Here is a 144,179-nt window from a genome sequence, read left to right as displayed (position 1 = left end):
TATTTATCCTAGTGTCCAATGCTAATGTGATATGGCAATTCAAGGAGATCTTAAAGAATAAACTAGACTTTGACAGTTAATTATTATTGCATAGACAAAATATTCGCTTCTCAAGTTTTCCTCACCCATGAAAATGTGATTTTGTTGGTTATTATTTAATTTCTTTTGTGTCCTAAATGTTAGTGTCAGCTCAGAATACATAAAAGAGAACCCACAGAGAATAAATCCATCTATTGTTATGATTGAAAAAGAACTGCAGCTGTTTTGCATCTGTTGCTAAAATCTTTTTAGACATTCTCAGTTGAGAACCTAATAGTTCCGCAGATATGCAATTCTGGACCCCTGCGCGAACACAGCTACATAACTATTATACACAGTTGTAAAGAAACAGCTTTATGAGTTTTTAAAATACGTGTTTACATTGAAGTTCCTATATTAAAATCAAACATTTTACTAGTCTTCAATGCTTTATTTGGCCAATAACAGAAACATTTGGTATTGAGAGTTAGAAAATTAGCTGTTTATGCCTCCTTCCATGATGGATGAGAAAATGTTACCCATGATTTGCATAATAATCACTAGCACTTATTGAATAATTGGGCATGTAGTTATCAGGAGTCTCATTTCACAAATACATAAACTATGGTTTTAGAAAAGTCAAGTCACTTGATCAAGGTCGTGGAGCTAGAAAGTGGAGGACCCTGTATCTCATGTTTTAGGTCATTATGCAACTTTCCTCCACTCTGACAATAAAGGCTGATTACCACACTATTTTATACAACAGGCACATGTATGGATGTTCCTCTAAGATGCAAAGCATAAACTTATGTAAACCTACTACATTTTCAGAAGCAAAAGTCCCTAATTCAGAAGCAACAGTTCCTAATTCAGAACAATCCATTTAAAAATCACAATAGATGTTGTTCTATTTTTAGGACAATAAAGAACAATATAGGCTTTAGAATTAAATCTATGTAATGTCCAGCATTATTCAATAAAGTAATTTCTTGATTAAAAATATTCAAAAGAGATTTTTAAATGCATACAACAAAAATGCTTAATGGAATTCTATCTGGGACGAAATACAGAGACACACAACTTCAGGAAGTTATGTTTTCTAGTCTATTTCAAGTCCTGACAAATGTCAATTTGTTCATCTTAGAAAAAAAGTTGCTTACAGGAAATATTTAAAAGTGTCCTTAGAACATCATTCTAGAAATGATCTATCATAGACATAAACCTATTAGCTCATCACTTACATCTCCTGAGAAGTCTAAAATTGGGTATAGAAACACCCTCTAAGGCATGGCATCCAATTTTAGAAATAATTCAGGGAAAATCTCCTATTTATTTATTTTAGCTCACAGAATGGCAAACACACTAATATTAATAAACTGTTCCTTAGAAACCAATATTTCATGTAGATTGGCCTTTTTCCTCTTCATCAGGTATTGTTAGACACTTCCAGCAGTCCTAAATGATCTAATGTGTTCAATTATAGAAATTTGGATTTAAAATACAGATAGCTAGTAAACACTGACTCAGAAGCCTTATAAACTCAGCAAGATTTTTAATGAATAGAAAACACTGTCAGTTGTTATTTATACAGCTCATTTCTTATTTTTGTAGAATGATATTTGAGTCATTTAACCTGAATTCAACCTCTAAAGTTCTTGACATTTTGGTCTTGCCATACTAAGTCATTTTTAATTATAGCAGGTATCACTGGCCTAAATTCACTCTCTATGAGCATAATGAGGTTGTTTTTTAAAGCATGTGTTTCAGAGCAGAGAAACCTGGATTCAAATCCCAGTACTGTCACATATTAGTTAACCTAGCCTTGCTCCATGCTCCAATTTCCTCTATTATAATAAAAGGACAATGTCACAGCCTCACAAGCTTATTGGGAGGATTTAAATTATATACATACAGAAAGTCTTTACTTAACATTGTCAAAAGATTCTGCAGCTTTAAGTGAAACGACGTATAAGGAAACCAATTTTACTATAGGCTAATTGATATGAGTTAAGTTCCTACTGCATCTCATTAACATTTATAGCAAAACAACATTGAATGAAATGACATTATTCAAGGATCTGCTGATATCATATATATTTTAATATATGCATTTAGCTACATGTATGTATTATTGTATATGCTCTATAAAATGAATGAATAAATAAAAATAAATTAATATATTGAATATATAAAGTTCTTGATAGAAGATGCTTTCTTTCCCTTTGTACTCCCAGTTATGAATTGATATTTTATAAATAATAAAGAAAACTTTACTGATTTAGAGTAATTTGGGGTAAAAAAAAATTATCCAAATTAATGAAAGAACTCACACTTTAATTTTTCATAGAATTTTATCAAAATTTCTATTTCTCACAATGTTTCCAAGTAGAGGGCATTACTTAAAAAAATAAATTTACCTCAAACAAATGCTACCTACTTACATATAAACTATAAAAACTGCAAATACTATAGAGTGCTCACTATATGCCCAGTGCTAATCTAAGTGCTTTCATTTATTGACTTTTTTAATTGATTTTTTTTTATTAAAAGAGAGAAGAAGGAGGAGAAAGAGAGAAACAATGATTTTTTTGGTTCCCCTTATTTATGCATTCATTGGTTGCTTCCTGATTGTGTTCTGACCAGGGATCAAACCTGCCGCCTTGGCGTATCGGGATGATGCTCTAACCAACTGAGCTACCTGGCCAGGGAATCTAAGTGCTTTGAAGTATAATAAAATAATTGCAACCCTTTCAGATAATTATTTGTTATTGTTGAAGAAACTAAGACTTTCCCAAATGACCTGCCGGAGCCCACAACACATACCAAAGCAGCCTAAGTGCAGGGTTCAAGCTACCACCAATACCCTATAATAAACCTGGAAAGCAACTTTTCTATTCAACAGGAAGAAGAGTCACTTTACAGTGTTGATTACATGATCATGTTGTTTAGTCAAAATTAATTCTTTATGAAGTTTACCCTGTGCCACTTGAATTACCCACTGGAAAATTACTGTAATCCAAATAGATTTGTCTCTGTTGATCATTTTTAAAAAGATAATATTTTTCTCTTTTATATTAAATTTATTGGGGTGACATTGGTTAATAAAATTATATCAAATTTATATGTACAGTTACATAATACATAAACCGTATATTGTATTGTGTGTTCACCACCCCAAGCCAAGTCTCCTTCCATCATCATTTATCCCCCCTATACCCTCTTCATGTTCCCCCATCCCCCCAAAATTTTACAATCTGAATTTGAATTTTGCAAGGCATATTTTCATGTAAGAGTAATCATTTTCTATATTTTGAACTAAACATTAGTTTAAAAACTTGTTTAATAAGGTATCATTGTGATAAGCAAATTTTGTCTAATTTTTTATTCACACTTGAAAATTGGAGTCTAAATAAATAGAAATACAGTATTCTTCTAAGGTGCCTATGTACAAAAATGTATTTTAATTCAACAAAATTTAGAATAAATCTTTGATTACATCCTTGATATTTAATTTTTTTAGTAATACCAGTAGAGTTTATACCTAATTAGCTCACCTTTACTATTCTTTTGATTACCTGAAAAGTAAATTATAGCAGAAATACATTACATTCCTGAATGTAAGACTTATAAAAATAAAAAAAGTTATTTTAAAAGCCTGTATAATTTAATCTAATTTTAAGATCTTTGTCAAAACATGCCTACAATATATCTGTACTGATTTGTTTTGCTTAGAAGCAGGGGATAGAACTAAGTGAGCACAAGATTCCTTTCTAAAGTATAAATAAGTCTATGAATCTCCAACTCAATGCATGTTAAAGTACTCGTGATGAAAGTTACACAATTCTGCCTTTGCGATTCACTTTATATTCTCAGTTTCTTAGTCAATATCCTATTTAAGAATATCTTTAATGTGAATAGTGAAATTTTAAAAATTTTCTTATATTGTAGCAAGAGTAGACAAAGTTTGGAGAAAGGATATACTTGATGGTAATGAGTGAAAATAAATCTCAAGTTTCTAGCAACGGATGATGTCCTTGGAAGTGTTTATTCTCTAGAGATAGTTAAAATTGTTTTAATTTTCATCAAACCAATTAAAGTGTTTATAAATGATTGTTTGTTGAGCTCAGGAAATAGAAAATTAATTCATGACCCATTGACATCTTTTTTAAAATAAAGAAAATTAACTCTCTAAAACTTTAGCACATCAGTAGAGTTTTTAAAATTTCCAAGAAAGCAAAAATTCAGTGTCACATCACAAAATTAATTTGAATTTTTGGCAAAACATTAAGATTAGTAGTATTAATTGCTCAGAATATAATATGATCTAAAACTTTTCGTGTTTGTAAAAATAAAATCATTGTATTGTTTCTTTTTGATTCCGAGAGTCCTGTCATATAAAAACTCAACCCTTTACCTTAATTCAGAAATATGCTGTGTTGCATAGGGTTAATCCATTCTCCACAGTGAAGTGTACAAATTTCAGCAATAACATATTCTGTTCCACTGTCATCCGTATAAAATATTGTTTACACTCCAGGACTATTGCTTCAGGAAATTATTGATGAGAGCAGCTGCTCCTTCAGAAGAAAAGTAGAAAAGTCCTTTCTGTCCAACCAGGGGCACTTTCAGTCCCTTGCTTTATCTCTATGGCACAGAAGCATGCAAGATTGGATTTCAGACTTTGAAATAAAAAATAATAAAATGAAATAATAATCTTTAGAAAGAAACTCTTAAAACTTCACTTGGTAACTTTTGTTAAGCTCTGAGCCATCTCCCTTTACTCAGAATCCTTTGTGAAAAGTGAGATGAAAAGCAGAGTCTAAGCTATACAGTGTAATCAGCATCCAACTTCAAATATAACTCATTGCTACTGAACTGCACATTGTAATTGCAATTAAAACTCTACATTGGTTCATGCATAAATTATTCAAATTTGGGCAATAGATTATTCAAACATTATCTGCAAGAAACACTTCTGAAAGCTCACTAGCAATTATGCTACAACCCTTCGCTAACAAATGCCATGCAATTAAAAGCTTAATGTATTTTTAGACCCTTAAATGGTCACTAAAACTGGTTTAACACAAGTCTACTTTTAGATAACTCACTATCAAAAATTTCTCTCTTGTCAAATCTTAAAAAAAATTCAACATTCTTTCTCTGAAAAGACAAGGTCTAAAGTTCATTTATATTGTTCAATTGGAATATCTATACTTAAAAGAACTAATACTTTTCATAAAAATATGGAAATCTGAATATTACTGAAAAATTGAGACTCTCAATTACTGTTAAAATGTCAGTGCAATACTATTTTCCTATGACTTAACTGACTTTCCCCTCCACGCTGCAAAAAATTGTATTTTCACATAAAAAGTTGAATAAAGTATTAGAATCATTTTTACCTGACTCCTAAAGTTAATTATTTGGAATTGGCCTTTGTACAGGTCATAAAATTTACAAATCCTGGGGCGCGTTCTTGTTTATGTTGTAGGCTGTGTAAAGTGCCTCATTAAAGATTATGTAATCCGTGATTTACATGGACATACCTGACCTCCCTGTTTGCCTTCTTGGAGACTTGCATCAAGTCAGTACCATAGAATGTTTTACTCAATTATTGTTGACTAAGCCACAGTGAGGGTCACTCACAGTGAGTGACCTTAATTTGCTGCATTTTTTTAAATTAAAGAACCTCAGTAAATGTTTACTACTTAACCTCTGGACAAGGAATTTATCACTCATTTTACTGAAATGTCCAGAGGTGGGCCTTCCTTCTGCCATGACTGGGTCTCTTACACTGATTGCTTCTCATTGGTCATATGTCTATTCCTGAGCCAAGCACTAGGGCAGCTGAAATGTAATTCTCAGATTGGCTAGGCCCAGCTCTCATGACCGGGAATAATTTATGTAAATTTACAGTCCCATGATCATCTCTTCCTATTATTTGCATGTTTTAAATATAAATACATCCTTGCCTTGGCTATACACAGGTGGCAAAATATCAGGAAATTGTCCTGTTACTCATTACCTGTGTTGTTGGATGAATTTTTTTCTCCCACACCTGAATAATGCATGTCGCCTGTGTGTGAAAAGTGGACTATTGTTCTTTGTTTTACCCTCAGCTCACAATTTTCTCCCATTAAAGGGAAGAATGTATAGGCTGGTCCTAATCACTGTCACTCTGCCAGCAGAGCAGAGGTGCACAGTGTGTATTACACGTGACTTTCTGTCTAGGTATGTGTCTGTCTATGTTTTCCACATTATTCCGTAAATGGTTTCAGCGTGGCTTACAGGAAAATATGCTCTATGACAAGATGAAACTAAATGGATTTTGGCATCATGGCTAAAGAAAAACAAAAGCAGTAAGACAGCAGCAATAAGACTTATAAAAAAAAATGAAACAACTGCCATTAATTTGTATACAATTAGTAGAGAAACACTGTAAATTTGCTTTTAAGCTTCAGACCAGGAAGACCCAGGTGACCATAATCAGCTTCCTAAACAGAATGTCTATAAGGCTTTACACACACACACACACACACTGTTCTACATAGTTAAACTATCATCATTATCTGATTTTTCTTCCTTAGTGAAGGGAGCCAGAAACACTAAAAGGTAGCACTGGCCAGAAGGTAACCTTGAAGAAAGTGCCCTGAAATGGTAGTCATGGTTCCACAGGAATAAGTAGGGACCTGCAGCCTTATTTTTATTCTGTTTATGAAGCCCCGGGGCAGAGAAGGAGAGAAGATGCAGGTTTAGGACATACCATAAACTACTCAAAGGACGAGTGTGGAATGGATATGAAACTATTAGGAGAATTTTTGCTGCCAGCAAAGAGAAATTCATGTATACAGGAGATGCGGTTTGTCAGCCAGAATTATCCAAGAAGTAAACGAAACCAGAAAAATCCTGTCCTCATCTTTCTTTTGTTGTTCCAAAATATAAATTACTGGAGAAACCTTGCATATCAAAATTATATTTATAATTATTCAAACACATAAGACCAAAAGAACTAGAGAATGTATTAAAAAAATAAATAGCATTAATTTTCTTCTTTCAACTTTGCTGGAGAATAAAGTGATTAGATTTTTGGATTTCCATTAATGAACAATTTAGGAGCTATGAAGAAGACACTAATTGTTGATGGAGCAACCAATGCTAAAGAACTCTATTAAAATAAGCAAAGAGCCTTCGGGGATTTTTGTCAGTCAAAGAAAAGCCACTTTATTTCACTCTAGGAACTCCTATAGTTCAATGTTGCATTAACTGAAAGTAATAGTTTTAAGCAACACACACCAATAGACAAACCTCAGTAGAGACATTATTTCTGATTTTGGGATGAAAAGTAAAAGAGTAACAGACCACGTGGGACAAAGTTATAAACAAAAATAGGGGAAACCATAAAGAACTCCACAAAAGAGCCATTGCAGCAACAGTATTACTCAGCAGATCTCTAGTACAGTCTGTAGTTAAATCAACTGGTAATGAACTCATGGCCTGTAAAAGACACCAACAATCACATAACCCAACAAGGAGATGCAGTCAATAAATATTTGCTGAGTGCCTACAGTATCTGAGGTGCTTTTCTAGCCGTAGAAGTCATAGAAACCTCTAGGTATTTATGAATTATAAAAGCTCACCAATATTGAATGTACTACAAGAAACATCAAACCAGAGAGAGAAACATGCAGCATTATATTCTATTCATAGTATTCTTTCTATTTCTATGATTTGGGTTTTATAATGCTACATACATTTTTTTTAATTTTTCATTTTCTTAATTTATTGGGGTGACATTGGTTAATATAATTATATAGGCTTTATTTATAATTGAAAAATAGTGTGATTTTAGAGCAAAACAGAGTAAGTATAATAATTTCTGAGGCAGATTTATTTGGATGAAGGGTGTGAACCTGGAATGAGGAATGAGGGAAAAATTTGGATCATGAGACTATGGTTATCTTCATCTTATACAAGCCTTCACTTTCCAGTTTTTCTGCAATAAATACCAATTGCTTCTAATACCAGAAAAGCATCAATAAATTATATTTTTAAAGTAAGTACAATATAATGTTAAAACTAATAAAAGTAAATATGCACTTGCTTTCATATGTTCCCAAGGACATTAAAATGACATTTCATATTTATGTAAATATGTACATACTTGAATGCACACTTACATACATATATTGCCCATATATTATACCCGCAGCACAAAGTTACTGGTTTCCACTTCTCTGTGCAAATCAAGGTTCCTTTAGTGTGGGATCATGCTATGAAAACTACCAACTGTTAAGAATGATGAAGACATCCATTTTTGCATCACTGGTCAATGTTGTAGAATGCTTAAAATAATCACATATTTCCAAATGTAATACTGAACTACACATTCAGCATTTTTATTAACTCTGAAGGTTTGTGTATTTTGAATATATAGCTATGGAGACAGGGTAATGTGCTTTCTGTGGCCATTAAATGTTAAGTAAAAATCTCTGTTAATTTGGTATATTGAAGAAACATCTATTTATTTTTATAGATTGAAAAAACTCCAAGTAACTGTAGGTTCTTAACTCAGCAGGATTTTCAAGAAGAAATATGCTAACAAATATTGGACTGGAGTGAAAGTGTATGTCTAGGAAAGAAGTAAAACATTTTCCTCCATATAGAGCAAGGTGGATCAACGCACAAAATTAAGTATAGGAATTCTATAACTTTCTCCTGTTTTTAGGAACTATAGTAGCCTAACGTGGATGTCAGAAAATGTAAGGCCTCATTCAACTCAATCAATAATTCTACTTAATTAACAAACATTTATTGATAATTTATTAGCAGTCACCAAAAGGGTGCCAGAACTCATAATAAAATGAGCTACATATATGGGGGGGAAAGACTAGTTAATCTTTGTTATTTTATTATAATCGTATCTATGTTTTGAACAGATTCTCATTCTACAGTGACAGGTATATAATTTGGCTTCACATCTCTCCACCTCTTGCATCACATGCATACACATACACACACAGTTTGTTGTATTTGTAGGCAAGTTTAAAAAATTATAAGTATAGCAAAGATGTCAGAGAAAAGGAACTTATACCTGGTCCTCAATCATCACCTACCACTTCAGACCTCAAACCTCATCTCATGTGGTACTTGTTCATTAGCACATTCCTGTTGCTACTACCTCATTTCTTTCTGCAATTCAGAATTCTCATCCAAGCCGGACATCCTCGTGGTGAATTCCTTGTCACTCTGAGATACACAGTAATTTATTCTCTTACTTCAAACTAAGCTGAGCTGTGGGTAACTGGATGAAACTAAGGCCTTATCTGCCTAGGCACACCACATAGTTTTTGCTTCTATGGAGTCCTCCCTGTTGGAATATCTCTTCCAAGGAAGTAAGCCACAGGTACCTCTGACTCTCACGCTTCAGAAACATACTTAGGGTATGTTGCCTGTAAAAACAACTATGGATCAAGAATATGGGCACGGCCCCTTCTGTTGGAAATTTGATGACATTTTTCACTTCGCCATAAAATGTTTCCTTCTCCACAGCCCAAGCAACCTTTTCATGTCTTGAGAAAACTTGCTCTTTCACAGTGGAACACTTTTCTTATATTTTGTACAGGTGTTTGTGTGTGGTGTGTGACTCCATCTTAAATATTTTATGCTTCCAATAGCTCCTGCAATATTCTGCCAGAATTTTTTTTGACCTAATAATACTCAGGGATATTCAATATCTTCTTGTCGCCTCTTAAAAGAAAATCACCTTCCCCTGTTATGCAAGTCTCCTGAAAAATCTGAAATTATCATAACTTTGCTCCCACAGTGGTGGGAACATTTACTTCCCTTCTAACTTCTCGTAGTAAAATAGCGTTAAAACCTTAATCCCACGAAAGGTCTGTCACTCTGGTGAGGCTGGTCTCATCACTGTTCCCAGTCTACCTTGCCCCAGCTTTAATCTTGATAATGCTGCTCACGGCGCTTTAAGTGTGCTTTATTTCCATCCAAATCTAAAAACGTTCCAGATTCAAATCTAGACATCTCTCCTTCATAAATTTTCTCCAGTGCTTTGCCCATCTTGATCGCTCTTTGGTCAACTGTTAACAGTGTATATATCACCTTCTGTTATTTGCAGTACTTTCTATTCTTATTATATTCTATTTACTTTACATGCTGTGTATTGCTGGGTTGGAAGGTTCTCACAGATAGAGTTCATGGCAGGCAGTATACACATGGATAAAATGCAATAAGTGCTTAGGAAAATTAATTAAATATGTGTATGGAGACCTAAAGAGGAAAAAAAAGGCAGTGTCAGCCTTTTTATCATGATCCAAGTAAATACAAAATACAGGGTGGGACAAAAGTAGGCTTACAGTTCTTTGTATGAAAAATAATACAATAATTATTAAACAATAATAAACTGTGTTTTACCTACTTACAACTGTAAACCTATTTTTGCCCAACCCTGTACACCAGTAAATAAATACTGAATTTCTTTCTGCCATGTAGACATTCTAGAGTATTTTAATATTATAAAAACTTAGCATGTTAATACAGAACTAATGCTCTGCCAACATTACTTGATTTTTAATATCTTGATAATTCTTGACCCAACTGCCTTTGCTGGTGCGATGCTTTAACCCAATATCTTGAGAAGGTTTGTTCAGTCCTCAGTCTTTTAGAAATAAAATTCTCAGTTTGCTCTGGCTGTTTCTGTATAAGTGCTTTCTACTCTAATGCATTATTTAAAGTAAAAACATATGTAGAAGCCAATTTCTATTGGATATTTCATGTTTACTTGTTTGCAGGGATAGAAAGACAAGAACACAATCATCATCTTCATATATTTAAATAATTCACATTGCCAGAGGTCTTTTATGCTTACTATAACAGTAGCATCTTCCAATAATCTGTGAGATTGTATTAAACAACGGATCTCTAGATGCAATTTTCTTCCTCAATGCTATTACGCTTTTCTTTCTGATATTAGATATTTACAACATTGGTGAAAATGATACTTAAGTGTTGCATTACTTAACTGGGAAGCTTTTATTTCCCATGGGGTAATACCCTTTCTGGAAGCATGTTCAAGATCATGTCTAAGGGTCGTCTTTATTGTTTACCTGAGGAGATGTCAACTAGGAAATAAGCTCCTGGGACAGTTTTCTCTTTGACTGTGGCTGAATGTACAGCACTTGGAAGACTCCCTGGAATTCAATAAATATTTGCTAAAGAAATAAATGATTAAATTAGAAAAAAATATTATTTTTCTCTGTATACTTCCTCTTTTTTTATATCTTTCTTCAAAGTACCTAATCCTGCCACACTTTTCCTCTAGGATGCAAATCCCACTGATATACTTAGGAACTAATTGAGAAAAATGTTTTAGCTGTAGTTAGTGGTAGTAAAATACTAGTTGATATCCATTGGGCAAATATTTATGAATATCAGGTAAATATTTATAGGTATTATGAAAAGTTATCTATCCTCCCTCCCAAAGTGTTGCTTGATTTTCTCAAACTTTAGCAAGTTTGCATAAGCATAACAGAAAATATAGCTATTTTCCACCAGGAACCTAGGACGGAAGTACCTCTCCTCAGTCTATGTCACCTAGCATTTAATGAGAGGGGAAAAAAGAAGAGAGCCTGGCCAGCATGGCTCAGTGGTTGAGCATTGACCCATCCATGATCCAGGAAATCACCGTTCAATTCCTGGTCAGGGTACATGCCCGGGTTTGGGGCTCGATCCCCAGCAAGGGGGGAGCATGCAGGAGGTAGCCAATCAATGACTGTCTCCCTTCTTTTCTCTGAAATCATTAAAAAAATATTTTTAAAAAAAAAAAGAAGAGAAGGAGAGAGAGAAACATTCACTGCATCAAAATATGGAATTTATTTAAATAATCAGTTAGCTATTTTAGATCACATAGATTTAAACAACTAATTAGCTTACAGATATAAATACTTCACTTTAAACAGAATTTCACTGTCAGTGTAAACACTTGTTCAGAAGGACTGTCATTTCATAAAGATGATAGCATCTGAGTAAATCTTCAAAAACATCTTGAGTTCTTAGAAGCTCTGATTTCTTGAATTATACTACACATTACTAAATTCCTTTACATGTGATTGAATTATTAATATTTAAGAAGCAAAGCCAATTCATATTTAACTTCTGTTGCAGGAGCTCACCATGTGGCAGTAATTCCTTTATAAGAACAAGGAATCCATGTACCTCCAGCTGTGATAGAAATAGGATTGAAGAAAGGTTCCTCCGTCAGCTCTCACCTTTTCATTGTTAGCATGTCATTTACTATAATAAATCATCTTAAGACGCATGTTCTGCAGTATCACTTCTGCTTACTTTACTTAATCTTCAGTTTTAGATGCATGTTGATATGTTGAGATATACTTTGCATTTTTATAGAAAGCTTTAGTCAAAGTTAAACTTGTTTTTAATGTTGAATATAAATTCTCTTAAAGTAATAAAATTGTTCATATTTTGAATCTTGGGAAATGGAGGTATCAAATAGTAATATAAGTAGTTCTATAATTTTACTATCTAATTATTATCCTAAAGACCAGGGCCCTTTAGGTTTTGTTTTTGTTTTCTTTGTTTTTACTTTTTAAGATCATTTCTCTATAGTATACAGACATATTAAAAGCCACTGTATTTTCAAAAAATCTGAATTTTGTATCTACATGGAAAGAAAGTATAATATTTGGATTCATAAGAAACATAACAATACTTATAGGAAAAATATTTCAAGCTATTTTTCATAGAATATTAAGAAGGTATATAAAATATAGGACACAATATATACATATAACCATACACAAATTTTGCTATTCCTTTTATAATAATTGAGAGTATACTTATCACTTTTCTACACCTTGTTTTTTCATTCCAAAATGAATCATGCAGATCTCTTCAGGTTAACTAGTAGAGAACTAATTTATTATTTTTAATGGCTGCATAATATTCCACGGTGTGGATACCCCATAGTTTATAAAGCCATTCAACTGTTAAAAGGCATTTGCTTTGTTTCCACTATTTTCTACACTTTTCTTTTACTCAATATATTTTTATATATTCTATTAAATAATGATTCCCTTGTTTACCTATTTGATAGATTCCTGAAACTGAATTTGTTAAACAAAGATAAGTATGTGTGTGTGTGTGTGTGTGTGTGTGTATCATTAGTTTAATGGATATTGCCAGATTACTTTCTCAAACAGCAATTTAACAGTTACTTTTTCTAGTATGTGAAAGAGTTAACTCTTCTCCATATCACTACCAGTGATAGAAAGTGCAGTTTCTTCTAATTTTTGACAGGTCTATTAATATAATGCAATATGTTGTTTTCTAGTGTGTGCATACATTCATCTTATTATCAAATTTGAACTTTTTTTTCTTATATTTGTTGACCACTTAGGACAAGATCTTTTCTATTTTTCTAGAGATTTGTTAATATCTTTCCTGTCAGTCTAAAGCTCTTTGGTAAGATATATTATATGCTACACAAGGTATTAGCAAGTACAACTCAGAAACAAATCAAAATGAAAATATATGACTAATGGTTTATTCCAAGAATGCAAGAGGATGCATTATCAAGAAGTCTATCAGAAAGTCCATTACTTCTACATATTAATGAAATAAAAATTAATGATCATATCAAGAGATGATTAAAAGATCTTTGACAAAATTCAGTAGGCATTTCCAATAAAAGAACTAAATAAAAGATTAACAGAAGCAAAATATGTAGATACTATCTTATCACAACCCAATAGTACATATTATAATAAATAGAGAAACACTAAAATCTTTCCAGTTAAAGACGGAAATGAATGCTATCACTGTTAATTTTAAATACTACCCTGAAAGTTTCAACAAAAGTAAATATTCAAAAAAATTAAATAACCAGCTTACGTACTGGAAAATTATCTTACTTGGATGATTAAAAAATCTAAGATATGAAATATTCAAAAACAAAATTAATAGAAGATATTGCTAAAGTAGAAAGACACAACATAAACATGCAAGACCCATTAGCTTTCTCTATTCTAGCAATAAGTACCAATAAATGCAAAGAGGGGGAAATATTTTTTTTTATAGTAAGAAAACAAAAAAGATACTTAATAATAAATATATCAAGAAAGAACAATATAAAGAAAACTATAAAATATTATTAAAAGAAATAAAAAAGATCTGAATAAACAGAAAGTCTTACCATGGTCCTAGTGAGAAAGACAAAAGCAACCGTGGATACCTGGGAGCTGGCCTGGCAATCACATGTTCTCCTGTTGAAGACATGAAGTTTCATAGAATAACATCACACAAGGCTACTCTATCACCATGATGAATAAATTCAAACATAAGACCCCTGCCTAATCATGCCTGAACACAGACAAAACCTGAGTATTGTACAAATAATAAAACAGATCCAACATTGTCTATCCTGGCTATTACGAGTGCTTGTTTCTTCTCGACCAGTTACAGCGCTAGCCTCACTTCACTCCTTTTGCCTTATAAATGAGATCTATTTTTACCCTCAGTAGCAGAAGTGCCCAGGCTTCCTTACAGCATCCAAACCAGGGCACTTCCAGACTTCCTTGAATCCTCTCCAAAATCACTTAACATGGGGTAAATCCTGTAATAGATCCTTCCTAACATTCTGAGACACCCCCTATGATGTGTGTTCTCCTTTGTTGCAAAGAACAACAAACTCAACTTTCTCAACTACAGGTTGTTCCTGGTGGTTTAGTGCTGGTGTCATTGACATTAGATGGAAAGATTAAGAGCACAAGCCTATCAATTCTCCTAAAATTAATATTTATTTTAAATAAATTACAACCAGAGTCCCCACCTTGTGTGTGTTGTGGGTTGGGATTTTCCCAAAATGATCTTCAACTTCACATAGAAATATAAATGCCTAAGAATAGTTTAAATCAATGTAAGTGAAACTAGGGAAAATGAAGTAAGATGGGTGGATTGTGTCAATGACAATATCCTGGGATGATATACTATAGTTTTGGAAAATTTTACCATTGGGAAAAAGTGGGCAAAATGTGCAAGGAATTTCCCTATATTATGTCTTAAAACTGTGTGTGAATCTATAATTATCTCAAAATTTTCAATCAATAAAGACAATAGCAAGGTTTATGGGAAAAGGAAGCTTGAATTATCAGGATTCATATTTTACTCTAAAATCAAGGAATACAAACAATAGATTTGGTATGAAAATAGATTAGTTAATGGACTAAGGTATAAAATCTAGAAATATATTTGTATATTCATTATTCATTCATACATATTGATTCTCAATTCGGATATTATTGTTTAGATCAGATAAAAGTGTTTCAAACTTCTGGGAAGCAATACACAGCACTGTGTAAGTTATTATCCTATATATTTTAATCAAGTGGTTTGACATATTGAATGTAACCAATTATTCAATGACTAGTAAGCAACACTTACTCTTGCTCTACCAGAATAATGTAAATTCTATTTCTTAAAGTTGCATATTATATTTAAATTATGCTTTTGCATGAAAAGTTACAATCCAGGAGTACTTAGAAGTGATATTAATGTCTTTAGTTTAGCATGAAAATTTATATTTACTGTTATTATGCTAAACAAAGGAGGACCTCTCTATCCAAGAAACACATAAGCCTCCCAAGAAAGATTTCATCTATGAAAGTTTCTCTATCAGGCCAAAGACTTATTCTTCTAGTCTCCATTACAGGTTTTTAAATAAATTTAATACCTAATGACTCTTTCCTAAAATTGCCTTATCTCTGAGAAAGTAAGTTTCTTGTTCTTGCTCTGTTGTAATTTATCTTGATTTTTTAAATTCTTTTTCAGCTGGCCCCCTTAATCCTCTTAATTACAGCTTCTTTAAAACTCACCCTTATGTACTCTGCTTGCACTCTTATCAGATCATTTCATTATCAATTATCTGTAAAATTAGTTCTTAAATTATTCTTGATTTTTAATAACTTACTGTTCTCACCCATCAACCTTTCCAATTCTAAGGTAGTATTTTTAGATATGTTTCTTATTATTCTCGTAGGTCCATTAATCAAAGACTACACTGATTTTCTTTTCTCACAAACCCCATGAAGTTCCCTACTTCCCCTCAGGGTCCAGGGCTGAAAACAGTGTTTTTCAAAGTCAGTGGCCTAAAAATCACTTGAGGTGCCTGTCAGAGATGCAGATTTCTACCTCCATTGCCAGAAGTTCTGACTAGAAGATCTGGGTGGGACAAAAAAATTCATTTTTTTCCTGAAACTTATTTTTTTTTCCTTTATTTTCCCCACTTTCATTGAGTTATAATTGACATATAATAAAGAATCTGTATTTTAAACGGTCACCCTATTTGATTTTGATACAGAACATGTAAAACCAATTCTTAAGAAACCCAGAAGGAAGTGTAGATGGTGCCCATATAGGAGTCCTTCTTAAGTGCACCTTCTGACAGATTCTAGAGCATCACCATTGGAAACGTGCGCTACTTCTGTTAAGTGTCATAGGTAGGATTTCAGCCTACAAGCTGAAACCCAAGCAAGTCATTGAGACGGTGCACTTAGTGATGGGGGTACAGACCAAATACACTCAAACAATCGTTTTCATATCTCTGAGCCTCAGTTTCTTTCTCTGTAATATGAGGATTACCTCCACCCCACAGGGTCACTATGAGGATTAAATGAGACCACATGTAAAGTGACTATCTCAGAGTCAAACACAGTATAAGTGCTAAGTAAATATTAGCTCCTATTTTTCTTCTGATAACTTCTCACATTTTTTTTAGATGTTTTATTCTTAATAACTGTTTACATTTCTAAAAGAACATAGCCTGAGTGAAACACTTTGCACTCTGCTGGGATCCTGCAGGCACTTAAATTAGATCAGAAACTCAACCACAAAAAAATACCTTATTTTCCTCATGTGTTTAATTTTCCTTTGTTTGAGGTGATGGGAATTCTCAGAAAGCTGAGAGAAAAATTATAAGCATAGTGTCTTTTGAGGAAGACGACACCTCCCTCATGTCCCCATCTTATATTGACCCTTCCCCATGTCCTTATATAGTGCCTCAAAATCACAGAGAAAAACATTTTCCTCTGTTAGAAACATAATAGCATCACAAATTATAGCCATGGATCTGTTTGTTCTGTGAGCAATAGAAATATCCCACATCTTCCATCAAGTTTGAAAAGGGAAACAAAGAAGGCCTATGAATGTTTTCTCATGCAGAGTCTTCTCAGAGAAGAATGCTCCCAGAATCCCAACGAGGTTCTGCAGAAAATTACTAGTTGTGCTCTGGCTAGGTGGCCAGTTGGTTGGAGCGCCGTCCCATACATCAGAAGGTTGTGGGTTTGATTCCTCATCAAGACACATACCCAGGTTGCAGTTCCATCCCCAGTCAGGGCAAATGTGGGGACAACCAATCGATGTTTCTCTTTCTCTCTCTCTTCCCCACGCCCCCTTCTCTCTCTCCCTAAAAAAAAAAATCAATAAAGACATCCTCAGGTGAGAATTTTAAAAACAGAAAATTACTGGTCATTTGTGGCCCTAACAAAGAAAAGGCAATTAGTGTCATGATCAAAGGATTTTATAATTCACTTTCTAACCAGGAAGCTGTGAGTGTGTAGCGAACACAGATCTGCAAAATCCTAAAATGTTTTCTCTCCAGCTCCATGAAACAATGTGCTAGTCGTGTCTTCAAAACATGGTGCCAGACACCATGCCTGCTCCCTTCAGTGGGATGAGTCCCTGATAGCAGGCATGTTTCACCAACACCTCCTCCCCCTCCAGGGTTGGACATTTCCCATCAGGCACCTGTACCTTCATGCCAAGGTGGTTCTCCTAGAACCATGCTGCTTTGTCCTTATAGTTTCTTTTCCTCCCCTTTTATTTAGTCTATTAAAATGGCCCTGTTAGCTCGGGTGCCTAAAAATATATTATGATTAACTTCTTCTGGCACTTTTTTATATTCTCAGCACTTAAAGTTAATTTTAGCTAATATAATTGAGTGTTTATGCCATACTGAAACAATTTTATGTTTCATGTTAAGTTAGTCTATTTTACATAGACTAACTTACAATAATTCTATGAGTAAAGATATTATCTCCATTTTATATGTAAGCTATGACTGAAACCCAGGCAGCTTGGCTCCAGAGCTTGTGTGACTAAGTATTATAACGTTTACCACTTTGAGAAATTTTTCATGAGACTGAAAGCTCACAGTCTTATAAGACAACAGATGTGGAAAGAAATAACAATACTAAAACATATGATCTATATAATGGATGCTGTACCCTGAAGGATGTACGCTTCCAGCAGCTGAGATTCCTCTGCTGTCAATCCCCTTCATAATAGCTCTAGAATGAAAAGAATGACCTTGCCCAAGGTCAGTCTTCTTTCCAGGGCAACTCACTTTCCATGGTTGACTGATGGAGGACTATTCTGAGGGCCATTCAAGTTTCATATCATTTCACAGGGCTCATGGGAGTCATCTTTGAAAGTGCACCACAACCTAGTATCTCCCTCTGTTCAATCCTGCTTTCTTCCCTTCCCTTCCCTTCCCTTCCCTTCCCTTCCCTTCCCTTCCCTTCCCTTCCCTTCCCTTCCCTTCCCTTCCCTTCCCTTCCCTTCCCTTCCCTTCCCTTCCCTTCCCTTCCCTTCCCTTCCGTTACTAATCCTCAAAGTACCCCTAATAAACATCCTGCATCCTAATCTCCATCTCAGAGTATTATTCCTGAGGATTCGTACTTAAAACATGCTATAATATAAGCAAGATTTGAGTGAGGAGAGGTAAGAAAGAGATTCATTAACTTCCAGAGGAAGTTCTGTTGGCAGTGGGCAGGCTTGAGGGCAGAGTGTGTATTCGAGTCCTTAGCTGTAAACAAGAACTCCAATACGGCTAGTTTCCATTAAAAAAAACAAACTATGCAATAAGGGACACTGGGTAGTTCATAGAATCTCTGAGAGAGTTGGTGAACACAGCTCTGGAATTACTCCTACCCACATGCATGCACACATGTGTGCAACATCTCTGCCCAAAACATTCCTGCCTTGGTCAGCAATCCAGAATCTGGGCTCAGACTCCAACCCTCTGCCACTGCCCCCAGAGCACTGTGTACCTTCATCATCATGCTTGTCAGAGCACCGCCTCACCTGCCAGGCCGCCTCTTAACGTTGCTAATCTCTGAGTCCACATCTGATTTGTAAAACACTGGCCGGCTGACTACATCCCAGCAGCAAGGGCATCTGAGGATGTACATTTTCAGAAGATGGAACTCACATGAGAAAGTAACAAGTTATAAGAACAACATTCAAAGATGGTGGCTGGCTGCAAACAATCACCCACCATAAGAGGATTACTTGGATTTTCTTCCTTACACAACAGGGATCCTTGTCTGTATAGGCTTTCTAAGCTAAGTACAGTCCATAGCAAGTGGAATAAGAAATTAATAGCCAATCTCCCCTTCTTAATCAAATGCTATTGCTTTTTCTCCTCTATATGCCAACAGAAAGTAGTATCAGATCAATTTTGTGTGTTTATGATGTTTTAAAAGCATTTTGCCATTTCTCTTAACTTGTTCTTTGTCCATTTTTAATGATTTCAATTAACCTTTATATTTAAATTCAGTGTAGATATTGTATTTTACAACAACCTAGACAAAAGCAATTATCAAATAAAATATGGTATTCCTAGAAGTAACCATCCAAATGGTTTATGTTCACTGACAAGAACTGTGCAATTGTGGAACACACTTCCATTATTTTACTCATAATCACACTATAGTTCTATCCCTCATTCATAAGATTGGGTCCATTCTGTTTTATTTATGATTTAAATCAAGCTACCTTAGTTGAAAGGAACATTTATCATAATTATTACTAAAGTAAGTTTATAATAAACCAATCTCTGCTGCCATTTTATAATACAAATAATTTAGTCTTATAGACTCAAATTACTATTCTGAACTCACTAGTTAAAATGTTCAAATTCTAAAAGTCTTTTAATTACTGGCTTAGACAAATGTAGAGTGATTTGTAAAGCTATGATCTCAGGTACATGATTAGTAATAGGGTTACTATCTCATCTTATTAAGTCAGCTAGCTATTCACCTTTTGCCTGTGAACTGTTGACAGGGAAACAAGAGGCTCAAAGAAAGCAGGAAAATCTGGGTTAATCACTCTATATTTTGGCAGAAAATTTTTTCCACCAAACAAAACACACACACACACACAGATTAATTTAAAAGGTCTCTTGATAGAATATTTATTGAATTATTATTGTTAAAAGCTATCATACATGAGGTTTGCACCAATGTTTAGCACCTCTTTGCTACTTGATCTTTTCTAGTACTCACTCAAAAGCAAAATTACATATGCTATAGCAATAACGTTAACAACATTTATCCTAATTATAATTAAAAGAAAGACAAAACAATCCCATGACTTTTCAAAATTCTACTTATAAAATAATTTTAATGTCTAGGGCTTTGGCCTAATGCATGAAACGCAATTTTTGTAGCTGTCTTCTGAGTCTGAACTTTTCTTTAGATGTAAAATACTGATGTGCTTCTTAGGGCTGAAATGGATTAAATGTAATTTTGTTTTTTATGGTAACTACATATCTACAAAAAATGAAAGAATAAAGTTTCTGATGAACTGGGTGTTGACTTCAAAAAAGAATCATTTTTTAATAAGTAAGTGATATGAAAAGGAAAATAATATTTGACTATTGAACAGCTTATACAAAAAAAAAATGCCCCTAAAATCAAATAGATTAATTGAAAATTTATTCTAACCCATTTTGGAGACCTAGTTTGGGGGAGGGGAAAGAAAGGTATGATTGACGTTTTAGCTTTTAGGTAATTGCTTTAGCACTGTATTCACACAAATATGGCTTCATAGTTTTTCTGGCACTCTTAAGAAATTCTTCAGTGCCATGTTACCCAGGTGGGAAGCACTGTAAAATAAACTAAGAAATAATGAAAAACCTCTTCAGATCATTATAATAAATGTATAAGTATGCTCGATGTCAGGATTGTTTATATGCTGATTTCCTATAACCTTGCTGAGGAATTAAAAATTGCAACCAAACAGATAGAATGAAAACTCAAAGCTTAGTGGAAATCGGGCTAGACAGAAGCAAAATAAGGTGACAACAAAGATTAGGTACAAAGCAAAGATCTTCTGTGTTGACTGTGTTAGAGAAAAAAAAAAAGCCAATGCTTTATTTAGAGTGATGCGAGAATACTTAAGCCAAAAACCCAAATCCTAAATTGCTAGTAGAGGACATAGTGCAGAGGTAGTCAGACCAAGCTTAAAGCCTATGTCCACCACTTTTTGCCTAAGGACTTTAAAGAAGTTGTACTCATTTCAGTCTCATTTCTTTGCCAATAAAATGAGGCAAATACTAAACATCTACCTCATAGCTAGGTACTAGGATTAAATTTCCTTCAATAAAAAATAGCCAACATTTTTTTCCAAGAAGAGCAAATAATTCACCCTAATGCTGAAAGCATGGCAGCAACAATAAAAATGAAGATATAGAGTAAAAATGGTAGACCAGTTAATAGGACTTGAATGTGTACATAACAAGGTGGGGCGCACCCTGACAGAAGTAGCGTATGTGGGAGATTGCTAAGGGCCCACCAGCTCTGCTGATCTTATCTCCTTTGGGCATGCCTGTCAGTATAGTTGCCAAACTACACCCACAAATCCACGTACCCCCTTGCTGTAAGACCTAGAGTGGGCATCAACTCTGTTGTTTGAGAGGACAAAGGTTTCTGTTTTTACTTTTTAAATAATAAAATAATAATAATATAATAAATATATTATTTAATTGTATTTTGTTGGTAGAATGTCTTTTAAGTTATTAGAGATACAGAAATCTATAACAGGGCAGTGTGGCTCAGTGGTTGAGCGTTGACCCAGGAACAAGAAGGTCACAGTTTAAATTCCTGGTCAGGGCACACACCCAGGTTGGGGGCTTGATCCCCAGTAGGGGGCATGCAGAAGGCAGCCGATCAATGACTCTCACTTGTCATTGCTATTTCTATCTCTCCCTCTTCCTTCCTCTCTCTGAAATCAATAAAAACATATTTAAAATTAAAAAAGAGAAGTTCTAATAGCAACCTCTCTTAGCTTCCAACTTGAATGCTGTCCAATAACCTTAAATTCAGGCATGGTTTAATATAAGTCATGAATCCCTGGAATGAAATAATGCCCAACAGTCCTATTTGCCAGTCATTCCACACACAGCCAGCCATCTTCCTTGTCATGATTTGAAAACAGCCTAGCACTTACTCCTGTCATTTTGTTTTTGCTGAAGGACTCAGATTTTAAGGTGTTCAGCAACCAGCTGAAGCCTGGCCGGGTTTAATAAAACAATAGAGTTGTGTGTGTTATATGTATAAAATACACATGCCTACTGGCTTATCTTTATCTCTGTGCCTTCTTCATCTCTAGTTTCTCCCAGCAACTTTGCTCCCCGGTCCCATGTCCTGTGGTAAGATCATTTCAGTGCCCATGTTGCAATTTATAGAAAACTACTAGTCTGGAGTGAACTTGCATCTTGAACAAGCTGAGGGCTCTGAAATCTGACCATGAATAGGTATCTAGTGGCCCCAGGTGGATGGGCATCTGGCAAACGGTAGCACAGTAACATGGAGACAAAAAGGCAGATGAGAAGAGAGTCAGTCTGAAGGAAGTCTCCAAGCAAATTTCCATCTCATGAAGTAAAAACTATGTTCCAGACAAAGGCTCTGAGGCCAGGAACGGCAAAATGGAAGATAGGTGATTACCTGAGACATCATCTCACATAAGGAAAGATCTTAAAGAGTTCTGCGCGAGCTCTGCTTTTAGTGAGCACTAAGATAATTTGATTCAGTAAATCTTGGCATTTGCAGCTACATAAACTCTTTCTCTTCCAAATACTCTTGAAAATGGTTGCTGTTATTTTTACTTGTAACCTTCAGCTGTTAGTATCCTGATGAGTTCTGGTTAATGTAATAATTATTTGCATGCTTTCTGACACAATGGGATGATTGGAATGGCAATATTCTACTCCCTTTATTTGCAAGAATCCCTATCAGTTTGGAACATGAGCAAAGAAAAAATAGATTCACAATTAGACAGAAATGTTTTTATCATAATGTTTCTTGGAAACACCATTAAATATCAGCTCCTGTGCCAGCAATCACAGATATTCCTGTTTCAATATTTCAAACCCAATGGAGAGAAGACTTTACAAACACTGGAGAGGGGTGGTCAGAGTTTTCATAGGAAAATACCAATATTCTGCACTTCTAAGCAATTCATATTGTTCTTTTTCAATAAAACAATGCATGTTTCTATTTTAAATAGTACTATTCTTTGCTATGTGGTTATTCATAATAAATAACTACAATATTTAGACACTTGTAGGGAAAATATATATTTTCTAGATACCAAATTCAGGTTCTAATTTTTAGACTTGATAGTCCTAAAAATTTCCAGAGAATTTAGCATAATATCTAAAGGTCAATAGGATGACTTCTACCACCACTAGATGGTTCACTACATGAACAGCTTTATTTTCTTGAGCTTCAGTCTGCATCCCTAACTTATTAGCTGAATATCTCCACCTTGGTGTCATCAACCAACATCTCAAAGTTATGTCCCAAACTGCTATTACTTCCCCCACAATCTATTCCTTCTCTGTTTCCTATTTCTGCTCATTTGAATGATTAGCTTATTCTCCTTGTTCAAAACTGTAATTCATCATTTTACAAATACTACTATTTGAAAGGATAATAAAGTTCTGTAGATTTTTCACTTAACAATAGCTTTTATATTTTTTCCCCTTTAAAAGTAACATACTCTTTTAGCTCACACATAGACTATAGCAAAGTCCTTAAAAAGGCCCTTGCTTTCCGCTTCCTCCTCTTTCTAGTCTACCTTGAACACAATTGCCCCATATATCTTCCTGCTGCTGATGTCATGCCATTCACTCTACTCAAAAACTTCTCATAGCTTCCTACTGCAAGTTAGATGAAGTCCAAACACCTTGCTTAACCTGTTAACCACACCCTCCATGTTCAAAGAGTAACGTATCCTCCTAATCTTTTCAAGTTATACACACTTAACGTCAACATATCGGAATTATTTATTGGGTTGGTTTTCACTGCTTTAGCTGCTTTAACATTGTTGAGGACATTATTTAGATCTCTTATACAAAGATGCATGTAAAAAAATAGACTTCGTGTTCAAGTATTGCTTCTTCAGGTAAGTTTCTTTTGTTTTTAATAGAAAAATTATACAAATGACTATATTTGAATTTTTATCATGACTGTTACATTTTTTAGACATACTTGTGGCTAAATTATATCAATAACAGTTTTTCCCAAGGTCTAATAATACCTTTTTTCCTGGTGATTTTTTAATTTCTATTTCAAAATTTCTATAGTATTTTTTATCTCTAATTAATTACTTGTTTATTCTTTGTAAGCCCTTTATATGTATTTGGAATCTCCTCTCATAAGCCCTAAATAATATTCCTTTCAAACTAAATTTATTTCCTTGGTCCAACAGAATGCACACTATGCTTTTGGTTTTATAATTTATGCCTGTCCTGTCTCAGCATCTTTAAACAAACCTGACCTCTTGATGTTAACATGTCTCTGAACACCTCCAGGTTCATATTTCTTGGTTAGACTTCCCTACCTACTGTTCCCAGTTACTATCTTTCCCCTGGCTTCCTGCTCAACATGACCCCTGATGCTTTCCTCAGAGGATTTGCTCTGAGGCTTCCCTAGCTCAGCCTCACAACACTTCCACTTATAAACTTCCACTTAGGCTTGGAGCTGATGCTGCTCTTCCTCCACCCAGGTGGCCCTGCCATAGCTGAGGACACCAGGAACCCAAGGAACCAAGTGGAGACACACCAGTGTTGCCCAGCAGAAAAGAAAACCAGCTACACTCATCGTCCCCAAAAGGCATTGGCTCTAATTTACATGTTTCCAAATTCTAGCCAGCACCTTCAGTCCCTGGCATTCGCCTCCTCCATGGAGTCTTTCTTAAACCTATTCCTCCTGTAAGCAAACAGCCTTCTCCTAGACTATGTAGCACTTAACTGCTTTTCAAATAAAGTCATATTTCTTTTTACTGTAAGGACAAAAATACACTTTATTAAATAAAAAATAGAAGGTTTAATTCTCCCTGTTGAAAATAAGGGACTTTTCCTCCCTTGCTTTTTCTTGGAGTTTACTTTAGAAAACTTCTAATCTTAAGTACTTTCTCCTCTCTCCTTGTATAAATCCTTCTGAAGACTAAGTAGGCCTTTTGTCAGCTGTAAGACCCAGAAACATCTTTCTCAAGGACTGGGGAGCAAGCTCTCTGTAAATGTCAAAGGGGATAGCACCCGTATGTCCCTGTTTCTGTGGATGGGTAGAAACAAAACCTCTGTGAGTACCTTGCTCCAAGTAGCAAAATTCTCTCCTGTTATAAGAAATGTTTGTTTTTCCTCTCAATAAAGCCAATTAGCTAAGACAGATGATCACCCCATTTACCAGGAAACATTAGGATGAATTATGTGTGACAAGTGGTGTCATGAAGTCCTCTTACTTAAAGATTAATTATTGTTGTTTATCTTAAGAAGATGTATATAATGGGTCATATATAATTGGCTATAGGAAAGGGTGAGATACTTTTCTGTCTTAGCCGATTGCCTTAAGTAGACATCACAATCTGGTTTAATGCTTATTCAATAAAAAAGTGTTTTTATTTTGCAAACTCTATACACCATAGATATTCTGGACATTTCATTCCCCTTATAAATTACTACAATAGGTTTGAATCACTCTATCACACTAGATATTCAAGTAATGTCATACTGCCAACTAACCTACAACAATTCCATACAATTATTGTCCTTACACACACCTCTTGCTACCAGGTTGTATATTATGAAAACCTATCTTCTAAAGCCAATATCTTACTACACTCTGCACCTAAACAAATATTTCTTACCAAGCAAAACAAAATGTTATGCAATGTGTTCAATAATTGAATGAAGTCTGAATTCTCTGTTCTTTTAAGTACTCTAAAAAGTACCTACATGAAATTCAGTCAAGGCAGTTGCAAAAACAATTCTAACAGCAAGATTCAGATAAACTACTAACCAAGTGTCAGATGTCAGAATCCTCCACAAGTCTTTGAACACAGATTAGATGGAAGTCTTAAGCCTAGGATACATTTCTGAAGGGTGCAGGCTATTGGACTCATTGCATTATTTTTTCCAATTCAAAAAGAGTAGAATTTTATTTTGCATATTTCTAGTGAACCCATGTACTTTGAACGGTACTCATTTCACTAACTAAACTTCAGTACACAAAAACTTCAGTTCTACATTAGCTACATGGCACATCTTGTGAAGTCGATGGAAAATTCAGACAGCTGAACCTCTTCTATAGTGCAAGCTTTTCATGAGACTTTCAAACGCTGATTTCCACTAAAGTGCATGTCCCAGATCACTGTATTCAAAAGTAATTATTTTACCATATTTCAACTAACATTTTAAAGTAAACTATAAACAACATAACACTTATACCTTAGTTTTAATTAGATCTGATCTGTGTAGAGCCCTCACATGGACATTGGCAAGAAGGCTCCTCCCTTGGACCATGAAAAAATTTTATATCCTAACACTGCAGCACTCCAGAGCTCAGGCCAAGATTTTTTTTTTTTTTTTCCTGTAGTCTAGACTCTCTCCCTTGGTGAGCTCATCAGGTCTCCAGGCTTTAAATGTCATGTGTAAGCCAACATGTCCAAATTTATGTCTCCAGCGTGGAACTCTCACATAACCTCTGGGCTTGCTCATCTAACCCCCTGCTTGACATCTTCCATCTTCACTTGGATGTTTAATGGACGTCTTAAAACTTATCATGCCAATAACTGAGCCCATGTGTTGTCCTTTTTATTCTGCAGTGTTTAGCTTAGTGTCTAACATATAGTAATGGCTATTTAACATTTTTTACTGATGGAACTTGCAAACTTCTAACTTTATGTATAAACAAATCATTCTAGAAAAGTAAAGTAATTTGATCCCAATTGCATTTAGGGTCAAATTTTATTGTGTACATATTCTGGGGTATAAATATTGTGGTTAATAATTCCACTGAAGTTTTTGGCTTAAACTCATTTTATCTCTGACAAAATAAAAGTGAAGCCAGTACACAAAGGTACTGGCATTAATTTCACTAACAGTACATTAACACAGATCATGGGAATCTATATGTCAGCAACATCAAAATTGTCATTATATGAACACAAACCACTTAATTACCTCTAGTCAAAGGAAAATAGTGTGGAATTTATTAGATCTGTTTCTAAGGTGGATTTAGCAAAGTTTAAAAACGCAGCTTGATTCAACGAACATATGTTGAGTACCTACAGTGTACCAGGTGTTGCTGCTGGCACTCCAGCAAGCATGGTGGCACTGTTTTCTTTTGTGTGTATGTGTCTCTTAGGAAGAGAAGAGAAGAAAGATGATATACCCACCAGCTGCAGAGACAGACAGCAGGTCCCTGTAATGAATCTGGGTGTTTTCTTACAGGCCCCCTATGGTTGTGCTGTTTGCGAAGTTGAGTCACAAGGAAACAAACAAGCAACACATCCCAATGATAACGAATCTAGTATGGGAGAAAATGGCATATTTAGTGGAATGTTATCATAACTAGAAGTTCTGAGGATCTGAACAAATAAGCATCATTTACAGACAAGACCTCCTAAGTAGTTTGGGGAAAGAACACAGAGTCTAGGGCTATGAGTGAGGCAACAAGGAACTGGATAAGAATAATTGCTACTATTATTTTTGCAAGCCTTGTGCGTGATAGACACTGTTCAAAATTCTTCAAATATAATAACTCAATTAATTATTATAAGAGCTCTAAATATAGTTAATATATTGGGTACTAAGTAGATATTGTAATGAATTCAAGATCAATACTAGAGACAAACTAAGTTACATGGAGGTTAAACAGCTGGCCCAAGGTAAGAATTCTTTGTATTTATATGCAATACATGCATATAATATATGCATAACCCCTATTTTCAGAAAAATCAATGGAAGGTTTATATTTACAAAAAAAAACAAAACAGATACCAACAAAGTTTACTTATCTAAAGGATACAGAAATATATTATTGTAGCAGGGATGTAAAAAAGGCAAATCAGCAACATTTTTCAGAAAAGGCAGAGATGCAAGCATTTGGACTCAAAGTGTCACTAAGGAACACACAGCTGGGAGTGAAGCATGTGAGTCAGTGAGTGAAGGTTGTATCAGAGTCTAGAATAACTAGATATTGCAATTCACACAGGACGGCCCTGGTTTATACATGAATTGTTACTAGGATCCCCCTAGCTCCTCAAAAGTGTCCTGCTTGAACAATGTGTTACATAATCACTCTAAAAAACAGCCTTCTGAAAACTTAACTGTTCCCCTGAGTCATATGTACATAGAGAGAGCAAACGCCTGTGTGCTACCTGGACATGTGTGCATGTGGAGGGGGGTCACCTCATCTGGGCTGACTGAGCCTCTCATATCTTGAGGTTGTATATACACGCATGACACCCCAAGAACAGAGAAGGCACAACACTCAGAAATGAGCACGTTTCTCCATTAGAGTTTTTGCTAACAAAGCGTGGTGCGAGGATCTCTGTGCATTCAATGATGAGACTGGAAAACCAAAGGTCAGTTACTTAGACGTCTCTGAGAGTCAGACTGAAAGCCCTTGGTCAGTTATAAGTAATACCCTGAAATATCACTTGTATGTTTTGTTGATTACCTTCTTAATATAGCTTTCTGCCGAGAACTGTGGCCCAGTGGTTGAGCATCGACCCGGGAACCCAGAGGACATAGTTCAGTTCCCAGTCAGGGCACGTGCCTGGATTGGAGGCTTGATCCCCAGTAGGGGGCGTGCAGGAGGCAGCCGATAAATGACGTTTCTCTCTCATCGATGTTTCTATTTCTCTATCCCTCTCCCTTCCTCTCTCTCTAAAAACTCAATAAAAACATATTTTAAAATGGTGCTTGGAGGATAAGTGGAAGTTAAAAGCAAAATATACATGCATACACACACACATGATCACATAAATATTGCAGAGAGGAACATGTACCAATCAAAGAAATAATCCTTAAAATTCATAATCAAACCAATATGGAGCAATGACAAGTAACAAAGAAGCTGTATGTCAGCTCTGTCTGGTATTGCCTGCTAGAAGCTCAAAAACTAAGATGAGTAACGTTGTTTCATAAAGTTCTTATTTAAGTGAAGTTGTATAGAAATAAGTGTTAAAATATGCAAATAAAATATTATATTTAAATAAAGAGATGCATGCTTCAGGAAGTGAGTAATGGAAGCATGGTAGCAGTTACATGTTTTGATAAAACAGCTCAACCACCTCTCCCTCTTAAATTTACAGGTTTCAGGGCAAATTCATTTCACCGAGTCAATAAGTGAATTGTGGATAATACTCAGACACCAAAAGAAATAGCCGATTTAAAATGTTTTCCCGAAGCCTATGTATGCAATGTATTATTTTGATGAAGTCAGATTCCATTGTAAACATCTTAATTGGAATCTTTTCATATTTCAGCTTTCTTTTGTAAAATGCCATATGGTTTAGTGCTATAAGTACATGCATCGCTCTGAGAGAGGCAAAAACAAAGGGGCTTCAGAAAGGGGACAAGGTAAAGATTGCACGAATCCATGCTTTTCACTTTCAAATCACTCACCACGTTTACAAGATTCAACATTCCAGCTCCGCTGCTCTTTCTGCCCGGCACTGCCTTCTAGCCACCCTCACCATCCTGGGGAGTTATTTGAAGGTGTCCCTGCCCTTTGAACCTGCTCCCCAAAGTACCTTGCAAAAACTCTGAGCAGTTATACAAAATACAATTTGTCAGCGCTTTGAAGATGGAGAGTTTGCTTTCTCGTCGTTTCCTCAGCACAGAGCATATTTACCAGGCGCACAGCAGTTGCTTAATGAATATTTGTAGCATGAATAAGTGAAAAGTTACGCTCAATGTTTTCATTTAAAATGCAGTATTTAGTCACCTTAATAGAGTCAGGGAAGTCTGAGGAATGTTTTTAAACCTCCGGTCTGAATTTCTAACAGCACCGTGTTTCACACATAACAACTGCAGTTTGATGATTTAGAAACAAAACAGGGTTTTTACAAAAACTATTAAATAATTCAAAATGACAGAAAAGGTTCAGACACAGATAATCTCATAATCTCTTACTAACAGAGCCCATTCGTTATTTTCCAAAACTATCCTTTGCATATTTAACCAAGATGGCTAGCAACTCACAACCATGCCCACTCACACACACACACACACACACACACACACACACACACATGCAAAGGCACACTTACATTTTCCCTTTTTTCCCTGTTATGCCCCCTATAGAGTAAGATGTGGCTATCAGTCAGTCCATCAGTCAACATGTAAAATGCAAATAGCAGCTCACTGTGATTTTTTCCAGGCTTCTTAGTCCAGGCCACAAAAATAAAATACATTTCTCAGGGAAAATCAAATGAACCTCATGTGAATGAATTGTTCTCTTTACCATTTCCATTTTTTAGAAAAAGCAGAAATGCTTTTACCTGGAAAGTACTTTCTTTGACTAAGTTAGTATCGTGCCGACTGACCTTTACTTTATTGTTCCACCAGCTCCCTGGCATTTTAGCGTTTGGTCTGTGTAATAATAGTCTTGAAGAATGGAATGGGCTTTTGGAAGCAATTTTCTCCCTAAGGGTTTAAAAATCAGTCTTTATTTTTCACATACTCAAAACAAAGCACTTAAAAAATAAAATGGAAATGCAGTTAGTGCAAAGAAGTAGGCTCCCTTATGCTTTAATATCCTTAAATGCTGGATGAAAAAGAATACTGCATATAGGATTTCTGAAATGTCTTTTAAAGCTTGAGTGGTTTCTAGGTTCAGGATCAAATACAATATATTATAAGACTATGATGTTTCCTTTGCAGAGACTTTTGGGATGACGAATCCTAGGACAGCCCACCGAGGGGTCAGAATTTTCCAGGTGTACAGTTTGCTCTGCTGGAAATGTCCTTGCGCCTGGCTCCAGCCTGCTTGTGTTTCTAGTCTATCTATAAAAACTTGACTTTCTCCGGTTCCACAATTTCCGCTACTATAGCCTTTCAGCTGTTTTCCAAATAAAAAATGAATAAAAAAGAAAATCAAAGGCTTTTACAAGTTGCAAAACAACCTTCCCCTGCTGAGCTAACAGATTTCTCTCCCTTTTGTCTCAGAGAGGAAACAGAATGTACACTTAAACTCTCCCTCCATCCCCTAACATTTGCAGCTGTTTTCTTCTCAAAGATTCATGCCTATTGTAGCGAAAAAAAATTCTTATCAAAAAATTTTTGAAGGAATTAAAATAAAACTTATAAATGTGAAAGTTAAACTGTTTTTGTCAATTATTTTAATTCACCATATGTATAATTAATATAAAACCTGAGAAAGTTTTTAATTAGCATCACTGATAAAAATAATTTAAATTTGTTAAGTAAAGGAAGTGTCAGTGTTTCTAAGTAAATATGTCACAAATATATTTTCTGAATAATCAAGAAAGCACTACTCTAAGACCATTTTAGGCTTTTGTAATAGATTATGTATTCAAAAAATATGGTCATTAATAAATTGGTGAATATTTGTCCTTAGAAGTTGCCATCCAAGATTATCTCTGAAAAGCCTGATTTGTCTCTCTTTAGTAGTAAAATAGGAAAACATTAGTAAAATTAAGAAAATTTGGAAAGGACCCTGATTTTAGAAAGAAAATTAGTTGGGTTTTGGGTTTCAGCTGATTACTTTCCAACTGTGCCTCCATACCTATCTCTAGCCTAGTCTGTGTTCCAAGAGGACACTGGTCCACATCACTTATGTCCCCTTGTCCTCTGGATCCCTGATAGGTTTGGCCAATGAAAGGCCCAGAAAATGGGAGGGTGGGAGGAAACAGGAAAAGTAGGTAGCCTCCGTCCCGTTCCCTCCAAGTGGAGCTGCAGTTTTAGCAGGGGCTGCATTCTTCTACCGTGGCCACACCATTTCCCAGGAAGTTCTCTCATAGCTTCGGTCCTCTCCAGGTTCTAGTAACCACACTCTTCCCTAGACACTCAGGCCAAAGGGTGGCAAGGTTTCTTGATATTGCTAGTCCCTAGATGTATTCTCATGCTTTGCTGATTCCCTCAATTCTGCCCACAACACTGTAAATAGTTTATTCATTAAATATTTTCCATTAGCCCTTTGAGTATGCACCTGTTTCTTGCCTAGGCCCTGACTGATAATACATCAGTGTTTTGTTTGAAATGACGGCAGAACACCCAAACAGTGAGATGTCAGCCTTTAACCGGAGACACTGCACAGAAACAAAGCAGTGAATTCAGAAGTAAAAATGTGTATTTTTAATACTACCTACACAAATTCGATAATGGGATCCACAGCAGAGGATGAACTCTGAAGAATGGCATAAACAGTAAGTACAAAGTAAAGAACCAAATACAAATCATGGGATGTACCCATATTTAGAACAAGTAGAAAAAAATAAATGAAAGGAAGAGAAAAATAGAAAAATATTAAAGAATCAAAAAGGTTATAAGGTTTGCTGGGCCTCAGGTGCAGTTCACATTTTTGTTGTACAATAACATAATAAATTTAAGGAAACGTAGGGACTTTGCCATCCTAAAACTAAGAAATTTTGTTCTTCCATCATCTAAGTATAGAGTGTTCATATTTGAGTATATATGGGTGTGTGTGTGTAATTATAAAAATGTTTCAACAAATTATTTGCTTCTGTTCTTATAGATTTAACTATCTGTATATGTGTATTAATACACATTTACATTATATAGCATGTTCTTAAATATAAAAATAAAATCGTCTCATATAGTGCAAAATAACTTACCTATGCATGAAAATTTATAAAATTACCCATAATCAACTCTGGATTTTTTTGTTTGTGTGTGTTTTTTTTACAATTTTCTTTTTGTTTTGAACAGAAACAGCCCTTGATATTGCAAATAACCTTTATAGGTTAAAGAAACTGTTGTGGTGTGGGAGGTGGTTGAAGCATTGTTTCATCTAGTTCTGTTTTGTTTTAAGCTAGGGACTGGACTTAAAGATGGGGAAGATGTCTGAAGGAAGAAATAGAGATCAAATCCACAAGCCAACACTTTACAACAGTTATTATCTATTTTCAAAATTTGCCTTTCCAATGAATTGGAAATTGGCCAGGGCATTAAATGATGCCATTCAAATACAGAATAAAGCCAATCTTAACATGTGATAAAATCTATACCCCAAATTTCCTAAAGTTTATTATGTTATTGTACAACAAACATGCTAAGTGCATCAGGGGGTCCAGCAAACCTTATGATCTTTTTGGTACTTTAATATTTTTTATTTTTATCTTCCTTTCATTCACTATTTTTCTATTTATTTTCATCTCAAGTGTCCCTGTGTTGAAACTTCAGCAGCACTCAGTATCAGTCCTGGGCTCTTGCCTTCAGACCCATCTCTTGCCCTTCTCTTGCTTTCTCAGTGTCTTAATGAGGATTGATCCTTTCATTTTGCATTTACAAGGCTCCCTTTCAGAAGACCCTCAGCTGGGGTTGGCCAGTTGAAAGCAGTGGTGAAAGAGTGGAGCTCAGGAAGGAAAGAGAAGGCAGATGTTTCCCTCTCCCTCTACAGGTATCTCTGACAGCTGCTGTGTCCTTTCGGTGGTGTTAGCACCTGCCATACAGGCTACCAGTGATTCCATCTTCCACTCAGTGACTCAGGCACCTGAGTCTCTGAGCCCCAGGAACACTGCCTCTTACTTCTGTTCTTTCACCCCACGGCTGGTGGCACCTTTGGTTCTTGCTGACCCCTGGGTTGCTTCACTGTCCCTTGGTTGGCTTCTTACTCTCTTCGATCAGCTGAATAAACAATTCCCTGCATTCAAACCCCTTTGTCTTAAACACATTGAGTACTTTGTATTTTCCTCATCGGTCTTTGAATAATTAATACTCTATATTTTGCTCTGTCTCATTCTGATTTTCATATTTGCTTCATTCCCTCCATTATTCTTTGAGTTTATTGCCCGTAATGCCTGGCACAGGGCCTAGCACAAAGTAAATGTTTCACAAACATGTGGCATTGTATTTCTAAAGTGAGTTTCGTGAGGTTTAATATTTAATGGAAAATTAGAACAGATTCAAGAACCTTAATTAACGATAGAGTCATTCACAGTAAACTTAAAAAGCAGCTATTAATACTAGCCAATAATAACTTATCTCATCGTGACACTGATTGAGGGGAAGACCACAGCATTCCTGACCTCCTCCCACACCAAACGACCACAAATCCTCTTAGAATTAATAGCAGTCATAACCCTTTTCATAGGTGAAAATGCAGCACTCTTACCAGAAAAGTAACATAGCAATTGTAATGGCCTGTAATTTATACCACGACTTGTAAAACACAGGAATTCTGTGATGGTTTCCATGGCTACATGCATAGAGAGAGGCGTGAGATTACAGATGAAAATAAGCTATAACTGAACTGTAAAAGCTATAAAAAGAGTAACTTTGAGAATGAGAGGAAAATGTTTTTAAAAGATGAAGTGTTACGATTAAAACCACATAATTAAATATTTGGTTGTTATTATAACCTGACAGTGATGTGATTAACTGAGTAATACTATCTAAGTAAAAGAAATGAGTTACTGTAATGCAAGTGAAAGATAACTGTATTACACAGAAAGCTACCAGAGCCAGAATCTCAGCAGCACTCCCAGGAAGAAAGGGCGAGCTTCTCTGCTCTCAAGACCCCACCAAAGCACTCAGATACTGATAATACTGCTCCTTGAACCTATTCTGGAGAACTGACTCAGCAAGTAACAACCCCAGTACATTCTGTGGCAATTTTTGGAAACCTTGGAGAATTAAAGGTTAATTTCACTGAGTCAGTTTTCCAGGGTTTATTTCCAGTACATACCACCTTTCTCCTAACAAGACTAGACTTCAGGGCTGCCTGAAGTATACCTATATGGACGGCGAAGGGTAAGAGCCAGTTTCTCACTACTAGAGTAGGAATTTACAGATAAAAAAGTGAGGGAGGCTAGAATGACCCACATGACAATGCATTAGAGTTGAAAATGTCAGTATGAACTCATGTATAATTCAATATAGATACAGATGTAATCATCTGTATCTATATTGAGTTAAATAATATTTATATAAATATTATTATATATTTACATATATAATATACATTATATATGTACATGAGATAGTATACCCTCAATTATTTTCTTGCTCTGTCAACTTGAGGGTCAACTTGAAGATCGAAAAGAAGTAACACCTCAGTAGAAGCAAGCACACTTAGTGTCCAGATCTTGGTTTCTATTACCTTTCTCAAACAAAAGGAACCAGGGCTTCCTGGAGAAATAACTGATTCTAGGACTGGGATAGGAAATATACAAGATGAGTGTGAAGTAGGAGAATGTGGCCTTTATACCCACCCATCCTCCCTGTCCCACCTTATAGATTAATCAGTGAACATGTAATCTTAGGGGAGGTATCTCCCTTAACTGAAGCAATTCCTGGAAGAGGCTGGTGATGGAGGGCTGCCTGCCAGTGGCATGTCCCCCATCTGAGTAATAAGTCCTGTACCTAGAAAGGCAGCTCTGCACAGCATAGCACAGCACCCACCACAGCAGTATAAGTGTATCATTTAGACATATTAAGGTAAGTATCTTAAGATGCAGTTAAAAGAACTGAAAGAAGTTGCCTCTGAGAGGATAGTCTTATAATATCGAGAATAGTTAAAGAGGGCCGCTGTGTCTCATTGTAAGCCTACTGGCACTATTTGATTGCTTTTACTCTGTCTGTGTTTATTAGCTGATGAAGATAAAAATGATATGTTTTAACAGCAGGACACAGAAAAACCATTTAAATGTAAATGTATACATATAAGGACAAATAACAGGAAATATACTTCAAATTTCAATGTTATGTTAAGGCGATGGAAATATATTTAGATAAATAACATAAGAATACAGATAGATACCCAGTGTTCAAACTTTCTATTAAATTATTTATTTTAATTTAAAAAGATAATGGACAAAATTCTATGAATAATCAATGTATTTGTGAAATTTGATTCTGAAAATAATTATTTAGTTATTAAAGTAGATTCATTTACATTTGTTATTTCATGTTGGATTTTCATACATGGCTTTGAAAAGATACACCTATATCTATCTATATACACACTGTAATGTATAAGAGATTATATTGGATGTATAAGTGTGTATATATGTATGTATATGTCAGTCTATCTATCTGTCTACCTAACTATTTATCCATGTCACATCATGGTAAGTTAGAGGTCAGTTAACCCAGGAAGACAGGGAATCTGTTTTACCTTTACCAACACCAAGCCCTAAAATACCTCTCTGAATAAAGTCCTTTCACCTCATAGCAAATTCCTATTCAACTATTAAAGTCAAATATAAAACCATTTTCTTTCCAAAACATTTGTGTGCATTCCTCCCTCCCCCACCCAAATGTGATCTCTTTGTTTTTAATAGAAAGCATAGAACGTAGCAGGCTGGCCATCAGAGCTTCTAAAACTTGCTTGATTTAAAAACAGAAATCTTGAAAGGTGTTTGTTAAAACCAGATTCTCCAGCCCTACCCTGGAGTGTCCAATTCAGTACCTCTGGTGTTGGGGCTGTGATTTGTACTTTAAGAACTCCCCCAGATGATTTGTTATGTCCAGACAATTTGTGTAAACAGTGCTATCGTATAAAAGGCAAATGCTTTGGAAGAAGAGAGATTTTAATTCTTATCACAGCTAAAATCACTAGCTGTGTCCCACTGAACTAACTTCCTCAACTTCTCAGCTTCCTCCTCTGTACAATGGAGGTAAGCCCAATTTCATGAATTAACATATATTAGGACCCGACACAATGACCAGCACTAAATAGCACATGGTAAATATTCTTATCCTTCTTTTTAAACCCCTCCCCCCATTAAAGCTCTAACCATTTTTTACTCAGTTATTTATAACTGTTCATTGCTGGATTCTGAAATCCACAAAGACAAGCACCATATTTTTATTCTTGGGTCCCTAGTACTTACCTGTACCAATGAACATGGGATATTGTTGGTGCCCCAAAACTATTCATAGAATGGACTCAGGGCAACTCCTAATCACACTCATAGTTTTTTGCCCAGGTTTACTATCTTGCCCTAACTTCCTCCCACTCCGTACAGATTACATACAACATGTATTCCTTATAATGAAATGAAAGATATTAGATGAAACAATACTCTTGATACATGATAAAAACTAAGTTGAGGTTAAAATTAGAGAAAAATGTGTGTATTACATTGTTTTAATCTGCCATGCTTCTGAGTAACAAAAATACTGAGGTAAGCATTTAGATTTTTCCTAGAATAGAAATGATCATTAGCGTGAGTCTAATTTAGTTCCCTGCTGAAGGTGATAAAGGCAGCTCATTAATTTGTTCCTAGTATAAAAGTCCCTTTCACTGTTTCAAAGTCTTCTCATGATCTGGAAGGTGCAGCCAAATGACAGAATTCAAATGATAACATCGAGATGGGTAAAATTTAATAAAAACTATTTTTCAAGTAAGTAACAAGCAATCCATTCTTTCGGGAAAAAATATTTTTTCAGTAAAGTAAAAATGAACTTGTTCATTACTTATTACCAGCCAACAGATGTAGGAGGATTACTTGACAGCTTGATTTTTCATATCTGAAGATGAAAATTAAGTGTTTTGCTAATAATGATGTGCTCACAAGTGTATTTTCATAACCCTCTCCCTTTGGGAGTATTATTATCTCTGGAAGCAAGAGATTCAAGAGGCCAAGACTGCAGCCTCACACTCAGAGAAACAGCAAGTAAATGTTCTGTAACTTGCTAACTCATTTTACCCCATCCCCTTTCTGCAGAACCTCACTAATATCTCATTTTCACTGGTACTTTTTCTTAGATTTGGAAGTTGAACAACAAAATACTTAATTTCTAGACGTCTAGGAGTGCATGCATTTGAGCCCAACTTATCATTTAACTTAGTGAGTTTGGGCAAGTATTTAGTGTCTCTCCAATTTTCAGTTATTTATTTGTGAAATAAGGATACAATATCACTGTCATAAAATTGATTTGAGAATTAAATTAGATAATGAATTTAGAGCATTCCCACTGCTTGGTTATTTTCATTAATTATGTTAAGGTAAAATTTTCAGGAACTTAAATTAATGCATAGTTTTTTGATGTGCCATTCTGGTTGTCTAAATTTCCACATGCAAGCTCTTTCATACTACTTACTATTTTCCAAATACTGTGCTAAATCTTTATATTTACTTTTCACAACAAAGCCATGAAGTAGATCATTTTTATCACATAAGTGAGGAAACTGAAGCACAGAGAGGTTACATATTTTGTCCAGAGGCAGCAGCTAGTAGGGGGCAAGTTGTGATTTGAACCTAGAGATCTGTTCTGGAGGGTTTTCCCTAAACCATAACTTCACTCTGCTTAGTACAACTGGACTGAGAGCAGTAGAACACCAACATCAACTAAATTTAAGCCAATTTAAAATTAGAGAAAAAAATTATACTGAGATGAAATAACTTCCAGAAAGCTTCAAAGAAATGCTGCATCAAAGACCTGGTTAAACTCTGATGTATCAGCTACTGGAGTTTTCTGCACTTCCTTGGGAAGCTTGCCCTTGATATGTAACTAAGAAATATGAACTGACTAATCTAAAAACCCGTATCACAAGCAGCTGGCTGAATTTCGGGAGACTTTTCCTTCATTTGTTTTTGCTTTTCCTGAAGAATCAAATGCCAATAGCTATATTTTGCTAAATATTTTTTAAACATAGGCTTTCATTTTCACAGCAGAATGCTGCTGTGACTGAAGATTTTGCTTCAAAAATTGTGTCTGATTATAATTATAATGAATGCTATCTCGTGACTCAAAAATTCCTTGTTTCGTTGCTTTGACTTTATGAGTTACAAGCACAGATAACGAAAGCAGTCCAGCAAGGTTAAGTGTCGTAATGTAACAGTTAGTATTACCAGCCCTGACATTTCTGTACCTGAAAAAGGGATGACAAACATTTGCCCCTATGCCTCGGTTTTAGACTCTCTGGTGATCCTAAGAGACATTTGGGAATACTGATTAATCTGCCTTCATTCTGACATTAAAATTTGTCCCCTGGAATTAATAATTAGCAAAAATGTTATATATAGTTTGAGTCCAAATAAATCCTCTAGAGCAAATGCCTTTTTAAAATTAGATTAAATAAAAGATATTAGTGTTCTCAGTCATAACTTCTGCAAGTTATGTATATTGAAAAATGCTTTTTAAAAATTAAAAAGCATGTCATAAAATGTTAACTTAAGACAAAGTCTACTCCATAATCATACAAAATGAATCAATCAGCCTTGAGTATTAATAATATCTCAATGTGACTTCAACAAAAATACTACTATATGCATTTACAATTGGTATGCAAAGCACTATCTTTGCTTACGATATTTTAGCCAACAATTAAATGTATATTTTTGTTAATCAAAGAAGTTTAACCAAACAAACAAGAAAAATCATTTATATAACACTAGCACATTTAAAGCCATACTTAAATCCTGGGACAATAAATATTTCAGTATCCATGGAAGCAATGGAAAACTGAGAATGGGCTATTTCCCAGTAAGAACTCCTGAGCTAACCTAAGATGCCTGCTGGTAGACGTGGCAAAAATAAGCTTCAAAAATAACAGGTTTAGCCCTGGCTCAGTTGGTTGAGTGTCATCCCTTGCACCAAAATGTCGTCAGTTCAATTTCTGGTCAGGGCACATGCCTGGGTTGTGGGCTCGATCCCCATCTGGGGGCATGTAGGAGGCAGCCGATTGATGTTTCTCTCTCTCCCTACCTCTCTCTCTAAATCAATTTTAAAAACCATGTGTGTTTTTTAAAAAATTACAGGGTTAAAAAGTACTTTAGAAGCCCATAAACCACTCACTCAATATTCAAATTTACATGCTATTCTCTAAAATAGGCTACAGGTTTCATTTCTCCTTTTCTTTCAACTTGACAGCCAATCTATCCTATAGATTCCCTCATAAAAGTAGATATTTCTTTTATTTTCCCCTTTTAGGTGTTAACCCTCTAAGATCTTTCACCTGATTCCAGAATATTGTAATACTCTCCAAGTTGGTTCCTGGTTTCCATTTCCTCCCTGGATTTCATTAGCTTTGAAGTTTTGTTAGCAATAATTTTCAAAATTTAATTTTGTAATTTATAAGAATAATAAGCATAAAATTGATATTAATTTTACTTCTATATATTTTGGGTTAACATTATAATAAAATAAAAAATTGTCAGTTTAAATGAGGCTGTCTCTGAAAATGTTTTTCTATGCCATCCAATTCAATGAGAAGAAAAGTTTAAGTAAAATTTTTGATTAGGGAAGGATTTTCATTTTATGGGTTATATTAGAATAATAAGTGACTAGGTAGGCACACAATATTTACCAATGTATGTCACAGAAAAAGAGCTGCAGGGTCCTCTTAAGGAATTCTGGGTAGCTATTTTAAGATGTTGAAAACCATCTTATTATCTGAATATTTCTATAACCAGGATAAGGGTTCAGGGAGTAAATTTTTTGAAAGGCAAAGAATTTGTGAATGACAGAGTTTGGAATAACCAACAGAGATTTCACATTTGGCACTTGAAGTGATTCTGTGAAATGCATTTACATGTGCAGTGTAAGTTTTAATAAGAAAATAGTTTAGTTTCCAACTATCCTAAATGAATTTTAATTATCTCATTCTTTTACCTACTATTTGTAAAACGTATTAAAAAAAAAAAAAAAAAAAACATAATGGGAAAGCAGGTGGCAAAGGCATTACCTTTTTAAAGCCACAAATGATGAACAGGATGCTTCCATTCGGCATACCCTGTGAAAAAACACAGATAAAAATATTATCATGACAGCTTATTTTCTTGCAAAACATTTGTTGACACGACTCTTCATGTTTCTATAATAACCTGCTCTGCCATTATATTTTATATACATAGCATTATACTTTCTCTTTCATTTTGTATAATATGTAGCTAATGACTACGGCTGGGATGTTTCTAATTTTTTTAAATTTTATTATTAAGATTATTTTTACAATATCATGGCATATAATGGCTTTTCGCATGAGCTATACCTCACATCATATTTGTAAGATGAGATAATAGTATTATTCAGGTGGATCGTACACATGCCACTCAGACATACACTAAGTGAAGCAGTGTCTTCTTGCAAATGTAATGCCGTTAACCCATGTTGATGTGTTTTAATCTATTTTTCCAGAAATGGGGGCAATAACAGTTTCCTGCATTTTAACTATTTTATTAGCTTCTAATTGTGATTAAGGGGTATATCTGCAGCTCACCTTATGGGTATAGTTTAAATATGTGAAGTAGCCCACAGGGGACCTCATTAGCATGGTGATTACAAGTTAATCAGTAATACCGAGAACAGAGAAATAATGAAACAGAAAAACACATTTTCGATGCATTCGTTATTAGATTTTCTTGGCTTCTCAAGGCTTAAAAACTATCAGGCTAATGTTTGGTGCTTTCACTCTTCTAAATTATGCTATCCTGAGGGGACAGTTCTGTGCTTTCAGGTGAAACCACCGAGGGACAGGCGTCACTGGGTCATTGATTTTGTTATAATTTTTTCAACTTAATAAACAGTTAGAAAATGAGCAGTGGGAGCAAGGCACACTACTAGACACCGTGATGGGTACAAATGCAAGCAAGAACGAAGCTAACATATAAGAAAACACAAGCAACAAAGCAGAGTGGAAGTTCCATGTGGAGAGGGAGAGAACACTTGGGTGAGCATAGTGGAGGATATGGCATGATTAGGATTCGACCTGAGTCTTAAAGAGCACGGTGTCAGAAGGCAGAAATGGTAAAACGGCTTTCCAGGAAAACAGTGAAAGCAAAAACGAAGAGGGGAAAAGTATTTTGCTCTGTTTGAAAAACTTAGAGTAGCCTGGCCGGGCGTGGCTCAGCGGCTGAGCGTCGACCTGGGATCCAGGCGATCGGGGTTCGATTCCCAGTCAGGGCACATGCCCGGTTGCGGGCTCGATCAATGACTCTCTCATCACTGATGTTTCTATCTCTCTCTCTCCTTCTCCTTTCCTCTCTCTGAAATCAATAAAGATATATAAAAAGGGAAGAAAAAAAAAAGAAAAACAGAGTAGAACAAAAATTTTCAGAGAGCAACGTACATGTAAGAATAAAAGAACAGAGCTGAAAAGGAAAATTGGGTCCAGATGGTGGAAGTACGGAATAAATACAATGTTGAAGAGTTCCAGCTTTTCTCTCTGGGCAGCAGGGGTCCGTCAGAGGGTGTTGTTTTTAAATTAAAAAGTTTTTTAATACTTTCATTTTTAAAAGAGAGGTATATGCCCATTTTTGAAAACTTGGGAAACAGAAGGAAATAAAGTATCACTCATTTTTGCACCACCTGGAGTCATTTGAGTGTTTTGGTTTATGGAAACAATGGATGAGCAGAGATACAGATGAACCACAGTAGAGTTGTGAAAATAAGGAATGAGCAAGCCAACGTGAAGAATCTAAGTAGTCTGAAGCTTGCTTTCTTATTTCTTTGAACATGAAAAGCAGGCCTATGAATTCTCTAGCATTTGCATTTTACATATTTTCCAAGATACTTTTACATCCACTATTTTTTCTCATTCTGGGGGGAGGGGGGGGCTGTAGCAGAGTTAATAGCATCATCTCTTAGTAAAAACATTAAGTGACTCTGCTAAAGTCAACCAACCAGCTGAGACAGAGTCAAATTAGCCCTGGCTGGTTTGACTCAGTGGTTGGGTCATCAGCCCATGGACTGGAGGGTCTCAGGTCTGATTCCAGCCAAGGGCACGTACCTTGGTTGCAGGTTCAGTCCCCGGCTCTGGTCGGGAGTCATGGGGGAGGCAACCAATCCATGTGTCTCTCTCACATCGATGTTTCTCTCTCTCTCCCTTCTACTCTCTCTGGAAAGCAATGGAAAAAATATCCTCCAGTGGGGATTAAAAAAAAACACATTCAAATTAGAATTCAGGTTTCCCTGCACATGTTTCAGTGTTCCTACCACTGTTTGCTCAGACCACCAGAAAAGGCACAGAAGAGCAGTGTTCTGCATAGTATTCCTTCATATATTCACCAACCACTCTAGAACATCGATTAGCGCCAGGTGCCAAGGCACCATGAGGATAAAAGGTGAATTAGACATGTTCTATATCTTAAAGTATTTAGCCTTTCATGGAATATTCATAGTGAAAATCACAGTGAACATTCATTGAACACCTCCTCTGTTATGCATGGTACTGGGCCCTGTTTCATGAACAACTTCTTTCTTCTTAAGGGACTTTAATCAGAGTAGAGCATCACTTATTCCTCTTTGCGTCACTCACCCATGTAAAAAAAAAAGAAATGACTTGTCCAATTGGTGAGTTTTGAAAAAACAAGGCTAATCTCCACCTTGTCTTGTCTTGGAGCCAGTGTGGCAAGCAGATGGGTGCAGTCTGTTCTGCTCTATACTATGGAGTGCCCCCTGCAGGGCAAGCCTATGCTTATTCAGTTGTGCCAGTCCCCAAGGTAGCATGTCTGACTCAGGGAAGGAGTACTGGCAAACACACCTGGCTTTGGATCTGAAGACATGTCCTCTGATTAACTTTCTTAGTAACACAGCTGACATCTTTATTTCTTTATGTCTCATTATGTCTATCAGTTGCTCTCAGATGGGAACAGAATGATTATTTAATGGCTCTCTAAACATTGTGTCTACCATCTCATTCTCAGAAGCCATAAAAAATAGACAATAATAGTATTGTCATTTTTCCCAAGGAAGAAATTGAGGTTTAAAAGATTAAGTAATGTACTCAACCTCACAAAGCTAGTTGGTGGCAGAGCAGAGCCATGAGCTAAATTTCTGTGCTCGACCACATTCCAGGCCATAATAAAGGCAAACAAATGCCTTAAGAAAGACGCACACTGTTATGTGTTCAGTTCCATAGACAAAGAGAATAGCTTATTTTCAAGTAGTGGGAACTCTTAAAATAAGAGCAAAACACCTTTTGAGAACTGTGGCACTCATTACAACCATGCTAGCCAACTTTTAAAAACATGGAGAACATTTCTCTGATCTTATTTATGAAGGAGATGCCATAATTTATCCAATTTTGTTCTACATAATATGGCCTTTTGCTCCTATTCCATTTCCTGCCATATAGAACTAAATATAAATTTTAGAGAAATGAAAGAACATAGTTTCCCATGGGTGTCAACAATACATATGAACTCCAACAAGAAGTACCTGGTATAACTCAATTTTATTTTACTTAAATTTAAATTTAATTAGCAGCATGGGCCTAGTAACTACCATATTGAATAGTGCAGTTCTAAAGAGTCATGGATTGGGTATTATATATTATATGGTCATCCTAATGATCGGTGTATTTGGTGGACTGAGTCCATAAGGTCATCAGAGGGGAAATAATCCAGGTGGAAGGATTAGATTAGAAAAGCAAAGTGCCCTTCCCTCTCCACCAGCAGGAGGAACTGAGTGACCGCACATGGGAATTTTTCAGGTGATGAATGGATAGTTTAGAATGCTCATGTCAAATGATCTTAGATAAAAGCAATAAAATAAGATATATCTTCTGACAGTGAAGGAGAGGTGATTTGGAACCACTAATGCCACACATCCTAGGAGAGAATCAAGGCTTCAGGAGGGAGCTAAACCTTCCCAGCTGTGATAATGGGACCTCATGTTCTTCCCATGTTTCCTTATTACACTTAGGATTTTTATCATTTCTTATCTACCATAGTTCAAATATTCTATCACCTCACAAGCTGCTCTTGGTGTTTCTAATTAGCATACAACTGGTGAGGATAGAGAGTGACCTTTTCTTGACTAATTTTCCTTCTTCAGTTCAACAAGAGCCTGTGAAGTACTGTGCAATTAATAAGAATGTAGAAAGAAGTAAAGGTCTTATTTTATGGTTTAAAAAAGGATTAATTTTACAAAGAGCAAGCTAGTTATAATTCAAATAGTGGTTCGTATGCATCCTTTAGCACAGAGCCATTTTCTGTGTTTTATAAGAATAAAAGAACAGCCCAGCTGGGCATGGCTCAGCGGTTGAGCATCGACCTGGGATCCAAGCGATCGGGGTTCGATTCCCGGTCAGGGTACATGCCCGGGTTGTGGCCTCAGTCAATGATTCTCTCATCATTCATGTTTCTCTCTCTCTCCCTCTCCTTTCCTCTCTCTGAAATCAATAAAGATATATTTAAAAAAAAAAAAAAGAATAAAGAACAAGCAATTGTGTGTGTTTTTTCTTATTTGCATTAAGTTTGAAAGTAGTTATTCATCAAATCATAAATAGGAGTGACATACAGACCTAATTAATTACCATAGTACTTACTGGACCAAAAGTTTGACTTGCTTTTATTTATTCTAATTTAAGAGCAAATGGAATTATTCCATTTCAAATATGAAAAGTTATTTTTATTTATTTTTTATTGAACTTATTGGGGTGACATTGGTTAATAAAATTATAGAGGTTTCAGGTGTACAATCTATAACACATCATCTATCCCATCAAGTCTCCCTCCATCACCATTTAGGTTCCCTTTAGCCTCTTCACCTGCCCCATACCCCTTTCCCTGTGGTAATCACCTCACTGATGGCTATGAGTTGGGGATTTTTGCTTAATCCCTTCACATTCTTCACTCTGTCCCCCAATTCCTTTCTTCTGACAGCTGTAAGTCTGTTCTCTGTACCTATGAGTCTGTTTCTATTTTATTTGTTTATTTTGTTCATTGAATTACATATATAAGTGGAACCATATGACATTTGTCTTTCTCTGACTTGCTTATTCCACTTATCATAATGCTCTCCAGGCCTACCCATGCTGTCCCAAAAGGTAAGATGCCCTTTTTCACAGCCAACTAATATTCCAGTGTGTAAATGTATCACAGCTTTTTTATCCACTCATTTAATGATGAGCACTTGGGCTAGGGCTGCTTCCAAATCTTGGCTATTGTAAATAATGCTGCAATGAATTTAAGGGTTCATATATTCTTTCCAATCAGTGTTTTGGGTTTCTTTGGATATATTCCCAGAAGTAGAAATTGCTGGACTGTAAGGCAGTTCGATTTTTAATATTTTGAAGATCTTCCATACTGCTGTCCACAGTGGCTGCACCAATCTGCATTCCCACCATCAGTGCATAAGCATTCCCTTTTCTCCACATCCTCACAAACGCTTGTTGTTTGTTGATTTATTTATGATAGCTGTTCTGACAGCCACGAGGTGATATCTCATTGTGGTTTTAATATGCATCTCTCTGATGATTATGGACATTGAGAAGCTTTTCATATGTCTATTGGCCATCTGTATGTCCTCTTTGGAGAAGTGTCTATTCAGATCCTTTGCCCATTTTTTAATTGAATTTTTGGGGTTTTTTGGTGATGATCTTTATAAATTTTGGATAGTCTTATCAGATGTATCCTTGGTGAATATAGTTTCCCATTTACTGGGGTGTTTTTTCAAATTTCTTGATGGTTTCCTTTGCTGTGCAAAAACTTTTAGTTTGATGTAGTCTCATTTGTTCACTTTTTTGTTGTTGTTTCACTTTCCTGAGATGATATAGCTATATCTAGATATCTAGATATCTAGATTAATATATTGCTATAAGAAATGTCAGAGATTTTACTGCCTACGTTTTCTTCTAGGATTTTTTAAGGTTTCAAGTCTAACATACAAATCTTTAATCAATTTTGAGTTTATTCTTGGGTATGGTGTAAGAAGGTGGCCTAGTTTCATTTTTCTGCACATATCCATCCAATTTTCCCAACACCATTTATTTAATAGACTATCTTTACCCCATTGTATGTTCTTGCCTCCTTTGTCAAATATTAATTGACTATAGAAGGTTGGGTTTATTTCTGGGCTCTCCATTCTGTTCCATTGATATATATGTCTGTTTTTATGTCAGAACCATGCTGTTTTGATTTCTATGGCCTTGTAGTATAGTTTGATATCACGTAGCATGATTCCTCCAACTTTATTCTTTCTCAAGATTGCTCTGGCTATTCAGGGTCTTTTGTGGTTTCATATAAAATTTTGGAATATTTATTCTAGTTCTGTGAAATAGGCCATTGGTAGTTTGATAAGAATTGCATTAAATCTATAGATTGCTTTGGGTAGTATAGACATTTTAATGTTAATTCTTCTTATCCATGAATACAGTATATCCTTCCACCTATTTGTATCTTCTTCAACTACTATCTTTAGTGTTCTATAATTTTCCAAGTACAGGTCTTTTGCATCCTTGGTTAAATTCATTCCTAGGTATTTTTTTTTTCATTCCTAGGTATTTTTTATGCAATTATAAATGGAAGTGATTTCTTAGTTTCTCTGAAAAGTTATTTTTAAATGCTTCAGTAAACTGAGTTTGCTCTATCTTGACTTAAATTCATTTTCCTTCAGCTAAATATTCATAGAACTTTAATTTCATATTACTAACAGGTTATAATATTGTTGGTTTTGTTTTCTGATTATCTGGAGTCCCCATGAGAATTAGTGGCTTTTTTTTTTATCTCTACAAAATATTATTTTGCAGCAGAGTAGAAGAAGACCTTCTTTTTTGTTTGTTTTTTCACCTTTCTGAATTTCCAGACAGGCTAGCAAAATTGACATTGCTTTGTCTCTTACAAAAAATATATACTGTACCTAAAAACCATGCAGCTGGTCTTTTCAATTTTCTTCACTACTGAATTGGATTAACTGCATGATCCGAGTCAATTGATTGTGCAGAAATTAATGGTTGAGAAAGCCAGATCTTCTCTCCTGGCTGGCTTCTTTCCTAAGCTTCTGAGCATGTGACATTCACTCAGCACACCATTAACTTTTAAAATAAATTACTTCTTAAATGCTCATTATAAACTTCAATGAGTGATGTTTGTTTCAAAAATATTCAGTAAATAAACAGCAACATTTAATTTAGAGGCTCGCATTAAAAAAAAATACTCTTTATTAGACTTGTTTCCAATTGAATTTATTAAAGAAAATCTAGATAATAGAAATATAAAGACATAATTCAGCTACCTACTATTAATGTTATAGCATGTATCTTTAAAATATTTCTCTTTGCATATAGTACGTATATATATTTATGTGTATATGTGTACATGTTTATGTGTGTGTATATGTATGTGTATCTTTGTGGTAGGCAGAACCACCCCCCCAATTTCTACATCTTAATCCCTGGAGCCTATGAAAGTGATAGGTTGCAAGGCAAGGGGAAATTAGATCACAGATAGAATTAAGGTTGTTAATCAACTGACCTAAAACTAGGGAGATTTTTCCAGATTATCCATGTGGGCCCAGTGTAATGGAAAGAGTTCTTGAAAGTGGACAATGAGGGCAGAAATAGAGGGAAGAATGACCTAATATAACACATCACTGTTAGCTGAGGGAAGGGAGCCAACCAGTGCAGGCGGCCCCTCAGGGTTAGGAAATACAAGAAAAGAGTCTTCCCTAAGGTTTCCAGAAAGAAACACAAGCCAACTGACACTCTGATTTTAGTCCAGTGAGAAGGTGCTGGGCTGCTAATCTACAGAGCTATGAGATAATAAATTTGTGTTATTTCAAGCCACTAAGATTGTGGTAATTTGTTATAACAGAAGTAGAAAACTAATATACTGTGTATATGTGTGTATGTAAACGTATATGTACATGTGTGCATGTATATCTATATTGATCTAGATATATGTGTGTGTGCTAACTATATTCATCTACCTACATAGATGTGTGTGTGCTGAAGTACAAGCATCATCTATATGCTATTTAACTTGCTTTTTCTTTTGAAAATATCATGAACATTTTTCATGTCATGAAATGCTCTAAAGCATAGCTATAAATGGTAGCACTGTATTGATGTGACTTATGTTTCACTGTTTTCTAATGTTGGAGACTAAGTTCTTTTCCTCTTATTATAATTATCAATGACATTGCACTAAATACTTTGAATCAATATCTCATCACTTTCTTGGGATAAATGTGAGAAATTTAAAAATAACTTTTCTACTATTCCATCTTTACATTTAACAATACTACCATTTCAGTTTTATTATACAAAAATGGGGGGAAAAGTCATCTAATTAAAATTTTCATTTTGAACTGTGAGTTTTGAGTGTGACAATAAGATCCAGTTTTATGAGTTGTCATTTAGCCTAGTCATTTTGGGTTGGGAACCAATGCAGGTAATGAAATAAGGGTTCTTTATTCCCTTATCCTGAGACATCTGTGAATGACTTTTATGTGAAATGGCAGGAGAGAACAGTATTCAAGTTAACATACCTGTGCCTCTCTACACTCCATCTATTTCCTTTACCCCTTGGGAGAAATAGTGACTGAGCTGATTAGAAATAAACATCATCCAATATACCACATTAACTAAAGGCAGAACTTCTATAGAAAAATTTTGTCAGATCATCTGGTCTCTCTGGCTCTTCTGAGGTTCCTTCTGCCATGTGGTAAGCACACTGGGTCAGGTACTTCCTTATACATATAGTTGGAAAACATGACATTCCAGGACCCTTGTGCTTGACTACAATCTGTCTAGATTAGCTGCCAGAGGAAAGAAGGTTCTGGTCAGCAGGGTCAGTGCATTCAATAAATAGCCATCCTTTAATTTTTAAGAGTATACCTTGGAGTACTAGAATTTGTTGCTTCCCCAGGGGCATGGGGGAGGTTTAGGATGAGATTATTCCTCCCTCTTCTTATTCCTATAGTTCAATGTTCTTAAACTTAGCTGCAAAACAGAATCATTTGTGGAGATTTTAAAAACAAAAAGTGGCCTGGCCTGCCATGGTTCAGCAGTTGAGCATCAGCCTATGATCCAGGCGATCGTGGTTCGGTTCCCCATCAGGGCACATGCCTGGGTTGGAGGCTCGATCTTCAGTGGGGGGCATGCAGGAGGGAGCCGATCAACGACTCATCATTGATGTCTCTATGTTTCTCTCCCTCTCCTTTCCCTTCTCTGAAATCAATAAAGATATATATATTTTTTTAAAAAGTGATGTCACCTGTAGATTCTGATATCATTTGTCTGAGGTGGGCCCTAATTGTTTATTTTAAGCACCCCAAAGAGATTCTAAGACAGGCTCAGTATAACACCATATCAATTGGCTAGCTGGTGTATCTTAATGTCAAAAGCATTAGCGAAGAAAATCATGCAATTTGCCTTGAATAATAGGCTTTGGTAATATTTGAAAATCTTCACAAAACAGTATTAGTCTTTTACTGTGGTAAAACTTAGCAGCATTGTGCAACATATGTAGTTTTCCTAGCATAGCATTATTTCTTTTAAGATTTTTTAATTGCTTTTTTCTTTTCCTTTTTTAGAGAGAGAGGAAAGGAGAGGAAGAGAGAAAGAAGCATGGATGTGAGAGTCACGTATCGATTGGCTGCCTCCTGCACCCCTCCCCCTACTGAGCATCAAGCCCACAACCCAGGCATATGCCCTGATTAGGAATCGAACAGGCAACCTTTCAGTACATGGGATAACGGCCTAACAACTGAGCCACACCGGCCAGGACTAGCACAGCATTACTGCTGTACAATCCTGAAGGTTCAAGTCTTTATGTTAGAGCTCACTGAATTAGAAAGAGCATTAGCTTTCTCTTCTGTACCATTTCTTCCATAACCAGCATAGCAGTCAATGGTTATCTCTGCTTCTGTTATGAAATTGACTTTCTATTTCCTTGCCTCTGAGTCTTTCTTTTCACCTTGCCCCAAATTTTCAATGAAGGGAAATTAAATGAGGAAAAGCAAAGTGCTGGAAGAAAAAATATAATTGAACAAAGGCTAATAAGTGGAAGAGAGAAAAGACATAGGTGAGAATGGAGAGAAAATGGAGGTGCTATGCTATAATCTAGATTTACCCTGGGCTTCAAATTTGTCAAAATGTCAAAAGTAATATACTTTCCCTATGTGTGTTCCTCTAATAGGAATAAGATGTGATAGGATAGGTTAAACAAGACAGAATTGCTTGGAACCAAAAACTAATTTATCATTTCTCATCTGCTCCCCTAAATCGCACCCAGTAGTCAGAATGAGCAATGTTAAAAATCCAACTTTCCTTTAAAAAGTGTTGCCTTTATTCATTTCTAACTCCCATTTCCTATAAAAATACATATGCAGAGGGAAGTGAGAATTACATATGGATGGAGGTAACATGAGAGAGAGAGAGAGAGAGAGGGAGAGAGGTGTCCACATTTCCACATTACTGGTCTCTGTTCCATAGACTTCCTATGAGATTTTAAATGTGTTATTCTCTACTGGAAACCCTCATATAGTCAAAGAATCATGACACTATGCAAGCTCTACTGATGGCTAGTCTGATCTTATTTTACAAATAATGAAAATAAGGAACACAAATTTACCAAGGTCAAATCACTATTTTGTGACGACCTTGTGACTAAGATTTTTATGTGTAACAAATCTCTTTATAATATGCTATGATGAAGAATGAAATGATGTAAAAAAGTGATGTAAGAAAATTGCTTTGAAACATTTATATGAGGGAATCCTAATTTTAGCAGTCCTTAGGCATGACAAACAGTTGAGGAACATAATAACATAATTCTTTTACCTCATATGTAGATAGAGCAAGTGTCTGGTTTCCTAGGTGCTGGGATCTAAAATGTCTAAGACCCATCTCCCCACCCCTGACCCCAACCCCAATCAGTCCCTGCAACCACACAAGGTTTGAAACTCTGCCAGAAATCCATATCCTGCAGAAGCAGTTATTCCATTATTGTCAGTTATTTGTGTCTTTATATTTCTATAACTAAATCTATTTGTTTATAACAAATATTCTGTCTTCATTTGACCATTAGTAGGTAGAGATGTGTTTGTAAACTTTAGATGTTCTTAAAAATTCATGAAAATTAAATTTCACAGTCTAAGCAAGACTCAGCATATTCTTGTTAACACATAGAGATCAAGCATTTAAAACTTAGGAGTAGAAAAACAAATAGCATCATTGGTAATTGTAAAAATTGAGTAATTATTGCTACACTACACTATGTTTCTGCATGTGTTTAAACACAAATTGTTTAAAAAATTTCAGAAGATTTTTTTTAATACTGGAAAGCTAGTTAGACAAACTGTTAATATCATCTTAATATATAGAGAAAGAGCTGTAGGAATAGCATATTTTTTCATGCACCCATGTAGGTATATTTATATAGAATATATATTACATAAGCCCTTCAGTATATAAGTATATATAAAGATATGTATGTGTTTCATGTCAAACAAAACAATGGCTGTATTAAAAATAGCTACATGAAAATTTGATGATTAAAATTATAATATATAAACCATTTAATAAAACTCAAATGAGATTTATTCTACTGCAGCTAATATGCCATTCCTGCCAACTGCTTGAGACTCTTATATCTCAAAAGCTTAATGGCTAAACTTTTAGAGATTTAATATGCCACCAGGTCTTGAGAAATGAGCAAATCATGCTTGATTAGTTTCACAGTGAAGTGTGCATTTCTGTGAGACTATTTAGCAGGCTATGGCTTATGTGTGTAAAATGTCAGGATTCTTAAGTTAGATCTGAAGTCAGTATCTTGAGATCAATTAATTTAAAAATTATTAAGAAAAGAAGAAATCTATCATTAGGCATATTTTGAAACATACCAAAAAGTACTCAACAGTGATGACAACATGCTCAGTTCAATATGCACTTTCATAGAGAATGTCGAATGGCTCTAAAATGTGTGATGCTTCATTGTTCCTAGAGGTGTGTTCACCAGCTTTGGATATCACTTCTTTTACCACATTGTGACAATCCAGTACTTATGTTCTGATTGCCCTGAAGTTTAATGAACTTCTATTTTCAGGCATTTACTGAATCATATTAAGAACTATGGTGCTTGCATTATAGAAGCGGTATCATTTTTCTTTATTCCATTAAAGAGGTCTCTCATCTTCTTCCTATATGTTTTCCCTAGCTAGAAAAGAAAATATTGCTGTCACTTTCAGTGGGGTTTGCCTTTCATCTCACAGTGGCATTTCAGGCCTCTAAGTGGTATCCAATTTATTTGTATTCCAATGCCACTTCAGTGAAGCGTGCGGCTCTGTCAGCTGAATGCAAGCTTCAGGTGCTCTGTACTTGGAATCCATGCCATGAACAAATTGACAATATCAACTGCAGCCAGTCTTCTTGCAGGTAATTTCCACCTACCTGCTGGAGCAGAGTTCTCAAAATTATTCAGCAGCACTATCTATAATATTTTTTAGAGTAATCTGAAATTTCTTTCCTTGACTTTCTCAAACTATGACATTTTATTGTCAATTCCTTTTTATCATATTGAAGATTCATGCTAGCATAATTTTAATTTTGTTTCTGAGAAAATAGTTTTTATTTAATGTTAGATGTTTAATTGTTTCAAATTCTTTCAACTTATTACTAAAATAAAACTTTAATCCCTACAATTTATAATTTTATAATTTACAGTTTTATAAAGGCTGAGAACTGAGGGATATCCCAAAATTACAACATACATAGCATAACATAGTATAATATAACATATTTTTCTTATCCTATTTTTATGTTTTTTATTTTTACTCATTCAGTTCTAAAAGTTTCAATAATTATAGAATATTATATGATTGGTATATTATATTTTAATATGCCCCTTCCAGTTTATGGTAGATTAACTATAAAAACAAACCCCATTTTCCATTCTTTCTCTACAATGTGGATTTGCAGCTCCTCCCATCATGACCCAGGATCTGCTTCAGTACCCCCTTGAATCTGGGCTGGCTCTGTCCAATAGAATGCAATGAAAATGACAGAGTACCAGTTCCAAGTCTAGGCTATAAGAGTATTTGTGCACCTCCATCCTTCCTTGGGTCCCCTGCTTCCATGATGAGATCAATCTCAGGCCAGCCCTCTGGAGAATGAGACATAACTTGAAGTAGAACCAATCTATCCAGTAGAATCAACTGCATCAACATGTTCACAACCAACCCCAGGTAACAATAGAAGGTAAGTAAACTCTGCCAAAATCACCTGAGCCCAGTCTCAGCAGCCCATAAACTCTGGATAAATAATAAATTATTGAAATTTGTGTCTAAATAGAATGCAAAATGAAATACCTTCTTATATTTGGCTAAGACACATCAAAGAGGCAGGCCAAAGAGAAAGCATGACTTTTAAAAATCCTTTTGAGCCCTAGCCAGGTAGCTCAGTTGGTTAGTGTTGTCCCAATACACCAAGATTGCAAGTTCAATTCCTGGTCAGAGCAAGAAACAACCAATGAATGCATAACTAAGTGGAACAATAAATCTATGTTTTTCTCTCTATACATCTAAAATCAATAAAAAAATTTTTAAAAACTTTTGAAAATGAAGTTATGTCAAAAAAACATTTAATTTTCTAAGTCAACATCTTATGTTCAGGCACCACTGAGAAGTTACAAAATGTTACATGGAGAAAACAATATTTGAGTTGGGCTTTAAAGAGGAAAGAAGAATTTGTAAGACAGAGAAGAAACAAACTTTCACTGGCAGAGTGAATTATATGAACGAAGATGAATTAGTGAGTTTAGCTAATCCAGCTCTACATGCAACTTTATTTAGCTGAAATAAAGTTGCACGTAGAGGCTAATGGAAAATGAAACTGAAAACTGTGTTGGGACTAAATCGTAAAAAGTTTTCTCAGTCAAATTAAGGAACTTTAATCTAATCTCATGGGCATTAAGGGAGACCAAAGAGAATTTTTTGATAGAGAAATGACAATAACTCAGGAGAGAGAATAGATGTAAATAAGTGTGCATGTGCAGTTAGATGCAAGGAAACAGATAAAGTGGCTTATCCAAAAAAAAAAAAACAATGAAAGCCTCAAAAGCAGCATCAGAAAGTATTAAAAAAAGACCTAAACTCAATAATTTTTCAAAGTTAGAAATTAATAAGTTTTCAAAGTTAGAACGGATTAAAGTCAGTTAAGAAAGAGGGCAAGAGAAGGGAAAGCACAAAAACCTAGCATTCCCCCCAGATTTCCAGATTAAGAGATAGCGTGTATTGTAATACTTTCATTCAAATGGAAAATATTAGAATAGAAGACTTGCTGCAAGAGGATAAATAATACATTGTATTTTAACATATTAATTTTGATGTCACTTCAGGACATACAGGTTAATATGGCTGTTAAAAATACGAAAGAAAACTAAAGATAAGAAAATTGCAGTTGCCTTTCTTAGCATTTAATGGCAATTCGAGGCATGGAAGGCTGAGGATACCCCGGGATAGTGTTAGAGTAAGAACGGGAAAGACTCAGAGAATTGAACTTTAAGAAATACAAAAATCTAAAGGGCAAGCAAAGGAGGAGAAGCTACTTAAGGATTCTTGAAAGTATCTTTTAGATGTGAATAAAACTTGAGTTAGAAAAAAAATCCTGGAAAATACTGGTGCAAAGTCCTCAAGAGGAGTAGTCACCTTAAGAGGTGACTACACAAAAAACAGCTTCATTGGGCACTGAGCATTCTCTCCTTGTTAAGAGCAATTGATAGATAGATGAAAATGAAAGAATTTGAAATAGCAAGCCTCGACTATATTACCATAAATTTTGCTGAAGAGTTGGAGGAGGAAAGTAGGACTTGAAGGAAAGTTAAGTAAAGGGTGAGGGTATTTGTAGGCTGAAAAGCGACCCCTGAAGAAAAAGGCTGGCAGGGTTTCAGAGAGCTAGCAGGAAACCGCTGCCTTTGAAGACAAGAGAGGGCACCTCTGCCTCTGGGTCATAAGGAGAATGGACATCACAACAGGAGTGTTTAGAAGAGAGAATGCAAAGTCTTGGGATATCCTAGCTGATAATCTTGCCGTTCCCTGTGAAGAAAGAACTCTATTGAGTGTGATGGCATTAAAAGTACAATAGGATTCAGAGGAAAGGTTTGGGTATAGATATTATGAAAATTCAAAAGGAAGTTGAAAAGGGAAAAGAAAAATGATTCCAAACAGTTCTGAAAGCTCAAAAGAGGTTGAAAAACCCTAAGTTTGTGGTCATAAAGGTGTGCATTAATCTGTGTAAAGTCCAGGCGTAGCAGTGGAGGAAGTAGATGGTTGAATGCATTTGAGTGAGAACAACAAAAATAGCCTGGGTAAAAGCATAGAAAGTCATAATGACATTGTTTTGTAGACAGATTGTAGTCAAGATAGGAGCCTGGAGCGAAGCAAGAGTACAGCTTATATTTATAGGGAGGACTGAAAACTGCAAGGTAAATTCTCTCCAATTCAGTTCTACTATGATGCCAAATAGCCTTGACTGTGGCTTTTTCATATAAGAAAAGTTAGGTTTAACCAATTTATGTCTGTTCTACTTAAACAGTAAGTCCAGTTTTTCTTGTTTGAATATTTTATTACTATAACTCTTGTAGTGAGCTCTCACTGTTATAGCTAACATAAAACATGATTTCCTCTATTAATAAGGTGCTATTTTATTTACCTTCCTCAAGTTAAGCTAAATGTAAAGCATAGTGCAGCAAAATAAATATGGATAGACACAAATGCTTATTTTATTAATGCCAACCTAACTCCAAATTAAAATCATATGAGATTGACATTGTGTACATATTTCAGATAAACTAATTTTGTTTTTTCGTATCAAATGCATAAGGAGAGTAATTAAAATATTTGTTACCCTTCTTTGCTGGATCCATATGCATGGGCTTAGAAGATAATAATTAAAATGAATTTGCTCAACTCAGAGACAACATGAAAATATGATGGTAGATAGACAGATGGGAAATGGATGGATAAACAGATGGCCATACTACTTTAGAAAAAGAAAGTAAAAACTTGCTTGTTAATCTAATTAGCAGTAAACAACATGCTTTAAACTTGCACCTTGGATCAAAGATAACAGTATAAATGCTAAACAATAGTATTATAACATATAGTCCCTAAACAAAAAACAAATACAGAGCCTATTTCAAGATTTTTACTTAAGATCTTGTACATTTTGAAAGACAGTTGATATAAGAAACTTCTATGTTTATAGCAGGAAACTGATATAATTTTCATTAATATATTTATAAACCAAAGAAATCTAGCAATTATTTTACCTCTATCATTCAAGATTGTGGTTCAGGAAGAACACTGTTTTTAAAGAGACTGAATTAATCAGGGGGAACTGAAGAGTGGGGTACGACTGTAAATTCAATCCTAGGAACAAGCCAATATGTCCAAGCAGAGGGAGAGATGTTGAAGCTAACTCCAACGAAAATTTAGGTTATTCTCAGATTTGATTAGCCTAAGAGAAGAGTCAAGGAAATACCACTGGAGTGCAACAGTTAAGGCCATCGGGCACATATATGATGGATTATTTCAAGCTGGGAAGGAGAGGCCATTGACTGAAGTACTTCTTTCTGAAATCCACCAAGACTGGTTCAGAAACTAGAAAGAACTAAGACACAGACAAAGAGAAGGCACTATAACAACCAGAGAAAAGCCTGAGGCAAAAGAAATGAATCTGGTTTATATTTTTAAAAAATAATAAAATAAAGACATTAATGCTTACTTAACTTTACATTGAATCTATACATTGGTTTCAAAACATAGTTCAACAGAGTGTAAGAGGCCAATACAGATAACACTACCATTTATATAGAAGTGTCCTTGCTTCTATGGTCTATTATTGGGCAATAGGGCTACCTAATGAAGACCTGGCAATGACTAGAAATGAAGTCATAATTTGGTCACCTATAGCTATTCCAAACTGATACTTCATAGCATATACTCAGGACCAGAGAAGGAGAAACCATACTGATCTTTTCAAGAAGACTGTATCTTATAATATGTGTGGTCTTGTCAGCATCACATAATGTCTGGAACATAGTAAATAATCAAATGAATGAAATGAGCAATATAGCTTGCTTGCACTTTTATTTTCATTTAAATATGATTTTTATCTTACATTAATAATAAAAAATAAAGTTTAGCTATGGGTATGAGGTATGACATAACATACCTGAGAAACCCACTGATACCCATGATACTATAATAACCAAAAAAAACCCCACAAAACAAAACACTTAAGATCAAAGAAATTAAATATAAGCATTGAAAATATAAGTAAATGAATAGTGATTAAGAAGTAGATTCTGGAATCAGAAAGATCTGGATTTGAATCCCTCATACACATATAACTGACTTGGATTGTCAGGTCAGTGATTTCATTTTACTTTCTTTACTTATAAGATAAATTAGCCTGAAATGGTTTCATGGATAGCAACAGGAGACATGAGATTCCTGGGTCAGAGACAAGGATCTTTATTATACACAGCACAAAATGGAGCATAAGTGTCAGCATATTTATACTGGTTATTCTTACCCTAAATCCCACAGGGGCAACATGATAAACCCAAATTAATGCTACATAAGCCACAGGTGTGCATTACAGCTGAGAAACCCTAAGTTTGGGGAATCCACAGCTTTTATAGCAATTAGTAGCAAGCTTGCTCTTTGTCCAAGGGAGAGGAGAGACATTATCCCATTTCACAATCTTGAGAAACAAACCTGAGAAATGGCCTAGTAGTCAGGGACTTGAAGTCTGGAACATTCAGCAACATTTGTAAGAGTGCAGTAGACCAAAGAACACTTTCTCTCCAAATGCTATCTTATACAAGTCATTTAGATTCATTTATTAACTAATTCACTCACTTTCTCTCCTTTTAATCCATTTTATTTTTTATGACCATTTTAATCAACATTTTTATTCTCTATTTTTCCTACCAGAATAGAAGCTCGAAGCAGATTTCGTTTTATTCACTATTACATCCCTAGAACCATTCCTTGCTATACTTGTTTTATAAAATATTTGCAATGAATTTAAATATTTATCAGTTAACTTAAAGTTAGGGATGCAAGGGATATAGCAATAAACAAGATGGGGATGGTCACTACTTTAATCCTTAAAATCTTTATCAGAAAAAAAAAAAAGACTATACCAATGCCTATCTCATATGGTTATTGAGATGATTTAATAAATAATATGATTAAAATAGCTATTAAAATTTCTGTCATATGATAAGTGCTCATGAATTTTAATAATTATTTATTAAAATAAAAAGGTCCTATTAATGATGGTTCTTGTATTGTACAGTTTATAGTTTGAAATTTTTTACAATATTTAAATTTTTTATATTTTTTTAATTTTTTTATTTTATTTTTTTTCCATCACCATTTATCCCCCTATACACTCCTCCACCTTCACCCACCCCTGATCTCCCCCTCCTCCTCCTACAGTCACCACACTGTTGTCTGTGTCCATGAGTTCTTTCTCTTTTTTTCTTTTTTTGGAGGGATTGAGCAATAATTATTTTATTTTTAAGATAAAATGTTCAAACACATAGACTTGCATAGGAAATAATAATGCAGGATTAACTTATGTAAATATCTCACTACTATTTTTCAGAATATTGTTAAAGAAAAAAGTTAGAGATACAACTAATACACTGTCCTATCTCTTTCTCATCTCTCCCTATCCAATCTGGATTTTTTTTTTTTTTTTGCATAAATGTCATAATACTTCATGTAGTGTTTTGCAACTCACAAAAACTTAATTCCAAAAGTATTTCCTTTAAGACATCTGTCAGATCTTTTGGGTCCATCCCAAATTATTCAAATGACTTATTTGTGAAGTGTGAAAGAGCCTGAAATGGTACCTGAATAAATTGTACTAAAATTACTTTATCAAATTCTGTGCTATGTGCTTTTAATGTCCTTTACTTGCACATACAGGGAGTTTCACCAATATGCTCATCTTGTATTCAGAAATGATCATGAGTACTGACTTTAAGACCCTGACCTTTTAAGAAAATTTTATTTGGAACATTTTTCTTCTTATCTCTAATTCACACTTCAGGGACTTATTAAAATGTTCCTGCTAATTTTACTTGCAAACTATATTGCTATTGCTGGTATTTACTGCACTTAACCTTCACCTTTCTAAAAGTAACATTAAGGTGTTATTTGCATAAGTTAAAATTATTACATTTGAATGATGCCCTGACTATATTTTTAAATCACTTTTCCACAAATTATTATAAGGGGAAAAAAGCTTAATTTTACCAACACACTTATTTGAACTAGACTTTTCACTTTGTGCTTAAATCCTTTTAGACAAACTTGACACAAATTCTACAATATAAAACATTTCTGATAGATTTTGAAACAAAAAGTTGATCAGCACCATTCTATGCAAGGTTTTGGCATTTTGTTTAACATAGTACCAAAAGAAACACTAAACACATTACAAAAGAAATACATTTTAACATGAAAAAATAGCTCTAATTTAAATATTCATGCAGAAAACTACAACTGGACTTTTTGAAGCTCAGAAAAAGGTAATGTTTGGGCTATCACTCCTCATGGTTTGGATAACTACTATTCAGAAACTAGAAAGCAGGGCACTCACTGGAGATGGATTTCCTTCAGAGTTTACCATGAGTTTGCCAAACTCAAGGTTAAGGGCAAAGTCCTTCACAGGACTGCCCTCATTTCAGATACCAACCACAAGTTCAACTGTCCTTGAGCTACCCTCACTTCTGATGAGCTGGCCACAAATTTAGGGGTTCCCATGACCAAAGTCAGGTTTAGGAATTCACTAAAATGACTCTTAGAACTAAATAAAGCATGATATTTATTATTACAGCTTTATTATAGTAAGAGAATGCAAATCAAGAAAGAGAAAGGAAGAGAAACACAGGGTGGGGTCTGATGGAATTCCAAATGCAAAGCTTCTTTTGTCCTCAGAAACATATTACTCTTCTAGCACATAAATGTTACAATACTAAAAGAGTACTGCAAACCCAGGAAGCTCACTGAAGCTTAGAGTCCAGAGCTTTTATTGGGGTTTCATTTTGTAGGCATGATTAATTAAATCATTGACAGGATTCAGTCTCCAGTTCCCTGCCCTCCCTGATGTCAGGCTAAATTCATGTGTCTCAAATTCCTAAACCTTTAATCATGAGTGGTCTTCCTGGCTTGGCCAGCCCTGGTCCTGGGTAAGCTTAAACTATCTAGAGGACAGTCAAACTTACCTCATTCACATAAACTCCAGCTATAGTCCGGGGAGGCATTATAAATAACAAAAGCACTTAACACTAGGAAATTGCAAGAGTTTAGATATTACATATCAGGAACAAAACAAAACAAAATTAGCCAAATTCTTTATTACACAGGGTCTTTCCTTAGAACAATATCTATTATAAATTCCAAATCATGACACAATGAAAAAGGAGAAAATGAGAAAACTAAGAAAACAATCCCATTCACAACTGCATTATATAGAATAAAATTAAATTAAAATTTAATATAAAATAAAATACCTAGGAATAAATTTAACCAAGGATATAAAATGCCTGTATTTGGAAAATTATAGAAGAAAGAAACTGAGGAAGACACAAATAAGTAGAAGCATATACCATGTTCATGGACAGGAAGAATTAACAGCATTAAAATGTCCATACTACCCAAAGCAATCTGTACATACAACACAATTCCTATCAAGATACCTATGGTGTATTTCACAGAACTAGAACAAATCTTCCAAAAATTTATATGGAACCACAGAAGACCCTGAATAGCCACAGCAATCTTGAGAAAGAACAAAGTTAGAGGAATCACACTACCTGATATCAAATTATACTATAAGGCCACAGAAATCAAATCAGCATGGTACTGACATAAAAACAGACATATAGATCAATGGAACAGAAGAGAGAGCTCAGAAATAAACCCATACCTTTACAGTCAATTGACACTGGAACAAAGGAGGCAAAAACATACAATGGGGTAAAGATAGTCTACTCAACAAATGGTGCTGGGAAAATTTGACAGATGAATGCAAAAAAATGAAACTAGACCACCTTCTTACACCACACACAAGAATAAACTCAAAATGTATTAAAGGCTTAAAAGTTAGACTCAAAACCACAAAATTCCTAAAGAAAAAATAGGCAGTAAAATCTCAGACATTTCTCCTAGCAATATTTTTTCTAATATATCTCCTCTGGCAAGGGAAACAAAAGAAAAAATAAATAGGACTACATCAAACTAAAGTTTTTGCACAGCAAAGGAAACCATCAACAAAATGAAAAAAACAATACTCTGAATGGGAGAACATATTTGTCTATGCTAAGGGGGTTAATATCCAAAATTTCTTTAAAAAAACTTATAAAACAACACTAAAAAAACAATCAATTAATAAATGGGCAAAGGACCTGAATAGACACTTCTCCAAAGAGGACATACAGATGGTCAATAGACATATGAAAAGATGCTCAATGTCACTAACCATCAGAGAGATGCAAATTAAAACCACAATGAGATATCACCTAACACCTGTCAGGATGGTGTAGCATCAGTGTTGGCAAGGATATGGAGAGAAAAAAACCCTCATGCACTGTTGGGTTGGAATGCAGATTGGTGCAGCCATAGTGGAAAGGGGTATGGGATTACTTCAAAAAGTGATCTTCAAAGAGAAGTTTATGAGATATTTTCCTATTATCTTCTAGGAGTTTTAAAATTTGCATTTTACATTTAGGTTAGTTTCAAGTTAGTTTTTGTGAAGGGTGTAAAGTTTGTATCTAAATTCACCCTTTTGTATGTGGATGTCCTTCTTAAGCTTTAAAGAACATTTTACTGTATTGATAATAGTGGGTAGTAATAATAAAAGCTAACATTTATTGATGTTTGCTAATGCTATAGGAGTAGGCAACATTCTAAGAGCTTTCATGCCATAAATTCAGTTAATCATTATGACAACACTATGATGTACAATATTATTTACATTTTGCAGAAGAGAAAATGATTTCAGGAAACTAAATAGCTTGCTCAAGGACACAGGGCAGGCAATAGAAGGAGCCAAGTTTGAAGCCAGGAAGCCTGGTTCCTACACCTATAATATACCTATGCTATTTCAGCATTAGAAAATAGATAACCTTGCTTTAAAATTATAGATCTAGATCTGCACAACAATTAGAAAAGGTATAGATAATATTTTTGCCTATGACAGTGTTTTTACTTTTGAAAAAGACAATGTAAAAATGTTAAGACATAGAATGCTTCATGACTGTGTCCTACATTTACTGAAATATTTGTATTTTTACTTCCTTGAATCACTGTATATTGCATATGCTTCAGGGTAAATCTGAAGAAGTATATCCCCTCAGACATCAACTAATAGACAATAAGTGGGTGCATATCTAATGGAAGTATGTGCCCTCATAATGTGCAGATTAATATTTTAAATTTCATGTTACAATTAATTATGACTCACAAAAATAATTAGAATTTGGTCATATTACCCAACTGATTAAATATCACAGACTTGGGAAATCTATGATAAGTCATTCTTATTTACAACTACCAGATATCAGTGACATTCAGGAATGTAATCTGCATAGCCTGCAATTGTTTCTTAGTCTTTAATGGAGACTTTAATCTTGTTATGGAAAAACTGGAGGCACAAACTCAGTTTAGCTGCTTTAGCTCAGTCACGTTACATTTGCTTGGTCTAACTTGAATGCCTTCACATAACCAAAAAAAAAAATCATGTAAATTTAATCTTCTAGGTAGAACAGTATACAGTAATAACAAACATCTGGGTTACACAGGCCACACCAGATGTTATAGGCCTGCGCTCACATAGTTTGCTCCGTGCTTACAGAGAACATGACAAAGCTTGGCATTCTAAAGCTTCATTCATACCCTCTCTGGAGCAGAACTTTTCATAGTTCTGGCAAACTGCCTAACTTATCACTAAGATCTGTCACATTTTCGTTCCTGATACTTCTTGTGTATATAGCTAATAATTTCTACCACTTTTCTGTCATTCAAATCACTGTCACCTGATCCACATGGTCTGCTCTAAGAGCAGCCCTCAACATTATCATTTCATGTCTTCTTCAGCTGAAGGTATGTTTAATGTCCTACAATAACAAGACACTTTGTTTATAGATATAAGACAAATTTTTCACCCTCGTATTTCCCCATAATAAATGTTGCTGTTTTCATTGCACAAACTGAACAATCCAAAAAGCACTTCTAATGTTACTGGTTCCAGACTGGGGAGTTTTCTTGGCTGTTCTTGGCAGCGGTGGTGGAACCAGATGCTAAACGGTTGAGGTTTAGAAGCTGGATGTTAGGTGCTATAAGGAAAGAATGTTGTAGTCAGACTCAATATGATTATCTTCCCATGTGTCACTCTATCCAAAAGAAGGGATAAAAAACAAACAAAAAAACCCTCAATATTCATCTTGGAGTCAACCACAGTCTGAATGTACACATTTTAAATAAAATTCAACGTGGATTCACACAGAGAAAAAAAACAAAACAGTTTTCAAGATATTTTGTCAACTGCTGTAGTACATATAAAGCAGAAATTTATATAGCTAAATTTTAGGTAGGTTGAGCCAAAGGAAATTACCATTTTAGTAAGTCAAAAATAGTCAAATATTGACAACATTATATGATTCTGCTTAATACTCAGTTGTAAAATATAATGACCCTAATTTCTACTGAGAATAATGAGAAGCATTATTATGCAAAAAGATGACAAAAATAGCAAGACACAGCATTTAACGTCACATCATCTTTCTCATTTGTCTGGATTGTGTCGTGCATTACCTTAATTTTCAGCTATTGCCTACATCTCACATGCTCTAGAAGACTGTCACAGAGCAAATTAAACATTGGCAGCATAAATCACAACTTCCACTACCTAATACCATGGTTTCCAAACACTGTGCTGACAAATGATGAGAGTATTATGAACTCTTCAGTTCAATAATCCAATATCCCACCAGTAGTTAGCAAAAGTAGTGTGAAATAAAACACATTCTGAAATAAATGCCAAGGTTAAAAATACCGCTTCAAAGTCTATAAACTTATTACATGCCATTATAAAGTGCCAGCAGTTTTCCGTTCCCAGTACTTTCATTCTACTTTACATCGATTGGAATTACCACATTAAATCTCTGTCTTTGAGAGCTCAGCATGGGAATAAGAAGTCAGATTAAACACAATATGGTCAGCAAACTCATACAGTATAATTATTTTTTCTTATTATTCTAAGCTCTTTACTCAAATCCACTTGTATTTAGGGAACATGCTATTTTCAAAGCACTGTGTGTGCGCTCTGAAGAAAACAAATATTAAAAACCATTCTCCCTCAAAGAGTTTAAATTCTAACTTTAGAGACAAGATATGAACACTTGTGTTTTTAAAATAAATTTACTTTAAATTACATGTTAAGATAGGAAAATCACAAGGTGGTACATGATTGTCAGATGTACACAGTATAAAAGGTAATTAATGTTAGACTTCAGAAGAGGGAAAGATCTTTACAGACTCAGTCCAGAAAAGATTTGTGTATGAAGTGTGATTTGTGCTTTAAGGATCGCAGGTGTTTAAAAGAGGGGAAGAGGAGAGAGATTACTTTTATTCTGGATGCAGATATCGGACACAAGAGAGCATAGAAATAGTCATTCCAGCAGTTTTCCAATTAAACATCACCACTACCTTTAAATTCACCAATGTTTCTTGCCACATTTTAGTTACTTAAGGTATAGAAATTATATTACTCAGTATTGCCATCAAAGTATTTATTATCATATCAATTTATTTATTAAAAAATATCTGACATTTTCTCAAAATTCCAATTGGTATCATTTATTTTAAATGATAATACACTCCAGTAAATTTATAGCAGTTTCTTGGGATGGCTAGAAAAATAAGTCCCACATATCTGGGGACAAGAGAGTTCTGTTTTAGTCATTTCAATATTTCAAACTGGAGTCTCTGAGAAGCCTCTCTAAATTTGGAAATCTTTCATTTCTAGTTCTATCACAGATTACTATACGAACATTTTCTAAGTTTTATTTCTTCTGAATCCACAAAGAAACATGAATGAAAATAAATTAAGACACTGTCTTCCATTTTCTGTATTTTCACTTTCTGTCCCCAACCATAGCTAGTGACCCCACACTCAAGGACCAATTCTGACAAAAGGCAGGGGGAATTTAAGTTGACTACATTTTTGGAATTTGAAGTGGCACTTAAAACTTTATTGCCTTCCACTCAGAATGATTCTAGGTCAATTTATCAGAAATCAATCTGAAATTCAGTTTCCCAAAGAAACAATGTCAAATGACCGGCTTTTCTTCTTTGCCGAAATTACCAATATACTAACTAGAAACTTGCTTTTTTCCCCGTTAGGTTAAAAGGTTTGTGACATTTATATTGGATGCATGGTCTTTGCACAGATTCTAATTTATGAGACAACCATAGCATTTTAAGGATTGTGTAAGTGACCTTTCCCCTGGTTTTTATGCTTCTCCTGATGCCCCTACAGCTTGGAAAGCTGAGTACAAAGAGGAGCGCTTTGCTGGGAAAAGAGAGAAAAGATTGAGCACAAAGAACAGCCCAGGCTATGACCTCAGGAAAAAAGGCAGTGATGTGGAGAATTAGGAGCCAGAGATAGGAGGACGGGCCATGTAAGAAGACAGAGGGACCCAGGCGAAAAGTGGGAGGGTCTGCAGAAAGACGCAAGATCAACAGGGAGATGGGAATTTAGAGGAGCTAAAAGAGAAGAGCAATTGAGGAGGAAGGGGAATAAAGAAATGTAGAAGCAGCCCGGCCAGGTGTGGCTCAGCGGTGGAGCATCGGCCTAGGACCCAGGAGATCTCGGTTCGATTCCAGGGGCCTGCGGGAGGCAGCAGATCAATGACTCTCTCATCATTGATGTTTCTGCCTCTCTCTCTCCCTCTCCCTTCCTCTCTCTGAAATCAATAAAGATGTATTTTTAAAAAAGAAGGAAAAAAAAAAAGAAATGTAGAAGCAAAGAGGTGAGAGAGAAAAAAGTTGATCAACAGAGAGAAGAGACAAGATTGAGGAGAGGAAATGAGAGGTGGGTGGGGACAGTCTAAAGAACAAAGAGAACACAGATGAAGGGGACAGTGAAAACTATGCGTTCAAATTGCCCAAAGCAACCTAGGTCATAATAGTCTATTTTACAAATTGCTGTAAACATTAAAAATATTTAGAAGTAAAAAGGTTTCAGTAAATTGTCAACTTTGGTAAATTCCTCATGTGTGTCATTCAGCAAAACATAATAATTTATCAGTGGACAAGATGAACAGCTTTCCTGAGAACATCCCTGGGATTTCTTTCAGAAATGAACACATTTCATTACAAACTTTAAATATTATTGTTTGAACAACATGTACTTTGAATGCCAGCCGAGCTTCCATTTATCATCTGCCCTACTGTCGTATAGGTTGTGTTCTTTCCTTTTCATTTTACCCCGCCATGGCACATCCGTTTCTTAAGACATGGCCATAAGAATCAATATTGAATAATAAAAAAGTCATAGTAGACCCTAGCTGGCTAGTGCAGGAATCCTGCTGTCCTCACTATGGTATCTTCTTTACAGTGCTGGGAAAGTTCTACGTAAAAGTGTTAACATCTAAGAGTTTTGAAAGCACCATTGGGTGATCAGAACATTATCTGTTTTTATTTTAATTTGTATGAGGAAATTGGTGTTCCAAGAAGATAAGTGAGTTGTTCAAGGTCATAAGGTAAGATCTCCAAAATCTGGAACCTTTAAGCCAGACTTCTTGCAGAAAAGCCAACACTTTTCTTATAACATCCCAATGTACTGTCCCCAAATACTGTTAGAGACCTATGATTCCTATAATGTATCTCTAAAAATAGTAACATTTTCAAGTGGGAAAATAAAATAACTAGAACATATGTGAAAATTAGAGTAAATCAGATTGATTCAAAAGGTATTCCTACAGCATTCTCTCCCCAAGCATAGACGTCTTTTAGCTTTTCCTAATAATTTTTCTTATAAATCTGGTAAGTAGATCTTTAGTTCAGCAACACTCAAGCACATGTTACTGAAATACAAAAATGATATAGATAATTTATTAAGTTATACTTTCGTTCAGAAACAATTCTTTTTATGGTGTGTGAATTATATAGTCATCATGTTACAGGAGACGGAAAAGCTAAAAGTTACTTCTCCAATAATGACTTAAAGAAATATATTGGCATGGGAATGCAAAGGTACACTATTAACAGACTCTGATATCCTTTTGGCCTACTTAGAACAAAGCTTTATATTTACAGACTTCCAAAATCAGCCCTGGTTCTGCCAAAAACTGAGATTTTACTCTTCTCAGTAGCTAACAAATTAGTCTCTCAAAGTTCCATGAATGCTGGTAGAACAGATGAAACTCCACGGTGAGAGACAAAGGACAGTTTGTTACCTCAGTAGCAATAGCCACAGTATCAGCATTTTTGTTCTGGTTCCCTAAGCCCCAACACTGCAGGATGACACAGCACACACTGTGGGTTGTGTTACAGAAAAGGAGCCCCAAACTTAGAGAACCGGGATATTTTACTATGGGCAGTAATCACACTTGCTTTTTGCTCCAGTAAGAGACATTTTTATTGTACTAGATGGTAAGCATGGCTGCACTTTGCTCTGGAGAGACATTATCTCTAATTCCAAGGTACTATACAAACAACCATGAAACAACAGTCCAGGATGAAGAGCAGTCAGAGTCTCGCCGGTAAGATGTGCAGAAACACTAGAGACCTATGGGAATTATTTCCCAAAAGGTTGGTCCACATCTGTTTCAAGCTGTCCATTAGATTGTTCTGGAACTTGCTGTTTTATGAGTTGGAATATTTAATTAATAATCTTAACTGCCTCTTATGTTCCTTAATTACAAGTAATTTTACTTGGAATGTAGTTTCTTTCTGTTACTCTATTGGAGAGGCAAGTCAAACTGCCTTCATAAACATGAACTTAATTCATTTGTTATAAATATTACTTCTCACAACCAGAAACTCTGAATCTTTCCCAAAGGTTCAAACCAAATTCAGGCCCTAGGGCCAACTCTGTCCCAGTTCAAACCTCAAGTGATTCCATATTAATCCAACCTTTCTACAGCCTTTTCTTTATTCCCTTGGGATATCCACCTTGACAATTGCACCAATAGATCTGTACTCTCTGGCTGGAACCTTGTTCTGTTCTTCCAGATCCCTCAAGGACCTAAGTCCTGGACCTAGCCCCAACCTAGTGTCTGAGCCATGCCCCTGCTCTGAGACCTCTGTCACAGACTAGGTTGCCACTGTTGCCATCACATTTCTCCTGCAGTAACCCTCTCTGGTCTTGTGCCCCATCCTTTAATTTGGACACTAACTAAATTCTTTTGCATGATTTTTTAAAAATTTATCTTTATTGTTGAAAGTATTACAGATGCCCCCCCTTTTGCATGACTTTCTTGATATTATTCATCTATGTGAAGAACCACCTTACTACCATCACCTATCCCCAATTCATTTATTCAAAATAGAGCTCCTGAAGGACTACTAGGCTGGTGGATCTAGGCCAGATTGTGAGTTTGCAATGGAATCCCCAAATACTATATCTAGCTGGTCCTGATTACCTGACTAATGCAGTCTGTTGGCTACTCTTGGGAAGATCTCAAGCTCCTGCCCTGAGCAGTGTGTGGCTCCCAGTCTGGCTCCATGCTCCAAATGTTCATTCTGAGAACCATCTTTCTTTGCAAGTACAAGATCTCATTCATATTCCTAATATCTGCCATAATTTCCGTTTGAAAGAATTTCTGAACATTTTAATAGCACTAGATGTTGTAACTCTCAGCACATTTGTTTTCTCATAAAATAATAAAAAGATATTGTGATATCATCTGCCATAGTTTGTTCATATTACAGTTTTTAAGGTGTCACCTACACAGTCTAGTATTTTCACATAAACAACTCAATATTTTCTTTTGAATATTAAGGTCTTTGAATACTTTGGAGCTTGTTAGTTAGATTAAACTGTCATTGAGGCTTCATTCATTCTTGGAAGTTTTCTACAAATAGGACTTTATATATTCACAGCCCCATGGGCTCCTCTTATCTGAAAAACAGTACTGTACAACTATCTGATTCAAGACATCTTGTTTCTTGGAAATATCTTGTCAAATGCAATAATCTCTCCATCTTTAACAAGATTAAAATGCATTGTCCAAAATTTATTTCCAAGAAGGTACGAACCCTCATGATTGATGGTCCTACAAAGAAAATGAGTTTGTCCTGAATTAGGCAGTTCCACATCTACAAGAAAACCTTTTCTGATTAAACTTCTTCTACCCTTGGACTCTTTCAACAGAAACAACAATTTATACATAAAAACCACTACTCTTGATCCTTTCTTCTTTCATGAAGTTTAGTTACTTATCTCAAATCTTTTGAGAAATAATGAAGTATGAACAGATGAATAAGTGAACGGATGCTAAGACTAGATGGATGATGGATGATAGATAAATACATATGTGTATATGGCAAGTGACCCAGTACTATTTGCTGAAAAAAATCTGTCCTTCCTCACTTATCTGCCAAGCAACTTCTGTCATATATCAAGGGTCCACGTGTGTGGGGTTTTTTCTGGGCTCTCTGTTGTGTTCAACTGATCTTTTTATCTACCTCTGTCTCAATTACTGCAATTTATTTTAAATATTGACATCTGGTAGAGCAGATGTTTTCATCATTGACTTCTTCATATGTGTCTTCTCCAGTCTTGACCCTTTGTAGTTTACAAAATGTTTTGACATACATTTAATTGCAAGCAATCCTTATAGAAACTCAATTAAAGTAATTCCTCTAACTCATTTTAGAGTTGTAATATTTGAGGTCTGAGAATTTTCCCAGGCCTCATTACTAGTAAGTGACTGAGCAAAAACTTGAATTCCTGGCTTTAAAAGGTGTGCCATTTCTAAAATAATATAGGCCCTTAGATGATTAAGTACAATTTCTCCTTACATTTTATTGAATTATTTGTTGTTATGATTGTTTCTCATAATATTATTATTAACTGTCTTCCATGAATTATTGTTCTTCAGCAATATAGGGCCTAATACTTTCTAATTCTAACTGTTAAGATTGTTTCCATAAATCCTGTTCACATAGTCTCCTTCCATGATCTGTAAATATTCATTTATTGCAACCAAATTGCTATATTATTCCCTTAGGAACCGCCTAAATATTAGTTCCAAATCCTAATATCTTTTTAAGCAGTGGAACCCTTTCAGTCTGACTAGATTTTTGTCTCTAGGGAACATAGTTTTATTTGTTTTCTGTAGAGCTGTCTTTAAAATATTTTTGAATATGTGGTTAATTTCTGAATGCACATTACCATGATGTCTGTCATCCTCTCTTCCCTTGTCAATGTACACAAAGGCACGTGTTGTTTGAAAACTATCATCATCGTCATCATCATAATCATTTACTCCAAAAAGAAAAATGAAGGACTCTGCTTTTTAGATGTGCTCAGTTCTCAAAGCCTTAAACAGATGACGGATATTGAATACTTCCCTGCAGAGTGAATGTAGCTTAATCACACCAAGGATCTCATGAGAAAGTCAGCTCTTGGTTTTACTCAGCGGATTGTTCTCACTTCCCTTTATGAAAGGATGGGTAATGCTACTTTCAGCTTACCAACATATTATAAATGCTTTTCCCAATTACCTCTTTTGTTTCTTTCACTGGTTCTCTGGTTATCCTTGCTAAACAAAATGTTTGGATCCCAGCCTAGAAGCCCTTTGAGACCTATTTAACCACTGTCCCTGACATTAAGAAAAGGACCCCAAAAGGATAAACTGCTCAGCAGCCACATAAGAGGCAAGCTGTCGATTGGCACTATTGAAAGGTTTTAGGGATTAATTGAGCAGACTATCAGAATGGGAAGCTAGTATTCTGGCTCTGCCTTCATCAGGTCTTCGCAGTGTGGCGTCATTATCCCAAAATGAAAGTAGAAAGGCTGTTTCTATTAAAAATAAATGAAGTAGATCATTGCGGTGTCCTAGAGACAGAGATGGTGAAGTGTGACAGAGGGGTAGTGTTGAGCGTTCAGGCACTCTGTGTCAGAAGAACATGTCTTGCAGCATCACTTGGATGTAGAGTCTACAATGGTAGGCATGGCTACCAAGCAAACAACACCAGATGGGCAAATAAGAGGAGACCTAGGAGAGATAGTACAGCACTTCAAAAAAGTTACAGATTGGCCTGAAGCAACCTTGTACTCCTGCTACCATTCATTCCCCTGCTACCACCAAGAGATGAATTCCCCCAAACATACAAATGCACTTTCCAGTTGTATTTGTCCAAGAATACTGAAATCTATCAGACATGCAATAAGCACACCTCAATGCCATTGGTCTTATCTTCTTCAAGTTCATTTCTACCAAAACTGGCTGAATTACTTGTTTCTACAACCCCTTTTAGAAAGAAATTATAATCATTGCACTTCTGTTTAAAGGTATATTTTCAACATCAGGCCCTCTTGGATCTTGAACCAAATTCAGCATCAAGAAGGCTATGTCAGCATGGAGTGGAGAAAGTGAAGTCAGCGCCCAGGAGCGCCTGATCATTATTTCTGCCTCCAACTCTCTGAGTGCAGAAAACACTTTTCTCCAGCAAATGGTGTCTTCTCAATCAGAGGAGGGCAGTTTCAGAAGGGAGAAGAAGTGAACAGTATCAAAAGCATCAGAAAGGATGAGTACTGAAAGCACACCATGAGTTTGCCACCAAGTAGATACAAGAACTTTACTGCCACAATTTAATGACTGAAGGTGCGCATAGACTATATGGAAGATGGAGCAGTAGAGGCCAGGGCTGTGACAAACTTCCTGTTTCCAGTCTTACCCCGCTCCAATCTGTTACGCAACCATCTCCAGGATGATTTTTCTAAGTCTGACCTTTTATTCTCAAACTAAAAGTCTTTCCGTGGCTTCCTATTTGCTACACAGCACAGTGTGCCTGGTCATAGTGTCCCTATTCATCCTTCACCCCAGTTCACCCTTGAAGGACCACTCTTCCTGAACTAGCAGGTAGAATTGAAAACCCTCTTCTTTGGGCTCCACTATAGCCAGGACACACTTCTCTCCTAGCACTGACAGCACTCAATCCAATTTACACGTTTTCATGATTATCGTTCTTAACATATTTTAAGCTCTTTGAGAGTTAACACAGTGACTAGCACATTGTAGAAACTCAGATAATTGAGATAGAAAAAGGAGGAATAGAGAGTAATGGAAAAAAAAAAACACAAAATGAATACCTTCACCTCCAAATAGGAGGAAGATGGATAAAGATGTAATAGGAAGCAAACTAATGACGTATTAGGAAATCAATAAAATAAAATAAAAGAATCAACTCCAAAGAAAACTAAAATTTGTACAGGAAAAAATATTGTATACAAATACGATAAACCTAGAGCTGGTCTGAGCAAAAATAACTGTGTGCTTGTCTTCAGGGATGTCTGGAACCATAATACTAATCCTTGGGTAGGACTGGAATAAAATGTACTACCTAGGGCTTTATAATGGGCAGTTTGAATTCCAAAACTTCCCTAGTGGCGCCCAACAGCAAGTTTCCTACATTGTTTATTCAGAATGTAGCGTGATGGTCTGCATCTGGTTTAACCAGTTATATAGCCTATTTTAGTTATTGACTGGTAGTTTATAAAAGATTCCTCAGGAAACTTCTGCTTGACTGCCCTGAGACAAAAGTATCTCCCACATATCTTGGTGAGTCACAATCCAAAGACAATGCACATCCTGTAAAATTGAGAAAGGACCATGGGGACTGTGCCTAGAAATCTCAGACCTCTCCGATGTTGACTTGTGTTTTCTTTCTCCTGTTGACGTATTGCCTTTACTTTTATCAAAGCCACATATGAATATACCCTGTGGAGTCCTTTCAGTTCTCCAACTTTGTGTAATTGATGCCACTGGCACATTGAATAGAGTATCAGAATGACCCTTGACTCCATAATTTAAATGATGGGTAAGGCTTTGGGGAAAAAAAAGATGAGGAAAGGGGGGTGTGAACCTTTGATGACAGGCTGACTCCCAGGACACTCTGGTTTGAGGTCATGCAAATGATGCAACCACTGATTGGAGAAAAAACATATCAGAACTTGGAGGTGGGAGGTACTGAACCAAGGGAAATTGTTACAAGGATTTAAAAAGAAATTAGGGTAGAGGGGAAGTCAGTCAAGAATTCTGTAATTTTGGCTCCTTTGAGAAAAAAAAATGAAAGTAACAGAAAGAACTGACGCTGCCAAGTCCATCAAATTATGGTTGGTCATCCTAAACACAAGGACCAGTATGCCAAAAGGGAATCAGGTAGATATTTCTTTGCATGAAACTGTAACTCAGTCTAAATGAGAATCGTTAAAAATGACCACATGTTGCAAGGGGAGAGAATCATAGACAAAACACAGCAAGTCATTTGTGGAGTGATATAAACAGCTTCCTGGGAAGCCTCTGCTAAAATGAATTTTATGCCTTCAGATCCAAGGAGCTATTTCCCTCGTATAAGGTACTGCTGAATGGAAGAGTATGTTTAGTGTTACTCAGGATCCCCAATTGGGTGCAACTTTTACAGAAATGTAATCAGAGGGTCAAACTTCAATCTGCAAAGCTGGATAAGTCAAGGTACATAAAACACATCTATAGAAGCGAAATTAGATACTAAATGAATAACTCTTAGGAAGCAAATGAAATAATCCTTCCACAGCTTCTGAAATGGTGGCAATATTAGCAACTTTGGATGATACTAAAGTACGATATCCCCTAATTTATGCCTTTAACTTAAGTAATGATTGGTGTTGTGACTGAAGTTTCCAAATAAGTGGGGTTGAATGATGAAAAAGATTACGACTATTCGAAAGAAAGAAAAAATAATAAAAAATATTTTTTAAAAAAAAAAACTTTAAGACATTTAAGCTGGGTGAAAGTGTTCATGTGGTTAATTTAAAAGAGTACAGAAAAGGAAAAAATAGATCGAATAGCTACTAAAGTTTTAATGGATCATTATAAGAGATAAGGATTCAGCTGCTTTACCAGCTCCTCCATTTACCCTAGACTTGATGCATTTTAAAAGCTAATGACGACATAAAAGCAGAATCTGCAGCCTCTTCCAAAGCAGTGCTATTTAAAACAGTGAGACTTTTAAAAGATCATTCTGAATGACAAGATGGCCAGAGACTGTTGGTGCAATGTCCCAGCAAAGACACCAAGGCCATTGGCATCGGTATGCAAGAAAAACACGCAGGGTGGTCAAAAAATTCATTGAGATTTCTAAGCACTGGTACACAATATACAAGTAAACTAGACATGCTAATAAAAAGGTAAATGGCAGTGTAATTTAGGTAAAACATTCAAAAATAAAAGTATGGTTCAAAGTAGAAATTTATGAATGAAAGTTTTGTAAGATTGTTGCCAGAATACATCCTTACTGGAATGTATTACCAGAATCAATACGATGTATGAATGAGGAATTCTTGCCTTAACCAACAAGAATGTCATAGAAATCTGCTGTTTATTCTTTTTCAATTGGGCATGTTAGGTGGGGGTCTTTAGAACTACCTAAAGCTACATGAGTGCTTAATATAAAATTAAATAGGATACTTGGGAAGGGGGAGGCAGAGAGTAAGGTACAACAAACAATTTCAGTTCTGATTAAAAATATGGTAAATGCAGATGAATTAGTATCCAAAAATTCCTTGTTTAATAATAGTCCAAAAGCATGTGAGAAAAACTGATAGGTCCTGGAGACACTCTAGACTCCACAAGACCAAGTAAAGAGAATTCTTCATTAGCACCAGCCATTCCTGATATGGTATTAACAATTCAAGTTGTGCAACAAGCTTGTATGGGATATTTAAATTATCTGTTTATTTCCACAACCTGGTGGGAAGAGATATTGATTTAATTCAATCAAAAGGTAGTATTATATCAATAATATAAAGTTGATACCTAGATCTAAAAATCGAAGAATGAGTTCCAAAAGTTGGTTAATTTTATTACTACCAGGGACTAGCCAATTAACCTAGCAAAAATATAAGGTCCAGTAATTGATTACATGAGCCAGAACTACTAGCATCATTCCTCAACAAATCACAATGATTTATTGTCTCTCTAGCTCCAAACTAAAAAAAGAGGCACAAAGACTTGGTTTTTGAAGAAATCATACACTACATCTATAAATTTTATTGTCCCCTATTCATATAATAACAATGGAAAAAGCTGAATTTGAATAATGCTTTTCATAGCAATAGGCTCTCTTGAAGCTTCAAATGGCCATTGACCCATGCAACCCCACTCTAAATAGATGCTAAAATTATATTAGAAATATAAGCAGCTAGAAAAGTCAAATTGGCTGACGCCTTTGGCAAAAGCCCCACACTGCCACCCTGCAGTCATGGAATTTGGACTAGAATATTACCTAAGGCTGTCTCATAAGCAGCATGATTCACAGATTGTAGCTCAAAATTAAAGCCAAAACTCAGTCTGGAAGGCAGCTGCATTACAACTAGCTGATCATTTCTTTTCTTTTTCCTTTTTTTAAATTTGTCTTTATTGTTGAAAGTATTGCACATGTCCCCTTTTGTTCCCCATTGACCCCTTCTTCCCGCCCCCACCCCCACCCCAGGCCTTCATCACGCTATTGTCTGTGTCCATGAGTTATGTATATATGCACATAAGTTCTTTGGTTGCTCTCGTCCCACCCACCCCTGCCTTCCCTCTGAGATTTTCAGTCTGTTCCATGCTTTTATGTCTCTGGATCCATTTTGTTCGTCAGTTTATTTTGTTCTTTAGATTCCACATATGAGTGAGGTCAGGTGATGCTTATCTTTCTCTGGCTGGCTTATTTCACTTTCATTTTGACTGAAGAAGAAAAATACAACTCCACTCAATGGGCGGAATTAAAAGGGATATTATTCAGGGCACTGGATAATAAAAGTATCATAGTAGGTATTACGTTACAACTAGGTCTCCCATCTTCTCAGTTGCTGCCTTCTCAATCAATAAAGTTTTCCTTACTCCAAAATCTGACATTTTGAAGCATCAGGCACCCAGACTTTAGACTGGTAACAAGTAGCCAATTGATTGGCAATACTGTTCAGGAAGTGGACCATAGATGACAAGATAAGAGAAACTCCAGTGGAGGAGCCTTCATTATAAAAAGCTTTATGGGCATCTAGAGGAAACAAATGAAAGTGGGGTAAGATGATGCCCATTAAAAAAAACAAAAAAACTTCTGAATTCAGAAGGGTACTAGAACTAACAAGTAGTAAAGACCCTGTTTGCTTTTTGAAAGTAGTTTCTTGGAAGGTGATGGATGTTAACTAGACTTATTGTGGTGATTATTTTGCAATATATACAAATATTGAATCATTCTGTTGTACACCTGAAACTAATATAATGTTATATGTCAATTATACCTCAATTTTTTAAAAAAGTAGTTTCCTGGGTATACAAAATAAGTTGTTAAGGAGACATTCAATCAATCAACAAAAACATAAATATATCCCACTGTGTGCTCAGAAGCTCAAAAAATAATTAACAATTGTTTTTTTTAATAGTAATATCAGAGACTAAAAGCAGCCATGGGCTGCATATTGAGAGGATCCATACCAGTCCATAACTCGCAAATGGATTACATTAACCCATTACTCATGATTCCAGACATATACTTACAGGTATTGACCATGATAGATATTTATTCTAGATTTAGATATACATTCCAGATAACTGAAGCAAATGCCTCTAACACTATTAGAAGTCCTGAGGAAAAAAAATATATAATTTCAATTTGGTTCTCCACTTATACTTCACTGATGAAGGAATACATTTACTGCAGGTGCAGTAATAGAGCAGGCCAAGATGAATCATATACTAAAAACTCATCTTGTAGTTTACCATGCACAAATTAGTGAACTAAATGCAAATTTAAATGTACAATTAAAACATGTGCTTACGAGAGGGATAGCATGAGCAAGGTGGGATAATGGGAAGCCCCAGATCCGCCTTCCCTCCATGGTTGCACTGATCCAATGATATATGGACCAATTCCATTTGTGAGAAATCCACAAACCAATGGAAAGGCTCCTACACCCCAGGCAAGCACAAAACCCAATCACAATAAATTCAGTAGTAAATTCTGTGGAACCCTCCTCCCATAGTCCCTTTCAGCTGGCACAGCACCACATTATCAGGAAGAAACCCCAAGCCCGCCGTGCACTTGTTATTCCCTACAGTTTTCCATAAGGTCAGTGTGGCACAAGAAAGGGACAGTCTGAAGGCCATTACTTCAGAAGTAGAAAAAGAAGAAGATAAAGGTGTGCTAAGAGACAAGATATTTGCCTGTGTCCTACAAACTGAGAGATCCATCATTTAGAACATTGCAGAGTTGAATAATTGGAGCAGAAGTAAAGATGAGGACACTTAGCAGAAGAAAAACACTTAGAGGACTCTTAGACAGTCTCCTCTGGGCAAGGAGACAGTGGAAAGCCTAGATCAGATTCAGAGGGGCCTCTCCAACCAAGGAAAGAGACTTAATGTCATAGAAAATGACTATTGTATATGCACCAGTTAAGGCAAGATGTGGGCCATTTAATACTTAACATCCCATGAAGAAAATTCAAAGTAATGATGAAATTTCTTAGCTCTCAAACACTTCCATTTTATTACTTGAATTCTTTAAGAATCTAACTTATTTGCTCTTTGACCAAGGTTCCAAAAATGTCTAATGTATGAAGAAAGTTGGCTAACCACTAAAATTAAAGCTAAAAGAGGTACACAGCGTAGTCATTAGGAGCTCAGTGTAGGAGCCAAACCTGGTCATACGTGATGACCCTGGAACAGTTACTTCTCTCCTATCTAAGCTTTAGTTTCCTAATCTTTACATTAGGGCCTGTCTCTTGAACTTTACATGAGAATTAAATAAAATGAGGCATATAAACTTCAAAGCATATTCCCAAGTATATAGCCAGTACCAGATAACTATTATTATAGCTTCATATTACAAAACATTTATATGGAACATGAATCCTAAATTAAGGTTAATGGACATGGTCAACAGCATCATTTGGAGTTTTTAAAGATATTTTCTTAATTAAAAGATTATATGATCATAACTCTTTTCAGCTATGGCTAATAACAGAAAGCTCATAGTAATACTCTAAAATTTTAAGATTAAGGTTTTCATTATATAAATAACAAAGATATTGACTTTAGGTATATGAGAAGCAACAAAGACAACCAGGGATTTGTCACATAAGAAATACAAGAAAAATATTCTACTAAAGATGAAAAAATGGGATTGAGAATCTTTTTCTCTCAAAACTTAACAGTGTTCACTGTTTATTTCAAAAAGGAGAAACTCAACAAATATAAGGCACCAACAAAAACAACAACAGGGCAAACTTCATGACACAGACCAATCCTGATATAATTCAGTCTACTCCTAACCTTGTTTTCATCACACCAAACCAAAACTGGTACTAGAAAAAGAAAAAGGGTAGGTAAGCAAAATCTTAAGCATCCTTATTAACAATCTCCATCCCCCTTCCTTATCTCCAGGAGGGGGAGCACTGATTTCACTCTAAGAATAATTTAAGAAAAGTCATCAAATGGCAAGATTCTTTCTATCATGTTCTCATTAAAGCAAGATAAACAGAGATCTTCACTTTGGTATCTCCAACCTAGGAGAAAAGCAGGCTGGGAAGAAAAAATGGCCATAATCACTCAGAAACCAATAAAAACTGTGATTTAGAGGAATGCAAAGGAATAGAGAAAACAACCTTGCTGAGGGAAAAGAAGCTAATTAACGTAGCATAGTGATGCAATGGAATTCTATAGAACAATAAAAACAAAGAAACTTCATTTACATCAAACAGAAGAATCTTATAAACATACATTGAGCTAAAAAAGAAAATTATTGAGCAATATATACATTTTAATTCCATGTTTTTCAGGAGTGCAGATATAGTTTATCATATACACACATTTTTTTCTATTTTAAAGCATAAAAATGTATATTTATCTGCCTATATTTTGATGTAGGGTCATGGATTTTTTTTTTAATATGTGACTACAAATTAGCTTCTCTTCAATTTTTCATCATTGATAATTTCCAAGAGGGAACAAAAGCTTTAAAACAACTGTGAAGCAAACCAAGTGTACAATCCTTCAAGGAATTTGTCAATTTGTTTTTTCTTCTACTGCCGTCTCAATCACACCAGATTTGATAACAAGCTTTTTTTATTTCTCCCCAAGGAATTTGTCTGTATCAAATTTTACACAAACATTCAAATTACATTTTATAGGAACATCTTTTCCTTATCATAGCACACTAAATAAATTTTTTAAATGTTTAATCAAATAATGGAATCATAACTTCCACAGCTGGCAAAAACATGCTTGGGAACAAACACAACTTAATGTTGACAAGCATACAACCCAGTTAGTGAAAGTGGAATCCATGAATATACCACAGAGAACCTGACTAGACACAGGCCAAAGCACCAGTCAGTATATTTTACAGATGATATGTGGAGCATCAGTTAATTCAGGAGCTATTTGAATGAAAGTCAGCTAAGTGACAGAGAGTAAAACTGAGATTATCTGATGACAGTAAAAGCAGGGGGAAAATTACAGGTAAATGTAATTAGAAAAAAGATCATCAACTGAAAGGAGGAGTGCAAGAAACAATATTTAGCCTTCCTGAGGTATTAAACTCAAATGGTGCAGTAAAACTATTTAAATGTATAATAACTTTTTCATTAAATGAAGAAAAACCTGAATCTGTAAATAGAAAGGCACAGCATATTCCAGGAAAAATTAACATGAAATAACCAGCAGTGATCTTTTTTGTTTAAATCCTAAATTATACTGAATTTCCCAGACAAAAAATATTTCTTGAGATATTAAGGTAAGGGAGGGGAATATTAGTAATTTAAAAGAGTAAAAAATTAAGTTGGTTTCATAACATTCCAAATGATGTGCAATACCAAAAAATAATATAGCAACAATGTTTACAAATTTCTGAGGTAAATAAAATGTAAACCAAGAATTTTGGACCCAGTTAAGTTGTCCTAGAATGTAGATTTCAAAAAATATATGATAATATAAAATTTGACAATATAACACAATCTTAATGTCTCACATAATTTGTGTGTGTGTGATTTAAAAGAGATATTTTATAAACTAATAATCCCTGTAATTAAGAAAAAAATTAGCTATTTCTTTAGTTTACCAGTTTCATTTCCTTCTATTAAACTTAAGTAAAATTAAAATTAATGAATTTTATTGTTTAATAGCGTGTATCTCATCTCACTTTTATAAAACTATTATTGCTGTCTAATCTTTTACTACAATACATAGAAAGAAATATGAAATTGTAATTACTGAATATTAACTCAATCATTATTTCTGGGTGGTAAAATCTGGAATATTTTTTCTGTATGGTTTGAACTTTCTGTAATGCATTTTAATGTCTTTGTAATGTATTTTACAAATGCAATAACATCATTTTCTAAAAGAAATAATGGTTAGAATACACAAGAAATTGTTGTAGGTGCAATAAACATAAAATTTGCCTAATCATCTTGACCTTTGCTCTAACAAAACCCTTCCTTTTCAGTGTTACTCAATCAATTAAAATCTTATATCTTGCTGCATAGCAAACACACTATTAGTTTTTTTAATAAATTAATAAAAAAGAATGTTATGGTAGCAGACAACCCTGTAGAAGGATTTTAGAAATAAATTTTCTGTATTATTCCTTGTCAAGCAAAAGTATTAATTGACTCTAGAAGAAAAATCAGTGAGGGATAAAAGGAAATGATTAAAAGAACTCAAGGCTTTACTCTCTTAAAAATCACATAAATGATTATTATTTTGTATGTTACAGACTGAATGACTATAATGTACTCTGCTTAAGATGCTTTTGTATTTCTTGGGTGGTGCACATTATTCTAGCATATCCAAGGTTTAAGGCACACTGGGAGCCTCCCACTAGTTCCAAAGCATTATGTAAATGTAATATATTAACAACTGATCCTGTATTTGGAATGTTAAAAATAATTTTTTTAAAACTTTAAATGGTCCTTTTTATAGGTAAAGAATTTTTTTTAACTTTTTAAAGTTAGAAATAAAACTTCAAAATGTCAATACTGTCAAAACAAATGTTACAGTTTCAAATTTGAGAAAAGAAGGAAGCTTTTTTAAGAAGGGCAATTATTTCTTGCCTTCTCCAAATGAAGAAAAGGCTTTCTTTTTAATGATCTGTTTATTTCAGGTGTTGCGCTAAATTTCAATTGTTATATTTGCGAATATAATTGAACTATGGTAAATCCTTGAAATTAGTTACCTAGGGAAGTTGGGTGACCTCCAATCAAAATAAAAGAAAATCATTTACAGGAAAAAACACCAGTACAGATCTCAGGCCTTTATAGGGACTTGTAAATCCAGTTAACACTCAACATTCAAACTATTACTTTAAATACAGTTACATTTCCAAATCTATGATAATGCATAATACTGTTTTCTAGAAGACTTATGTGTAAAGTTATTTCAATGCATGGAAAACAAAGACTTTAAATGATGTGGTTTAGCAATTGTTTCCTTTGGTTTTCAACCTTTCTCACTTTTTAAAAATGAAATATGTGACACAATATTCCTCTATCTTCTTTCTTTCCAAGTGAGACAATCTCTTCTCTTCTGTTTCTATGAGCATGTGAACTTGTTATTCCTCTTGAAAAGATTAGATAAAATGGGAAGGGTAGACCATTGTCATTATTGTTGCTATAAAGTTTGTCAATATTGCTCTTATTCAAAGGTGCCAGGACTGTGTTCCAGCAAACAGCACCATTGAAATCCACTAGTCTGTATCCTTTGTCTTCCTGAACACAGCCATTAGAGGAAGAAAGACATTAATTATATTATCAAACAAATGAAAGGTAAAATTGTGTTTTTGACAAGTACTATGAGTTGTGATAGACAATCTCATGAAAATTTATAATAATGGTATTTGACTTGAAAATTATTTTCTTTTCATTTGATAAGAAACTACTTATTTTAATTTATTCTTTTATCTGAAGCTACAATCTAACCTCATTTTAAACATCTTTGTTTCCCATAGCAACCATCTTTGAAAAAATGTGGTGCATGCACATTGGTTACATTTTAGGAACTTAATCTAAGTGCAATTGTAGCATGGAAAAGAATTTGGAAAGAGAAATGGAATTCTTCTCCCCAAGGCTGCACCAAAAATATTCACAGGTAAGGTGAGCACTGGCAAGAGACAATTTTGCATTGAAATGATAATGCAATGAACTTTCTAGAGCAAAGGCAATTGAATCCATATATTTGGGGGCAGAGGGAGAGAGAGATTCAAATGTTAAAAAACAGACAAAGTAAGGGAAAATCTCATGCAATAAAAACTTTTTTAAAAAACTCTTTTGGGGGAATTTAAAATCTAACAAGTATTTATAAATTTACTAGTGTAAATATATTGTCATTTTAAAAGCTGATCAAAGTATCTTAAATGTCACAGGCAGATTTTAAACTTTATATCTCTTTGAGATTGGATTGTTAGAGTTAAATGTAAAATGACATCTAAAATACAAATGATACTCATTTAAGTAATTTTAAAAGGAGACTAAAGTAATAAAATCACCAACATGCCCTTTTAAACATTTTCTCCTCCAAAGTCACTCCCAAAACTGCACATGAACTTCCCCATCTGCTGCCCAGAGCTAGTCCACAGGAGCGGAAGCCTCTTCCCTGTGGACTGTACTGCACCTGTCCCTGGACTCACCCTGCTTTACTTTGTCTACAGCCAATGTAAAGCCTTTCAGGCGGCTTAAATCTTTCTCCCTTCCTTGATGTATAAAGACACCTCCAGGGTAATGAACATGCTGTCTTTCTACCTAGTGATGCTTCTGGTGGTTTAGACTCCATACCCCAAGATTGGTCTTCTTTTTTTTCTTTCTACTTTTTTTGTTAGCAATGGCCTAATAAACGCTTTCTTTTATAAGGACTTTCAGTCATGGGAGTTAAATTTTTTTAATACCTAAAGCATTTATTCTTTCTATAATATTCATTGAGCAACTTCTATATATTGGTACAATAGTATGAGTATAGGATATAGTGGATTATATGTCAGAGTCGTGGACTTCCAGAAGTTCACCATCCAGCTGAGATTGACATCTGTTGTGGCAAATGATTTAAACACGTTTGTCTTTTACTACTAGCAAAACTCTTATAACAAGTCTGTGCCCTCTTTATAAGCATCAGGAAAACTGGGGGTTGTAAAAGTTAAGTAAAACAAACCTAAATGCCAGAATCCATAGACTTATCATTTCCCAAGCCAGTATTATTTTCTATATTTAATGGAGCTGACCTAACACAATCAAATTGTCAAATCAAACACAAAAACTAGAACTCCTGTACAATATCAAATTTTACTGAATTTTAAGAATCCAAGCAATAGGGAGTAACAAGAAGGCGGCGTAGGTAACAACTGCACCCGCCGCCTCCCGCAACCACATCAAAATCACAACTAAAACACAGAACCACCGTCACTCAGAGCCTCCTGAGATCCCGCTGAACAGAAGCCCCACAGCCAGGGAGCTGAAGAAGCACCGAGACCGGGAAGAGGGGCGGAGACGCGGGCGGGTCGGGGCTGAATTCGAGACGCTGCGGCGGGCCCACACTCGGTGTGGTGGGTTAAACCCAGGAGGGAATCTCGGCGGTGGGGGTTTCCCGGAGGAGGGAGGAGTCCCAGCCCCACAGCGGGCCCCCAGCCCAGGGCTCCAGGGCCAGGAAGAGACGTCCCCACAGCTTCGGGCTGTGAAACCATCAGGGACTGTCCCTGAGGGTCGCGGAGGCTGCGGGCCCCCCAGCAGCTCCTCTAAAGGGCCCGGCACGGACTCACTCGGACGCTCCCTCTGAGCCCAGCGCCGGGCAGCAGCCTGAAAGGACCCGGGACACTCGGGGGGAACTAACCTGCCTGAGATCCGGGCGAGAGGTGAGGGGCGGCTTCCTCCCAGGCAGAAGGGCTGGCGGAGGCCATGGCTCCTTTGGCGAGTCCTCCCCGCACACAGCCGGCAGGCAGGCGCCATGTTTGAATCGCCAGCACCTGACTCGCACCTTTGGCCCCGCCCCGTGATTCCCGAGGCCCCGCCCCTCCCCACCTGCAGCTCATCCAGGCCATTTCCAGGGGCTTTTCTGTGCAAGTGGCCTCTCGAGCCTCATGCTTAGGACTTTCCTAAAATCTCTCAAATAAGCAGCAGCGGGCCCCATAGGGCTTGATAAGTGGCCCCAGGCCTGGCACTAGCAGCAGCTGCATTGGCTCATAGCTTGGCCTCTCCTGGGCACCTCCAAGCCCAGCACAAGGAGCAGCCAACTACGGTTTGCTGTGTAGCTCATGCTGGGTGGCCCTGGGCAAGGCACTGGCACAGGCTGGCTTTGCACCTCCCGGGAGGCCCCAGAGACAGTGCACCTGGTGGTCAGACTCAACCACGCTGGATTACAACCCTACCACATCCACGAGTGATACTCAAGGGGTGCACTTGGTGAACACCAAAGCTCCACTGAAGTAAATCCTGCTCCATAGGGTGTCTCTAGCACAGCAGCTCTCTGGCTGTAGTTGCAGCTGGTCCTCACAGCTGATTGGCCTGGGAGGTCAGTTCCTCCCAGTGATGCCACCAGCAACCAAGGCTCAACTACAACAGTTCAGTGCACACAGCCCACACAGGGGGGCACCTAGAAGGCCCAGCTCAGGTGACTGAGGAGGCTGAGCCACTGGACCCTACAGGACACCTACTACACAAAGCTGCTCTACAAATTCCAGGAGACATAGCAGCTCTGCCTAATACACAGAAACAAACACCTGGAAGCAGCCAAAATGTGGAGGCAAAGAAACATGTCACAAAGGAAAGAACAGAAGAAATTTCTAGAAGAGGAACTAAATGAAATAGAGCCAAGCAAGCTAACAGATACGGAGTTCAGAATTTTGTTTATAAGGATGCTCAAGCATATTAGTAAGAGTATTACAAAAACAACTGAGAAAAATCAATGATATAATAAAGTACTAATTTGAAATGAAGGCTACAGGAACTGAAATGAAGAATAATTTACAGGGAATCAACAGGAGAGTAGAGGACACTGAGAATCAAATCAGCAATTTGGAACATAAGGAAACAAAAAACACCCAACCAGAAGAGCAAAAAGAAAAAAGAATCCAGAAATATGAAGATAGCGTAAGGAGCCTCTGGGACAACTTCAAGTGTCCCAACATTCATATTACTGGGGTGCCAGAAAAAGAAAAAGAGCAAGAAACTGAAAACCTATTTGAAAAAATAATGACAGAAAACTTCCCCTACCTGGTGAAAAAAATAGACTTACAAGTCCAGGAAGCACAGAGGGTCCTAAACAAAAGGAACCTAAAGAGGCCCAAACAAGACACATCATAATTAAAATGCCAAAGGTTAAAGACAAAGAGAGAATCTTAAAAGCAGCAAAAGAAAAATAGTAAGTTACCTACAAAGGCGCACCCATACGACTGTCAGCTGATTTCTCAACAGAAACCTTGCAGCCAGAAGGAAGTGGCAAGAAATATTCAAAGTGATGAAAAACATGGAACTACAACCAAGATTGCTCTACCCAGCAAAGCTATCATTTAGAACTGAAAGGCAGATAAAGTGCTTCTCAGACAAGGAAAAGCTAAAGGAGTTCATCACCACCAGACCAGTGCTACATGAAATGTTGAAGGGTCTTCTTTAAGAAGAAGCTAATGAACAAAAGAATCTGACGAACTAAATAGATTTAGAGACATTGACACATGCAACAGACGATTATATTTCAGAGGGAAGGGGGAAGGGGGGTGGAGGGTGGGAAGAGATTAACCAAAGAAGTTATATGCATAACCCATGGACACAGACAATAATGGGGTGAAGGCCTGGGGAGGGGGTGGGAGAGAGGTGGAGGGGGTCAATTGGGGGGGAAAATGGGACACCCTGTAATACTTTCAACAATAAATATAAATTTTAAAAATAATAATAACAATATTTCCTTAGTTAAAAAAACAAAAAAAGAATCCAAGCAATAAAGAGATTCATACACAGCAGATTTTAGCAGTTACATCACTTAAATGACATTTTGCAGGAAATCTTTCATAAATCAGATTTGTTTATTATAAACGATCTTAGACAATAGGTACATCCTGATAAAATATTCTACAGATAAGGACTTCCAGCTAGCTAATACTATGAGCCTGTTTGCCAGATCTGTCATTAACATGTTTAGACCGAGATTAGTCCAACATTTCTCCAATCCAACCCAGCAAGAGAATAGATTCCAAACTTTCTGTGTGTGAACCATTTAATTTCCATCAAGGATTCTAGTTCCTTCCCTCCAAGTTTCCTGTCTCTCCAGTTGTATTCATTGTTAAATAAACTTGGCTGCAGAGCTATGAATTTCTATACAATTATGAACGTTTCCACAAACTGTTTTACTAAACAAAATATATGTGATTTCACAAATAGTCGTCGTGGATGTTTTATAAACTAATTATCCATCTTTACCAATTTTTTCAAAACTAACTCCCAATTTAGAGACATACTGAAAGGAACGAGAGAAAGCCATTACATAACATTCTTCTCAGAGCAGAGCCAGGAGCTTGAAAACAAAACTCAAGGTCTCCCAAAATTCTAGTACAGCAATGAGTCCAAGCAAAACTGGGACTTGAAAAGACCCAACATAAGGAGGTGAGGAAAGATTCATGAGAGATGAAAATGCAAAAAGAGAGAGCAAAATTTAAACCGCTTTCTTTTAGTATCTAGATGAGGTCCCCAGGCTCTCACACAAATCACTTCTTCACAGGACACCATGGAGAGCTTCAGAACCTACAGAGAATTAAAACTCTCTGAACTGAGACGGCATAAAGTCTACGGCTTCATTTCAACCAGCCTTGAGAGCCCCCGCCACTATATTCCAGAAAATTAATTTTCCACCTAGTGATTTTCTTTGGTTTTCCCATAATGGAACTTTTAAAAATCTATGGATCCAAGAATTTTAAAAGGTGTAGGCAGTGTTCAGTCAACTAGTTCTAACACATGCCCCGAAATTAAGGGCAGAGGAATAAAGGTTACTCAAAGCTGAGGATGAAGGGACCCTTTTAAGAAGACTGTGTAAAGAGAAGATCAGTGACTGAGAACCGAATCTTGATTAATGCTCACATCTGAAGGATGAGATGAGCAAGAAAGTCTAATATATATTCACCTCGTGTGTGTGCGTGTGTGTGTTCAGAAAGGTAAGTGTAGAACAGGAATAGTTAGCGTGTGCAGCAGTGTATGTTTCAGAGCAGTCAAAACAGATATGGACCAAAGAGAAAAAATTAAATGTGACAGTTATTTCATTGGTGACAACAGAGAGACTTCATTAGAGTAACTGGAGAGAGAAACAGAGCTTCCAGAAGATCAGGAGTGAGTGGATGGTCAGCAATTATGGCCAAGTATGTCTGTTGATCTTTTGAAGAATATTACAATGATAGGGCAGAAATCATTTTGAATTTAGCCTAATATTTTTATTGCCTTTACCATCTACCAAATGCTATATCCAGCTCACAAAATCGTACTTTCCCCTTTTTAACTACTTATTGAAAAAACAAGTCTTCTAAAACATCTTTGGAATTAAGAGTGGCAATTTTCCACTCACTAGCACTGGTCCCTTGGCTTCTGTTCTATTAAACCATGCTGGGCTTATTTTTAGTCTAATGAAATAATTTACTTATTGAGAGCACAGGGGGATTTCATAGATCCTTTAACTTAACCCCACTGTAGTCAAGCTCTGATTAAGGATTCAGGATCCTTTTCCCCTTGAGAATTATTTTTTTTAATTGCAAGAGAGAGGAATGTAGTTACTTTAGCTGATAATTTAAAACTCTAACTGTGCCTAATTTTTATTTCAATCTTATTCACAAAACATTTATTCTATCCTGGATGACAAACAAAATCTGGCTAGAGAAGTGACATAGTTTAGGGTACCCTTGATTTAAACATGGGAACTGTGAAAATCAAAGCAATGGAGCCCATGGAAAGGAGAATTGGAAAGCTATGGATTGCTGAAGGAGACTGTCACTGCCCAAGCCATAGAGGAGCAGAGTCTTGGTTAACATTATAACAGTAGGAAAAGAAAATAATGAGGCAGTGCTGATAGCCATGATGAAGGACAAGCAACAAGATTCAGCAGTAGATTGGATGCAAGGAAAAAGAACAGAAATGGAATTATAGGGTATACATTAAGGTATTTTGACATAATTTGGCTACGTATATAGAAAGAATTAATGTTGTGGCCAATCATAGTACTTCAATCTGATGCTTTAATTAAAATGTTATTTGAAAATCAATAATCAATGAATGAAATTAAGCATTCTAGTTCTATTATCAATTCTACTCTTAGAGAGCTTTTATACTCCCACATTTGATGTCTGGGAATGCTGGGTCTTTTGTAGATTAATATATGTCTATTTATATACATATATATTATATACTTACCAAATAGATATATATTTACATATGTATGTATAAAATATATACATATATCTATATATGGGATAAATATTTGAGCCCCAAATTTTACATAAATGTGTGTAGATATATATATAAAAACATATATATATATATATATATTACAGTAGTTTATAATACATCTCATTAATGGCAGTTGTGCCATGTAAGCATAGAAAGCTTAATATTTTTGTTTCAAATTCCATTAACTGATTGAATAATTACACTAGTTGAAGAAGTCTACATGATTTCTATGTTAGCAATATGATAGTCGAAATATCTTCCCTAACACATACCTTTAGAAGCCATGTATTGAGATGATAGTGTCATAAGACAGAAGGAACCTGAATCCCTAAGTTCATCAAGTAAATAAGAATCCCTATCCCGAACCACACTGGACTTGGCATGAGCAATAAATAAACACTTGTTGTACTAAGTCAATGAGATTTAAGGGTTTGTTACCACTATAAAGTCTAGCCTAAAGTAACCAAATAAAAATGGACAGGGCCCTGACAGTGTGCTCAGTGGTTAGAGCATCCGCCCACACACTCAAGGGACTTGGGTTTGATTCCAGTCAAAGTCATGTACCTCAGTTGCCGGTTTGGTCCCCAGCCCCAGTAGGGGCATGAGGGAGGCAGCTAATTGATGTGTCTCTCTCACATCAATGTCTCTCTGTCTCTTCCCCTCTCTCTGTCTCTCTCTTTGCTCCCCTCCCTCCCTCCCTTTCAGCCTCTCTAAAAATCAGTGGGGGGAAAAATATCCCCGGGTGGGGATTAACAACAACAACAACAAAAATGGACAGGGCTCTGGATAAGCAAAAAGGAAACACCAACCCAGAAAATTATTAACGAAAGGACTGCCTTCACAAGGGCTTGAAATTCAAATTAATGTTACCAGAATTACTCAGAAAACTCCTAGCTAAGGAATTAACTTCAAGTTGTCCCTGATAGCATTCCATGGATATATCAATAAAATAGAACTAACAAGGTAACTATTGATCAAACATCCCACATATGTGCCCCAAATGTTATTATACAATAATAACATATGAAGAAATAAGCCACTAAAAAGCCATCAGATAATAAAAGCAAATTACATTCCCAATGAGTTCAGATACTGGTATTATAAAACCTAAAATATAACATAAATATGTTTTAATTTTTGAAAGAATAGAAGACTGAATCCAAAACTTTGTAGAATAACATATGTCTGAAACAAGCAGATTTTAAAGTGAAACAAATAATATAAAAATTAAAATACCATGAATATGTAGAAATAGCAGTTAAAGACATCTAAACAGATTATTCATAAGCAGAAAAATAGATGTAAATAAATTACTCAGACAGAGAGTGAGAAATCAATGAGAGATTAAGAGACTTGGAGGATAGGCTGAGGTTGAACATATAATGAGCAGGTGAAAAAGAAGGAAACTTGAAAGACATGAGTGTTAAAAATGTTCCTGAATTGATGAAAAGCATAAATCCTCAAATTCAGAAAACACAGTATCTCCCAAACAGGATAAATAAAAGAAAGCCACACTTGGACAAATTTTGGTAAAAATACAGAGCACTAAAGACAAAAAGAAAATTTTAAAGCAACCAGAGAGAAGACAGATTCTCTGAAAAAAAATGAATAAAAGAAAAAAGACAGTCAGACTTTGTTCGGTTAACAATAGATGATAATATTTTGTGAAGAACCACTTATGATCATAGATAAAACACAAAAATGTTTCAACACTAGAAATTTTATTAATTCAATTCACTACACTAACAGATTGAAAAAAATATTAGTGGATCATCTTATAAGAGCATGTTAAAATGGAACACTTTCCTGTTTTACTGAAACCACAAACGGCAGGAACAAACTAGTAGGTCTCATATAGTTGCACATTTTAAAGCAAGAGGCCAGTCCCACTGTGCAGTATTTGCAGAAGTGGTAGAAAACTAGTTTGGTGATGTCTGACTCACCACCCAGTACGAGGAGACACAAGAGGTAGTGAAAGTGATATCACTGGCTGAAGAGATTAGTTGAGAATATTCCTTTGGGGAGGGTTATTGGGGTGCTGTGTACTTCTGCCTAACAGCTTCCAGGGAAAGTGGGGAGGGGCGCTTCAAGGCAAGAGAGAGAAAACACAAGTGAATGGCTTGATGTGTGTGCTCCTAGCGTTTGGAACCCACAGAGGACTTGTTTCTTAAACATGCCTGAAAAACAAAAAGATACAAGGATGTAGCTGTGGACCTGACGCAGCAGAAAGTAGAGAGGTTAGACTGAATTACAGGTGAGTGGAACTTCTACTGGCTTTTTTGTTTTTCCTCAAAGAAGCAACAAATATGGGACTTTATCCAAAATGGAACTTCCTGGAGAGGGGAACAAGTAGACTTGTTCAGAATGTGAAACTGAAGACGACATAACTTGTACATTCAAGAATGTCACCCCTATTAATGATCCCACTTAAATTAGTCAGAATCAGGAGACATAGAAAACATTTTAAATGAATTATTAACAATTACTTTATATACAGTTTTAAAAAGTAATTAAAAAGCAAAGGGAGGACTCTTGGAATCACACAGTAGTAGATGCAGGAAACACCTACATTCCTAGGTCTGTTGTGACAAAACTGAAACTCAGACCTTGGAGAAGGGGGCCTGATTAATTAGTGCTGTTGTTTGCAAACCAGGAAGGCACCCATGAAGTTAGGATCCAAACCCCCAATGTGACAGGGATCTATGGCTGGTGCCCAGTCTCCGAGCAGGCTGCGATAAGGCTGGTTTGGGGAGTGAAAGCACTGCAAACTGCATTTGGCTGCTACGCTAATGGAAGGAACTGCTGCACCTCGGAGGAAAAAGTGCTGCCAAGCTAACGGTCATAGGAGAAGGGGTACACAGGAAGCAAACCTCTTCTTTCTCTGACCTTCCAGTCTCCCTTGAATGCCTCTATCACCAAAACCCACCAGGGAACCAGCTGGTGAAGCAGATGTGGTCTGCAGGGTCCGTGGCCCAGCATCGCACAGCAGAGTGCGGAAGGATGGGCATGAAGCTCAAACAATTGTTGAATAACCAGCACATTACTTAAGTTTAAAACCTGCCAAACAATATTTTATATTTCATATATACATAGTAAATATATAAAGAAATGCATGGAAACAGAAAAATAGAGGCCACTACCTCTGATGGATACAGACAGAAATATAATCTGAAAGGGGCACACAGAGCTCTTTTGAAACTTTCAAGCTTTACTTTCAAGCTGGATGGTGCATTCCTAAGTATTGATTATCTTATCCCCCAGGCATTTTGGATGTCTGAAATATCTCATTAAAAACTAGCCAAGGGATGCAATTCTTTTATGGAAATGAGAGTTTATACACGTAAGTCCAAAGTACTGTGAGACCATCATCTAGTCTCATGGTGAGTATTTCGTTTACAGGTATGCTCAGTATAAGTTCCTAGATCATGACAACCACTGGAATATAGATTCATCTCAAGTCAGAGTTTTGACCTGGTACAAAATGGAAAGTTTTCAAATCTGCAGATTGATACTTGCTCCTGGGAAGAAGAGGAACTCGTCCATGAAGCCCTCGTCTGCTTGTCTGAGGAACACCTGTGGTGATGTGTACTCTCCTAATTTAGGTGGCAGTGATGCACCTACTAGTGAAATGATCTCTCCTTAATAATAACATCTACTGGCAAAAGAAAGCTTCGAAAATAAATTTGTTTCACGTTGTTTAAAAATGAACCTTAAAACACATATTGAAATATTTTATTCAATGTTTGTAACTTTTATCTGACATTATACAGATTTATTTTGACAACCTATTTAGTTTTTGACAAGTCTGTTTTGCTTTCTTGTAAGTGTATTTTAAAGGTTTATGTTAAACATATTTTGTATAAATCTCATAATGATACAAAAGCAAACATCAGGAAAACTGAATGCATCTTCAAAAATATGTTTTACCTTCAGAGTGCCGCTTGAAATAGGAGCACTAAAAAAATTTAGTGCTTTTATTAGAAATCAGCTCAGACTTGTGGAACAAAATTTGTTTGAGAAAATATTTCAATATAAAATCAATTCACTGACAAAACCTTGGGAGAGTGATACCTCCATCAATTAGCAGGAATGGGCAATTATATCTTCCAAATATCTCAACTCCATCTACTTCTCTCCATTCTCACTGCCAATTACTTAATAAAAATCTCACCATCTTCTCTGTCTTCCCTACTGCCTCAGCCTCACCACTGACTGTGCTTGGTACATAATGATTATTCAAAATATTAGTTGGAATGAATGAATTTTGAATCTCTCAAAGTTGTTAATTGAGGTACAATGCTTTACCGAAAGCACTGAGGTAAAGAATCAGGACTGAGAAGTGGATAGAGGTATATGGGGAAAGCGGGAAAGGAGCAAAATACACAAAGTGCTGACGGAAATGTTTTTATGTTATATTGTTTTCAGAAAATCTTTGATATTTCCATAATGTAGAATCTGAAATAAATTTTCAAAATAATACCCCAAAGATAAGTTTTCCACAACTAATTTCAAATCGTAAAAGTGACTGAGCCTTGGCGGGTGTGGCTCAATTGGCTGGGGGTCATCCCAAGCCCCTAAGGTTGCCGGTTCGATTCCCAGTAGGGAGCATGCAAGAGGCAGCCTATTGATGCTTCACTTTCACATCGATGTTTCTGTCTCCCGCTCCCTTCCTTTCTCTCTGAAATCAGTAAAACCATGTCCTCAGGTGAGGATTTAAAAAACAAAACAAAAAACACTTATGGGTAGATGACAAATGAAAAGTTATGCCACAATGAAGTAGAGATCTATAAATCTGAAGTTTATCATTGATACATTGCCAGGAATTAAAAGAGTTGATTTTTGTAAACAAAAATATGGGCATTAGTCCTGTATCCAGAGCATATTAAAGAAGTCCATAAATATTATAAAGAATGTTTAAGCCTTTAAGTCTCTTGATATGGTTCCTAACTAGCTCTTTGAGTTCCTTTCCTCCAACATAAACAGTAAAAGTAAGATTCTAAACTAGTCTGAAATGAAGTCAAACAAATAAAGTACATCCATGATCACATAGGGTAGCAAAGCATGATGATGGGAAGGCATCTGTTGTGAAACACAGTGTATGCTACTAGTATGGGTGAGGATTTCGGTGCTGAGGCATTCCAGGTTCTTTAGCAACAGCAGAAAAACCTACAGAATAGTGAAGCAGGCTGCTTGCCTGACTCACTCTCATTTCCCCCTTTACAGGGATGTGCACTTGATCCACAGGTGTGGGTCTCTAGCATATCTACTAAGAGACCCAATGTGGAGCCAGAGATTATTGACCAGGGGTGACCACCAGACCCTAAGCTACCAATCAAATTCTCCCAGAAATTTGTAGTTTTTACCTACAGTCACAGAAACTGTGTCAATGGAGCATAGTAAAGGGAAGATTCACAAATTCTTCTTCCGAGGTTCCCGGTTCCTTCCTGGTTGCTCAATCCTCTTAGGGTTCAATGCAATATGTCAGTACCCTTCTAATAAATTTTCCCTTACGCCTAAACTAGAGGAGTTAAAAGAAAAATTAAAAAAAGATTGTTTAAATACAATGTGTAGGATATTTCTGGCCAAGTGGTATCATGCAACCTGCAACCTACACTGAGCCAAGTTCATTTTGAGTTACAATTTCATTTTGAGGCACTCCTGAAGGGGACCACAACTCCAGGGAGAAGGGGGCCTGGAAGTGAGAGAGGAAGACTTTTGTTTGTGCCATTGATAACATTGAAGAGAAAGAGGGATTACAACCTAGGATGGATGTGATGGAAATAACAGCCTTCCCTGTCATTACATTCAATAAAAATCCAATCCATAAATATTTCTTGGATATCTAATGTATTGGCAAGGAAGTAGACTGTTGAAACTTCAAATTTTCTCCCAATTTATGCTTATAAAATTATATAAATTTTTCTATCATGAGATTTTTAAACATGAAGGATAGTCTAAACCCCAAAGTGTTCTAATTAGTAGTTCAGAATAATGACAACCCATTGTTGTAATTATTTAAGAGACTTATAATGATGAAGTCATACACTGAAGACCACAGAGAGACACACATGGCAAGCAAGCCATGTTTATTCATCACCAAATGATTGATATGGATTAATCCCACAATAGAAGTCAAGAAATTGAAAATCTTAGTTAAATTTAAGCACAATCCTCCAGAGGCATGCATTGCTAAAGAGAGAAATAACATTTTTAAACAGTTTCTGAAAATGATGTTAGTAGCTAATATTATTAATATTCCAAAGCAGTTCTCTGAGACTCAGCATAGACAAATCATTGATTTTTACATTTATCTTTCTTGGGACTTCTGTAGTCACTTCAAGGTGTCTTCATGTAATCCACTCATACCAGAGAATGTTTTCAAGGATATTCCAAATAATTAACCTTCTCACATTGGAATTCAAGTGTCTCTCTGTGATAAAGCACTTGAACACCTCAAAAGCATAATTATAGGCATACCCTTGAGACTTGGGATATATCAAGTTCTCAAAATGAAGGTGGATATTAAAATTGATATAGCAGCAATTAGTTATTATGAATTTTCTCCATTACCCAGCCTATTGGATTGTGTCGGGGAAATGTAATTCTTCTTAAAGGAGTCCACATAATTTCTGATTGCCACTCTAAATCCTCAGTCTTGAATTTATTTTAGAATTTCAAAGACAAAGTCATCAAAACTGATTTGACTTGCCTTTTGTTTTTTTCTCCCATAATTATCGAATCAGTTATAAGGTCACATTGAAAGTGGACTGCATTCTTATAAATAAATAAATTATTTTTGGAGAAGAAATGTATCAATTAAAAATAATAAAAAGGAGTCATTTAACAGGCAACTTATAAATGTATGTAGATTTAATAAGTTTTAACAATTGTGGATTTAACTACATGAAATAAGCAATTCTGAGTAATGCCAAATACCAAACAGGTCCTTAAAGATACTCTTCATGCCTGGCCGGGCTTGGCTCAGCGGTTGCGCGTCGACCTAGGATCCAAGCGATCAGGGTTCGATTCCTGGTCAGGGCACATGCCCAGGTTGCGGGCTCAGTCCCCAATGACTCTCTCATCATTGGTGTTTCTATCTCTCTCTCCCTCTGCTGCCCTCTCTCTGAAATCAATAAAGATATATAAAAATAAAATAAAATTTAAAAAAAAAAAAAAAAGATACTCTTCATAAAAAGCCATTCTGGCCCGGCCAGTGTGGTTCAGTGGTTGGGCGCTAACCCAGGAACCAAGAGATCAGTGGATCAATTCCTGGTGAGGGCACATGTCCAGGCTTCAGGCACGATCTCCAGTAGGGGGCGTGCAGGAGGCAGTTTAGTGATGTTTCTCTCTCTCTATCCCTCTCCCTTCCTCTCGCTAAACTTTTTTTTTTTTTAAGGCATTCTGACTTTGATTTCACCACCAATATTTTAATATGTAGCTTCTAAAATGCAAAATGAAAACTTTTATATTTTCCTTATCAATAAATAAATTCATTTAGTAATAGAAATATTTTTCTAACATCTCATTCTACTAGAGCCATTAAAAAGATCATTCCAATAGAAGTCAAGACTCTCCTCTGAGAATGATCAGACTCTACCTCTAGCACTAGTGCATGGCACACTATGCCAGGTGAGTTTTTTAAATGATATATTTAGTCCAAGTATTTTAAGAAAAAAGACTCAATAAATATTGCAAGCTATCTGGAGTTTTTTAAACTTATGTTTAACATTTTTTATTCTAACTAGTTGATTGTCATACTCCTATTTATGATAAAAATGTGTGAGAATGTATGTTGGTTCCTAGATATAGGTCACTGAATAGTATAGAATTGTAACCATTGTCATCAAAACCTTTCGATGGCTCCTCATATACTGCTAAATAATCGCTAAAGTCTTTGCCATGGCAGCAAAATCCTACATGGGATAGGCCTCCACTATCAACTTCGCATCATCTCCTACCTCCTGGCACCAATTGTCCGCATTCTGCTCCTCTCCCTGTCCTGCCTTCCTCACTGTGCCTCAAAGCCTGTGCACATTCTTTCCCTCTTCTTGACATGCTTTTGACGAAGATAATCATATGGCTTACACTCTTACTTCTTTCAAATCCCTGTTCCAAAGTCATCATGTTCTCTAAAAAATGCTATTGCACACATGCTCGCAGGCACCTACACACATGCACACTCTCCTCATGTCTATTTTTTATCCTATCTTCGCTTGCTTGTTTTCATAGCACTTATCACCCCTGACATGTTTGTATGTCTTCTTTATGTCTTCTAGGCATAGGAAGTGTATTTTGTTAGTCTCCCGACATAAAATTTAAAAATTTTATTTTATTAATTGTTGTATACCCAGTGCCTAATGCAGTGCCTGACACTCAGGAGTTGTTAAATAATTATTTTTTGGATAAATGAATAAATGCATGAAGTCAATGTTTTACATCAAACACAAATATTGCGTTTCATGCTTGGTATTGTGGCATTAAACTTCTGCTTTATTTTGTCTTAAAAGTCTTTGACCTATAATTATTTTTAATATCTTTATATTTTTCTTATCAATAAATATATTTTTAATATAGTTGTTTTTTGCCATCTTTTTCTTATAATTCTAATAAAGTAATAAATAAATATCAAAGTCTGAAAAACATCATAACTATTGCAATCCATATTAAACTAATTTACATAGCAACACATCAAAACAATAATAAAATGAACATTGGAAACCATTCATAGACTATGGTTGCTTTCCCCAGTGGCCCCTCCCCTCCAAAACCATAACAGAGAGGAAAGAATCAAAGAAGGAAGGAAAAGGAAAGGGGGCAGGGGAGAAGCCAGGAAGAGAGGAAATTGCATGAACTTTTCAACCAGGCATGCAGTTTTAAAGTTAACATTTTTCAGATTCCTAGTTGTGTCTGTTGTCTCTAGATTATATCATTCAATCTTAGATTTTTTTTTTATGTAGAAGCAAAAGGTAATTCAGTGAATATGCAGTCTTTCAGTATGTGACTTATAAATTAAGGCAGTAATAACTAGTTATAGGAAATCCAACCACTCTGCAGCAACTAACCACAATCATCAATGTTTTCCCAGGGATGTAATTTTGTATAAGAAACATTACTCTTCACCATGCCCAAAATATAGTTTAATTTCTAATAGTTTTCTTGTCATTTGATCTTTACTCATTTGTTCCAGTGCTTCCAATGGATAGTATATGTCACTCACAAGTACGTGAAGGTGGAATCTAATTGAGAACCACTCTCTAATTACATCCCCTGCAAACTATACTTATGGTCTATTAAATAACAAAACTTTAGCATCTATGGTATATTATCTAATAAAACTCCAGCACCTTAGTTTCAGTTTATGTTCTCATGGGCATCTGATAGTATATATTTGTTAATAGAATAGAGAGGGCTTGAAGCAGGACAGTATCACCAAAACTGATGGGCAAAAAATAGACCAACTGTGTGGCATTTAGACAGCTGATGAGGCCAGAGTGTGCCTTAAAAGGACAGCATTACCTGTGATTGGATCCAAGTCACCAAATACCCCAATATGGTTTATTATTTCCAGAAAATAAGACATATGATTGAAGAGAGTAGTAAATGAATAATTATTAGTTGTGATAAGGGCTATGAAAGGAAGAAAAAAAGTTGCTTAGAAAATAAGCAGGGTAAGAATGGGGATGAGGACCTATTTCATATATAGTCACGGGGGCCTCTCTGAAAAGGTAACCTGTAGATTGAGTCCAGAAGGATTCCATAGGGTCAGTCATGAGAGATGCAGGAGGGTAGAGTGGTCCAGGCTGAGAAAAAAATATGGGCAAAGACCATGATCTTGGTAAAAACTTGGTATACCTGAAGAAGTAACAGCAGGTAAGAATGTCAGGAGCAGGGTGAGCAAGAGGGAGGGGAGTAACGCCGGCAGGGATTTGTCATTCAGGGCTCTTCAGGCTATTCTAAGACATTTGGGCATGATTCTGAGTCCGGCAGAAACCATGCGTGTTATAAGCAGAAGGCCATGACTAGATTTACGTTTTAAGAGTGTAACCCTGGCTGCCCTTTGGAGAATGGGCTGGGGGGACCCAGAGTAGACGCAGAGAGGCAGCTGTAGGAGTCCCAGGGAGAAAGGATGTTGGCCTGGACAGAGGAATGTTACAAAGTTTAAGAGGTCACCTTGGAGGCATACTGGTTGAAAGAACCGATAGGCTGAATTGATAGATTGGATGTGAGGTCTAAGGGAAAGGGGGGAATCAAGCATGGAATTCATATTTCTGGCTTGCTCAGCTACGAAGATGATGGGAGCATATTAGTAAAAAAAGAAAAACTGTTGGGGTGGGGTATGAAAGAGATAAGACTATATTAGTGGGGGGAAATCAAGAGCCTTCAAACATGTTATATTTGAGAATTGGTGAAACCTCCAAGCGCGGCCGCTGGTAGACAGCTTGAGATGCCCATCGGCAGGTCAGAGGAGAGGCCAGGGCTGGGAGTCAAAATGTGTTTGGTCCTATCTCCAGACAACATTGGACACATTAGCAAGAGCATAGGGAGACTGTGTATTAAAACGGTGGCCCTTGTGGGTGGTGCTTTTTGTAACTGAAATGATATGCGGACTACTCCAGCCACTTCTTCTGCCTCTCTCTATTTAACTGAACAAAAGCACTAAAGGTGAAGCCCACCCAGATTGGCAAAGACCTGAAACCATAACAATTTCTCAATCCCCACCCTTCCTCCCTCCCTCCCTCCTTCTCTCTTCTCTCTCTCTTTCCCTCTCCCTCTCCCTCCCTCTCTCTTCTCTCTCTCTTTCCTCTCCCTCCTCCTCACCCACTTGATATACTTGGTTTGGGGGAATCTGTGAGTAGGCTTTACCCACCTACAGCCTTTTTCAACATGAAACTATAAAACTAACCTGTTCAGGAAAACATATGGCCACAGATCAGCTTCCTAGAGTCCTCTATACTGTGGTTAAGGACCCAGGCACAGCCAACAGTGATGTGGTACTTTTCTCTTAGGTCATTTTTTCTTGTGAATATACTTCCCCTCCCTAGAAAAGAATACGTGAGGTCAAGAGTAAATTTTAGATAATCTGGATGCCCCATTGTCACCATTATTTCTGATAAAGTTCAATGTCTTTGTTTCGTCTTACTTTGTACCTGTCAGGTGGTTGCCTGCTTTGTTAATTAACTTGCAGTATTAATAAGTCAGACTCTCACTGTATATCATTCACTGTCCTTTTAGACTGCACTCTCAGTAAATATGAATACTCCACTGATTCCATTTAACTTGTAACAGATCCAGGCACCTGCTTCTGAGCTGAAGCACATCTCCACTGTGGAGTTTTTTAAAATGCTTTAGCAACTGAAGTGCATCTTTACTACTGAATAGCAGCCCTCATCTGTAAAGCCATTTACAAACTTTACTGATCAAGCTGTACATTTCTGAGTTGGAATTTAATCTACAGAGCCTTCTGCAAAATGAGCTGAATCCTTTGCTAATCATGGGCAATGGTAGAATTTATTTGGTTTGCAGTAATTTGCATTATTTGCTTATTACACCCCTTGGTTCCTGCCGCAGACTGCTGTGCAGTGTTGCTGGAGCTAGGAAATCGTTCTCCACATCACCCCACTCCCGACGTGAGAACATTTTGGTTGCAGATGAAATGTCCTCCTAATGTGAGAATCTCACCATTCATGCATGCATATACCCTCTCTCTGTGCCCATATGATGCCACACAGTGCGTGCTGCTGGACATCTCTTTATAAACTTATGAAACTATAATGTTTCAAAATATTAAACCAAAAGCAGCATCATTCCATTTGACCGTAGTCTCTGTATGACTCCCCGCAGCCTAACACAGCAAACACTGTGTTCATGTAAACCCCTAATGCTATTAAAATTGTTCCTGTGCTACATCCCACCACTCTAATTTAATTAATTTAATTAATCCTATATTATTATACTGTTTAACCTACTGCACTGTTTCAGATTAAACAGTACAATAATGTAGAATTAATTTAATCAAACCTAGATATCATTTTATGATTCCTCCTCCAAAAAAGGTTTTATTCCAGCTAAAGTATAGAGAAAAACTCAAAATTCCATTAATTAAAGATATTCAAGCACAAGCCTTTAGTCTTGGCTAGCAAACCTAGATAGACTGCAACAGATAATTGCAATAAAATTAGAGCACTGTTTTAAGAAATCAAGTGCACCCCCATAACACTCTGGGGAAATGCATTGGCTCATCTAGAGAAAGAATAAACAATTCTAGGAAAGAATTGTATTCACATCCATTAGTATCTGAACCAACATCTAGACTTGTCAGGTAAGATCAATATACTTGCTTCATGTTTGCATCACAGAATGGCAAGAGGGCTTTTGACTGGATAAGATAATACCTTGAGTTTAATCCTGGTGTATCAGAAGATAAGGCACTCAATTGTCCAAGAGATTATAAAATTTATGCTTTAGTACTTTGTAGACATTAACCATATACACATTAGACCAGATAAGCAAATATGTACAATCTTCAGAACAAAAATATGAAACCGAGTACTCGCTTATACTTGAAGGTTTTTCTTAAATCAGTGCATAAAAATGACTGAGTTTGTCTACAGTGTATGCAGACAAAAATATATATAGCCCAGTAATACAGTCAGGAAATATTTTCTATATTAACAGATTCACTTCTCAATCCATAAATTATATGCAAGAAAGATTAAATAACTCTAATAATGACAGAATTAGTTAAAAATAAAATATATAAATCTTCACCTTCTACTTTTAAACTGATCTTCACATTTGCTTAGGAAGATTAGCACCACCAATAATTGCCCAACTGATAGGTCTTTTGTATACATGTTCTTAATGTGTCTACTGAGAAATAAATGTTCTAAAATAAAATAAAATTATAAAAACTATAAAATATCACACTTGGATTCTTCAATATTTTGAGGTTTGTAGCATCTAACAGATTACAGGCAAATCTATTTTTTTAAAATAGCTTTTGAAGGTTTTGCTACATATATCATTCCTTGTGCTCTAATTCCACTTCAATCCTGGGCAGATTCCTCTGTGTTCAGGATACCCCATTAATTTTGAAAACTGTTCTTGGGGAGCCTTGCTAGGATTATTCCAAGAATCTATTAGACCTTTCTTCTATTCCAAGAAGAAAGGTTGAATTTTAAGAATGTGATTTAACCTATTTATATTTAACCCATTTTATAAAATAATTATTCATATATTGTGGGGAATAAGATATTTCAGAAAAATTCAAAATCATATTAGAAAAGATATAGCATTGCCTTTCATTATTGAGTTACTTTCTAGGTATTTTCTACAGTGTACACTCCAGTGGAGACATGCTCCCAAAATCTCCTCTCCTACTATTACACTGTTGCCAAATACAATAGGGCAGAAAATGGAACTGGTCAGGCAGAATAGTAAAACCTAAAGCAAAACTATTCCAAGTATAAGATATATGAACTTATGATTGAGCTCTTAAGTTTGCCTTAAATAATTGCAGCTCTTCCTGAAATATGAGTAACATGCCAGTCTCTGGTCAACTGAGGATCCTATGTAAAACAAGCTGTGAATGTTACTCTAGATTTTACCTAGAATTAATCCTAGATTTTTTTTTCACGTAAGTACTTATTTATAATTCCTTGGGGACTACCCAAGATGGTATATGGCATTAAACTCAGGGCCTACTCCTTGATTTCTATCCTATCCACAAACAAGAAAGAAGAAAATGAGAGTAGCCTGTGACAGTGCAGGGGTCATATAGGCAAACTTATGCAGCTAAGGTTGTAACAGGTTATTATTTATTAATTCAAATTGGGGGAGGGTTATAAAATGGAGCCTTGTGTGAAAGAAAATAGAGTTTTTGCTTAGGATGCCTTTTTGTGTGTTAGAAAATTAATCTATCGCCACCAACATCCTCCCACACACACACACAAAACTGATCTACTGCTTTCTGTGAAAACAATGACCCTGGGAGAGCTGGTACTAGCCAAGGGGATCAGCAAAGTAACTGTACATTCACGCTGGAAAATAACCCAGCAGACGACAAACAACTACAGCCCTTGTGTGATAATATACTAACAGTCATTTCAGTAATAGGCGAAGCCCTAATTTTAATGTCAAATGAGCCCCAACAGTACAGTTCAGAAAAAGTCCTGAGAATGCAATAGCCCTTGTGTTTGAGAATGCCCGGCACAGGTGAGGAAAACAAGAGGCGATGCTGTTTCACGCAAAGGCTGAAGAAAAAGGCTAAACAGATTCGAGACGTACGCGTGATAGGTAATCAAGCCAAAGTTAAACTCTAAACTCTAATCCCCAGGAGAGCCAAAGGGGCTTGCAGGAAAGGGAGACAGGGAGGCTGTGGAAAACAAACTGCTGCCGATATAATTGGAGTTTGAGATGCAGGGTGTCCAATGGGGGCTCCATATGCCCTACAGGTTCCAAGTGATGCAAAGCCAGCTACTTATCATCTCTTAAATCATATCCATTGGCTTAAAGCCAATAATCTCCAAAGTTCTGTCCCGTGATGCCTCGGACAGTGGTTGGGCCTGCCCCAGGCATCCTTTCTGAGCCTGCTTCCTAACCAAAGGAGTCATGCCGTCGGCCTCTAATAAGGCGGTCCAAGGTCTCTGAAAAATGGAATACTCTAGCTATTCAGATAAGATGACCCATCTCAACTTTTCTGACATTGTCCCCTACCAAAAGGGGGAAGATGTCCAATGCAAACAAAAAGTGTTCTAGAAACTGCCGCTTAGACCACCCTAAGAGGAAAATGCCCTGGGCTTTATCTTTCCCTAGACCACAGATGAGTGAGAAAAGGTAATAAAGAGTTGGCGCCATATCCCTTGTCATTCACTATACTTTTCCCTTTTTTAAAAAATCTAGTGGTAGGAGTGCCTGATTTGATCAAATCATCTGGCACAGCTAAGGTGTATGTTCAAAGGTGTTGGGGGGGTTGTAAAAATCCTAGAAAACCATATATTAAAAATATATAAATGGTTTTGTCTCAGTGTTGAAACTGAAGGGATATAGATAAGGTTGACTTTCTCCTTTGTACTCTTCTGAAATGTTCAAGTGTTCTTTATCTTAGCATTTCAAATAGTCTGTACCCTCCCAAGTATTTGATAAATAACTTTTTCCTCATAGTTTTCCAAAATGTAGATTTCATTCAATATACAGAAAAATCACCACCAATGTGGCTATAATTATCAGTGAGCCCTCTCACAAATAAACAAAAAAATGTATATGATTTTCAATAGGATTGAATATATAAATATTTATTTTATATACACATATTCAGAAATAAACCTCAAATGAGGCCTGTGGGGGAATTATATGCACTGGAAAAGTGGGAAAGAAATGAGGAAACAGTAGTGAAGGATGAGGCAAGTGCCTTCCGGACTTTTCAAAAACAGCACAAGAAAAGGTTGTGTGAATAGTTATCCGAGTCACCAGTTCATCCTTTTTTCTTCAGAGACCTAACTACTGCATATATGTAGTTAAAGTCAAAAACAAGTTCAGTTCAAGCAGAAATAAGTAAAACATAAAATTTTAACAATTACTTGAATAATAGATCTAATCCTCCTTGAAATTTCCCCCTTGAAAAACTTGAGAACATTGCTACAATTCTCTACTTCTCGTTGGCTATAGTTACCCAATAACAATGTGTAAGGAAGGACATTAAGTAGCATGTAAGATGTTATACCAGGCCAGAAAATGTTTTTTTATTATTATTATTATTATTTGCCTTTTGATACTCAAAATTTACCCAAGGAATCAGAATAACAAATATGATTAGGAAATAGTTGTTTTAAATAGAAGATTATCAGAAATGAACATAGGGAAGAACAAAAATATGTAGATCATACGGAGCAGAGCAGTACAAGACCTAGAAGAGCAATACCAGCGTGAGTAGTTTCTCTGAGGCAATCGTCTGGCAAAGTCCCGCCTTGGCACTTGAGCTGCTTGACAAATGTATTTGAAAGGATCGGGCTTTCTGCTCTGCTTTCACTCCTTTAGGTACAGAGACAGCCAAGGAAAAAGTTGACCTCTAGGGCTTTCCACTAGAACTTTCTAGGGTTAAAGTCAAGCCCTGACCTGAAGTACCTGCTGACACTGGTTGTTATTGTCCTCCCTGTGCCTTAGTTTCATCCTCTGTGAAACTGGTACTATAGTAGCTACCACTGGAATCATTATGCAGGTTAAATTAGGAAACAGATGCAGAACAACTTTTTAAATCTCTGGAAAATAACAAGCCCCTGAACAATATTAACTACTGTGAATATTATTACTATTGATTCTTTAATTCCTCTCACTGCTCCATGGAAATTTTCACAATGGTTTTCACAATGGTTCAAATAGCTTAGACCCATTGAGAAACCACTGCAAAATAAAACTAATAATGTGACATGTCTACCACCACTCACAGATTTAAAACCAATTTCTTTGGCCGCTCTAGTCTAGTTGTCAATGTGAAGGCACTTATTAACACTTCTGAAGCACATTAGAATTGTCTGTCTTCTATTGACTCAGATCTCTCTTTCTCTTCTTTGCCCTTTGTTCTCTCTCTTAAAGACATCAAGGGGGGGAAAAAAGAAATCTGGTGTCTAGTTCAGGCTTTAGCTTCTGAGGCTTGCTCTGTAGTAGGAATCGAAGCAGCATGTTTTTAACCTTGATGACACTTCATTTCAGAAAGCTGCTTGACAGGATCTCAAGGGATCAATATCACAAGTGGTCACGGCTATTGTTATGTTATTGGTCAGACAATGGGAGTTACCTATTTGTAGCAAGAAAGCTGAAACAACAACCAGCTAGTTAAAATCACAGAACACATGAGCAAACTCTACGACATGGAATTTAAACAAGAATATTCTATAATTTACTAAATCTTTATTTTGACTTATGAATTTTTAAGGCATTATAATACAAAAAGACAATGTGAAACTACTACTTACATAGTCACTATTTGGGGAAATTTAATAATGCAACATAGAAAAAATTGGCACCCTGGCACATCACCAAAATTAAACCAATCCAGATTTAAATAACCAACATAATGAGCCAACTTCAAGATTCAAATCCATTTAAAATATATTTTAGCCCGGCCGGGCGTGGCTCAGCGGTTGAGCGTCAACCTAGGATCCAGGCAATCGGGGTTTGATTCCCAGTCGGGGCACATGCCCCGGATGTGGGCTCGATCAATGACTCATCGTTGATGTTTCTATCTCTCTCTCTCCCTCTCCTTTCCTCTCTGAAATCAATAAAGATATATTTTTTAAAAAATAAAATATATTTTATTTTCCAAAAGGAGGAAAAACCAAACATGAAATATACATTTCTAGTGTCATTAAAATACTTTTAAGACCTATAATACTATAAGTTTTGCTCCTGTCATTCCACTGTTTTTCCCTATCTGTTCAGTCCCAGGTCCAACAGTGCATTTAAGACATTGGCTTGAGACCACAACACTCACTGACTTTAATGGGACTTCTAAAGTATTAGTAAAAATTCAGTAAGATTATACTATACATGAAACCACTTTATAGATAAATGAATAAAATCACAATGCCAACATATGCTCAATATGCAGGCAGAGTTTGTAAATTGCATTATGTACACATTCTGATTTGGATGGACTTATTCTAAAACACCTGAGGGAAATTACATGTATAAATACAGAAAACAATAAACAATAAAGTTGTTGTCTGAGCTATTGACCATAAGAGTTCTCATGACTCTGAGCTTAAACATAGTCTGGCCTTGCCTGCTATAGACATCAATTGGTGCCCTGCTGTTCTTTGTGTCTCACAAGTTAAGGGTAAAATTCTCCATTTTTGTACATCTATGAGCTACATTTTTTTTTAGAATCATAAAAGTTCAAACTGAACAGTAACTATCTAATTTTGCATCCTCGTGTGTACCGATTATTTCTGGAACTGGCAATAAAATTTTGCTAAGATCAATGTTATGCATCATGTTCTAAGCTGGCTTGCTGGCACAGTATCGCATGTAATATTGTAAAACAATTTGTTCTAGTCAACCTCAACTGGAGCTACAGTGACAACATTTCGCAGATGATGAGACTTAATTGCACAGAAATGTCATTTTTCAAAGATCCTGGAAACAAAGGAAAAAATCTGGATTCGAAAAGAAATCTCATGTTAACAAGGTCACCAGGAATCAGCGTTGGGTTTGCAGATGAGATGAACTCTGAGGTATCCTGTATTTGATTTGAAGAAATTACAAATATGATCCTAAATTTTTAAATGGCAAATAAAAGATAAAGCAGATAATTCTCTTAACTGGTTATGTTAAACTAAATAAGCTATTTTATTTTTAAAAACACAGATTAAATGTTTACAAAAATAATAAAAACCTAACTATAGATATGCAGAAGTTAGTTATATAAGGTTTTAACAAAGTACACAGAAATTTCTGCAGCATGTTGACTCACAAAAGAAATGACTATATAAGCCTGCAAGAGTGAAATTTATTTTTAGTGGCCCAGCTTTCAATACATAAGATGTAACCTATTATACAGTGACATGCCAGTTAAGCTTCATCGGACTGATTATATACCATTTCATGAGGATGTAATCCACTGGGAGTTAAGTAGCCCAATGTAATCAGTTATAATAAGATGGATCAGCACGGGTTGTAAAAATATCAAATCCTCCAAGCAATAGATCAAGACAGATAAAATTCTGTATGTTGAAGATTTCTGAGTCCTGACAGATAGTCTATAATTACAGGGCTTTTATGGTTTGGTTGCAACCAATTTTTCTATAAAGAAGTCAGAACAATAAATATCTTCTTTACACCCTATCCATGAAATGGTCATTATCTTTAATAAAAAGCAATCAAATGTTTTCCTTTTTCAGAACTCTTCTCACTTGTTAAATCACATCAATGATTTCTCTATTTCTCTGGCCCAGTGTAAGTTTCCCAACTTTTCTGAAAACTACACCAAAAACAAAAACAAAAACTTGGGATGGAGAAGTGATGGGATAGGGCTAGGACTGGGTAGGGGAGAGGCTGCACACATGAAAGTTCTCTCTATAAGTCTTGAATGAAACTTTAACCAGCCTGGACTGCAAATGAAAGCAAACCATGCCCTTTCCTCTCCATTCCTCTCTGCTATAAAGCTGGTAGCTCAAGAGTGAAGAGGAGATGAGCTCAGGGCTGGAGAGAGACAGCTACCCGGCCCATATTCTCACTCTTTCCCTCCCCTTTTCCATTTTAGTTGTATGCAACCCATGAGAAAATCCCACCTTGAGAAAAAATAGGGACAGAGTAAACCATTTTAAAAGTTTAAAATAAACTAAATTTTGAAGATAGAAGAAAACTCATAGACTCTCCCCTTCCTCTCATGGGGTCCTTTAGCCCGCATTCCCCACCTTGGTGACTCTCTTCTTCTGTCCACTCCCCACCCCCACCCCTCCTCGGGCTCCTGCTCTTTTTCTCCTCTCTTCCCTTTTCCCCTTTCCTTTCCTCCCCTCACTTACTCTCCTGTCTTTTTTCTCTCGCTGAGTGTTTAATATGGCTAAGCCTTAGCAAGACACCTTGCATTCTTTATATTATTTACTTTAATCTTTAAAATAATCTACAAAGGAGTATTCTTTTTTTTTTTTCCCATTTTTCAGATTAGGAAACCAAGAATAAGAAGAATCTTGCCAAAATTCAAAAATCTGTTTAAATGAAAATCAAATCTCATTATTTTTTGTCCACGATATGAAAATAGCTCAGAGAAATTTCACCAAATTTTGAGAAAGTGCTTAGGATAGTCAGATTTAAAGTGTAGGCCCTTGGTCACATGTAAAAATCACCTTGGAGCATCTCAGGAGCCCTTCAAAACAGGGGAAGGGGGGGATGAGGGACATCTGTATTAATGTCAATAATAAAAATAAAAATATATGAAGTTAAAAAGTAAAAACACTCAAAAAATAAATAAAACAGCAGACTGAAATCTTCTAGAGAAACTCTATCTGTGTTTGAAAAGCTGACATAATTGCCAGTCAAAAGAGACAAACCATGATTGAAAATACTACCAGCACATCTAAAGTCACACACACACACACACGTGCCGGCTCACACACAATATATGGACTTACAAGCATCGATTTATGAAGAGAGCAGCCCAAGATATATAATATAAAAAGAACCCACCCAAATAATTATCCTATCAATGACCTGGGCTGCAGAATTGTGACTACAGCGTGTTCCATAAACTCAAAGATTACCCTCTGAGAATCCTTTGCCTTCACCAGAGGTTTGACAGCCTGCTGAGCCTTGCCAAAATTGTTCACTAGCAAGAACCTGTCATAATCAAGCATGCCAACTTAACCATGAAACAATACAATGTTTTGTAGGTGACTGAGAGTTTACAGTTGGGAAGCAAATTCAAAAAGTCATAGAGGTTATCAGATATGAGCTACAGCCTCCAGAGTCTGTTCAGTGCCAACCACAGCAGGAACATGGTTGTTCAATTATTACACAGTCTGTTAGAAAAAAAATGTAGTCTTCAGAATGAGACAGGTGTCAGTCAATTCCGATGTCATCTCTGCCAACTGTCACTTAGCCTCCCTGCCAGCTTTAGTTTTTAATTTATTTTAATTTTTTAATAATAACAGTGTATATGTTTGTGAGGACGTTATATCATTTATAGTGTAGACTTTCAAAAAATAATTATTATTCTCTTCTTAAATTAACTCGCACGAGATTACGTGTTGAAATGTTTTCATATAAACACAGCGTCATCAATTTATATTCAAGTCACTTGTTCCCTAAAACCTTTCCCAACCCATCCTCAAATATCTACCCAGTTCATTCCCATATTGTATCTCTTGTGCCTGTTTTGGGCATGCGATTGTACCACTTTACTGAAACAGCTTCTTGAACTTCTAGAAGCAAACTAAAATCTACAAGTTTATTATGTTCTGTAGTCAAGTGATCCTATTTTACCTTTGTTTTTATATCTTCAATTCTACATCTCATCAATAATTTCTTCATAGGTTATATCCTTGACAAAAGGTTTACAAGAGTGATTTATGAGTGGAAAAAGTTATATAACAGTTGCAATTCATAAATGTTGAAATACCTGACTGGTGTTTGAATGTATTTTTAAAAATTATGCTCATATTATGTGGAAAACCATTGCTGTATTCACTTTTTCCTGTAGTACAAATCAATGTACGGATTAATTTATTCACATAATTATATTTGCAGCTCTTTTACCTTTATTCACGTCTATAACATCCTTTACGGGAAAGTGCACCCTGCAAGTCAGTATAAAAAGTCTTTTGAACACTATGGTGGATGGTCAGAGATGATATGTGTGCCTGTGGACATGGGGAGCCATCTGAACTCAGCCAGGATAAAAAAGCAGATGCCTGGACAACTTTACATTATAAACACCAGGAAGAATTTTAGACAATAGATCCTTGATTGCCAAGCCACTGAAGACTGTTATTTCATCTCTGAAACATAATTGGTCTGCTGGCATTACACCCACGTTACTCAAAAAGATGAAAATAAAATTATAAAGTGCTGTGTAAAGCCTGAAATGGCCACCTTTAAGTTTAATTTCCCCTTAATGTTGTAGAGTTCATAAAATATGCATTAATTCCAGTTTTTAATAGCTTTTATCAATCTATCTTTCTTCTTCAGATGGTGGACAATACCTATCTAATAGGAGAGATTTCTTATACTGCACTTCCAGGCCATGATCTAGCCTGTAATATTGCTGGCTTTTTTAGTTTCTTAAGCAGCATTTTTTAGATAAAGCACAAAAAGCAATAAACAGCTTCCTCAATGTTGAAATAATGGGGGGGGGGGAATTAGGGTCATTTTGATAAGTCAGTTCATTTGTTATGAGCAGATTAGACTTTGGCTGAGAAAATATTACTAATGTCATATTTTTAAAGGTTAAAATTTATAAAAATTTTAATTTTTGAAACAACTGCTCCTAATTTTCTTTTGCCTTCCCATCTTGTTTTTTAATTCAAGGCAAAACCATTTAATCTTTAAAGTCTACATTTAGAAATACAAAACATCCAGAATCTTTTTTGTTTTCAATGATTTATTTTTAAATTAACAAATCAAAAAAGTTCATGGGAGATGGATGAAAAATCCCCACAAATTCTGATGAGGATAATTACTGCATTTATCAAACTTCCCATTTACCACCACCTATCAAGTTCCTGAATTTTTCAGTAGCAATTATGAATAATAAGAAATAAAAAAACTCAGTAGACCCAACTATAACCTCCTAAAAATTGGAAAAAACTTAAATGGCCCCAAAATACATGACAGGTTAAATAAACTATGGTATATTCAGAAAAGAAATGCTATTCTATAATTAAAATCATAGCCTAGTAGGATAATAAATAACAGGGACTAATATTTTCAGTATATTGCCAAGTAAAAAAAGTAGGGTACAAAGAAGTGTAACCATATGATTCGTTTTTGTATAAAATGTCTGGAAAGAAATAGAACAAAATAATTACATTTTTTCTCTCTCTGATGAAATTCTGGGTAACATTTTCTTCTGCATAAACTTCAATATTTTTCAGAATTTTCCATTGAACTTATATTACATGTATAAATAAATTAAAAAATATATATATTTTTTTAATGAAGAAACCTTCTTTAGGCACTTATCAATTGACAACAGTGTCACAGTGCAATCTGTATTAACTGCCAATGATGATTATAATTAAGTAATAATACTAAACTAGGTATCAAAGTGAAATCTTTATTTTATTAATCAGAAAGAAATTGGTAAGTAGATATTGAATGACTACTAAATACACAGCTGTTAAATAGCGTGCCATGGCACTTGTAAAAGTAGAATTGATGACCGGGGAAGCCAGTCTGCAGGCCACCTAAAGGACACAGGCCGGCTTTCAGCGCAGTCAGGGAGACAGACACGTGAGCCGGGAAGGACAAGCAGGGGAGGAACCACCACGGTAGATTTGGGAGCACGAACTTGATGCTAGGCTTCAGTGCAGGGCTGGGTTATGTTAGGTGCAGTTGGCACCATGCTGAGGCCCACGGTGTTTGAATTTCTTTTAAAATGAAAAGAAGAGACAGAAACAAGATAGTGGCGTAGGCAACAGCTGCACCCGCCGCCTCCCGCAACCACATCAAAATCACAACTAAAACACAGAACCACCAGCACTCGGAGCCTCCTGAGACCCGGCTGCACAGAAGCCCCACAGCCAGGGAGCTGAAGGAGCACCGAGACCGGGAGGAGGGGCGGGGACGCGGGCGGGTCGGGGCTGAATCCCAGAGACGCGGCCTCGGCTCACACCCGGTGCCGCGGGGTAAACCTGAGAGGGAATCTCGGCAGCGGAGGTTTCCCGGAGGAGGGAGGGGTCCCAGCCCCACAGCGGGCCCCCAGCCCAGGGCTCCAGGGCCAGGAAGAGACGTCCCCACAGCTTCGGGCTGTGAAACCATCAGGGACTGTCCCTGAGGGTCGCGGAGGCTGCGGGAGCCCCAGCAGCTCCTCTAAAGGGCCCGGCACGGACTCACTCGGACGCTCCCCCTGAGCCCAGCGCCGGGCAGCAGCCTGAAAGGACCCGGGACACTCGGGGGGAACTAACCTGCCTGAGATCCGGGCGAGAGCTGGAGGGCGGCTTCCTCCCGGGCAGCAGGGCTGGCGGAGGCCATGGCTCCTTGGCGAGTCCTCCCCGCACACAGCCGGCAGGCAGGCGCCATGTTTGAATCGCCAGTGCCTGACTCACACCTTTGGCCCCGCCCCGTGATTCCCGAGGCCCCGCCCCTCCCACCTGCAGCTCATCTGGGCCATTTCCAGGGGCTTTTCTGTGCAAGTGGCCTCTCGAGCCTCATGCTTAGGACTTTCCTAAAATCTCTCAAACAAGCAGCAGCGGGCCCCATAGGGCTTGATAAGTGGCCCCAGGCCTGGCACTAGCAGCAGCTGCACTGGCTCATAGCTTGGCCTCTCCTGGGCACCTCCAAGCCCAGCACGAGTAGCAGCCAACTACGGTTTGCTGTGTAGCTCATGCTGGGTGGCCCTGGGCAAGGCACTGGCACAGGCTCACTTTGCACCTCCCGGGAGGCCCCAGAGACAGTGCATCTAGTGGTCAGACTCGACCACGTGGATTACAACCCTACCACATCCACGAGTGACACACTCAAGGGGCTCACTTGGTGAACAAAGGTCCACTGAAGTAAATCCTGCTCCATAGGTGTGACTCCAATACAGCAGCTCTCTGGCTGTAGTTGCAGCTGGTCCTCACAGCCGATTGGCCAGAGGATCAATTCCTCCCAGTGACGCCAACAGCAACCAAGACTCAACTACAACAGGAGAGTGCACACAGCCCACACAGGGGAGCACTTAGAAGGCCCAGCTCAGGTGACTGGGGAGGCTGAACCACTGGGCCCTATAGGATACCTACTACACAAAGCCACTCTCCAAATTCCAGGAGACATAGCAGCTCTGCCTAATACACAAAAACAAACACCTGGAAGCAGCCAAAATGTGGAGGCAAGGAAACCTGTGACAATGGAAAGAACAGAAGAAATCTCCAGCAAAGGAACTAAATGAAATAGATCCAAGCAAGCTAACGGATACAGAGTTCAGAATTATGGTTATAAGGATGCTCAAGGATCTTAATAAGACTATTAGGAAAATTAGTGAGATCATTGATGATATAATAAAGTACCAATCAGAAATGAAGACTACATGAACTGAAATGAAGAATAATTTACAGGGAATCAACAATAGAGGACGCTGAGAATCAAGTCAGCCATTTGGAACATGAGGAAACCAAAAACACCAAACCAAAAGAGCAAAAAGAAAAAAGAATCCAGAAATATGAAGATAGCATAAGGAGCCTCTGGGACAACTTTAAGTGGCCCAACATTCGTATCATATTATTGGGGTGCCAGAAGGGCAAGAAAGAGATCAAGAAATTGAAAACATATTTGAAAAAATAATGACAGAAAACTTCCCCTACCTGGGGAAAGAAAGAGACTTACAAGTCCAGGAAGCACAGAGGGTCCCAAACAAGAGGAATCCAAAGAGGCCCACAGCAAGACACATTATAATTAAAATGGCAAAGATTAAAAACAAAGAGAGAATCTTAAAAGCAGCAAGAGAAAAGCAATTAGTTACCTACAAAGAAGCACCCATATGACTCTCAGCTGATTTCTCAACAGAAACTTTGCAGGCTAGAAGGGAGTGGCAAGAAATAGTCAAAGTGATGAAAAACAAGAGCCTACAACCAAGATTACTCTACCCAGCAAAGCTATCATTTAGAACTGAAGGGCAGATAAAGAGCTCCTCAGACAAGGAAAAGCTAAAGGAGTTCATCACCACCAGACATGAAATGTTGAAGGGTTTTCTTTAAGAAGAAGCTAATGAACAATAGAATCTGACAAACTAAATACATCCAGAGACATTGACGCATGCAACAGACGATCATATTTCAGAGAGAAGAGGGAAGAGGGTGGAGGGTAGGAAGAGATTAACCAAAGAAGTTATATGCATAACCCATGGACACAGACAATAATGGGGTGAAGGCCTGGGGAGGGGTTGGGAGCGAGGTGGAGGGGGTCAATGGGGGGGAAAATGGGACACCTGTAATACTTTCAACAATAAAGATAAGTAAAAAATAAATAAAATAAAATAATAAATTAACTAATTAAATAAAATAGAAAGAAGACACTAACTTCTAGGTCAAAAAACTAACTTTATGCCAACACAGTTGTAAAATATAATTTTTAAAAATTTTTAATGGAGGAAGGAGCTCACAAAAGCAAAAAAGCCTAAGGTCCATGAATATCAGTCATATTGGAGCCCTGGTTCAAAGACTTGCTAAAGAAAAGCATTTAAGAGAACAACTCCAACATCTCTAGAGAACAGATGAAAAAGTGTTTAAGCCCAGCAAGACTGCATATGAATATGTTATAGCAAACTGAATAAAATGAGGGACCAGAGACAGAAAACAGATGTAAATGATGAGAATGGCAAAAGAAGTAGGGTACCTTGACATAGACAAGAGATTTGACAAGTCATTGTAACAGTAGTTGTGGTTCTCATGACAATATAGCTCTGTGAATTCATGGCTGATCAATCTACAGCATGTGCCACAGGCACTGTCCTTCAAGCTCCCCAGTTCTACCTGGATGAAGGTTTTGAATTTTCATATTTCACAAAGCTGGAACATATTACTGTGCTGATTGACAGAATCAAGTTAGACTTTTTTTAAAGAGTAAAAGACTTAACACAGTGAAGTTAAACAATTATGGATGTAACATTCAATGAATTTCAAAAGTTCACAATGGGAAAATGTAGATTCAAGAGTTTACATGGAGGGAAAAGGTGGGTGGTTGGCTCTAAGAGCAAAATGAGTGTGCCACTGCTACTAAAATAAATAAAGACAAGCAAACTAGTGCAATCTCAGACTTAGACTTGGGTTGAAATATGATCTTTAGATCAAGGAAAATTACTGTGTTCAATTTGCATGTGTTATTTTTAGATAGAGTATGGTTTATTGTGATAAAGGTATGAGAGGTAACCAGGTTGGAAAATGGTCTATAAACCACTATGTTACATAAAGAATTTGAGGATGTTTGTCCTGAAGAAGGAAAGTGTGTGTGTCTATATGTGTGTTGGGAGTAGGACATAACAGCCAACTCTAAATGCTTGATGATGAATTACCATGTAAAATGAGGATTGTGTTTAGTTTCAATAACTTAAGAAAACACTCAAGATGAAAGGTTAAATATTGCAGAGGAAATGGTTTTCATGATAATAAGAGTGAAAGAATTTCTAACAATTAGAGCTGTCCAATAATAAAATAAAATTCCTGGGAAAGTAGTGAGTTATTTGCTACTAGAAATCCTCAAGTAGAAATTAAAAGATCATATATGAACAATGCTATAGAAATGGTTCTTGGAATGCGTATGTGGTTGAATAGGATGATCTCTACTATTCTTTCAGAGTAAAATATTTCATTGAAGAGAGACAGATGCAAAAGATGCAGGGAAGAAGAGAACAGCAAGGTGTGTGAGTGACCAGATGTGGGAAGGCAAAGGAGAGAAACGAGAATCGCAGCGTGTATGCTGCGTGCCACACACCATAGACTAAAACAGAAGGAGTTCTAACTTGACTTCCCCACCACACATCGTGTCTGTTCTTATCTGTTGGAATCCACCCAGCTTAGCCCTTGCAGGGCTGAGCCCAGCGCAGTGACACCAGGAAATCCAGATGGGCCCTCTATAACGAGTTCATTCCTCCGTTTTCACATCTCGCCCATTTCTTTCAGGGACTTTCAGAAGCACCAAGAGCACAGTCAGAGTAACATTCACAGATAAACTTCATAAGCAATCAACTCTTCAGAGTCAAGTTCTCTCAGCCCAAGACAAGGAAAAGCAGAATATACCAAAAAAAACCACAGCTTTGATAATGTTATTGTGAATTATGATGACTTATTAAACAATTTTCTTTATGATTGTCAGAATAAATGTATATTGCCCAGAAACAATTATTTTATAATATAGAAACAACTGGAGAAAACTAGGATTTTTATTGATATCTCATTTAGAGAAATGTGGATTAAATGTAAATGATTATAGAAAGAAGTTAAAAGACAATAAAACAAAATGAAAAGCAGCTTGAGACTTTTCAGCCATAAAGTGTAAGCCTGAATGATCAAGCTTTATTCATTCCTGTGCAGTTCATATTAGCATTTTATTATGCAAAGCTGTAAATTTGATTTTACAGGGAAAATAAAATTGGTTTCTTTAAACTTATTTCCTTTTCTGTAAAATAGAAGCTTTGAGCAACATGATCTCTATAGCCCATTACAAGTTTTACAATTCAACAATTAATAGATGATATTTGCTATTTACTATGGCCTCAAAAGTGGCTATATTTTTGAGAAGTCTCAGTCACATTTAGACACTCAATAGCAAGCAAGAGTTGAAATAACAGAAGCTCTTTTCCAACTACCATCAGTATGCAAGCCTTAAAAAAATGATAGAAGCACAGTCTCAATTATTAGATGCATGGTTTTCATATCAATAAGTTGTGGGTAAAGAATAGAATGTTGATGAGCCTATCAATGTTCTCATCCCCTCACAGCATGTAACGGCCCTCATGGAATTAATTTCTTGCAGGAATCAAGAAGAAGCTTTTAATTCTGATTTGCATGTTTTCCTGGCTGCCCTTCTGGGGAACTAGGAACATTATCATGGACCCTCATGGTGACTAAGATGTTGAAATGATCATTATTCTTAAATTTCACATTGCAATAGGATGCCCTTCTAGAAATATAGGATTAGGAAATAAGATTTTAAAATTGGATTCTGTTATTCACAATTAAGTGTCCCTTTTGACAACTTTAGCATACAAAGCATGCTTATTCAGCTGCATAAATTTCCTACACTGGCGGAAGAAATATTATGGTGCAAATCCTAAAGGTGAAGTACTTGATTGAGCTTTTTGGCTCAAGGCCATGTCTCATTGTGAGCTCACAGAATGAAAGAAAAGAACACAGCCTGTGAAAGTATCTAAAAATACCACATATGATATAAGGTTTTTAAAATAGAAAAAGACACATTTAAAGGTGATAGAGATTCTGAACAGTCTTCAAAGTGCATCTTAACAATAATAATTGAAATGCCCCTGAGTGAACTTGATTAACAGTGAGCAAAACATCCCCATCACTACCTTCCCTGGGCTTGAATAATGATGTATTCGCATGATTTCGTGTAATAGATGAGCAGGAGATGTAGGAGGACAACTTTGGCTTAATTGAAATATTATAATATAAAGAATCTGTCGCAGACTAGATGACTGACAAACGTTAGGTCCCCTGGCAAAGTACCATCCCTGGGTATTACCCTTGGATATTTATATAGGGGACAAGTGATATTTGTGAAAACAGTATATTTCTGAGAGACTAAAAATGCCAGCACAATACTCCTCTGTAGCTTAAGTTCTAAGCGCTTCTGCTCTGTGACATTTGATAGGCATACTCTAACTTTCTAAATCTCAATCCCTGCTTCCAGAGAACACTAAAAAGAAATTAAAAGTAAGAACCCCCTCACTATTTAGGTGAACTGGCAAACACGTAGTGTGGAGAACAGAAATTATGTTTGATATTTAAACAGTAGCAAGCCTGGCCGGCGTGGCTCAGCAGTTGAGCACCGACTTTGAACCAGGAGGTCGCGGTTCGATTCCTGGCCAGGGCACATGCCCGGGTTGTGGCCCCGTCCCCAGCAGGGTGTACAGGAGGCAGCCAATGGATGATGTTTCTCTCTCATCGAAGTTTCTCTCTATCCCTCTCCCTTCCTCTCTCTAAAAAAGAAAAAATCAATAAAAATGTATTTAAATAAAAGAGTCACAAGAGTTGTCTCTCACTTAACTGCAGTTCTCAAACTTTAGTAAGCATAAGAATCACTTGGAAAGCTTGTTAAAAATACTGATAGCCCACACTAACCCCTATTCCTTCAGTAGGCCTGGAAATTTGCATTACAGTCATCATCTGGGAATTTGGAAGCAGTTATTCTCAGGCTATACTTGGAGGAAGCGCAGTTATTCTCAGGCTATACTTGGAGAAAAAAATGCCCTAAAAAATGTGGCCACTTCTCAATGCACTCCATCTATTAAAATGGTATCTTAGTGTCAATGAGCTTGTCTAGATACATTTCCAATGCAATGGCATGTTAGTTCTGCGTTGGGCAGATTTCCATAATTGAGTGGCTTGGGTAGGGGCCTGATAGAACTATTCTGAAAGTGATTGATGCCACCACTGATAAAGCTAAACTGTACTCACTAATGCGCTACGCTCTGGGAGGTTCTTTATGCTGGACGCTGGGACGGTTGCCCAGACACTGTGTTTGTAATGAGGATAGGCATGGTTCTTTAATGTTTTCCACCCCTTCTCCAAATGCCGAAAAATGGTTAGCAATGAGCATTTTTATATGTAGCAAAAATTAGACAGATTGAGTCAGAAATTTCTATTTCTATATATCCCAGTGAAAATATTCTAATATAATTTCTTTTCTAATGCTCTACTTGAAATGATTCATGTCAAATTAAACCTTTGGAACAGGGCTGATGATGTGAAAGAGTGACAGTTGGCCAGGATGTGATTATTAACTGTTTGCATTCTGACCAAACTGACTTAGCAACAACCCCATTCCATTCAGGATTATGTGTACACATTTACCCCAATTTGCTTACCTAAAAAATTCTCTTTAATGAATAGACTGACTCATGACAGCTGTTGCTTGTTACTCTTTTCTAAATCTTATTTGTAAATGAGTCTCAGCTACCAAGTAACCAAAAGACTGTCATATATTATTTTGCTAAATTTTTACTAATCCAAGTTCTCCTTAAAAGGAGAGCCTTCTTTGGGAAAATCATCCATTATGTGTATTTACTCTTTATATACTGTCCAGGCTTTTAAAACCATGTCCTCCAGAAATGGAGACAAAAGAAAAGCACAAAGATAAGCCTAATATGCCAAATTTTGCAGAGTCAAAACGTCATTATAGGCAAACCTGATGCATTTCATAACCTGAGTGACATTTCCTAGACCTACCAGTACTTGCAAGCTCTGGAAACCAACTGATCCAGACTATCAGAATACTGACACCTGAGTGCTGTGTCTAAAATTAGACTATTGAAATTCTCCATGGCTGTCAGTTCCCTTTATTACAAACACATTTTTTCTCATCAAAGCTGCTTTAATAAAATGAGTAAAGAGTGCCACCAAGTGGCGGCATATATTCCTAGATCAGTTCTGTTTTCCTGGGGGGGGGAAATAGATATATATATACTTTACCTTTGTTACTTGTTCTCACAATCTTAAGAGAGCCTTATCTGCATGATTTAAAACGTGTGATTCAAGTGTTCAAGGCATATTTCAGTAGAAAATTATATTTTTCTGGATTGATGAGCAAATCTGCTATGATAAATTGTTTAAACATAAAAATTCTACCTACAGCTACTGGTATTTGTAAAAAGAAGTATTAATAAGAACCCAATTTCCAAATCTTGTTGGCTATATTGTCACTATTGGTCACATCTGGAGAGTTTCCAGAAAAAAAATTTCCTTTTACAAAACATTATCTATTATGTCCAGAAATTTGAAGTATATTAGATTGAGGACAAAGGGGCAAAAAAAATTTTTAGTAGCATGTAACCCTAATAATGTTGACTTGTAACCCTTGTTCCGCAATCCTTCTCAAAGGATTATGCAATTTTATGAGAGTAAAATTTTGAATATTCCCCTAAATCTATTTTAGTTATTCATTCTTCCTCATTACACAAACATGTCCTGAGCACCCCCTCTGCCAAGAACATTGTCAAGAAGAAAATGACATCTGACCCCATGATGTTCATAGCACGATGGGCCCCCTGGTTCTGATGGGCTCTGTTGGAAGCTTTAAACTCCCTCAGTTGAGACAATTTTATTTACAATAATGCATTGTACAGGGTGTGGCAAAAGTAGGTTTACAGTTATTCGTGTGGAAAAATAATACAATAGTGAATAAATAATAGTACAAGAATAAACTGTTTCACACACTCACAACTGTAAACTTACATTTGCTCCACCCTGTATTTGTGAACACCTTCTAGAGCTTTAAAATGATTTTGCATTTATAATTTCACTTATAGTCACAATGACTTTGACCATGTATAATCCCTGTGAGAACTATTATTCTTATATGTGTCTCAAGATGTGCTTGGGTGATTTACCTCGAATGTCACAAGATTAAAATTAAAATCATCTGACTCCCAAACTGTGTTCTTTCCAGGACACCACCATTCTTTATGATGAATACATTAAAATCAGCATTATATTTCAAGGCGGTTATCATCATAAAAGGTTCTGCAATGATTACGGTGATGTGGACACTGCTTGAAATATTTCTGGAACTCTTGTTCTGATTTCCCTTATGGGGAACACAAGCAGATCAGTCTCATTACACATTTAAAGCAACATAGTTTTATTCAGTATCTATCACTTGCATGACACTATACTGGATAATATAGAGGTATAAAGAAAATACAATTGGCAAGAAATTTACAGTTTAGCAGGTGCGATGAGAAGTGTAGTACTGGTGCTTTTTTTTTTAGTACTAACATGTATAGACATAACATATACTGTATTTTATTTAACCTAAGATACTGTTAAACACATTCTTTTATGTCTCAGTAATTTAAAAAAAACAACACTGCACTGACAAAGTATAACAAGTTGTTCCCATTATTTAAATTTTTTATTTTACGTTTAGAGAAAGAGCCTTTTTAGTCTTATTTCGACATTGATTTTCTTTACTATATCACTCTAGTGCATGCATAAAAAGGAAATATATAAGCAAAATAAATTGGTTAAAGCATTGACAACTACTACCTGGTAGTTAGCAATTATAAAACCTCACAACTGCTATCTGGTGGTTAGCAATTATAAAACCTCAGCGATTATTATATTCGCCCCAATTTAAGAGATGTTAAATTGTAAAATGGGGGAGGGGGGTGTTTCAGAATCACCGAAATATTTCCTGCTCAGTTTCTAAAACAGTCATTGTATAATGGGGTTAAAACAAACCACAGGGGAAAGATAGTTTAATTCATTCATTTTCCTTTTTGGTTTTGGGTGCTACCAGTAATCACCACAATGGTTAGAGAACGTGTTGTAAAGTCAAAGAGACCTGAAATCATTTATTGACTGTACTTCTTACAAGCTATGTGATGTTTGGGTAGGTTAGTAAACCTTTCTGTATATTTCAGAATCCCAATCCATAAAAATGGTAAAAATAATAACTGCTGCTTAGCTCTTAAGTGAAACAACTTAGCACACTTGACACACTTAGCACACAGCCAGTGGTAGTATTATATTTCAATGTGGCTACACTCTGCAAATTCTTCTAAATAAAATAGTGGCACTTACTATTAAGCCCAGGAATAGCTTAAAAACCCTATTACCTCTCATCACCAGTGATGGAGCACACGGCATCATTCTTTCAGCTGACCCTATTAAAGGCCTCAGATCCCACCTGACCAAGGTAAGAAAAGAATTAAGTGCTCTGGCTTCAAGCCATTCTAAAGTAGCTACCAAATTTTCAAGAAGAAAAAATAAACATGAAAGAAACTTTAGTTTTTGACTTCATCCCTTATGTTCAAATATTCAAATATTAAGAAGACTATGCAAAAGAAAGTTTATTCTTAATATATTCATACGATCATAATCACAGTATTTTAAAATAGTCTGAACTTTAACTCTATCAAATATACTGACTGCCCCAGCCTAGAAAAGCCTGCCTTTTCAGACAATGTGGCCAGCAGAATCGTGACTCTTTCTAAAAATGAACACAGCTTGGGAAACGCAATTAAAAAAGTGATTCCAAACTGGCTGGTTACAGTAAGGCTTTGGGTGACTGATGGCTTAGCTGCTGCCTCGGCTTCCCCAGGACACCTCTGCGACAGGTGGAACCAAGCCAAGCCCATAAATCAGACTCAGCCTCCAGGTCCGGACTTGTTCGTAGACCATAAAGACAAACTTCAGAGACAACTTGTATCTCTTGACCCTCCCTGAGGCTGATGAGTCCAGATAGCCTAGTTTCTAGGTCACTTTCTGAATAGGAAAGAAAGCTTTAATTTGGGAATATTCTCCTACTTCAGAGGCCTGGCCACTATCATTAGCCCTTACAGGATATTATTCATTTTTTATTAAAAGTATATCATTGCAAACCGCCAATAATGCTTACTAGTGGAATAAAAGCCTTAGTATTTCTGAAAATATATTTCTCAATTAGGATCACTCTCTAGTTATTTCCATTTAAAAAGAGAAGGTAGGGGAAAGCTTGCTCCAGTGAGTAAGGTGGACAAATAGACAAATATTTGGAAAGGTGAACAGTATTTATTTCCATTTTACCAGAGAGAGTAGATTTGTCTGTTTTCTTATTCATAAATCACGATTTTAGCTTCTTTTCCTGCTTGTTAAATATCAAGAAGGTTCTAAGTCCCCAGGCAATAGGCCGCAGTAAATAATGGCTGAATTTCATTCACTACACTATGGAAAAATAAAAATCATAAACCATTCAAACAACAGTGGTCAGTTTCCTTTTTTGTGGAGCCCCGTAACTACAATTCCTTTGTCATCTGGAATTAGTCACCCTTTGTGTATCTGAATGCCCATGTTGCAAATTAATCAACACAAACCCAATAAATTCATTTAAAAATTACAGCATGAATTTTATGTTAATAAAACTGTTTTAATTACGTCTGTGTTCTCAAAGGTGAAAATCACTTAATCATCGATCTAGTATGAATCTAGATTTTGTAGTAAATATGATAAAGCAATTTTTAAGCTATTAGAGTTCGCAACACTAAGATCAGAATTCTTTAAAATATAAAATACAAAATCAGGTACAGAAATCACTGTTTCTTAGTCTCTTTCTCAAATAGTATATTTTAAATGCCCTCTTAAAGTTAGCCATACTAAAGGATGCTGTATGGAAAAGTTAAACAGGTTAAGACTACTCGTCTTAAAAAGTAAGCTTTCATATAAAATTATAAGACTGAAAACTGTTTTTATTAAGACTGCCCATTAATCTATGTCAACCTGATTTGGTCTAATTACAAAAGAAAATTTTGTATATAATATACTACATTCTGGCTCCGAAGCAGATTTTGCCATTGCGGTTAACCAAGTAGAAGCACATTCAATAGAAGGGAATAGTCCCCCATGGAACGCCACCGTAATGTCCTATCATGATAAGCAGGAGGTTTCAAAGCCTCCAAGGTGATGAGAGAGGAAAGGCGGTGGTGAGAAAGACGGTCACCTGGGAACTATGTGGAGGTCGAGGAGGGTCAGGTTCTTCAGGTCCAGCTCTGCTGTTCCCAGGGCATTTTCTCTTCTGTTGTACATTTGAAGACAAAGATGATCTAATCAGCTCTAATGGGAAAAATCTTATCCAAAAATAACTTTCTCATGGGCTCTGACAGAGGCCTGAAATTCACAGGTCAAAATATAAAAATAAACTGTCTTCTTATTTCAGACTTTAGCATTTGGTTTAAATTTGTTCCTTAGATTTACTGATAACTTGATAGGATTATAACATTTTAGAAGAGAGGTGAAGAAAACTTTGATAACAAAAGGAAGAAAACATCTGGGAAAATATGAAGAACTTTCAGAAATTCTGTTGAAGAAAAATAACAGTGTCTGTGAATGGGTGGAAGCCGGGGCCTGGCCTTTGAGAAGACTGAAGACTGTACTGAGTACCGAGAAACAGTAGTAAGAGAAGCAGTGGGCTGGTCAAAACTGGAAGGGAGGCCCGGCTGGCATGGCTCAGCGGTTGAGCATCAACCTAGGATCCAGGCGATCGGGGTTCGATTCCCAGTCGGGGCACATGCCCGGGTTGCGGGCTCCATCCCCAGTTGGGGGCGTGCAGGAGGCAGTTGATCAATGACTCTCATCATTGATGTTTCTCTCTCTCTCCCTCTCCCTTCCTCCCTCTGAAATCAATAAAGATATATTTAAAATAAGTAAATAAATAAATAACTGGATGGAAAGGCACCAAAAATCTACTTCCCAAAGTTCCCTAAGATTGGTATTAACCATTACTAAAACAGATACCAATAAAATTTGATGATTCACAACTAACTTCTGCAAACAGAAACAACTGTAAATTAGGGGTATGGATAAATAGTATGTATTAGACTATTAGTTCAGAGAATATAATTAGAGCCTATGTTTTTACACTTAACATTTGTTTGTTGTTTGTTTTAGTATTAAAAGCTGGTTAAAGGTTCAGGAAGGATAAGACTCCAAATCACAAAATAGCCACTAGCAGTACTCCGATTGGTTCAAGTAGACAAGGCAACCACACAAACAACTGGCCACTGTCAACCGTCTAGTGAAGAACAGAAAAGAGACCATTGCCTCAGTTACTCCTCTCAACCCTCCTGCAGGCGGCAGCAGAACTGCCCATCAGAATGGGCTTCCAAGCCAATGTGAAAGACTAAATAAAAAACTCTTCCCACTCAGCATTTGGGAAGAGGTTGAGCTAGGATGGGGACAAGAGGAAGACAAAAGGTGATGAGTTCTTGGTAATATACATGCAGAACCTGGGCAAAAACTCCTGTGGGAGGCAGCGGTTTCTAATTGCTTTCTAACGTCCTGACACTCAGCGTCTTTGATCTGCACTCAAGCCAGGTGGAGAGTCAAATCTGACTGCACTAATTCTATCACCTTCTTTAATCCCTAATTGCCACTTAACCACAGGAAGCCATAAGCACCAAGAAAGAAGGGAGCAAAGAAAGCAGAAAATAGACAGTTTTATGATTTTGCATTTTATTTAATGTGTGCAAAAATGCACAACTACACTAGAAGTGAAAACAAAAACAAAAAGCTACAGTTATCATGTGAAATACTAGACTGGGGAGAGAGTGATTATAAATAATTTTAACTTGCTTATTCAAATACAAGCTCTTAGGACCAAAATTGGGTTCCTTTCTAGAATGAAGCCCTCTCCTCGATTTCAGGGGAGAGGTACTGTGTTCAGTGAAGGAGCCGGGGCTTCTTATGTTGCACACAACTCTACCCAGCCTTTTAGCATGAGTCTGGTTTTCTCAAGAGAATTCTGTGGTCAAATGGGCTTAGTAGAGCTTCTTAAATTCTGTCCCTACTGGTGAGTTTTTTAGTACAGCGCTGTAAGACTTCATTTGATTTGTATAAATAGTGTCCATTTCAACCTACTTACTCCTCAGGAAAGTTAAAAGACTGGAGTGCTCGTCATCCACGTTCTGAAATTTTGTGGAATGAAGTAAAAATAACTGAACTGAAAGCCCAAGGTGGAGCTCATACAATGGCCCTGCACACAATTTCCGCTGCCTCGGGAGGCCCAGGAGGTGGAGTGTGCGCTGAGGAAGAGCAGAGTGGCTGCTGGTGTAAACGGGCTCGCCCTGGGAGGGCCTCCTGATGATTGCGGGGGCATTGAAAGGTACGACCTTCTCTTGGAAAACATCATCTGAATTCTTCATTAGATACTGTTTTTGAAAAAGACTGCCTGGCCAGGCGTGGCTCAGCTATTGAGCATTGACCTGGGATCCAGGAGATGGAGGTTCGATTCCAGGTCAGGGCACATGACCGGGTTGTGGGCTCGATCTCCAATGACTCTCTCCTCATTGATGTTTCTATCTCTCTCCCCCTCTCCTTTCCTCTCTTTGAAATCAATAAAGATATAAAAAAATATTTTTTAAACGACTTTTCTTGCTCTCTTTTTTCTGTGAATAAATAATTTCTAAATGAAAAACTGGCAATCTTTTTTTTTTTTTTTTTTTTGCTAGTCATTGTTTTCTTTGAATCCTGGAAATAAAATGAGAGTTCAATTTAGCCAAGAGACATGTAAAGTTGTGGAAAGTTATGATGTTCTCCCAAGTTTTTATTTAAAAGGAAAAAAAAAAAAGCCATATCAAAACTCTTAATCTGCCTTCCACTTTTTTTCCAAGAGTCGAAAGCAAATCCTGAAGGATGTTTACTCGCTCTCCATGAACTCGCTCCTTCAAAGGAAGCCTTGTAAAAACAGTTCCCTGCTGCCACCTAAACTTGGGTAGCTAGGAATCTCAGGCCCATTTTCCTCCCCATCTCAGCCCAACTACGCTCACCACCGCCCCCCACATTTCTCTCTTTAACCTTACAGAAGTTTGGGGGGAAAGTTTTTTAAATTTTCCCAGATTCTTCCTGCGAAAAAGCCCTCCAGAAAAAATGCTGAACCTTTCACCTTGTTTTCAATTACGTTTAATCTGGAGTTTATGAATTTGTTTTCTTTCACTTGGTAACAGTCCCATCCAGTCCCTCCTTGGGCAGCTCAGGGTTAGCTATTCTGCCTTATTATTAATCTCTACAAAATTGTCTCAGATATTCGCGGTTATATAGAGTAAACACAGAAGTCTGTACCTAGTCCCATCTTTACATCTTCTATTCCACTCCTCAGTTATCCACTGGCCTTATGCTCTACAGATTGTTCTCTACAGAAGAGCTGAAAATATGCCCACATATGTGGTAGTCCCTCATAAATAGGAACCATTACTCCATCTCACTTAGTATATTGAAACATGAACTAATAAGATAATTATTCAATGATAGGGGATGACTTCTCAGTGTAAGTCCCTCACCCAAATCATTCATTTTTCAAATACATGAGGTAGGAACCCCTACAATTTTATCCCTGAAATTATCTAATCTTATACATTGCCAGGACACCTTATTCCAAAGTATATGCCACATCTTCTCAATTGGCTACTGGTACTAAAAAAAATAAAATATGGTGGGAATATGTGGATCTACCCAAATATTAAATAAAGTCCAATCATATTGAGTAAAATAAAACATGGGCTACATATAATCATATTGGGACCTGGGAAATGATTGAAGAAAGACTCAGTAAATAAGCAGAAGATTGTCAGAAAAGGAAATAAAAGGAAAATAATTCCCACAGTGACACGAACTATAGTCACATATCAGCTGTGACTTCTATCTGCAACTCACCAGAGCTGCCTGGAATTGTGAAACTCTTTAAAGATTTTTTTTTTTATTTTTACATTTGTATAGTACCTAAGAGATTTCTCATACTTTCATATCTATTCTTTAGGAATAGTTAGTTTATTCTACATGTCCTGACTGACAGTTTCCTGAATCACTTTCCTTTTTAAAACAAAGCTAGGAAGAAGGGGACATATAATTCCAGTAAAATCCCTAACTTTGTAACCTATTCTAGATCTGGGCCTTTTGCATTCCTTTATATAATTAAGTACCACCTGACCTGAAGATTAAGTCTTATTGTCTAAATTGTTATAAAAATACCAGCATCTGACATAATCTCTTTAGCATTATTTTAGTATTCTTTCAATGTGTTAATCAAAGCATTAAAACACTATTGTTGGTAAAAATTAAATTATTTTTTCATTTGTACAAATCTAATTTCAAAGAGAATTAAGATTGTGAATATATTAGTCATCTTCCAGTTTGAAAGGCATCCAGATTTTGTAGTGGAGGTTAATGTGGTTATTAGTATTTAACCTACTATCATCAAGCCCTTTCTTTTGTTATCAGTCTTTAACATTTAACATTTTCCGTCAAGATTCAAAGTTCACATTTTCAACATTTTGCACTTATTTTTGACATAATAGTTTTCATGCAGGTGCCATGTGTGAGTCTTACAGAATTTCAATACTTTGATATTTATGTAGATGTCTAAAGTAACCCTGAGGTCACTTTGAATTTCATCTTCTTTCCTTACCCATTATTACATATTTCTACTTCAGTTATCCTCTGACTCTATCAAATGTTTCAGAAAACCATGTCATATAATCAGTCATGAGTTTCTTTTATTTCTATTACTGTTATATATTATTGGACTAGTTAAGTAATTATAATTAGTTAATGGGCCTATGATGCTTTCTTTCCACTCATGGGCAAAGATGGCTAGCATTAGGTCATTACTGTCAACATTGTCAAACCAAAATACTTTCACATGAAAAATTATTAATTCTAAATTCAAATTCAGTTTAGAAATATAAAGCATAACTGAATAAATAACAACTTCACCTATGGCAAACCCAGAAAAACACTTTAGTAAACCATGTTTAATCTTTTCAAAATTCAAATATCAGTGTTCCTATACTCCAGGAGTAACTGAACATTCATTTTTGAAGTTATTTTTAAATGCACTCCCCCAATAAATTAAATTTCATATTATCCTACATTAAATATGTTAGGAAAGCAAGAAGACATCATAGTTCTTTTTTTTCCCCAAAAAAGTTAATCTTGAATTCTTAGGGATAAAAATCTTTGACAGGTTTGTTTGTTTTTTTGAATTGTTGACACTATTCCTGACGTGGTTATTTTTTTTGAATTGTTGACACTATTCCTGACGTGGTTATTTTTTTTGAATTGTTGACACTATTCCTGACGTCCCCATTTCCCCTCCTTTACCCTACATATACCCACACCCCTCCTGCCCCCTTCAGAGAAAATGCGTCAACATACCCAACCAGATGGAGGTCTCAGCCTCATAAGAAACAAATTCCATAGCTAACTACTCATTGTCGGGAAAGTCTCCTTTATGTTTAAAATATAAAGCTCAGGCTACAGAGTAAGGCCCTTTCCTGTAGTGTTATTCCTGTGGGGGAGAAAAATAGATGGACATAATCCATCACGGAGCTGGAAAAAATAAGAATTAGGTCACTTCTCTTTCTCCAGCTTAATAAAAGAAAGAAATCATTCTGGTGTTTCACATCTATTTTATTTTCTAATCACATCTGAAAAGTATATATACAAACTATTTCGGTAACAATATAAGTAGAACCTTCTGTGCAAAACCAAGGGGTAGGCACAGTTGACTTTCGATTCTTACCTGCCAGCTGTCGGTGACCTTGTGTTCTCTCCCCACGTTTCCCTGCCTGGAACACCCTGGGATTACTGCAGAATACAAGACAGTGCAGGTAATGAGAGGGAGGAGGGCTTGTTCAGACTCAACTGAGCCCAGAGCTTTCTTCCTTTGGGCCTGGGAGCTCCAGCCATCTTCAGTGAAGCTACAGGCAAGCAGCACATTGAGACAGCAAGCAAACAAGGTGCGGGACCCTGTTAAGGAATCTAAGCAACAAAGAATTCAGATGAGCAACAACGGAACTGAAGGCAGGCTTTCAGCATCTGGGGCCCCTGCCTCAGGCACGCTGTCTTTCAGTTTAGAAAAGCTGTAGGATTAGACTGGTCATTGGAAGATAAACTTGAACTGGGGCTAGACTACAGAGTCAGCCTTAGACCAGGGCCATGAGAAAAGCCTTAAGGAAGTTGGAGAAAATGGGATAAGCACCTGACCCTACATTTGGGGTCAGAATAGCAGGAAGGGTGACCTATATACATTCCTGCCCTATGGAGCTTACATTCTGGTGCGATAGAGAGTAAAGAAAATAATAAGTAAAACATTTAGTATGGTGAAAAAACATCGTAAGATTGGCATTTTAATAGTACACAAATTCCTGTTTTATTTAAGTCACTAACAAAGTTCCTTTGAGTTCATCATGGCAGTGAACCAACGGAGGTTGCAGGTGGGAAGAAGAAGCAGTGTTTCCAAAGCTCCTAAAATCTCAGCACATAAAGGGCAATTGCTGACCCCCCTTCTCTTGTTCTTGAATCCAACTTCTCTGTCTACCTAGTCAGGTAGTGTGATGACTAAGGTAGATCACAATAATGTATTAGAGAATAAGACAGGGTTTTGAAACTATTAAATACTCTACAGATTTTTTATTGCTTGACCTTTATTCATTTAGAGGGAGCATTATTAACTAAAATATCTCTGGTTGCATGCTACAGAATTATATCTTTGCCCTTTTCCTGTTCAATATTTTTATCAACAGCCTGATGAAGGCCTGTAAGGATGTTTATCAAATTTGCAAATAACACTAAGTTGAAAGGCAGAGCTAATGTGTTGGATGACAGAATTAAGATTAAAAATGATCTTGACAAGGCAGAACACTGAGATGAAATGCATAAAATAAAATTAGCAGACAAGCTATGAGTAAAAAAAATAACTAATTAACAAACAAACACCCTGCACAAGAGGACAGAGACCAGGCTTGGTAGCATTTTCACTAAGAAGGAGAAAAATTCTAGAAGCCTTAGTTGATCTCTTGTTGAACATTAGTCAACATTTTAATAGAGCTCCAAAAAAAGTCTTAAGCTGTATAATGGAATAATATCTAAATCAGAGTATTCAAACCTAGGTTTCATACTTAAAAGCAATATTTAAAAATGTTTAAAGTATTCATGGAAGGGCAACAAATAGGAAATGCATTTCTCATATCATATTAGGAATAGCAAATAGCTGAGGAATTGCTTACTGTGGGAAAGAGAGAGCTTAGAGAAAACTGATACATATTTTCAAATATTTTAAAGTGCTATTACTGATAAGAACACTTCATCATTTTTAAACATTAACTGTATGACCTCAGAAAAATCTTTGTGCCTCACTTTTTAATCTCTAAAACAGAGTTAAGAATATCAATTATGTAAGGTTATTATAAGGATTATCAAGAAGGCATGTAATGTGTGTAGTACATTATTTGAAACACTGTCTGCATTCCATAAAGAGTAGGTATTTTTCTTCTCTATTAATCTAAAAGGATGACTAAGGTAAACGAATGGAGTCAGCAGAGCCATGCCACAAATTACTCCTGAACGAGTCTTTCCATGAATTTTCCATGCAGATGTCAATTGACTACCAGGAAATTTGAAGAGATTTTTACATTAGGTGAAAGTTAGATTTAATAGTTTCTAAACTCCCTTCACTGAATACTTTTTAAGTTTTCTTCCAATGCTAAGATTTTGTAATTGTCTCTGCTTTCATTCTATGCATCTAATGGATGTTTTTCTAATGTTGAAATTAAAAATATGCAGAAATAGGTATAACAACTAAAATTCATTGTATCTTACTGTGTCCCACAGCAAGAAGTAGCTATATTTATTGTCCCCTTTTCACAAATGAGGAAATGGAGACAGAGTAAAGTTATGTAGTTTAACAAAGTTCACACAGCTCATCAGTGGTAGAGTAATGATCTGAATCCAACCTATCTGAATTCATAGTCAACTAAGCTAATTTTGACTCATCAGTCAGATTTTTCTATAGCCATTGCATCCTATGGACTCTAGTAGGTTTCATGATGCCCTAGGATTTCTTTAGTTATCTCCAAACTGTTGTTCAAAAGCATTTAACTTTAAAAGTACAGTGAATTTAAAATTTCAAGAGACTACCAGTGGATGAATTGAAAAATTTGTTCTGCTTAATAATATTAGTAAATGACATGTTCCACAAAATTTATTTTGTAAACTAACGAAGGCCTTTCCTCAAGGGCTGAAACTTTTTCTATTTCATCTCTTTTAGATGGAACTCTTCCAATGATGAACTGCCCACTTCCTGTTCCAACTTATTCACATTTACAGAACACAAGTTAACTTGTACTTACATCTCAAGATCAACACATCATGAATAATCATGAATAATCAGGCATTAATGTCCTCAGGATATATTGATAAATAAACTATGTCAAAGTAAGCAGAGTTTCAGTGAGGGCCTGTGGCAGTCTCCAAAGAGTATTTCTGTGTCGTAGAGGCTGGCCTTTGTGACAGTGTTCCTGGCTGCTCAAAAACACTACTTGTTTTCTTTCTTGTTCCAGGTTGTTTCAAATGGGTGTAGTTGCAAGATGAAAGACTTCTAATTTTGTAAGATGGTGCTGTGTACTCAAAGCAAATTTCAGTGCCTATCAGATAATAAAAGACAAAGTATCGGAATTGGTGCTTGGTGAGAGGGCAGGAAAAATTAACTGAACAATATAGTTTCTGAAGCAACAGGATATTTTGTCTACTGAAGGGGTAAGCTGCCAAGAGGAAGTATAGGAAATTCATAGGAGCACGTGAGAAACTTTAAAAGTAAATTAAGGTTAAGGAAGTAAAATTCTACAACACCTTAAAACTTAAATCATGTTTTCCATTTAGTTGGGTAAGATTTGTGTCCTGATTATTGAAATTGGTTTAAGTTTCTGGTCCCTATGTCTGTGTGTATTTAAGCTTTCAATGCAGGTGTATTTAAGCTTTCAAACGTTTATAGCGCTATATTTTCTAGCTTCCTCTTTTCTGAAATTTAAATAGCTTCAGGTTCAGTTGTATAACTATGTATGTGCGTGTTTTCATTTCCAAGGAGAGCCATAACTTAGAACTTACTTGGAAATTTACTTTTGAAACTTAAGATAATGATCTACAAATATTTCTCTAGGAAAGAGCTTTCAGCTAAGTAAATAGATTTTGTGTGCTGAAGCTAGACTTTGATTGAAATTTGATAGGTATTTGTTCCATTGGTTAATTTTTCTGCTTACCTTACCAAATATTTGGATAGAAGCCTAACTGTTGAACTGTACCTAAAGAATAGAAGTAATAAATTTTATAGCATAATAGGGCATACTTTATAATTGCTTAATTTATCAATGTGCAAGAACCCCCAAAATAATCAATTCAATAAGCATTTATTGATATCTATTCCAGTTAAGCACCCTGCTCAGTGCTGAGCATACAAAGGAGTTTGGTGGGGTCCCTGGCTGGGTAGCTCAGATGTATTAAGTGTCTGGGTGATAAGAACCCAAAGGAGAAAGTGCCAATCCAGACAAGAGAGTAAGGGAAAGTTTAATTATAGGAATTAACCAGAAAAACAGGGTGGAATTAGGATAGGAAGTCAAGGAAGATAATGAGCTGTGGTCAAGGTAAGAAAGCATAGAGTATGGAAAAACATATGATCTGTTTCTATGCACTCTCCAATTGTTCTTGTTCATTTCTCCTTTGAATTCCTTCTAAACAGGCTTCCACTTCTCACTACCCTGAAACAACTTTTATCAGTATCACCAATGGCTTCACTATTGCTAAATCCAATTATAATAGATTTAAGCTGCTGTTATAATAATTTAACAGACTTAGTGGCTTACATCAACACCAATGTATTATCTCACAGCCCTGCAGGCTAGATGTCCCACATGGGTCTCACTGGGCTAAAATCGTGATCTGGTTTGGTTCTTGAGAATTTTATACCAGCAGTAACATTGCAAGTTTGGACTAAAAGAGTACAAAATGCAAGAAAGCTGCCAGATCCCCGAAGCTCTATAGGCAAGAAACAAACTGCTGCAACTACTCAGCTAAACACATGTGCTCCATGAAGAGGAAAGGATGACTCCCAGGGTGGAGTGTGACACCCAGCGGGCAGAATGGAGGGCCACAGGGGATTTTGAAATTGCTTGGGACCTGTGTGTTCTGTGTTCTTTTATGAGACGATTAGGTGTAGCCACAACAGAAAACAGAAGAGAGGTCCAGAAAAAACAAAATGTATTGTACTTTCAGGTCCCAGAGAAAGAGTCACTACACACAGAGAAGGAGGCAACGTGGAAGGAGCACCAAGGGAGGGAACTCATCCAAGCAGGTGGGGAGCCGAGAGAGAGTGAGGCCCCAGGGGCATGTGTTTTTATTGGGTGTCAGGGTGGGGTACACAAGAAAAGGCCTGAGGGGATTGCGTTGGTTCATTTGAATGTCACTAGGACACAGTCAGGAGAGGGCAAGAAGGTGAATTTGTGGCACAGGTCAGCCTTATTACCCTGGTTCACCTGGTCACCTGGGCAGGGTGCTCACAGCAGGAAAATGTGGATTTTTAGTGGTTACCTTATTCCATGACTCCTTTTTTTCTCCTCTTTTGAACTGAACTTCTACAACTGGTATTCTACGCCTGCCCACATAAGAATGCCCAAACCTGTGGAGAATTTTTACGAGGTTAGTTGAGCCAAACTGACTCCATTGCCAGGAAGCAAGATCTCAAAGTTTCTGAGAATGACACAAAATTTCGCAGTTTCTTTTACACATTTGGAGCTAAGGAAGGGTCATGAAGAAGATTACATAAAAGTGGAAGAAAGCAAGGTCCAGGAGAGTTAACAAGATTATGTGCTCCCTTAAGGGTGCTTACACCTTCAGGGTGCCTGAAAGAAAGGATTACTTCTGGCATTTCAAAAGTACTTTAACCTAGGTGCACAGGAACAATGGACAGGGCTTGCTTAAAGGGAAGATTAACCTTTTCTGAGCCCGGGGCATGATTACCCGCCAGGGCCTGCCCAGTTAGGAATTTATGATCAGATCACCCTGTGAGGCTACTTTTTGTTAGATTTATCTCAGTGCCCCTTTTTTGTCCACAGAGTTCACAGATAAAAAGAAATTGTGCCCCACTTGGATTATGTGCAGAGTCTTACTCATACTCGATTTAATGAGACTTGAGACTTTTGAGCTGATGAGATTAAGATGAGATTTTTGGACTGGATGTTTTGGCATTTTGGGGATGGAGTGAATATATTTTGCATGTGGAACAGGCCTGAATCTTTGGGAGCCAGAGGATAGGCTGCTGTAGACAAAATAATGGCCCATCAAATATGTCCACATACTATCTCCAAACCCAAAAATATGTTATGTTACACAGTAATGGCCAATTAAGTTTGTAGGTGGAATTGATTGCCAATCAGCTGACTTTAAAATGAGGAGGTTATCCTGGGTTATCATAGTGATCCCCAAATAATCACATGGATCTTTATGTGAAAAAGAGGGAGGCAACATGGCCAGAAGCAGAGAGATGGCTTCGTGAGAAAGAGCTGACCGGCCAACGCTGGCTCTGAACATGAAAGGGGCTTCAAACATTAACTGGAGCCAATTTGGAGCACATCTTGTCGTAGGCACTGTATGCTATTTTTTTGAATCCTCATAACAATATTGGGTGGTGCAGGTTTTAGAAGCCATACATTAGAGATTAAAAAAACGGAGACTCTGAAAGCATAATTTAGCAAAGACCGCAAAGTGAAGTATGAGCCAGGTCTCCTATCCCTGAGCCTACTGCTCTCTCCAATGTGACACAAGTAGTAACTAATGTGGTGTGACTTGGGTCCACACGGAAACCACCCACAAAATCATCACCTACAAAAAGTGGCATGATTTCCCAAAAAAACACTTTGTCACTCCTTAAATTAATTATCTTTTTCATATTTAAAATGTAAGTAGTTGAGTATTTATGCCCACAATACACTAAGTGGGGGGGGGGGGGGGGGAAGTTACCAAGAAACATACAATAGAAATTATACTGAAAAAAGGGAAAAATCTAAATGCCCCAAAATATGAGTATAACTAAATAAATTGTAGCAAGATCCAGTCATTAGAACGAAGACTTCTACTTACAAAAGCTATAATGTAAAGTAAAAAAAAGATACAAAATACTGTAGAATACGATTACAACTATGTCAAGTGCAAAGAACATCACAGGCTACTTTAATTCATTTTTAGAATTTCTTAGTGAGAAACCAGTGAACTTTTACGAGCAATAGACTCAATCATTTTAAACTCAAGTCATACAATAACCTCCTCCTTAAGGGCCAGAAATTTTTTGTTTTTTCAATTTATTTCCAACAGTGCACAGTTTCTATACCAAGTAGATGCTTGATATTTTTTTATTGAATATATTTTTTAAAAGAGTAGACAAGAGCAAGGAAGCCCCCGCCTGCTTAGAAAGTATTTCCGATGTAAGTTCACTAATTAGAGATTTATTTGTGCTAATGAGTTCCTCTTTTAAAATGCAAATGCATCAAATAGCTAAATGAGCAAAAAAACATGGACAGAGAACACACAGGAGGAAACACAAATGGCTAATAAACATAAAATTAAAAGTTCAACCTCATTAATAATCAAAGAAATGAAAATTAAAATGGTATCAGTTTTCCTTGTGAAATTTGCAAAAATTTTTCATGGTAACTCTCAACGCCAAGTGGACTATAAACAAGAAAATACTGAAAATGGATGCCTCTCATAAATTGCTGGTAGGACTGAAAAATTGGTACTCACTTTCTTGAAAACAATTTAGCAAAATAGCCCTAACTCCTAACTTTTGATGTAGGAATTCCATTTCTAGGAACACAGCTTAAAGGAAAAATCAGAGATATATGTAGAAAAGTTTTATTTGTGAATGTTCAATACTGTATTATAATCCCAAAACAATCTGAAAAAATCTAAATACCCATGATAAAGGAAAGAAAACTAAATTTTTATAAATCAATTCAGTAAAATATTTAGTCTTTATAGTAAAATTTTCAAAAAACGATTGAATATGGAAAATTCTCGTGATATAATATTAATTGGAGAGAAGTAGTACACACATATTACTATACGTCATGATTTCACTTTGTAAAATAGTTGAGCATGGAAGAAAACAGTGGTAATAACTCTCTAGCTGATGACATTAACATGGCTTTTGCTGTCTTCTGCATTTTCTTTTATACCCAGATTTTCTAAGAGGATATTTGTTACACATAATCAGCATTTTAAAAAGGTATTCTGCCTATTCGTGCAATTTCTAGAACTCCATCCTGAGAAAACAATCCAAAATGAAGAAAAGTTTTGACACAAAAATGTTCATACACAGCTTTATTTAAAATAATAAAAATGAGAGAACCAGTTAAAGATAGTATGGTCTATAAAGCAGATCACATTGTCTTTTAATGTTGTGCTTAATTCCTTTTACTTTATGCGAAACATCTTATTTTAGTGTGCTAACATAAACAACACTAGGACAGATAAAGAGGGACACACACGCACCCACAAACACACACAAGCTTCTTCCTCTCCTCCTCCCTTAAAAGCTAAATTCAGGACTGGAGTCGGGGGATCAAGTTTCCTGCTCTTCGAGTTTTAGCAGTAAGATGAGTAAAATTACCTTTCTGCTCTGTGAGTTTATGATTTATGTCTGAACCACCTCAAAACACAAACACACATTAACAATAAAGAAAGATAGGGAGTTTTTAATAATATAGAAAAATATTTTTGACACCACAGTTAAATTTTGAAAAGCAAAGCAAAATTGTGAAATCAATAGTGTAACTCAGCTTTCTATATGTGCATAAAACCGGCCTACTGAAGGGCCCTTGAGCTCAGTGGGATACAAAGATGATGTCGTTTTATTTTTCTCTGTTCGCTGCCTTCAAACATTCTCTGTAAAATTTGTTTTTCCCATCTTTTAATGACATCTTGGACAGTCCTATAGCTTCCCAGTCATTTTTAAATGTTAAGAATTTTAGTCTAGTCTAGTAGATTTTAAAATCTCAATCTTGCATTCAGTTCTGTATTCATCTTGGCCTTCCCCTCGATGGGAGGGAACTTGAAATGGAGACCAGTGGGCTCTCTTTCACGCTTCCCCTCTCCTTTGCTTATTTGCTTCTAGCTCGTACGGGAACGGATAGAAAGAGAAATTACAGAAAGACACCAAAGGTGCACTATTAACTGCAGCTGTTGCACCTTCACAGCTATAAATGCCCCCAGGGTCTTCTCTACAAGTTCTCAGTAGGCCCCCTCACTAAACGGTTTGCTGACTTAACCCCATTGCCACTCCAGTTCAGCTCTAGCATTCACCCACATCTCCTTCTACTTTTGTACCCTTCCCAAACACCAGTTCTCTCAGGTGAGACATGGACCATACTACTGAAGCTCAGATGCCTTCCTTGAGATTCCTTTGACCACTAGAAAAGGGCACGTCTTTGTCTCAGTAAAAAATGAGAGTGGAAGCCAGCTTTACTTCTTATCTTCTTTTTCCCCAAACACCCTTTAATTCTCTCCCACCCCCACTCCAAAAAGGCATTTAACTAGATGATAAGATACTATCTCCCCTTTCCTGTCAACCCCTCCCCAGTGTTTGCAAAGTGTTATATTGGAACACTGCCACATATGCCATTCTCCTGCTGAGACCAACAGCTCATATTTTTAAAAGTTCATAAAATACTTAGGTATGAACTTAATCAAGAAGGCTAAAGACTTGTACATTAAAAACATTGATGAAAGACGGTACAAACAAATATAAAGACACACCGTGTCCCATATTGGAAGACTTACTATTGTTTAAATGCCCATGCTACCCAAAATGATCTACAAATTCATTGCAATTCCAATCAAAATCCCAATTGCATTTTTTACAGAAATAGAGAAAGTTCAGAAGGAACCACAAACAACCTTAAATAGCCAAAACAATCTTAAGAAAGAAGAAAAAAGCTGGAGGCCTCACAGTTCCTGATTTCAAAATATGTTACAAAGCTATAATACTCAAAACATTATGGTATAGGCATAAAGACAGACATATAGGCCAGTGGAACAGAATAGAAAGCTCAGAAATAAACTCACACATATAAAGTCAACTGATCTTTGATAAGGATCTCAAGAATACACAAAAGGGAAAGGGTATCTCTTCAACAAATAATACTGGGAAACTAGATATCCACATGCAAAAGAATGATATCGGATCCTTATCTTATACCACACACAAAAATCAACTTAAAATGGATTAAAGACTTAAAATGTAAAACCTGAAACCATAAAATTCCTAGAACAAAACATAGGAAAAAGCTTAATGACGCTGGTCTTGGCAATGATTTATTGACTATAGCATCAAAAGCACAGTCAACAAAAGCAAAAAGTAAACAAGTAAAACTACATAAAACTAAAAAACTTCTGCACAGCAAAGGAAACAGTTAACAGGGTGAAAAGGTAACCTATGGAGTGGGAGAAAATGTTTGCAAACCATGTATATAATGAGTTAATATCCAAAATATGCAAGGAACTCCTACAACTCAACTGTAAAAACAAATCAAATAACCAGCTTTAAAAATGGGCAAAAGAATAGAATCTAAAGAACTTAATAGACTGATGAATAGAATAGATTCAATGACATGGAAGCATAGATGAGACTGACGAATGTCAGAGGGATGGAGGAGGGCGGGTGGGTGGAGGGGGAGAGAGTAACCAAAGAACTTATATGCACATATGTACAACCCAAGGACACGGACAATGGTTGGGAGAGGGACCGGGGAGGGGGATGGGACAGGGTGGAACGGGTCACTGGGGAGAAAAAAGGACCTCTGTAATATTTTAAACAAAAAGTAATTAATTAATTAATTAATTAATTGAAAGGGGCAAAAGACTTGAAGAGACATTTTTTCCAAAGAAGACATACAAATAACCAACAGGTTCATGAGAAGGTGCTCAATATTACTAATTACGAGGGAAATCTACAGTGAGATATAATCTCACATCTGTTAGGATGGTTAGTATCAAAAAACAAAAAATAATGTGTTGTTGAGAATGTGGAAAATTAAAACCCTTATACACTGTTGGTGGGAATGTAAAATGGTGCAGCTACTATAAAAACCAACATAGAAATTCCTCAAAATATTTAAAACTAGAAGTATCATATGACCCAGCAACCCCGTTTCTAGGTATTTATAAAAAAAAAAAAATTGAAATGCAGATCTTGAAGAGACATTTGCGCTCCCATGTTCATTGCTCTGTTCTTCACAATACCCAAAATATAGAAACAACCTAAATGCCCATCAGTAGATGAATGGGTTTATTTTAATGTGATGTGTACATAGAATAAAATATTAGTCAGCTTTTGAAAAGAAAGAAATCTTTCATTATGCAATAACATGGATGAACCTGGAAGACATCATGAAATAAGAAATAAGAGTCACAGGAGCATGATTATGTGCTGTATGATTTCACTTGCATGAGGGTATCTCAAAGAGCCAAACTCATAGGAGCAGAGAATAGAACAGTGGTTTCAAGAGGCCAAGAGAAGAGGAAATTGGGAGTTTCTATTCAATGGCTATAAAGTTTCAGTTACACAAGATAAATAAGTTTCAGAAATCTGCTGTACAACATCCCTATAGCTAATAATGCTATATTGTATACTTAAAAATTTGTTAAAAGGATAGACTTCATGTTAAATGTTTTTACTATACATTTTAAAAAATTGAAACAGCTTTGAAATGCTGCCTGTAGCCCTCAGAGTTCACACACACACATACCACCTTTGTTTTCATACAGTGACTAATTTTAATATTAATATATACAAGTTATTTATTAAATTCTACATTGTGCTAGGCTATTTTAGACAATGAGATACATTCTAATGAGATATTTTAAATGCTTCCTGTATAGAAATGGAGCTTTACTATTTCTAGTGTTATTTTATATCTCAGTAAATATAATTACTTCTAAACATTTTCAGACTCCTTAAGTTACTTCTGACATATAATTTACCAGAAAATTCATTAAAGCATTCATTAATTTTTTACCAATCTGTAAACCTTATCACTGCAGTTTTTATTAGCTAAGATATAATTAACGAGGTTTGACATTTTAATTTTAGGAACAAGTTATTTACCTATAGTATCAACAGTTTTATTATAATTACAGTTTTACTCCATCAGACTTCTCTTCCCATCAGGTTCAGTAATTAGAATTCCACACTTAATATCTCATACTCATAGTGACATTTATATCTGTCTTTTTTATTCTCAGTATTTAAATACTAAATAGTTTGTGATCTTAACTATTTTAAAGAAATCAATAGCAATAATGAGCACAAAATAGCAGTATTAAATATATTACAGACATGCCCATTAATGGAAAAATTGTATCCTATTTTCCTGACATTTATATCATTTACATTCATTTACTATCAATTTCCTTCATGTAGTGAAATATAAATTAAATGTTAGTGATTCTTGACGGGTGGAAACAATGATTAAACAATGTCATCTTTCTTGAAACAAATATGAATTCACTGAATAATGCTAATATTAATCCTACCAGTAGATTCAAGCAAGCCTTCTGAGATTTGGTTCCTTTAAAACTTAGAGACCAAGGCCCTGACTGGGTAGCTCAGTTGGTTAGAGCACAGTTCAGGTTTCGGGTTCACTCCCCAGTCAGGGCACATACAAGAATCAACCAATGAGTGCATAAATAAGTGGAACAACAAATTGATCTTCCTTTCTCTCTCTCTCTCAATCTCTCTCCCTCTTCTGTCTCTAAAATCAGTAAATAAATAAAAAAATTTTGATTAGCGACCAGAATTTATAACAATAATCAATATAGTCTCAAATAAAATTCTGGAATCACTACAAATTATTTGCTACAATGATGCAACACAAATTCTAAAAAGAAATAAATAAAATAGAGTGTGGGAGCTTTGCTCAAACTAAGAAAAAATTTACTTAGATAAATAATTCCATCAACTTAGGTTTGACCTAACATATTACCCAAAATATTTTCCTAGTTTTAAAAATTCTGAAAGAATTTAAATGGCAATTATCAGCATTGTTTTTATTTTTTTATTTTGTTGCTTACAGCATTATAATCAGTATTTGCAGACAGTGTCTTTAAATGAAACATCTAGTACCATTTTAATGATGATGTATTTTCATAATAAAAACCTTTAAATGAAATGTACTTAGATTGAGAAAAACTTGTGTGGAGTCAAGATAAACTGCTTTCTGAAGAGGTAGGTGCTGAATAAAAATTAGGAAGTAAAACTTGCCTTCATTGGAAAAGAAGTGGGAAGCATTTCACAATAGTTCAGAAGAGTTCTTTTCACAATGCCCGGGAGCATGAATCTAATGTCCTAAGTATACACTTAGTATCAATATAAACACTGTATTATGTATTTCATTCAGTATTTTTCAGTCTTTCAATTTGGAATATATCTATGGTATTACTGGATTCAAACATCAAAAGACAAAGCAGAAAAATCAAAGCTAAGCATGTGAGCTAGTATATAACAAAGCAAAAATACTTCACAGAGAATTATTTTTCTGCCAAAGGCACTAAAACCCAAAATTATAAGGAAAAAGTTAACAGAAACTATCTCACCTTCATAGAGAGGATGTGAACAAAAATAGATCTTCTTTGAAAAAGAGAAGATTCTTGACATTTTTAAACCTTCAAGTAAGATAGGCCAGAGATTTTCTAACATTTATTTCCCCTAAATAATCCTCCAGAATTTTAAAGCAGCCTTGGAATTGGGGATTTTTAAATTAAATAATGTATGCTAGAAAGTGAATGTGAAAATTTGCATGTGAATGGCTCGTATTTGAATATATTTCATCACTCAAAAAACATGAATTTTCAGTACCTACAAAAGGTGAAGTATAAAAATGTGTGTGACAGACACATTTGCAAGAGCTTATAGTGCTTTAATATAGGCATACATATATATACATATTTATACACAAACATATATATTAACTACTTATTTATACGCACACATATATATTAACTACAAACACAAAGCAAAATGAATGTGTTATGAACTGAATATTTATGCCCCCCCCCCCCCCAATTCATATAGTAAAGCCTTAGGCCCCAGGGTGGCTAGAATTGGAGGTAGGGCCTTTAAGGAAGTAATTAATTTAAATGAAGTCATAAGGGTGGGGCCCTGATTTGATAGCATTAGTGTTCTTCTGAGACACCAGAGAATTCATTCTCTCTCACTTCTTGTGTGCACAAGGGAAACACCATGTGAGGATGCAAGCCGGAGAGACAGTTCTCACGAGAAACCAAAACCTACCAATCCTTGATCTGGGACTTGGAGCCTCCAGAACGGTAAGAAAACTAATTTCTGCTATTTAAGCCATGCAAACTGTGGTATTTCTTATGGCAGCCCATGTAGACTAATCCAAAAAGAATTTGGGATAAATCAGATCATCACAGGCATGAAGAGGAAGGGAAGATCTTCTAAGGAGGAGGGAGCCTATGTGTGGCAGGATTTGGACGTGGAGGGCAGGGTTAATGCAAAATGAGCGCAAATTATAAAGATGAAAACTACGTTCAGGAGACAAGCATCCATCAGTCCCAAGTAGAGGCTGAGAGAGATCAAGCGCAGTAAGAGATAAAGGCAGCAGATAAAATAGGCAAACTCTTCCTTTTCTATCGCTTCAGATTCTTCACCGAAAGCATCGAATCATCTCAGCAGGCATTCCCTGGGTTACAAAAAGAATATCCGTTT

This window comes from Miniopterus natalensis, chromosome 8 (genome assembly GCF_054644295.1).
Source record: "Miniopterus natalensis isolate mMinNat1 chromosome 8, mMinNat1.hap1, whole genome shotgun sequence".
Classification (NCBI taxonomy): domain Eukaryota; kingdom Metazoa; phylum Chordata; class Mammalia; order Chiroptera; family Miniopteridae; genus Miniopterus; species Miniopterus natalensis.
The sequence above is the reverse complement of the archived record's forward strand: the minus strand, read 5'-3'. Positions refer to the sequence as shown.